This window comes from Mobula birostris, chromosome 15 (genome assembly GCF_030028105.1).
Source record: "Mobula birostris isolate sMobBir1 chromosome 15, sMobBir1.hap1, whole genome shotgun sequence".
Taxonomy (NCBI): domain Eukaryota; kingdom Metazoa; phylum Chordata; class Chondrichthyes; order Myliobatiformes; family Myliobatidae; genus Mobula; species Mobula birostris.
In genome coordinates, this window is record NC_092384.1 from 60753311 (window position 1) to 60863580 (window position 110270).

The 110270-nt window shown below is 39.6% G+C and overlaps 1 protein-coding gene across 2 annotated transcripts; it reads left to right on the forward strand.

Annotated features, from left to right (window-relative positions):
* Positions 1-8356: 8356 nt before the first annotated feature.
* On the forward strand, positions 8357-85630 carry usp10 (ubiquitin specific peptidase 10). Of its 2 annotated transcripts, none has more exons than XM_072279890.1 (14): positions 8357-8448; positions 29566-29634; positions 31515-31560; positions 32496-33593; positions 38582-38673; positions 54258-54367; positions 54506-54561; positions 54692-54795; positions 59026-59125; positions 61371-61548; positions 63804-63969; positions 65241-65385; positions 68815-68880; positions 83744-85630. In XM_072279890.1, the coding sequence occupies exons 1-14, from the start codon at positions 8428-8430 to the stop codon at positions 83929-83931; spliced, it is 2439 nt and encodes an 812-aa protein (XP_072135991.1). In that variant the 5' UTR covers positions 8357-8427; the 3' UTR covers positions 83932-85630. The 2 variants fall into 2 exon arrangements, with proteins under 2 accessions (XP_072135991.1, XP_072135992.1); XM_072279891.1 differs by lacking the exon at positions 8357-8448 and adding an exon at positions 29755-29823 and having other exon boundaries at positions 29571-29634.
* Positions 85631-110270: the final 24640 nt, after the last annotated feature.

Sequence of the window (110270 nt, forward strand, 5' to 3'; positions counted from 1 at the left end):
CTAAAGCGCAAAACCTTGAGCACCATGTCCCGCAAATTGATGGTACAGTTTCTGGCACTGCAATCCAGCATGTCATTCCACTGATCAAACACTGGAGGGCAGCACTGATGGGAGAGGCCAGCCCCCAACTGAGCATGGACTGCCTCCGGCGTCTCCTCTACTGGACTGCAACAGCCAGCAAGCTAGCGACTTGAGGCCTATTCCTCACTACAAATGAGGCTATGCAGCTTCCTCACCGCCTGTCACACCACCAAACAAGAGAAACAGGTCTGCAGTATCTTACATTATCAATGTCCAATAGGGTCTTGTGATCGCAAGAGAAATGTCCAAGACAATCAACCACTGTTACACTGCAGGCTGGCTTCATGCACCAACTTTGATGCCTTTGAGTAGTAGGCAGCTCCTCCAAACCTAATCAGGTTCTTTCGACGCACTGGCTGGCTCCTCTGACATGTCAACTGGCTGCTCCGATCAATGAGCAGCTCACTGATTGGGTAGACCTGCGTTACCCAGAGTTCTTGGAGTCCAGTAATGTCTTGCGATCGTAACATTTAACATATCTAACAAAGAAAAGAACATCATTGGTTGGTTGCTGAGAGGCTGCTGCATCAGAATGTACCGCCATCTTACTGGAAGATCTCAATTCTTTGACAATAGTACTGAAACCCAATAAACTTTGAAATAAAATCAAAAAATGCTCAGCGGGTCAGGATGAATTTGTGGAAAGTGAAACAGAGTTAAAGTTTCAGGTTGAAGACCCTTCATCAGAACTGATAATGAGACAAAATGGGCTTGTTAAAAGGGTGGGAAAGGGATGACCTCTCTGGGGTGTTTGAATCTTATTGTCATCAGTTAGAAGATGAGCTCAACAAAGCAGCCTACAGAGAAGAAGTCATCACCCTGACACAGTGGTCTCAAGAAAAAAAAAATCCTCTCCCCCAATGTCAAAAAAACAAAGGAGCTGGTTGTGGACTAAAGGAGAAATGGAGACAGGCTAACCCCTATTAGCATCAATGGATCTGGGGTTGAGAAGGTGAACAGCTTGAAGTTCCTCGGCATACACATCACCAAGTATCTCACGTGGTCTGTACATATGAGCTGTGTGGTGAAAAAAACACATCAGCACCTCTCTCACCTCAGGTGGTTTAAGAAGTTTGCTGTGGGTCCCCATATCCTAAGGACTTTCTACAGGGGCACAACTGAGAGCATCCTGACTGGCTGCATCACTACCTGGTATGGGAACTGTACTTCCCTCAATTGCAAGACTCTGCAGAGAGTGGTGCAGACAACCCAGTGCATCATAGACGTGAACTTCCCAATATTCAGGACATTTACAAAGACAGGTGTGAAAAAAAGGGCCCGAAGGACCACTTAGGACTCCTGTCACCCCCTCCCCGCCCCCAATCACAAACTGTTCCAGCTGCTGCCATCCGGAGCATAAAAGCCACGACCAACAGGCTCCGGGACAGCTTCTTCCACCAGGCCATCAAACTGATTAATTCATGCCAATACAATTGTATTTCTATGCTATACTGACTGTCCTGTTGTACATACTATTTATTACAAATTACTATAAATTGCACATTGAGACAGAGACATAACATAAAGACTTTTATTCCTCATGTATGTGAAGGATGGAAGTAATAAAGTCAATTCAAATTTTCTACCTCAATACCTATATACCGTCTACAAAGTCAGCAGAGAGGATAATTGATGTCCGGTCTTTGACGTATATTTGGGATTTCAGAAGATTTTGTTAAGATTGCACATAGTAGTTTTCTGAACAGCGATAAAGCACATAGATTTAGTGTAATATAACGGAATGGACTGAGAATCGATTAACGTATAGAAAACAAAGAGTGAGAATAGAGGAGTTCATCTCTGATTGGTTACCTGTGACCAAAAGGGTACCACATGACTTATTTCTGGCTCCTCGACAATTCCACAATCCATATCAGAAATTTGGATTAATTGACTAAATGCCATATTTCAAAGTTTATTAATGACACAAAGTTATATGGCGAGTACTGAAGAGAATGCAAAGAGGCTTGAAAAAAAGATCTTGTGTAAATGGGCAACAGTATGGCAGATTTTGTGAAATACTTGAGATTACCCATAAAGGTATAAAAAAAGAGATTTCTTTTAATCAGTTTAGTGAGTAAAAGACCATGAGACCATGGTTGGCATGAACTTGCTGGGCCGAAGGGCCTGTATCTATACTGTATTGCTCTATGATTACAAGTCAGCATCTTTAAAATTCCTGGGCATTAACATATTGGATGACTTGTTCTGGGCTCAACACATGAGGAATATGTCAAAGACCGGACATCAATTAGAAGGTTAAAGAGGTTTGGCGTGTTAACACCCTAACACACTTCTGCAGGAGATTGCTTAATACAATAAAGATAAGAACAAAATAATACTTATCAACCAATCAATGAACTGATTCATATAATAGAAGAGAGAACCTCGGGTGTCTGGGAGTATTTCTACAGTTGTTTTTTCCTCTCTCCCTCCCCTCCCCCTCTATTTGTGACCAATTTAATATTCTTCCAAAATTTACCAATTTTTTTTTTATCCCAGTACTTTTCCAATCCCTCGTGGTAACAGCCCGTACCAGCTTATCCCTTGTAACCCTTGACCTGGACTCATATCTTGAAAACAGAGACAGCAGATTTACAAAAGACATTCTTCACCAGTATCTAATCTGAAGAAGGTACATCCAAGTAAATTCTTAAGGTATTACCACATTCTTAGCTGACACCATTTTGTCTTACAACTACCATTTTGTATTAAACACATTGTACTTACCAAGGTGCAATGAGAAAAGTTATTTGGTAGCTTTTTCTCCTTCCAAGTGACATGATGATGGGTAATGATGAGTTTGTGTACAGAGAGGAAATTACGAACCTGATGGCATGGTGCAAAGACAATCACCTATCCCTCAACGTCAGCATGACGAAGGAATTGGTTGTTGACTTCAGAAGGAGTAGCGGACCGCACGACCCAATTTACATTGGTGGTGCACAAGTGGAACAGATCAAAAGCTTTAAGTTCCTCGGGGTCAATATCACAAATGACCTGACTTGGTCCAACCAAGCAGATTCCACTGCCAAGAAGGCCCACCAGCACCTTTACTTCCTGAGAAAACTAAAGAAATTTGGCCTGTCCCCTAAAACCCTCACTAGTTTTTATAGGTGCACCATAGAAAGCATTCTTCTAGGGTACATCACAACCTGGTATGGAAGTTGTCCTGTCCAAGACCGGAAGAAGCTGCAGAAGATCGTGAACACGGCGCAGCACATCACACAAACCAATCTTCCGTCCTTGGACTCACTTTACACCGCATGCTGTTGGAACAGTGCTGCCAGGATAATCAAGGACACGACCCACCCAGCCAGCACACTTTTTGTCCCTCTTCCCTCCGGCAGAAGGCTTGGGAGCTTGAAGACTCGTATGGCCAGATTTGGGAACAACTTCTTTCCAACTGTGATAAGACTGCTGAACGGATCCTGACCTGGATCTGGGCCGTACCCTCCAAATATCCGGACCTGCATCTCGGTTTTTTTGCACTACCTTACTTTCCATTTTTATATTTTCTATTTATGATTTATAATTTACATTTTTAATATTTACTATTGATTTGTAATCCAGGGAGCGTGAAGCGCAGAGTCAAATATCGCTATGGTGATTGTACGTTCTAGTATCAATTGCTTGGCGACAATAAAGTATGAAGCATAAAGTATGATACAGCAATTCGAATGTGCAGGAACGCAAGAAGCTGCAGAGAGTGGTGGACTCTGCTCAGCACATCACTGGTGACATCTTCAAGAGGGCAATATCCATCATCAGATATCCCCACCATCCAGGCCATGCTGTCTTTTTTGCAGCTACCATGAGGCAAAAGATACAGAAGCCTTACATACCATACCATTAGGTTCAAGAACATCAATGTCCTTTCAGCTGTTGGTTCTTGAGCAAATGAACAGAACCCTAATCACTACAGTTTAACAACACCATGACCACTTTGCACTAAAATGGACTTTAATTTTCTTTTCTAATTGTGTTCTTCATGTAAAAAATATGTACAACTTACATGTTTTCTTGTAAATTCTGCTTCTATGATGCTCTGTTCTGGTGATGCTGCTGCAAGTAAGTCCTTCATTTCACTCATGCATAACTGTACATATGCAGACTTCCCACCTCTCCTGGAAGTTCCAGGAGTCTCCCGCATATCAATAGCGGTTCCCTGACACCCGGAAATTATATACAATATCTCGGAAATCGATTTTTTTGAGAGCAAGAGCGAGCACCCTGATTGGTGTCCCTTCGTGCTAAGTAGACCTATCAGTTTTCTCTGTGGGCGGGATTTACAGTCGACTTCAAAAATAATGAGTGTTGCTCGCTACACTGTTTGCAACAGAGACTTTTCTATTGTCCATGGTGGGTTAAAATGTAAAAGACATGTTGAGTTGAGTTTAACAGGTGTCATTCGTTCATTAGCATAGCTAACGTTATTCAAAATAGCTGGCTAGCTGCTAAGGAGCTACTCTATTGATGTCCTACATGATGAGGCCAAACTCCCTGTAAACTTACTTAAAGTTGTAATAGAATAAACATGATAATATAAGTACATATTTTAATGTCACATTTTCTGTATATACCCAACTTGGTTTACAGCTTAGACAAAAATCACTAAACAAAGTATTACATACACCCTTGGAGGTCGACCCGGGGGGGGGGGGTTAATATGGGGTTGCGGGGGGCAGGGGTGCTACTTCCCTGAAATGGTGGTGCGACCTCCCTGAAATGAGTTTCTGCAGGGTGGGATGTCTGCATATGACAATAAACTCAACTTTGACTCCAATTAAAGAAATATTGACACGAAAATACATCTGGGTGTCCTTGTAGACCAACCATGAAAATGGTAATTAGGAAAACAAATAGAACATTTGACTTTCCTGCAAGCAGTTTGGACACAAGGATGTCAAACTAAAATTACATGAGGCCTAAGTGAAACCAGATATGACTTATTCTGTGTTTTATCTCTCCTCAACCAGAATAGGATATTCTTCTTACAGAGAAGTACAGCTGCAGTTAATCAGACTTGTTCTTAGGATGGCAGATTTGTCATTGAGTAGATCAGAATCATAATTATCACAAGCATATATAATGAAATCTAGATTACAGTAAATAAATATATAAAATACTTGAATTAAGTAGTGCAAAAACAGAAATATAAAAGTAATGAGGTAGTGTTTATGGGTTCACAGTCCAATCAGAAATCAGTTGGCAGAGGGGAAGAAGTTGTTGCTGAATTATTGAGTGTGTGCCTTCAGGCTTCTGTACCTCCTTCCTGATGGCAGCAATGAGAACAGGGCATGTCTTGGGTGATGGGTGTCCTGAATATTGGACACTGGCTTTTTGAGGTAAACTCTTTGAAGATGTCTTCATTACTGAGGACGTTATTGTTCTTTAGAGCTTAAAGAACAAAATTAATTTCATCTATCATCTTTTATTTGTGCTCCTTCCCCTCCCCCAACTTCTTATTCCGGCTTCTTTCCCCTTCCTTAACAGTCCTGATGAAGGGTCTCAGCCCAAAATATTAATTCTTTACTCATCTCCAGACATGCCGCCTGATCTGCTGAGTTCCTCAAGCATTTTGTGTGTGTGACTAAGGAATGAGAAGTAACAACATTGAAAAACACAATAATTTTTTCTTTGAGTACAAGGAAAGCAAAAAGAAAGTTTAAAAAACAGCAGATGCTGGAAATCTAAAAGTAAAAAGAAACAGAAGATGCCGGAAACACTCAGCAAGCCAGATAGCTTCCAAGTCAAAGCTCCATTATCAGAACCAGGAAAGGGAGGTACACCAAAGCTCTATTAATCCACTGCATTTAGGACATTAGTGGGGCTGAACCAGCAGATTTTCTGCACTATTGTATGTTATTTCCATAAATACTCCAACACACTATCCTCTTTTTTTAAGATGCCACACAGCAGAAGAATATATTTTGCAGTGAAACTGTTAAGTTTAAAGGGTTCATGGGGAAACAAGTCTGTGGTAAGTTTAAAGGGAGTGAAGGGCATAGCGCTAGAGAAATTTCAAGATAGCAGGAAATCTAATTAAACATAAGAAAATCTGTGGATGCTGGACAGAGTCTTGTCATCTTCAGAAGTTTTCGGATGACTCTGCCATAGTTGGATGCATCAGCAAGGGAGATGAGGCTGAGTACAGGGCTACGGTAGGAAACTTTATCACATGGTGTGAGCAGAATTATCTGCAGCTTAATGTGAAAAAGACTAAGGAGCTGGTGGTAGACCTCAGGAGAGCGAAGGTACCGGTGATCCAGAGGGTCAGTGTGGACATGGTGGAGGATTACAAATACCTGGGGATACGAATTGACAATAAACTGGACTGGTCTAAGAACACTGAGACTGTCTACAAGAAAGGTCAGAGCTGTCTCTATTTCCTGAGGAGACTGAGGTCCTTTAACATCTGCCGGATGATGCTGAGGATGTTCTACAAGTCTGTGGTGGCCAGTGCTATCATGTTTGCTGTTGTGTGCTGGAGCAGCAGGCTGAGGGTAGCAGACACCAACAGAATCAACAAACTCATTCGTAAGGCCAGTGATGTCGTGGGGATGGAACTGGACTCTCTCGCGGTGGTGTCTGAAAAGAGGACGCTGTCTAAGTTGCATGCCATCTTGGACAATGTCTCCCATCCACTACATAATGTACTGAGTGGGCACAGGAGTACGTTCAGCAAGAGACTCATTCCACCGAGATGCAGCACAGAGCGTCATTCCTGCCTGTGGCCATCAAACTTTACAACTCCTCCCTTGGAGGGTCAGACACCCTGAGCCTGGTCCTGGACTTATTTCATAATTTACTGGCATAATTTACATATTACTATTTAACTATTTATGGTTCTATTACTATTTATTATTTATGGTGCAACTGTAACGAAAACCAATTTCCCCTGGGATCAATAAAGTATGACTATGACTAAATCCAAAGCAACATACCCAAATCATCAACTGTTTGTTCATTTCCATAGATGCTGCCTAACCTGCTGAGCTCCTGCAGCATTTTGTGTCTGTTGCTCAGCAAATAGAACTAGGTGAGTTCCAAAGGAGCGTGGGAATCCTATACTGGTGAGTTTCAAAGGAGCGCATAATCTGAAATCTTGGTGAATGAGATATCAAGAAGTGGGATGCCCAACCTGTGAAAGGAACTGTGGAAGCAAGGCCCTGGTGTGTGAAAGAGAGCACAGAATCCAGGACCCCGGCATGTAAAAACGTGGGTAGGATCCGGGGTACTAGTGTGTGAAAAAGGATTGTGGGAAATGGGCCCCTAGTCTATGAAAGGTAGAGAAGGACAGGGGCGGTGGTGTGTAACAGTGTGCGAAATATCTTGTGAGCCAGATGCTCAAACATCAGGATTTCAAAATATTCAGATACTAGACTGTGAAGTCAGGTCCAGTTTGTTGTTACATGCACAACTGCACTGAAGTACAAATATAATGAAAAACGTGGGCACGTAGATTAAGACAAGAGAACAGAGTGGTTGCAAGGATATACAGGAGAAAAGGAACATCTGAACAGCACAAGGCCAAGGACTCTAGAAGTACGAGTCACATTCTCAAGTTAAGGGAAAGGCCACTTAGGACTGGGGGAGGAGGGAGAAATCAGAGAAATCATTCAACGGGTGGTGAATCCGCAGAATTGTTATCCCAGAGTCACATGGACTCTCTGCTATTGGTGGCTTCCTATCTGAGATCACAAGTTTTTCTAAAGTTGTGGAGATTAAGGAAAACTGGTGGTGGGGCAGGAAGTCTTAAATAAAAACAGTAACAGATCTGTAAATGCTCAGCAACACAGGTCACGTGTGGGAAGATAAACAGATTTAATGTTTCAGGGCAGGAAAATGGTGCTGAGGTAGAAGATTGCTCTTTTCTGTTGGTGGGACAGTTTCAAAGGGCTGAATAACCTACTCTGGCCGCGATATCCTTTGTCTACAATACATCATTCTTTAGCTCTATGTGTAACCAGAGACATATTTACAAACTGCAGAAAATAAATTGCAATTTAAAGACATGCCGATCACCAACATTGCTGCCTTTGGATCAATGTAAAAGGCGAATACCTGAAATTGACCAATCCTGAAGAAGGCTCTTCGCAGACGCGCGCTAACTGACCAATCCACTGTAGCTCTGTGTTATACCCGTAGGTTACTGGCGGAGCCCGATAATTCGGATATTCACCAATCAGAGAAAAGAATTTTCCAACTATCAACCAATGAACAAGGATCTAGGGGGTGGGGTGCTTCGTTGAGGGTGTAGCGCGCAGGCGCATTGGCTTTCACGTACGAGACAACATGGCAGCAAACGGGGAAGCATGAGTTATCTCATTCAAAGGCAGCAAAATGGCTAGCAACAATATGAAGGTGAGGAAAGTCGGCTGTTGCAGTGTCGTGCTGGAGAAAATATCTATCGCATAGTGCGGGATTGAAAACAACCTGGGTGGGGAAATGGGAAGAGTTTTATCTCCTTTCAGGATGATTGAAAAATTCCATGAGGTCGACGCTTAGGCCCTGGGGTGTTTTCTGGGGCCTGACTCTAAACACGGTACGGTGCATATTGGAAAGAAGGAATCTCCCTTCTTCCAAGCTGTCACTACCACTTAAAACATTCTTCGTCCCCGTCGGCTGGCATCTTGGTTTTGGTTGCGTTCCAAAATGTTCAGCTTATCAAGAAAACATTAGAAGATATAAGGTGTGGGGGAGGGGTTCCTGCCTGCTGGTGATGATTCATTCCAGCATGGACTGTTTTTACTGCAGATTATCCCGCTTCCTAACGTGTTTAACTGGGTAAATTGTGATCGAACGCTAGATCGGAAGAGGGTTAATTTTGTTCAGTAAGATCCATGCGTGTTTCATGGGGATGAATGGTCAAAATGGATTCCGATATACATTTTTCGATGAGAGGCTTTGCGTGCTGTACGATCAAAATATTTTGATTAAGTACTCGAATATATTGGTGGTCGATTCTTTTTTTTGGCCACACTAGCGTTAATTCTGTTTGGCAGTTTCACCCTCAGTTGGTTACTATGTTGGAACATTTAAACAATGGTGTTGATTTCTAATGTATTAAGGTATTTTTCCAAGAGAAAGTAAATCAGTGGAAGTTTATTAGCGACTGCTAATTCAACTCAATAAATGTGAAATATCTTGTAATGAGCATATTCAAAATTTATAACTAAATGCTAGATTAGAAAAGCATAGACGCTGGGGCAAAGTGTTGTCCCTGATAAGTTGTTACTTTTTAAAGGGACTTATATGTTGAAGTACTTTTTTTTCTTGATTCAGCATTTTCATAAAAAAAGATATTCTGAACTTTACCTTTTGGAATGTTGAGTTATGCAGACGTTAGAATCTGTACATATATTAAAAGTCTATTACACAGAAAAGTGCTTCAGTTCTGGAGGTGAAAATCTGATGGAGAGAAAATCAGGTGATCAGTACATTAGTTTAGATTGCAGCACTCCACTGGCTGTAAAATAACATAACTTTGATTCTACAATAAAATTAATATTTTTATCTGCAAAGAAAGATGTTTGAAATCCTTTTGTGCAAGTGGTGATGAATGCAAGGTCATTTTTTAATCTTAAATTTGTAGTCACCAGATATTAAATTTATGATACCAAAGAGCAAAGGTCATAGAATGGAGGGCCATGCTGGAGGCTGTGCTATTATGTGTCCAGTGTAAATCAGTGACCAATGTGTAACATTGCATACAACAGAGGCATTATAGAAATGTATAAGCCTATTTTAAAAAAAAGTGACTAATAATTATAATTCCCAGTATTTATTTGTCAGTTGATTGACATCTAGCTAAGATGTTTTGTGGCCCCATGAAAGAAAGTTGCTAAACCATTTTGCCATTCATTCATAATGATTCAAAATGTTACTGATTTTTCTTCAGCCATAAAAATAATTTTCAAATTGATGTTTTAAGTTTTAAAATAGTTTTATTCCACTTTATTTAGCCCAGTTCTTTTCTACTAGAAACAAAGGGCACCAGCTCCACAGTGGCATTATTTTCAGAAGCAAGAGAGTGTCATGACCAGAAATCCTTGCACTACTGGTGCCAAGAAAAAATGCTATGTTTTCATTTTAACATTGCAAAATATTCCCGCCAAAATGGTTTTGTTTTAAACAATCGGAATATGTAACAGAAAATGAAGATTGGTTTTAAATTTATACAGGTGATTCTCTCCCCCCCCCCAACTGTGATTAATAGACTGATTCTATTGTTTTAGTTTTTCATATGTTAATCAGTGGCAGATAACTATCTTTATCTGGCATTTCCTTTCCACTGCCTATAAATCTATGGACTATTATCTATAGGCTTTGTCCAATGTCTAGGACAATGAATAATAAAACATCATTCAACTAAAGCTTGGGAAGACTGAACAAGATGATTTTGGTTCTTCACTATTTCCTGTCCCCAGTGTCAACTGAACTCCAGTTCCTGATCATTGATCCCATTCCTTTTCCAGCATACTTCAGGACTGAAACTAGTTGTTTTTAACAGACCTGTCCATACAATCACCAAAACTATCTTCTGTAAAGTTGCCTGAGACTTGCTGTTATCCAAGCTGACTTGTTCAGACACTTACTCCTCTCTGCTTGACAACTCCAATGTAGTTCTGTTGTATATCTTGAGGTAATAAAGAGATGAGTGTTAGTGCAGAAAAGTGGTGCATAGCACAGGAGATTGAAGGTCCAAATGTGTTATTTCTACTATTTCTTGTATTTTTGTGTTCATCTAACTTGGATCAAGCCTAGACTGTATGTTCACTTACATCAGTTCTTGGTTTTAAAAAAATCTCCATTTTAATGTGACTCTTCTTGTCCTTCTTTATCCTTCAATCTCCTCCAGTCTCCTATATTTAATGTTTCTCTTTCTGTTCTCTTGGGCATTCTATATTTTATTTGCTTCACAATGACTGATATGGAATTCAAGGCCCTGGAATTCCCTCATTACATTTTCCTCTTTGCCTTTTACTCCTTCGTTTCTTTTTAAATTTTATTTTTGGCCAAACTCTTTATCGTGTGCTTGTTCTTGCAGTCAGATGTTGTGTTGGTCGATAACATTTCTCCTGAGTGTCAATGTTAGGTGTGTCTTATCCTTGTAATGTGTTGTAACCTAGGGCTCATGCACTTTTCAAGCCAATATCATACCATAAGTTAAAGCTATTTTGTGTGCGTGTTGGGGGAGAGAAGGTCAAGAACATTGGTATTTAATGCTGGATGTTCAAAGTGTGAATTTTTGTTTTTAATTTGGGATAGGTGGTGGCAAATGAAGTCAATGAACAGCATGGTTAGGAAAGTGTTCTGCCTCCATTTACAATTTAAAAAGTCACATTTTCAAGTCATTGCATCCATAAAACGTAAGGTTAATATTTAAGAATGTAGGTTCATTATCTGAACAGGACTGGGGTTTGTGTACAGAACTGGTATAGAGCTGATATTTTTCCCGTTACTGGAATAAAATAATTGTTGCAGTCATCATTTAATCTACTTATCTATTTCACCAGTGTTAGATTTTGAATCTTGCTGCTGCTTTGATAACCTAATACAAATGCAATTCATGACAACATGACACTGTAAAAGCTGCTTAAGGATTCTTTGACACTTAAGCTTGTTTTTTTTTTATTCACTGAATATTTTTGTCTTTAACTCTTGGGAAGATTACTCAAATTTATCATGCTTCTGAGTGTGCTTTCTGTCCAAATGTCTAATTACTGTATCCCAGGACTGAAAATAATAGCCTACCATAGTTTTGTTCAAAATTTCACTTCAGGTTTTGCACAAGGTTATTTCTTTTGGCTAAAGTTAAAGTGTATATGTAAATCAGCCTTAATTGACCTTAAAATTAAAAACCAGAAGATGCTGCCAATACTCAGTGAACCAGGCAGCAGTTTTTTTTTGGAAAGAGAAATCGTCAAACCATTCAGCCTGATAACCTGCTCTCAGAACTAGGAACGATTAGAAAATTTGTTTTAAATTGCAGATTAGGAGGAGGAATGGTTGAGGAATAGGGATGTTGGAGATCAAGAGAGATTGGATGATACAAATTGGGGTGGTGTGTGCTGAAAACGTCTGATTTAAGGCTTGTTGAAGTTGATCTGGATGGATGGAGATGAAGAAGGGAGAATGAGAAAGAAAACATCGCTGGAACTGAGGTACAAAACACTGGGTGTCTGCTGCAGTCAAAGATAGAAATACTCGACAGCCCATTCACACTTCTTCCACTTTAATGTACTGCACTTTGGACCTCTTTGCAAAGCACCTCCAGGTGATCTTAACTGTCAGTTCAACTGTGACTGCAGTTTCCTTTCCTACTCCCATTTTGAAAGTTCAATGTAAGAGAAACATCTCATCTCCTAACTAGTCATGTTACAACTCTCAAAAATCAACATTTAATTCAACAATTTGGGTGGCACAGCTTCTAGAGCTGTTTCCTCAGAGTGCCGTAGATCCTGACCTTGGGTATTACTTGTGTGGATTTTGCACATTCTCCTTTTTATTGTGTGAGTTTCTTCTGGTGCTGTGGTTTTGGCTTGAGTCCCAAAGTTCTGCAGGTTGGTAGGTTAAATGGCCACTGTGAATTGCGGGTAGTGGCGAATGTTGGCTGGAATGTTAGAATTGGGAAAGGTTGGGATTATTCCCACTGGTACCTAGGCCAGGTAGCTGACTTCAAAGAAGTTTCAAAAGTGAAAAATAGGGCAGAGGTGTCCAAAACAAGAGCTGTAAGTTTAAGATCAGAAGAAAGAAATTTAAAGGAGATCTAAGGTGGACATCTTTCACACACAGGGTGGTGGTACAGGTAAATGTCATAGCATTCATGGGTCTTGGATAGATTTGTGTCTGTGGGCAGATGGGATCATCTTGGATCAGCATGATGGAGGACAGACGAGTGGAAAAGATCCATTTCTCTGCTGTGCACTGCTTTGATTCCTTATGTGTACGTGAGTGACATAATCTGGGAGATAAGAATGTGGGGGGGAGGGTATAATGGGTTAGGAGTGAATTCATTTAAAGAAAATGGGTACTTGGTGGTCAGCACAAACTTAGCTTTTTCTGACTAATCTCTTCAGGTTTATTTCAAAACGGAACACTTCTGAAGAAAGGTCATAACATCTGTTTATATCCGTTCACGGATGCTGCCTGACTTGATGGGCATCTTTGCACTTATGAATTTTAGCAACTGCAATCGTCTTGTATCTCATCGTCCTATTATTGTTTTTGTTTTATCCTCGTTCATCTCTCTGTTTACAACTCTTACAGATGGATTGGCTGTAATTAACAATTCTGTACTGTCCTCAGCCAAAATCACCATCATTGTTAAGTATCCCAGTTCCAGCTAAGTTCTATGTGGTGCTACAAGAAGCTTTGATTGGCGTTTAAATAATTGGCAAGGATTGGAAATACTTTTAAATAATGGGCTAAGGAAGAAAACTGTTTAAGAGATATAACAATAGCATTTATAACATTGAAAAACTTTGACTTTTAGTTTCAAAATAATAGAGATTAAAAGTGCATGCCAATCACACTTAAGTGAGGTGGAAGGTGCAATTCGGTACTAAAATGGGAACCTAGTTTTATTTGGAAGTATATAAATAGTTGATTGTAAAAGAGAACTCATTTAGTTAAACTAATGCTAATTTTGGACTTTGATATGTTTGGTATCGTAGTTGAAAAGCTGCAGGAATTCTGGATCTATTGAAATCTTATCATTAAGGTGAGGAATTTAAGTAAATAAAATAGAATTTAAAGCAAATTTCAATAATGACCGTGCATTTTTTGGTTTATCAGATAACCTTGTCTAGTTCAAGAGTGCTCTTCAAGAAAGGCAATGTCATTATAGCTTAGGCTGGTCTCCAGAGTCAACAATGCATCACCTTGTCAAGAACAAGTGGGCATCGATGCTAAATACTGACATTGTTTAGAATAGCTACATCCAATAACTAAGTTAAACTCATGAGCAAATACCTTTTTTTTAAGAACTATAAAATGTCCAGATTGAGACAATTTGGCACATTATTGAGAAGAGCTATGAAATACGCTGTCTTGTAATTTCCTCTTGGTGTTTAATTTGCTATTGAAAGGTCCTTTTTGAATCTGTTTCATGGAATCGTTTTGTCATTAATTCTACCTTGAGTTGTTTGTGATTTTAAATACTTCTATTATGAAATCTCCTTTTGGCCTTTCTGTTCCCAGAAGAACAGTCCCAGCTTCTCTTATAACTTGTTTCTAGTACTCTTAGAACATGGGAAAAGTGCAGCACAGAACAGGCTATACAGCCTGTTCGTGTGACTTGTTGAATATACCTGCTTCTACTATTTCCCCTGGCACTGAGTTCTGGAATATAGAACTTTCTACAAAGAAAAAAATTGCCTTATAAATCTTGGTTAGACTTTTTTCCCCTCATTTTAAACCCATGTCCTAGAGAATTTGACATTTTCACCCTGGAGAAAAATATTACCTTGCTTATGCCTTTCATAAATTATATGCTTCCATTAACCTCTGATATGTCAGAGAAAACAATCCAGGTTTATCCAACTCCCTCATAGTTATATTCTCTAATCTAGGCAATGTCCTGGTAAACCTTTATGCATCCTAATGTTATGGTGACCAGAACTTCACACAATACTCCAAATGTGGGCCACCTAAAGTGTACAGCTGCAACAAGACTTGCCAACTTTTTTTTTTAACTTAATGCCCAACTAATTAAGGTAAGCATGTTGTACAATTCTCTATCCAATTGTGTTGCCATTCCATGGTGCCGCCATACATCAATGATCCTAAGTGTTTTACCATTTACTACATACATTACTCTTGCATTTATTTTTTAAAATGCAACATCTCACATATCCAGACTAAACTCCAGTTGCAAATTTTCTCCTGATTTCTAAAGGATCTATATCCAACTGCATCCTTTGACAGCCTTCCTTGCCATCTATATCGAATGCAATCCATGGCGCAATGTTTTTGGATATATGTCAAGACCTCAAAACGTTAGGTATTTAGCAGAACATTGTTGGAAATAATGTCTTCAAGTGTTCAGCATAATTAACTTGCTTTTTGTAAATCAGTTATACAACCTGGGATTTCATGCTGCCTTTTACAGCCATGTTGATGTCTGCTGTATTCAAAAGTTATACCTGATGTTCCTTTCTTCATGGGCCTTTAATTTGTATAATTTAGTTGATCTTATCTCTTAATATATAATTTTTAAAACATCTATTAAATTTAATCTGCTATGCAACTGCAATTTTATGTCCAGCTCCTGAACTCTGAGCTCTTACTGAATGATACTTTTAATAATGCCAATATCTGGGGGGAGGAGGGGTTAGGTACATGGTTATGTGTTCAGCTCCTTTCTTCCCTCAGCCAATTGTGTATTCACTCAGCTCACCAAGGTCATGGATTTCAATTATTCAAACAAGTTAGTGTAATAACTCTCTGGTACAGTACACATTTTCCTTTGGCTACTTTAACTACCAGTTGACGTTATTTTTGGTTGAGCTTAAGTGTCAGTATTTACTGTTGTAAATTGCTGTCAACATTTCTTATTTAGTTTTGCAATGTCAACTGTCACAGTGGTTGTGAGCGAGTTGCTGAAGTCTTTCTACTGTTTTGAAGTTTACACATGAGCCATCTTCTGACAATGTGCTAAGGCCCAGTTAGCTAACAAGAGTAGTAGGGAAGTGGTGTTAGGTAAATTGAAGGGATTAAAGGCAGATAAATCCCCAGGGCCAGATGGTCTGCATCCCAGAGTGCTTAAGGAAGTAGCCCAAGAAATAGTGGATGCATTAGTGATAATTTTTCAAAACTCTTTAGATACTGGACTAGTTCTTGAGGATTGGAGGGTGACTCATGGAACCCCGCTTTTTAAAAAAGGAGGGAGAGAGAAACCGGGGAATTGTAGACCGGTTAGCCTAACATCGGTGGTGGGGAAAATGCTAGAGTCAGTTATCAAAGATGTGATAACAGCACATTTGGAAAGCGGTGAAATCATCGGACAAAGTCAGCATGGATTTGTGAAAGGAAAATCATGCCTGACGAATCTCATAGAATTTTTTGAGGATGTAACTAGTAGAGTGGATAGGGGAGATCCAGTGGATGTGGTATATTTGGATTTTCAAAAGGCTTTTGACAAGGTCCCACACAGGAGATTAGTGTGCAAACTTAAAACACATGGTATTGGGGGTATGGTATTGATGTGGATGGAGAATTGGTTGGCAGACAGGAAGCAAAGAGTGGGAATAAACGGGACCTTTTCAGAATGGCAGGCAGTGACTAGTGGGGTACCACAAGGTTCAGTGCTGGGACCCCAGTTGTTTACAATATATATTAATGACTTAGATGAGGGAATTAAATGCAGCATCTCCAAGTTTGCGGATGACACGAAGCTGGGCGGCAGTGTTAGCTGTGAGGAGGATGCTAAGAGGATGCAGGGTGACTTGGATAGGTTAGGTGAGTGGGCAAATTCATGGCAGATGCAATTTAATGTGGATAAATGTGAGGTTATCCACTTTGGTGGCAAAAACAGGAAGATAGATTATTATCTGAATGGTGGCCGATTAGGAAAAGGGGAGGTGCAACGAGACCTGAGTGTCATTATACACCAGTCATTGAAAGTGGTCATGCAGGTACAGCAGGCAGTGAAAGAGGCGAATGGTATGCTGGCATTCATAGCAAGCGGATTCGAGTGCAGGGAGGTACTACTGCAGTTGTACAAGGCCTTGGTGAGACCACACCTGGAGTATTGTGTGCAGTTTTGGTCCCCTAATCTGAGGAAAGACATTCTTGCCATAGAGGGAGTACAAAGAAAGTTCACCAGATTGATTCCTGGGATGGCAGGACTTTCATATGATGAAAGACTGGATCGACTAGGCTTATACTCGCTGGAATTTAGAAGATTGAGGGGGGATCTGATTGAAACGTATAAAATCCTAAAGGGATTGGACAGGCTAGATGCAGGAAGATTGTTCCCGATGTTGGGGAAGTCCAGAACGAGGGGTCACAGTTTAAGGATAAAGGAGAAGCCTTTTAGGACTGAGATGAGGAAAAACTTCTTCACACAGAGAGTGGTGAGTCTGTGGAATTCTCTGCCACAGGAAACAGTTGAGGCCAGTTCATTGGCTATATTTAAGAGGGAGTTAGATATGGCCCTTGTGGCTAAAGGGATCGGGGGTATGGAGAGAAGGCAGTTACAGGGTTCTGAGTTGGATGATCAGCCATGGTCATACTGAATGGTGGTGCAGGCTCGAAGGGCCGAATGGCCTACTCCTGCACCTATTTTCTATGTTTCTATGTAAGTCAGGTGTATATTTTTATGAAATATTTGCTGTGCTGGCCTGGCTTGGTACTTCATACACATGAGGATAATTTCCCTAGTAAGCAACTTCAAGAAAGTGAAGAATTTCAGGTTCTTGCATTGTTTTGTCCTCAAAGAGCAGGTTTGATACTTTAATAACTTAATGGCAACTGTTGCATATGGAAATAATATGGTTTTGGAGTTATAGGGTATTAATTTTATACCCTCTTTTACTTCCTGTACAATTTATCAATGTGATAAAAGTTGTGGATGGCAGTTTGAATGCAATTTTTGTAGTAATTTGGCAATAATATATTGCTCTTTCTATATTAATATGTCATCTTCTGTGACAAAATGTGATTTGGAGTATGAGAGAGGAACTGTATTCAGGGTTGTAGTGATTCAGTTGCCATTGAAAAATAGAAAATAGTAGTTGTAAAATTTGAACACCTAAGACTGTTCAGATTCAATGAACTGTACAATTTAAATGTTATGTTTACATTTAGTTTCTCCTGTTTGCATCAGGGAGAAGAATTTGGATATTGAGTCATTCTTACCTGTTCTTTACCTAACTCGATCACCAGAAAAATTCCACTTTGCATTGTTAGTTTTGTTATAGTATGTGGAGTTGAAATGAATTAGTATGGGTAATATGTATATAAAAATATGCCATTTTTGAACTAAATATTTTATTGATAGTTAAAATTGTAGACAATTGTACAAGACTGTTAGTAAAGGTCAGGGCTGTTACGGTACTTTTGTGAATGAGGATTAGTGAAGTGCTTTTCTCATGTTTTCTGCTCTTGGCTTAACTTCATTCTAATTATTCAGCATGTTTTTTCCATTTCACACAAAAGATCAATCTCCAAAGAAAGTGCGCAAATGATTTTGCTCTGGTTTGGAGAGTGTGAATAATCACATTAAACATGACTTTTCCTATCCTCTGATTTTATTTTTGGCAAATGAACTTTGGAAAATAGATCACAAAGAAATTTGTATTGCTTTGATTAATTAAATGTATGATGGGTGGAATATTTGCATGTTGCCAAACACAGTTAATTCATGAAATGCAAATGTACTTTTGCACGAAGTAATTCATGAACAAATCATAGAATTTCAAATTAGTTCATTTATATTACTTTTGAATCATAAGATCCCAAATAACTATTGCTCTTCCTATTGGCTGATACCAATAGTGCTTTAGAACAAGTGTATAATTTGAGTTGTATTGAAGCATGGAACTTTTCTAAGGCAATAAATGGATCCACATTAAATGCTTGGATCATTCTCATCTCAAAGAGATACTTTAAAAATAGAAGATAGATTAGCATGCCATCCGCTGAAGGCTAAATATAACAGTTACATCAGAACTTTGTGACCCAGTATACATTTAAATCAATGTGTGGTTAATTTTTTTTATTTGCGTACTTGCATTCAAACTGCTTAAGAGTTCAACATAAATCACAGTATTGGCTATAGCTTGCCTCTAGCATTTTCTGTCAGTTATCTGACTAAACTGTGATCTTACTGCTGAATAATAGTTTGACATTTGGAACTTTTGGGAAGGGGAGTGGAGTTGCATCTTTCTAGGTTGGCCTCAAGCAGATTTGTTCAGAGATTAGAATTTTTTTAAAGTCTTGAAGTATGTGCTCAAAGTTGGATGTAAATAAACAATACTTTAACTTCATGTACAGGAGCTGTAATTTATAATAAACAGACACTGTTTATTTATCTATAGGAAGAGGTACAGTCGACATTTTGGGCTGAGACCCTTCATCAGGACTAACAAAGAAGAGCTAGTGAGAGATTTGAAAGTGGGAGGGGGAGGGGGAGATCCAAAATGATAGGAGAAGACAGGAGGGGAAGGGATGGAGCCAAGAGCTGGACAGTTGATTGGCAAAAGGGATATGAGAGGATCATGGAACGGGAGGCTGAGGAAGATAGAAATGGGGGGAAGCCCAGAGGGTGGGCAATAATGGATGGGGTACGAGGGGGAGGTGGGGTTAGAGAAGTCAATGTTCATGCCATCAGGTTAGAGGATACCCAGATGGAATATAAGGTGTTGTTCCTCCAACCTGAGTGTGGCTTCATCTTTACAGTAGAGGAGGCCGTGGATTTCATCTTTACAGTAGAAGCATACAACACCTTATATTCCGAAATGTCGACTGTACCTCTTCCTAGAGATGCTGCCTGGCCTGCTGCGTTCACCAGCAACTTTTATGTGTTGCTTGAAATTCCAGCAACTGCAGATTTCCTCGTGTTTGCACTGTTAATTCATACACTGTTTTTCAAAAAATTGTGAAGTTGGTATCCTCATTTTGTGTAATTGGAATAGGAGTAGACATTTAGTAAATTGGTAAATTATTGTCACATGTATTGAGTGGAAAAAATTGTTCTGTATGCCTTTCATGCCGGTCATTTCATTATAGCATTGTATTGAGGTAGTATGAGGGAAAACACTAACAATGCAAAATCAAGTGTTAGAGAAAGTACAGTGCAAGCAGATGATGAAGTTCAAGGCCATAATGAGGTAGATTGTGAGGTTGACTCCATCTTGTATTAATATTCTAAAAAGGGGAATAGACACTTTCCTTGAGCCTTGTGTTCTGTGCTTTCAGGCATTGTATATTTGGCGTGGGTGGGGTTTTTTCATTACGTCGGCTGCTTTACCAAGGCAATAAGAAATGTGGACAAGGTCCGTGGAGGGAAGCTGGTTTATGTGATAAGCTGAGCAATGTTCATATCTCTGCAGTAACTTAAGGTCTCGGGGAGGGTAGTTGTACCAAACTTATCTATTCTGATAAGATGCTTTCTAGGGAGAGTGCCAAACGGGAAGAGCCAGTTTTCTTTATCCTCTTGAAGAAGTGGAGGCATTGGTGATCGATGTGATAAGACCAGACAAGCTATTAGTGATGTTCACACCTTATGCAAGAAACACAACATTGTTATAGAAGGTGATTTTTAACTTTCTACATAATGACTTGGACTCCTACTGTAAAAAGACTAGATGAGAGAGAGTTCATCATATGTGTTCAGAAAAGTTTCCTTAATCAGTACATAGTAATCCCAACGAGTGAGAATGCGACTGGATCTTCTTTTAGGGAATGAAACAACAGGTGACTGAAGTTTGCGTAGGGATATACTTTGCATCTTGAGACCATAATGTCATTAGTTTTAAATTAAATATGCAAAAAGATAGGTCTAGTCCACGGGTTGAGATTCTAAATTGGAGTAAGGCCATGAGTTCGATGTCAATTCAGAACTCTGGTGGCAGAGGGAAAGAAGCTGTCCTGAATCATTGTATGTCTGTCTTCTGGCTCCTGGATCTCCTCCCTGAAGGTGGTAATGAGAAGAGGGCATGTCCTGGGTGATGGATGCCGTCTTTTTGAGGCATTGCTAATATACCATAAGTACTTCAATTTTTTTCTAAATTTGCCTTATTAAATTCACTTCAATAAAGATTCTCTTTGAATTAATTTCTCTTCAACCATCATTCAGACTTTTTATGGTGAAGATGTTAACAGGATTTTTAGATCAAAATTGTCATTGTTACTCAGTGAACCATATTAGAATACAATAGATGTAAACAATCAGGGGAAAATTGCAAACCATCTAGTTATTTTGCTAGAGAACAAACAAATGCATTGTGATAGGAAATGCATTTCATTGTGTATTTTTTTGCTTGTATTTAAATTATGTTAAATTGTTTCACGTGCAGTATAAAATCCTTGTAATTCGATAATTTACTGTTTAATGTGTGGTATTGAGGAGATTTAGAAAATCCAAACTTGGCTTTCACTGCTGAACTGATTCATTCTCTTGTGCGTGCTCTTGTTTGTTTTCTCTGCTTCTGAGCCAAGAGAGTAATCTAGGCTGGCATGTAAGTATTGCGGATGCAGGATTTTTTAATGATTCGTTTGGATTGCACTATCACACATACTGATGATAAGGAATACTCAGTCACTTAGCTGGAAATTAAGCCCTCTACAAAAAGTTCTAAAATTTAAAATGTAAGGCTGATGGTGAAGATGGTGCATGATTCCAAAAACCTATCAACCTCCAAGGCTAGATGTCAAGCTACTGTCCCATTCCACTGCTTGCTATTGTTCAATACAAGCGTTCATGGACGATCTTACCCTTTTGGGTCCCAGCACGGAGGCAGTGGAAAATGTACTATCTAGACTCAAGGAGCTAATGGATTGGGGAAGAATGAATTTCAAGACCAAGAAGTCAAGGAGCCTTGTTCTTGGGAGAGGAAAGCTGGCTGACTTTCATTTCACCCTTTGTGGAGAGGAGATTCCATCCATTCAGGACCAACCAGTTAAGAGCCTCGGGCTATGGTACACAGAGGAGCTGAGAGACACCAAGAGGGTTCAGGAGACAGGAGAACAGATCAGCAGAGGTTTGATGTCTGTTGACAAGTGTGGCTTGCCTGGCAAGTTGAAGTTGTGGTGCTTGCAGTACGGACTGATGCCACGGATAATATGGCCGCTAACTGTCCATGGAGTGGCAATGTCCCATGTTGAGGCAATGGAATGGAAGATCAACAGGTATGTGAAGAAGTGGCTTGGAGTACCGAGCAGCCTCACCAATGTTGCAATCCACAGTAGCCAGACAAAGCTTACCATCTCAGTGCAATCTCTTGTTGAGGAGATCAGGGTAGCCAAGGTAAGATCATTCTTGATGCTTCGAGACTCAAAAGAGCCTGTCATCAAGAACACCCAGCCAGATGTGAGATCAGGCAGGAAGTGGTCAGCCCATGTAGCAGTTGATGAGGCGGAGTCTAGATTGAAGCACAAGGAGATGGTTGGGGCTATCCAGCTGGGCCGCCAGGGACTTGGGTGGACAACCGATAAGTGGTGGTCATCTTCTACAGGTAAGGAGCGCCGTGAGCTTGTAACACAAGAAATACGAGAGGGAGAAGAGGTTAACTAAAACAGCTGGCCTGGCCAAACAAGGGGCTTGGACCTGGTGGGAAAGTGTTGAACAACGACATCTATCTTGGAATGTTCTGTGGCAGATGGAACTGCTCCGCATTTCTTTTCTATGCAGAGCAGCGTACAATCTGCTCCCAACACCTGCCAACCTCAGCACCTGATATGAAGATAAGACAGACAGGTGTGCTGTTTGTGGTGAGAAGGGAACACTTCAACATATCTTGAGTGCATACAGAGTCAATCTTTCCAGCGGCATGTACACTTGGAGACATAACAACATTCTCAAAGTTGTAACAGAAGCGGTTGAGCAGAGAGTACTGCAGCACAACTTATCTCATGCCCCATGCTGCACAGAACATCGCATATCATTTGTGAAAGGAGGCTCCAAGTCAAGGGTGTACAGCACAGGCTCACGATCAAGCATACTTTCTTCAGCCAATGATTGATGTGTCAAGGCTGACCTGGACGGGAAAGGCAGTTTCCCGGAGCAAATAGCTTTCACAACATTGCGTCCAGATATAATTGTATGGTCTGACACCAGTAGAGAAGTGGTTATTGGTGAACTCACAGTCCCCTGGGAAGACAACATTGGTGAAGCCCATGAGTGCAAATTAACCAAGTATGCAGAATTAAGATCAGAGTGCAGAGACAGAGGGTGGAAGGTCTCATGCTATCCATTTGGAGTAGGCTGCCATGGGTTTATTGCATTCACTCTCCAGAAGTGGCTGTGTGACCTTGGCTTCACTAGAAGAGAGATCAAGTCAACCAGCAGGGCTGTAGCTGAGGCAGCAGAGAAAGGATCAGCATGGGTGTGGACCAAGTACGTCCAGAGGGGCAGATAGTCAGACAGTGTATACATATCTTGCAAACCCTTCAGTAGTTGCATAGACACTTGAAGAGTAGACTATCTGTTGGATGGAAGTGACCAACAACTCTGATAGAGGCAGATGCCAAGTTTTTAAGCTCACCAGTGGGAGGTGATGTTTAGCACTGCTGGCCCACCACCTCGAGAGAGTCTTGATCGTAAGTGGGCCGAAACTCCTGAAGACAGGTGGCAGATCAACTGATGATCCCACTGGTGATAGCACAGGACAGTTAACATCTTAGTCCACGTGTATTTTGTAACTCAAGAATTTAGTTCAACAGCAGGTACTTTCAGACATTAAAATCATTAATATGTGACCAAACTGACATCATGTTCAAAGCTGAAGTAAATTTATTATTTAAAAACATGTATGTCACCATATTGCACTCAGATCCTTTATCTTGTGGGCACACACAGTGGGTTTCCTCTGGGTGCTCCAGTTTCTTCCCACAATCCAAAGACCTACGGGTTAGTAGATTAATTGGTCATTGTAAATTGTTCATGATTATGCTCTGTTAAACTGAGGGTTTCTGGGCAGCATGGCTGAAAGGATCTGTTTCGCGCTGAATCTCAATAAATAAACAGTAAATCTGAGACTACGTCCACATGACGCCGGTTTCAAGTAAAAACGACAGACGTCCAAACTAAGCGTTTTTCAAAATATCTCCGTCCACATTAGACGGATATTTGGGCGAATCTCCTACTGGGCACGTGCAGGACACACAGAAAACAAGTGAAGAGGAAACGGTATACTTGGTGTGCATTTGTCCAGTTACAGAGTAGAAAAACTTAAAAGGACTTGCTGCTCTTGGCTCTCGCGCAGGAGGACTTAAAACTTTAAAAAAAACAAATACTGGAGCGTATGGAGGCAACCGACAGGGAGTTCACGGACAGTATGACCCAGCTGACGACGAACATTGAAAAACTGACTAACTGTTGCATTAATAAAGCACCTTGTTAAATGTATAAAACGTCTGCATTGGTGTTATCTTGTATTTCCATACAATGTTACATTAGGCTGTTGCTATTGTCAGAGAAATACTTGCATAAGTAGGTGAACCATCTTCATACAAGCAAGGACAGGAAACAGGGCAAGGTGAGTATACTTATTTATTCAGTAAGCTATGGGTCAAAGTATTTGGTGAGTACATTTCTAACCCTTCTGACTTCAGTCTCGTTGCCGTCTGTTCTGAAATTGTTAGGTGGTTGCGTTCAAGAAAACAACGAAATGCCGTGTTGCGGCTATCTGTTCCGGCACGTCATGACAGCGTTTGTAAATAGTCAAAAAAGCTCACTTTACAATTTAACTCTCAGGCCATTCACACCGACTGCCCGTTATAACAGCTTGCGCAGTACCAAGCAGAAACAGAAAAAGCGTTGTGGTGTTGTCATGACAGTGTTTTTAAATCTCTCCGGTTACCCTGACACACTACAATGGATATTAGGCGTTTTCAGATTTATTCACTCTGGAGATCGTTTCTGAAAATCTCCGTTTTCGGGGGATGAAAGTGCCGTTTCAGTGTGGACAGAAGGTCAAAACGAAGAGAAAAAGTTTTGTTTCCAAAATTATCTGGCGTAGTGTGGAAATACCCTAAGGAATACAATAGAATCAATGAGAGACCGCACCCAACAGCACAGACAAACAGCCAATGAAGAAGAGACAAACTGTAAATACAAAAGAGAGAACATAAATAAGCATTAAATACTGAGAACGTAGTCCTTGAATGTGGGTCCATAGGCTGTGGGAACTGTTCAGTGATGGGGTGAATGAAGTTATCCCCATAGGTTCAAGAGCCTATATCTATATGAAATTGTGGGAAACTGGTCTAGAATTTAAGTTCACAAAAGCAGGAAAGTTCCAATCCAGCCAATTATCACCCCATCATTCTACTCTCAATCATCAGCCATCTGAAGAATGCAGGAATCATTCCTCAAAATATAGTCCTGCTGTCCTAGGAATCAGTCAGATGAATCCTTACTGCATCACCCTCGAGCCCAACATTACCTGGAGTGAGTTGGTAGAAGGTTGGTTTCTGTGACAGTGGGGATCTCAACAGGAAGCAGTGATGCATCATCTATTTATTCTGCACTTCTGGCTGAGTTAGCCTCTGAGTGCTTCAGCCTTTTTGGCACTCCTATGTTTGAAATGTAAGGGAGTGTTCTAGGAGCTGCTGCTTCTTATTGGCTGTTTAAATTGTCCATTATTATTCACAAGCAAATGTGATAGGACTACGGAGATTTGATCGGAATCACTGACATGAGACTGCTTGGCTGTTGTATCCCAGTTAGCATGCAGGATTCTTGTGCTGCAGCTTCAAAAAGCAAAAACCTTGACATGTTTAGGTGTTCCTCTGCACTATCAGGAATGATCACTGGCTTGTAAGAATTGTTTGTGGGAAAGAATATGGTACTCTGTGGTCATCAGTGTTTCCGCTAGGAGGAAAGGTTTATTTCTATCTGTGTCAATGTTGTACAACTCAGATCACCTCTTATTCTCTACTAGTGAGAGTGCATATTTCTGCTGCAGCTGATGATCCACGAGGTCTCATGGTTGCCCAGTTTTGAGTAACCAGAGGCTATCCAATTTATCATGCAAGTCATGCTCATTGCACAATTGGAAGTTGTCAGTGTTAAAAATGTGAGTTTATCTCCACGAGGGCAATGCAATGGTCACTTCTAATGCTGTTGTGTACATGTGCATCAGGCACAGGTAAATTGGTGATTACAAGGTCGGGTAGGTTTATTTATCTTGATGCACTTCCTGGTGTGTGTGTGTTCAGAATTTTGTTTGGTTTGTATGATGGTGCTATAAGGGCATACAAGCCTCTTTCTCTAGGTTCTTGTCCTCCTCTACCCCCAGTATAAAATAAAAGTTTTGAATACATATCAGTGTGATCTCATTTTAGATTGGTTAAGCTGGCCGGTGGTGTAGTGGCATCCATACCAGACTTCGAAGTGAGTGGTCCTGGGTTCGAATCCAGCCGGCTCCTTGCACACTTTCTTTCCCTGCTGAGTTGAGCATCAAGCTGGCAATTTGATCTTGTAAAAATAAACAGACAAAAATGATAAAGATATGGCAAAGTTGCCCATCGATGTGCCACAAGGCACAATAAGGAACATTAGATTAGTTGTTCTATAGTAATTATGCAAGTCCCACATGATTTTTGCCAACTGATTATGAGAAAAACACAATTGAAGCTAACTGCTGGACAGGCATATTCATTTATAATTGTCATCACTTGTGAGTTTCAGTTGTGAACTTGGAGAGCTAAGGCTAATTGCAGTGCATCTGACTCCGTCAGCACAGACTGGCTGTTCAATCTGCAGTGCTCCTGATTCATTTTATTTATTTATTGAGTGCAGCACAGAATGGGCCCTTCCAGCCCTTTGAGCCAGGCTATCCAGAAACCCCTGATTTAACTCTAGCCTATTCACAGGACAATTTACAATAACCAATTAACCTACCAACTGGTACATCTTTGGACCACGTGAGGAAACCCATGTGGTCACGGGGAGAACGTACAAACATCTTGCAGACAGCAGTGAGATTTGAACTTGAGTTGTTGTTACTGTAAAGCATTATGGTAACTATTACCATGCTGCCTTATTAGTGGCCAGGTGGAAACATGAATTAGTTAGAGGAAAGAATATTATGAATGAATGGAAATAATTGCGGGGGGGGGGTGTCAGCTTTGGTCAAAATGGTGCGTACAAAGCTGCTTTGGTTGACATCTGCTGGATAGAGCGTGAAACCAATTTTTTTTGTTACTACTTTCATGGCTTTTACATTTGTTTCTCGTCTTGAATATAATTCTGGAACTGTTGGAGCCTGTATTTTGCTGTTTGGAGATCGTTTGGGTGCTTCAATGCTCTGCAGTCTCTGAGAAGATTCTGGAAGGTAGTGTGAATGAACCTCGTGGCGAGAAGGCCACAGGATGGCCTGTGAGTTGATGTTTGACCCCATTTCTCCGATTATAGCTTCTGTTGTTAACTGATTAAAATGATGAGGGCGACATCAAGGTGAGTGCGGAAGTTTGGAGATAGTTTGGGTGTTCCTGTATGAGGATTCCGAGAGGCAGAGGCCGTGTGCACGAACCTTGTAGCAGGCACGCTGCGGGACAGGCGCAGGCCATTTTGCCAATTAAAGCGACAAGGGAGATTGAAGCATCCAAATGAGTGCAACTGCCTGCCTTTTTGATCAGTGGCTCTGTACTGGAGAAGGAGAAGCCAGCTGCACCCAGAGAGTGTGCCCAGTTTTTTTGTGTGATTGGATATGGACTTTGGACGATAGACTCCTAGCTTTTATATCCTGTGTTTTTTCGCCCAATCATGTTTTTTTATGCTGGGAGGGGGATTTTGGCGGTCAGTGTATTTCGTTCGCTTTGGGTTTTTTTGTGCCCGGAGGAGGATTTTGAGTTCAACGTGCCTGGCCCATTTTGTATTTTTGTGTGGGAGGAGGGATTTGGAGGGTTGATGTGCCTGATCTGTTTTGCTCGGTTTTGTGTGGGGGGGGGGTATTCGGGGGTTGATGTGCCTGTTCAGATTTTGTTCGTGTTTTTTTTTGTGTGGAGAGGTGGGATTTGGGGTTTGATGATTGAACTGCCTTTTCTTTCTTGGTTTCATGGCTTCCAAGAGAACTGAAGAATTTCAGAGATGTACACTTCGATAATAGATCAATACTTCCATAAAATAGAAGACATTTTTATAAAGGAATGGTTGTGTGGTGCAATTATTTTGTGTTTTTTTCCTCACCAGTTAACTGAAGCTTGCAAAGTGGAATCTTACATCTCCCAATCAAGAATAACACACAGCTGGATGAACTCAGCTGTTTGACTGTTTATTCCCGTCCATAGATGCTGACTGGCCTGCTGAGTTCCCACAGCTGTATGTTTTGTTGCCCAATTAATTTCTCTTTAATAGGCGAAAGTGGATCTAATCCTCCCTCACAATATAGTCCTGCTATCCTGGGAATCAGGAAGATGAATCCTCATTTGATCACCCTTGAAGCCAATATATTTTTCATTTAGCAAAAAGATCAAAACCGCACACTCTAGGTGTGGTCTCCCCAGTGCCTTGCATATTTGTACCGAGATATCATCCTTTCACTCGTCCTCTAAAATAAAGCCATATGTGCCATTTTCTAACTTAACTACATGCTGTACATACTTATCGGCTGTCAGTATCTGTTACGTTAATGAAGAAAGCATGGCAGCTCCTCTATTTCCTTAGAAGTTTACGAATATTCGGCATGACATCTAAAATTTTGACAAACTTCTATAGGTATGTGGTGGAGAGTATGTTGAGTGGTTGCATCACAGCCTGGTATGGAAGCACAATGCTCTTAAACGGAAAATCCAACCAAAAAAAAAAAGCACCCAGTCCATCACTGGTAAAGCCCTCCCCACTGAGCACATCTACACACAGTGCTGTCGCAGGAAAGCAGTATCCATCAAGGACCCCAGCTGCCCAGGATGTGCTCTCTTCTGGTTGCTGCCACTGGGGAGAAAGAAGATCCCACACCACTAGGTTTAGGAATAATTATTACCCTTCAACCATCAGGCTCTTGAACCAGTAGGGATAACCATTCAACTTCACTCGTCCCACCACTAAACTGTTCCCACAACCTCTGGGTCATGTTCAAGGACTAGTTTGTTGTCTTTTGCACATTGGTTGGTTGTCCATCATATTGGGTGTGGTCTGTCATTGATTCTATTTTGTTTCTTGGATTTGCTGTGTTTACCTCAAGGTTGTATATGGTGACATACATGTACTTTGATAATAAATTTGCTGTGACTCTGTGTTCTTTAGGAAAGTGGATAGCCTGATTATCATTGCCGTGATTCTGCCCCACTTGCTCAATATGTCGCCTTGAAATCTCATTATCCTCCTCACAATTCATGACCCCACCTGTTTGGTCTCATTGGCAAACTTTAAAATATTGCACATTGTACCCTTATCCAAATGATAGATATGTAGGCACCTGGAGCCCAAGCAAATTTACATATTAGGCAAACTTTGCAGCAATCCTGGCTTTCCTGCTCTCATCAACCAAAGTTTTGATCACTAGTCCTAATATTTTGTGGCCGCTTGTCAAATTTTGTAAATTAAATTACTTGCCGGGGATGCTATGTTATGTGTAGTATTATAAATGTAAGTTGTTGGTCTGTGGAAACAAATAAAATGAGACCAATTTTGCTGTGATAATAGTGGCATTTGCTTGGTTTCTGGAATATCCTTCCCTTCCTTTTACAAGGCAGATAATGGCAAATGCATTTTTAGTTTCATTATTCTCTGTCTTAGATTTTCTGAAATCTGAGACTAAATTGTATTTGCAATTGAACTAGATTAAATGTTCATTTTTTTTCTTTCAGTACATCTTTGGGGAGTTTAGCCCTGATGAATTCAATCAATTTTTTGTAACATCGCGCAGCTCTGTTGAAGTAAGTATGCTTTCATCTATGCTCATTGTGAGCGAAATCTAGAAATGTTATTTCTGTTCCTTTATTGTGCAATACATATAAACGTGTAGGATGTTTATGTATTATTTTTTTTAAAACTAGAATGGTCATGGCTGTTAAAAGTTCAGAGTTCAAAACAATATATGTGGATTGGTTGAAGAGCTTCAGATGGTAGGATTTTACTTTTAACTGAACAAAAGCATCTGATACCTGTTTGTGTATCCTGAGTAATCCAAAAATGATGATTGAGCATAAGAAATTGGGTCACTGTAACCGTATAACCCAGCTGTCCTCCTTTCCCATTGAATAAGCGTATGGTAAATCACCTCCAGTTTGCTGTTCTGACCCTGTAATCCTTGATTCTCTTCATGATCAGATGTCGACTGTTGCTGCTCTTGAACATATTGCTTGAGCGTCCATCGATGGAAAATTAAAATGAGCTGAAGTAGCCTTTATAAAGCGATCATATTCTGAAATTTCTAATGTTAATGGATTCAAGGGTTATCATGGACAGAAAAATTGACTTGAAGAATATCAGATCAGACATAATCCTTTAAAAAGTTGAATCGGCTCAAAGGACTTCTGTATCTTCTTGTGGTCTTATTTCCTGTACCATACAAATTTGGACTCCTGCATTGACACTGTAATTTCTACATTGGATGAATCAAATGCAGTGGTTGACTGTCTCACAGCATACCACCTAGTCATTCCATGGGGTTGATCCCAGGCTTTTGGATACCTGTCACTTCAGTTCCCCTTCCCTCTGTTTCTCTGACACCTTTCTCCACTCACTCGGCTCTGACAAGGCCCAACAGAAGTTTGAGGAACATGGTCTTTCTTGACACCACATGAAATTCAATACATTTGGATAACTGGCTTCTTTTCTTAAGCCAGAATAACAGTATTTTGGAAACCTTCACCATCTCAGCTGACTTTTGACTATTACAGAATGCTTCTTTGTCTTTTACCCCTCCTCCAATCCTGCAAATTAAGTTGTTTGAATTTTAACTTGTAGTTGTTGAAGCATCACTAGAGGTCCTTACTGAATGGATGTTTCCCTGACTGAGGGAGTTACTGTCTTATAATAATTATTTGGGACTGATAAGAAAAATTACTTCAGTCAGAGGATGATGAGCCTTTGGAATTCTGTGCTCTGGAATGAGATATGAGTTTAGTCATTCAGATGCATAGATTCCAAAGGTAATGGGGATGGTACATGAAAATGATTATTACGGTTAAAAAGAAGAGTTATTGAATGGTAGAGTAGGCTTGAAGCTAAATGGCATATACTTATTACTTGATGATAAATTCACTGTAGCTCATTTTCTTGTAGATACTTACACAAAAGAACCAGTGTATGTCTAATATCTTACAACAGTGAAGCTGAAGAATTGTAAATTCTAACTGTATTTTACAATTGCATATGCTTGTTGATCTCCAAGTTTGTCCTAGGATCACAAACTTGATCAGCAAGAGTCATAAGTTACCTTGAATTCAATTGGTACCAGAGAACTGGATTATTCACTGCTGAGTATAATAATAAAAAAAAATGGATGTTTCAATGCCAGCTATCTTACAAATGAGACTACTGATATGTATCCTGCTAACATTTGGTTGCTATTGTTGGTCAAGAATTTGTACACTGTCACATGAGTAAAATGATTTTGTCTAGTACTCTTCCTCATTTGGTTTGAATTTACTCACAGATTGATTAAAACCATAAGGTAAATGTGGTTAAGATTTTATCTTTTCTATTTCAGTGATTAAACCATATTTGTTAAAATTGTAGATGGTGGAATATAATTTTAGTGTATATAATGTTTACACTGGAAGCCTAAACTTTAGTTTTTGTTTTGGCACAGCTTCCTCCATACAATGATAAAGTCCTGCATGTCAGTCAATCAGCAGGTAAGTGTTCTCATTCGCTCCTCAAATATTACATTTAGCCTGACAACATATGGAGTCAAATTCTCGACACGGATAATTACAGGAATGCTGTCATGATTTAATAAGTTTATATGTAAAAAATTACAAACAGTACTATTATTTTTGAGCAGCAGTGTTCTTGATTTATGAATGAGCTTATAATGTGCATTAATTCTACTATTAAAGATGGAAGTAATTAGAATGTCCTTTAAAGACCTGGCTTAATTTTTGTTTATAGTTGTTAGGCATGCTGATGCATATACAAGTTTGATTTTTGTGTTGAGATCTCGTACAAATATTTGGAATAATATTAAAAGTGTATTTCTGACACCACTGCCAAGGAGTCAAATGCAATCAAAGTTGGCTTTTGACACTAGTTTATTTACAAAACTTGATTAAACAAAGATATAGCACATAATCGTGAACTGAATTGTTTGTTGGTTACGTATAACCTGAGTTATATGTGTGTTGGTGCGTGGCCAAGTGGTTAAGGCATTCGTCTAGTGATTTGAATGTCACTAGTTCGAGCCTTGGCTGAGGCAGTGAGTGTGTCCTTGAGCAAGGCACTTAACCACACATTGCTCTGTGACAACACCGGTACCAAGCTGTATGGGGTCCTTAATTTCCTTCCCTTGGACAACATCGGTGGCGTGGAGAGGGGAGACTTGCAGTATGAGTAACTGCTGGTCAGGCCTGCTCCCTGGAAACCTTCCAAGGCGCAAATCAATGGTCTCATGAGACTTAACGGATACCTCTAAAAACATGAAGTATTCACTTTCCTGGAAAAATGAAATTTTGCCAGTACACAAGTTATCAGAGCTTCCCCCACTCCCAAGAACAAGATAGAAACTTTAAAATTTAGTGTACATCAGTATTTAGGAAAAAATCACTAATTTTTGTTTTGGTTGTTTAAATAGGAGATGGAAATGATTCTGACATTGAAGAAAATGATTCGGAGCCACCTGGACTGCAGAGCAATGTTTACAAAGTCTCCAGTACATTGAATCCACAGGCACCGGAATTCATATTGGGATATCAACCTGTACAGAAATCATTAGACAGCTTATCAGAAGAAGCTGCCTACAGCTCCATTGACTGTCAGTTTGGAGAAGGTAATATTTCTCTGGACAGTGGTAACTGCCAGGGAAATGATGATCTTGCCTACCGAGAACAAGGGCCAAGGGAAAGGAGAAACAAGAAGAAAAGGCCGCCTGGTTATTATAATTATCAGGAAGGTGTGAGTGATGCAGGGAGTCCTACTGAAGCTTTGGATCTTGTTAATGGGCATGTGTTAAATCCAGGACTGAATGCTAATAGCACAGAAGATGTTGAATTGCTTGCCCAAAAGGAGATTCCTGAATCACATGGACCTATTTCTTCAAAGGCCAATCAGAGGACTTGTGAAAGCCCTGAGAATGATGCGGACTTAATTGGTGGAGCCTTCTGTAATGACTCGGCCCCTAGTGCAATAGATGAGGCCAGGACAGCTGAGCAGCCTGGATTTGATGCTGAGGGTAATACCCAGGCTAATAATGATGAGGCTACTGTTGAGATTAATTCCACTGAACAGCTTGGTCTCTCAGAGACAGAAAGGAATAGTCCAGTAAGGACAGCTATTGCACAGTCATGTGCAAGCGCAGATACTAATCTGGATGCTAAAAGTGAACACACACTGGAACCCTCTGGTGATAGTGTTATAACACTTCCTAGTTCCTCTGGATCAGGATTGGATACTGATAGCACGGAATGTGAGCAGGATAAACCAGAGGATACGTGTTCAGTTGAGCCAGAGCAGACTGCCTTAGCCCCCTCTACAGCTTCAGCTCCTTTGCCTGCCAAATCATGGGCTAGTCTTTTCCACAATTCAAAGCCGTCTTCGACGGGAACTGTGGCCTATGTTGAGGCAAAGTTCACATCAACCAATGCTTCTGCTCAAATTCCTGAAAAGCAATCAGAAATGAGAACCGATTCGCCTGTTCCAGTGTCTGAGGATTCTGTAGCTCAAAAGATGGCAGGTAATTTCTTAAATATATTCTGAAAAAAGCTTTTAAAAAACTATCAGTTCTGGTTTGTACATTTCTAAGTACAACTAATTAACTATTTACTCAGGTGTAAACTGGGTCATTAACAGCGTGACACCTTTAAAACCAGTAATTCAGAAAAAATTGTTTCCAAGTGCTTATTAAGCTGTTCTTGTAGCTATTTTTGTTCTGCAGCCATTGTTAGTTCTGCATAACTGAACTTGAAAGTGCATGTCATTGTATCTGGAGTTAAAAGATGAAATTTCAATAAATTTTGTTCTTATCTGTGCAAGGTATATAAAATTGTTAGCATATTATTCAACAAAAAAAATGAAAAAACCCTGTTGTTAGAACAGGTTTGAGTACCCTTTGAAATACCAATCTCCAAAAATCTGAAATCTGAAAAAAAAAAATTGAGCGCTGACGTGAAATCACAACTGGAAAATTCCATAAGGCACTTGGGAAGTCTCTGTGTACCATAGACAGTTCTGAGAAGTGACCTCACATATGTAATGAACAGTAGTTAATGAAAAATAGAAAAACACTGCATATGGCAAAAAGTGAAGATCTCAATTGTGTATTGAAAGAATGGGTTTGTCAGCTTTGGAGTGAATGTATACTGCTTAACGATATACTGATCATGAAACAAGTAAAGATCTGTCACAACAAATTGAAAATTCAAATTGTGAAGGTTCAGCAGGCTGATTGCAAAAATTTAAGAAAAAGCAAAAGCATGGTCTTAATTTTTTTTAGGATACTTTAAAGCGTCTCCTGATCATGAAGCAGCAGAAAAATTTATTGCTGAGTTTGTAAAGATCATCGTTAATAACAAGAGCAAGTCACCAGAACAATGCTGATTGTTTTTATACCTTACATTAAACTTTAACAAAAGTAAAATACAAATAGTGTACTGTAACCTTTGAATCAAAGCATGACATCATATGTTTTGTTCAGCTGATTCACATATTCTACTGATACTGCTGTGCTGCTTTTGTTACCCTGCACACATTATATTTTCTTTACATTAATGGTATGTTATAAGACAAAGACTCCTTACAGATAGCATGTAAATTCAGAGTTGGGAACGATTACAAAATTTTTTTAAAAATCTGAAAACCAAAATATTTTAAGCATTTCGGATAAGTGGTATTCAAATGTACCTGCAAGCGTATGGTGTGATTGAATTTTAATTTGTAATTTTTAATGAATTTTTATAAATTGTACATCATCGTTCCTCATTTTATTTTGGGTAATGAATTATGCAGTAAGTTCTTATAATGTCCAGTTTGTTTTGGTTATGTTTTGCAATTATGTTAGAAATGTTTATGTTGAGTCATAAATGGTCGCTACTGTCTTGTGTTCACTGTTTTGTGCTGTATGAGTATCATTAAATTGTTGAAACTAGTTACGACTTAGAAGGCATGTGGCTCTGGGTTGTTCCAGATAGCATTGTGAAGTTCTGAACATCAAGAAGGCAGTAGTTGTTAGTGTAATTGAAGAAGATGGATAAAACTGCACTCTGCTGGACATTGTTTACATCAAGAGTTAATGGTTTGGGCATTTGTTCAGTACTGTGCCATTGAAAGTTTCCCTCTGCAACAGTTGTGCCAGAATGAAGCAAGGGGAATGACTCTTTACCCAATTGGCCTATGTTTTTGTTCACACGTTGTAGTTCCCACCTGAGGCAAATATTTGATAGTATTGTTAATAAAGATGAGTGATAGTTTCTCAATTTCCTTGGGAGGAAATGTTTGCATTCAGTTAATAATCCTTGTTTGGATATAGTTATTTTAAGCCACAAGGAACAGGAGAAAGTTGTATTGGAAAAAGATGCTAATAAGTCTCATTCCCTGAAAAAAAGCTACTCCATTGATTGGAGATAATGAAGATCTTGCATATGATTATAACATGCATTTAAAAAAAACATTTAGACAAATAGATGTCACTGAAGAGCAAAAAAAAAACAGAATAAATCAGAAATGTCAGTTGAAATCAAATGTGATGAAACATACACTTGAATTGATAAAAATTCTAGTGTTGATCCTAGGCAGAAGAAAGTGAAGACAATGGAGATGGAAGCCAGCATTCAAAGGCAGCAGCTGCACGGGGAACATCAGTGTTGGTGTTTATTATGTTCCTGACATTACATCGGGAAATATTTTTGGAATATTGACTGTACTGATTGCTGCATGATAAATTGTTATTCTTACCACCAGTATTTTGTATGGAATCATTAAGATTTCCTAAATAAAGTGAAATACTACATTCTATAAAAGCACGACAAGGAGTAGTCAGAAAGGAATTGTATTTTCGATGCTATTTGGGGCATCTTGATTCAAATATTTTCACATTCACTGAAGTTTTGGCAAAAGACAGTGAATACCTTCTGTATTCCATATGTAATAACAGAACTAGAGGGTGGTGATCCAAATTGGCAACTTCTAATTCTATGTGTCCAGCAGAGGGGTTGTTTTTAGTTCTACAGGAAAACATGTATTGTACAGTTATTAATGTTAAGATATTTTCAGAATTTGGTAATTTGTTGTGGTTGTTGACCACTGTTTCTGGTTTATTTAAAATCAAAAAAAAAAATTCTGTTTGAAAATTGGAAATTTAATCTGAATTGCATGGAAGACTTGAGATCTAATTAATTATGGCTTAAGAACAATGGTCCAGGGAGGCTTTTCTATGTTCTCACTCAACTCAAGCATTTATACCAATTGGCCTGATGGTGAGCTCTGTTTCTTCTGTAGCTGGTACATTCCAAACCAATATTTATTCTGAAGAGTTTTTAAAATCTGTACTTGTGTAGTTATGCATAGGTTAGCTGTGATAAGTGAGTATGTATTAAGTTTTTGCAATGTGGAGGGTTTAAGAATAATTGGAACTTTATTAAATTTAGCTATTGAAGATTTGCCTTATTGCCACAAGATGGTGCTGGAAGCCTATGATTCTGACCAATTGTCCTTTTGTTTCCTCACCATCTTACAAATGTTGCTTTCATTCTTCTACTTTTGGTAATCGTTAGTCTTCATTGCTCAGCAAAATTTTTATTTTAGAGCAAGTCAGTTTTGATTCAATTTTTCTCAAAATTTTCAATTTAAAACTAATTCCACATTATTGACATACATTAATCCGTTACTTTTCAGTGCTTGTCTAAATCATTGTCAAACTTTTCGAACTGGGAACGAATGGTTTCTGATCTTGATCTTAGTTTTTACACTGAATGGATTTAGTTACAGTTTATGTTTGGTCATTTTTGTCTTGACTGTAGTATTGTTTCCTACAAAGATCTTGAAAGAGTTTTATATTACTCTTCCCTGGTCTCAAAGTACATTAGTTAACCTGTGCCAGATGTCTTTTAAATGAATTGGGGTGCATTTTGCCTTCCAGTCATCTAATAGTCATTTTAATATTTTGCCTTCCCTGTACTGGATGTTGCTAATTTGCTGAGGCATTTGTCATATTTCCAAGAGGTGCATGAATGAAGAAAAAAGGCAGCGGAATGAGGCATTGATAAATGTTATTCTTCAATAATTTTAGCAGTACATACCCACTTGTATTTTTAGATAAAATGTCCTAAGCGATGTATCTGAAGCAATATTCTTTTTCAGGAATGTCATTATTACTCCAGCTTTACACTACCAGCCAGGCTTTATATGTTGCTGAGACTTTGGGTCATATTTTACAAATATTGCTATGGTACATTCTCAGATTGTTGTATTTATGTTGACATAAAATTAATTTCAGGTCGTTCTGTCACCATTTGAATTTCAAGGCTTCATTGAGAGTAGTTATGTTAATTATAGTACTAACAAATTTGAGATGGAAACTGCTGCATGAAGTTCAGTATATACATCTGTGCTGAAGTGAGACCATAGGAGCAGAATGAGGCCATTCGGAATCTGCTACAGCATTTCATCATGGCTGATCCATTTTTCCTCTCAGCCCCAATCTCCTGCCTTCTCCCCATATCCCTTCATGCCCTGACCAATTAAGAATCTATCAATCTCTGATTTAAATATAGATAAAGACTTGGCCGCCACAGCTGCCTGTGGCAAATAATTCCACAGATCACTACTCTCTGGCGAAAGAAATTTCTCCTCTTCTCCATTCTGAAAGGGCGCCCTTATATTCCTGAGGCCGTGTTCCCGTGCCTTAGACTCTCCCACCATAGAAAGCATCCTCTCCATCAACTCTATATCAAGGCCTTTCACCATTTGATAGGTTTCAGTAAGGTCACCCCTCATTCTTCTGAGTTCTAGTTCATGCAGGCCCAGAGCCATTAAAAACTTTTCATATGACAAGCCATTCAATCCTTGAATTATTTTTGTGAACCTCCTTTGAACTCTCCAGTTTCAGCACATTCTTTCTAAGAGGCCCAAAACTGTACTCAATACTCCAAGTGAGGCCTCGTGCTTTATGAAGTCTCAATATTACACCCTTGCATTTATATTCTAGCCCTCTTGAAATGAACCCTGCACAAGGGATCCCAAGTCCCTTTGTGCCTCAGGTTGTATCTTCTCTCCCATTTAGAAAACAGTTCAAACTTTCAGGGTTTAGCTTCACTAGCCAAATCAGTGTCTTCAATGTGTGTATACTGATGTTTGTGGTTTCCATGCAGAAATAGATATATTGTGATTGTACAGTGAAATACTGTTTAACAATTGTTAATCTCTTTTAGTTTAACAGTTTTTACTTGACTGACAGCATTTTAAAAAAACTTCATTGCTGAACACATTGGGTTGCTGAGATGCTGTGTAGTTTATAATGCTATCAGCATATTTAGCAATGCTAGCAATGGTTAAATGCAGGAAGAACAGTGAAATAGACAATTTTAAATAGAATGACAAATCATAGTTTCCACTAAGCAAAAGGTTTCATAGTGTTGTATTAGATCAGTACATTAATTGTATTGAGGATCTTGTGAGTCAGATTTCAGACCATGATCTTTTAACACTTTCTCTTTCCCATATCTACAGAACTACTGGAAACTGTGAAACTGGTGCACAAACCAGTGTCTTTGCAACCTCGAGGACTGATCAACAAGAGCAACTGGTGTTACATCAATGCTGTATCCTTATAACTTGAATATAACTTACTGTCATCGCACAACCCATTTCACATCTAAAGAAATGGAAATGAAAGGTCTTGTCAAACTAATATAAATTCTACTATATCATATTATTTGGGTACACATTGTAAAAGGATTGCAGGCGTGTCTTCTACTGTTCTGGAAGTGTGTAGCCAGGCAATGAAGTAACTCTGCAGTAAGTAAAGTTCAGTGGGTCCTGCTTAATTGAGACCAATACATTTTGACCCAATTTAGTAGCTGCCCCCTATTAGTCTGTGTTTCATGGAATTAGATTAAAAATATAAAAAAAGGACAAACCACCAATTATCTGAGTAACAAATTATGTACAGGTTTTCCCCCGCTATCTGAAAGTAGGGCATTCCTATGAAACCTTTCGTAAGCCGAAATGGCGTAAAGTGAAGAAGCAATTACCATTAACTTATATGGGAAAATTTTTTTGAGCATTCCCAGACCCAAAAAAATAACCTACCAAATCATACCAGGGGAGAGAATGTCGACTCAGACCATGAGAGGCCTGCATTGGCATTTTCATGCCTTACAAGGTGCAGATTGGAAGTCTGTGGGGTGCCACTCGCACAGACACTAGAGCAATGTGTGGTTAAGTGCCTTGCTCAAGGACACAAACATGCTGCCACAGCTGAGGCTTGAACTAGCGACTTTCAGATCACTAGATAAACGCCTTAACCACTTGGCCACGTGCCCAACACAAATCATACCAAATAACACAAAACCTAAAAAACACTAACATATAGTAAAAGCAGGAATGATATGATAAATTCACAGCCTATATAAAGTAGAAATAATGTATGTACAGTTTAGTTTCACTTAGCAGAATCAGGAAGACAGCGAGTACACTGGAAGTTTCAGAGGTGATGGTGGTGATGATGGTGTGTTAGGCTGAGTTATTGGAGGCTGCAGTGGTGGGAGGTACAGGAGACTGGGGTGTAGGAGAGAGAGGAAGAGGATTATCTATTAACATCTCATCGTCTTGAATCCATCAGGGCAGGCAAGTCACTAACGTCTATACCTTCTATGTCTGCCTGCCTCGACGTCGAAGGTCGAGGTTTGTGGTTTGCTGTGGCTGATGTGGAAGGGTTGAAATACGACAGTATGCTTGACTGCATAAGGCTGATTTATACTTTCTTCCTTTTTTAATCTTTTTATTGATTTTCAGGTTCAAAAACATAGTAACGATAGTAATACAAAGGGATTGGAATTACATATGTAAGTAAAACTATAGATAATGCAACTAGACTAGACCTCCCAAACTCTTGATATAGTTAATCATGATAAAAGGAAAAATAAAGAAAATCACAAGAAAAAGAAAACCCAAAGAAACAAAGAACTAAGAAAAAGAAAATGAACTAAACTAAACCAAAAACTGATCGAAACAAAACAAGGCTGGGCTAATATATTACCATTGAATACAATCATTAATGTCGTCAACTCCGCTCCTCTATCCATATATTCTAGGTTAATAAGAAGGATTCGTAAAAGGTCAAGCTACATCAAGTGAAAGTGTTGAATAAATGGCTTCTAGGTCTCTTCCAAATTTAACCAAAGGATCAAAAATGACACTTCTAATTTTTTCTAAATTTAAACATGATATGGTTTGGGGAAATCATTGAAATATAGTAGGGAGATTGGTCTCTTTCCAGCTCAATAAAATGGATCTTCTAGCCATTAATGTAACAAATGCAATCATCCAACAAGCTGAAGAGAATAAAGAGCTATGTTCCATCATTGGTAAACCGAAAATTGCAGTAATAGGGTGAGCCTGTAAATCAATGTGCAAAACTGTTGAAATAATATTAAAAGTCTTTCCAAACTTTTTCCAAAAAAGGGCAAGACCAGAAGATATGAATCAAAGAAGCTATCTCAGAGTGACATCTGTCACAAACAGGATTTAAATGGGTGTAAAAACAATCTAGTTTATCTTTAGGCATATGAGCCCTATATACCACCTTAAATTGTATCAACGTGTGTTTAGCACATGTAGAGGAAGAGCTAACTAATTGAAAAATTTTCTCCCATTTCTCTATAGGTAAGTGAAGTTGAAGTTCCCTTTCCCATTCATTTTTAATTTTATCAGATATACCTGGCTGTATTTTCATAATTATATCATAAATAGTTATTAAACCCTTCTGATAAGGATTTAAACCTAAAATTTTTTCCATAACAGTTGAGTATGAAGTCGGAAAGGTAGGTGCCATAATATTTTAAAAGTTTCTTATTTGTAAATATCTAAAAGAAAATGGGATCTGGGCAAATTATACTTATTGGACAACTGTTCAAAAGACATGAAACAGTTATCCAAGAGTAAATCAAGAAAGCATATTATACCCTTCATTTTCCATATCAAAAAGGCTTAATCCATAATAGAAGGTTGGGAAAAAAAATTAGATATAATAGGGCTTGATAAAATAAATTTGTTCAAACCAAAAAATTAAGGAAATTGAAGCCCTATTGGTAGTGTATGTTGAACTATTGGATTAACCATTAGTTTATTCAATTTAGAGAGAATAAAGGGAAGCGAAGTTCCTAAAATAGAAACCAATGAAAACCTTTGTACAGAGTAACATTCAAGGTTTACCCATTGTGGACTTGGGATTATATCCCAATCTTGTGTCCAAAGTATTAAATACCGAATATTAATTGCCCAGTAATAAAATCTTAAATTCGACAATACCAAACCACTGTCTTTTTTGGGCTTTTAAGTATTTTTTTTTTTACTTAATCTGGGATTTCTATTCTGCCATATATAAGAGGAAATTTTGAATCAACAGTATCAAATAAGGATTTAGGAATAAAAATTGGTACCGCTGAAATAGATGTAAAAATTTAGGTAGAATAATCATTTTAATAGCATTGATTCGGCAGATCAGTGATAAAGACAATGGGGACTATTTAGTAAACAATTGTTTAACCTGATTAATTAACAGTGAAAAATTGAACTTAAAGAAGTCTTTATGCTTCTTAGTAATTTTAACACCCAGGTAAGTAAAATAGTCAGTAATCAATCTGAATGGTGAACTTCTATAAATGGGAACCTGTATATTTAAAGGGAAAAGTTCACTCTTATTAAGATTCAATTTGTAACCAGAAAAGTTACTAAACTGAGCAAGCAGAGCTAAAACTGCTGGAATGGATTTCTCAGGGTTCGAGATATATAATAAATCATCTGCATATAGTGATAGTTCGTGTATCTCATTCCCGTGGGTAATGCCAAATATATTAGATGAGTCACGAGTAGCAATAACTAAAAGTTCCAGGGCAGTATCGAATAATAATGGACTAAGAGGGCAACCCTGCCTAGTACCACGAAATAACTGAAAAAAAGTAAAAATAAAATCAAATAATAATCAAAGGGAGATCTTTGATTATTGGTAAATACCGAAGCCGAAGGGGTAAGGTATATCAATTTAATCCAAGATATAAATATCAGACTAAAATTGAATTTCTCAAGCCTATTAAACAAATATATCCATTCGACGCTGTCAAAAGCTTTCTCGGTGTCCAATGAAATGATGCATTCTGGAGTTCTAGATGAAGAAGTATAAGCAATATTCATTAATCTAATATTAAAGAAGGAATAACGGTTTTTAATAAATCCAGTCTGGGTCAACAGATAATAATTTGAGGCAATACTTTCTCCAGTCTAGTTGCCAGTAATTTAGAAAAAATCTTGAAATCCACATTTAGCAAGGATATAGGCCTATATGATGCACATTCAGTAGGATCCTTATCTTTTTTAAGAATTAGGGAAATAGAAGCTCGATTAAAAAGATGGTGGTAATTTACCTATAAATACTGCATCCTTAAAGACTCTACATAACCAGGGGGCAAGTATAGTAGAAAAGGATTTTAAAAATTCTACTGTATAGCCATCTGGACCAGGTGCTTTCCCTGAATTCATCAAGGATATAGCATCCTTAATTTCTTCTTCCGTAATAGGTGCATCTAACTTTAACCGTCCATTGGATGATAATTTGGGAATACAGGTGTCCCCCGCTTTTCGAACGTTCACTTTACGAAACCTTGCTGTTACGAAAGACCTACATTAGTTACCTGTTTTCGCTAACAGAAGGTTACGAAAAAAGCGCATGGAAAAAGCAGCGCCTGCCCAGAGCAGCCGCTCCTCCCCTGGGTTCGGAACTGCATTCTAGCGGCATTGCTTAAACACGTGCCTGTGAGTATTCGTTAACAAGATGGTATCGGAAAAGCCTAAAAGAGCTCGTAAGGATGTTACACTTGGCGTAAAACTAGACATAATTAAGCGTTTCGATCGTGCTGAACGAAGTAAGGACAAATTGAGTTTGGCTTGTGGAAGTTGATGAAGATGATGTTGAAGAGGTTTTGGCATCCCATCACCAAGAACTGATAGATGAAGAGCTGATGTAATTAAAAGAGGAAAGGATAACAATCAAAACCGAATGCAGTAGCGAACGGACCGAAAGTGAAGTCGTCCAGGAACTGAACATGAAGCAACTGCGTGAGATTTTCGCTGCAATGATAAAGTACGACTTTAATTTTGAAAGGGTATGTTGGTTTAGGGCATATTTGCAAGATGATTTGAGTAGTTACAAAGAACTGTATGACCTAAAAATGCGCGAGGCTAAGCAGTTAAGCAAGCCTTCCACGTCAGCCACAGCAGACGACAAACCATCGAGGAAGGCAGACATAGGAGAAGATGAGCTGCCTGTGATGACAATGAGATGACACCCCAGTGTCCCACCACCCCAACCCCCGGGCTGCGGACGGATACCGATCCACGAAGAATGCAGCGGTAGCCGGGATGCACCCAGCACATCTTTAAGAAAAAAAAAGCTGAAATAAACAAGCTAATTAATTAGGTGCTGCCTGGCACATAAATGTCGGCCCAGATCAGAGGCGATTGCCAATTAGGGATGTGATGTTGAGGCTCTATAAGGCGCTGGTGAGACCTCACTTGGAGTACTGTGGGCAGTTTTGGTCTCCTTATTTAAGAAAGGATGTGCTGACGTTGGAGAGGGTACAGAGAAGATTCACTAGAATGATTCCGGGAATGAGAGGGTTAACATATGAGGAACGTTTGACCGCTCCTGGACTGTACTCGTTGCAGTTTAGAAGAATGAGGAGGGAACTCGTAGAAACATTTGGAATGTTGAAAGGCATGGACAGAGTGGATGTGGCAAAGTTGTTTCCCATGTTGGAGGAGCCTAGTACGAGAGGGCATGACATAAGGATTGAAGGGTGCCCATTCAGAACAGAAATGCGAAGAAATTTTTTTAGTCAGAGGGTGGTGAATCTATGGAATTTGTTGTTGCCATGGGCGGCAGTGGAGGCTAAGTCATTGGGTGTATTTAAGGCAGAGATTGATAGGTATCTGAGTAGCCAGGGCATCAAAAGTTATGGTGAGAAGGCAGAGGGGTGGGACTAAATGGGAGAATGTATCAGCTCATGATAAAATGGTGGAGCAGACTCGATGGGCCGAATGGCTGACTTCTGCTCCTTTGTCTTATGGTTATTTGGTATGATCTGGCAGCTTCATAGCTTAAAGGTTACTGGAGAGAGTGTTTCTGCCGAGAGTGCTTGCGTGAAATTTTCGCTACAGAGATTAGTGCAGGCAATGATTGTAGAGAAGTATTTCAACTTTATATCGACTGTGTATTTATCATATCATTCCTGCTTTCACTATATGTTATTGTTATTTTAGGTTTAATGTGTTATTTGGCATGATTTGGTAGGTTATTTTTGGGTCTTCAGATGGCAGGGGAAACCTGTATTCAAATTCCTTAAAAATTCATGCATTATAGTGGGGTCATCAGGAAATTCTGATTGATATAAAGAAGTATAAAATTCTTGAAAGGATTTGTTTATCTCATCATGATCAACTGTCAGAGAACCATCTCTTTTACGAATCTTAATGATCTGGTGTTTAACCAAAGCAGTTTACAATTGATTAGTCAGTAATTTCCAGATTTACCACCATGTCAGTCCTGATGAAGGGTCTCGGCCTGAAACGTCGACTGTACCTCTTCCTAGAGATGCTGCCTGGCCTGCTGCGTTCACCAGCAACTTTTATGTGTGTTGCTTGAATTTCCAGCATCTGCAGAATTCCTCGGGTTTGCGTATATAAAACTGACTGCTAGTTTTAATTAATTGATTTTCGATTGAGGATGATAGTAATAGACTATGCTCCATTTGAAGTTTGACACTCTCTTTATAAAGCTCTTTATTTGGAGCAATAGAATATATCCTGTCAATTTTTTAAATCTTGTCAACCAACGTAAGTATTTCATTATTAATTGGCTTTTTCAGTTCCACAGAATATGTAATAATTTGTCCAGGGATATATGCTTTAAAAGTATCCCATATTACCCCACTGGAAATTTCTTCCGTAATATTCGTTGAAAAGAAAGTTAATCTGTTCCTCAATAAAGTTGACAAAGTCCGAGTCCTGAAGCAGAGTGGTATTGAACCGCCATTGTCTAGTACTAGAAGATGTATTGGTTGACTTAATAGATAATCTCAATGGCGCATGATTGGAAATAGCAACGGAATCATAGTTACAGTCAGTCACAAATGGAATTAAATGAGAATCAATAAGGAAATAATGAATTCTAGAATAATGATGATATACATGGGAAAAGAATGAAAACCCTTTATCCTTAGGATGTAAAAATCTCCAAATTTCTGAAACTCCAGAGTTAACCATAAAAGAATTGATAAGAGTAGCCAATTTGTTCGGGAGCACCTGATTAGACATAGACCTATCCATCGAGGGATTTAAACAACAGTTAAAATCTCCACCCATTATCAACATATAATCATTTAAATTAGGAAGGGATGTAAAGAGATGCTTAAAAAAATCAGGATAATCAACATTTGGAGCGTAAACATTGACTATGACAACTAATTTGTTAAAAAGCAAACCAATAATTAACAAAAATCTACCATTCGGATCTGAAATGGTCTCATAATGCACAAATGAAATTGAAGAATCTATAAAAATAGAAACACTTTCCACTTTGGCCTGAGAATTCGATGGTATTGTTGTTCCTTCCAAAATCTAAAAAAAACATTGATTATCCTCTTTCTGCACGAGTTTCTCAAGCAAAGATAGTATGAGCATTCATTCTATGGAATACTTCAAAAAAATATTTCCATTTAATCGGGTAGTTTAAACCATTTATATTCCAAGAAACAAAATGAATAATCTTATCCATAATACTGAAATCGAGCATATGGTGTGTAATGGGTTAACCAGAATACAAACTCATGACCCTGGAATAGGAAAAAAGGTTCAAAGAGGAACTGGAAGTTGCAACATTTCGGACATTTTAGTAGTTTCGAGTCAGTGCATTTGAAAAGAAAATCTAAACTAAAAATAAAAATGAAAATATGAAAATACCTCCTCCCCCCACAAAAACCTGAAAAAAAGGCCAAAAAACGGCCAATACTAAACCTAATGCTAAATCTAACCCCATCTCTCCAGAAAGCAACCCAGAACATGTTTTTCTTTTAAAAGAAACACCCATAGTTTTAAAAAAAAGGAAAAGAGATTACCATAAATGTTTTAAAAAAAGATTACAACACTTGCAAACATAGAGTATCTTCTTACTCAAATTTCAGAAAAAAGGAAACCAAGTGCCAATTCATATTTGTTAATTCTTTTCAGACAAATGATTGAAAATAATGCACCAAAAAAGAAAAAAGTCCAAGGAGGGAAAGAAAGCGAGATGCCATCTTAAGATGTAAAGAAGCCGAATACTTCCCCAATAAGTTTTCAAAGGAAAATCAAACACTGATCTACTACTTAATTACTCTCAAAAGCAGAAAAATTTAAAGTAAAAAAAAACAATCAGTCTTTCCCATTTTTAACTTCTCGTCCTCTGGTCTGCATTTCAAGCGAGTTAAAATCGAAGTTCAAAGATAGACTCAACTTTATTGTCATTGTGCCAAGTACAGATACAAAGTCAATGAAATGCATCTAGCCCCTGACCAGAAATACAAAGAATAGTGTTATTTACAAAATAACTGCAAATAAAAGAAGTGCTACAGCACACAAATATAAAAGTACTGAGACGGTACAATACGGATGCAATACTGCTTAGCGCTGTGATTAGAGGTTCAGCAGTGTCACAGCCTCGGGGAAGCTCTTCCTGTGCCTGCTGGTGCGGGAGCGGAGGCTCCTGTAGTGCCTACCGGATGGGAGGAGAGTCTGAAGATGTATCTGTGGTATAAACTTTTTAGTGTAGTTATAAATGGAGTAAGCAAGGGTGGTTACGGGTAAAAGAAGTAAAGGGAATGGAGCAAAGCCAAAATGTACCTCACAGCATGAGCGCCTCCTGGAGAGTCTCCCAAAGCTGATTTATACTTTTGCATAGCACTACGCTGTAGTGAGCATGCGTAGTTGTGTCTGCGTCGCTCTGCAATTCACTGGCAAAAGGCTAGTTGGCAGTGGGGTTTCTATGCCGCTGGAGTTTCTTTGTGAGAGACGTGGACAACGAAATGTATTTCAATACTTTCAGATGTTGGCAGGTATATTTGGCGATTTGATTCATCGTCTCCAACCGTTTATTTCGCATCAGTGTACAGACATGGCGGAGAAAAGCAACCGGAAATGCGTGGAAGAAATGCGATGCTACCAAACGGACCAATCACAGTTGTTGCGGTCTGCGTCACCTCGATGAGTGAGTTACATTTTCGGGGAGGTGCACATCACCCTGTGGCGTAGGGTACGCGGTACCTATTGCATACATTTGATGCAGAAGTATAAATTGTGCTTTAGCCTTACGCATTTTTCTATCATACAGTTCTTTGTAAGCACTCAAAACATCCTGCAGACCTGCCCAAAACCTAGGTGCCCTTTCAAAATTAAAGTCATACTTTACTGCAATCTCACGCAAGTGCTTCACGTTCAGTTCCTGGACGACTTCACTTTTGGGCTGTTGGCTATTGCGTTTGGTTTCAATTCGTATCCTTTCCTCTTGCAATTGCGTCAGCTGTTCATCTGTCAGTTCTTGGTCGTGGGATGCCAAAACTTCTTCAACGTCATCTTCATCAACTTTTACAAACCCAGCCTCCTTAGCCAAAGTCACTATTGCTGTATTTATTGTTGTTGGCTTGAAGCCTTTAAAGTCATTCACTGCTTCAGGACAGTTTCCTCCAAACGCCTTTTCTCATCGAGGCTGTTAGCCTATCGAAAGCATCTCCAAGGTTGGCGATTACCAATTTATATTGTAGTCCTTCCAGATCTCTGGCAAAGATGCTTCGGAGTTGCCCTCTCTGTCAATGGCACTTACAATAAAATGCATCACATTTTGCTTATAGTAAGTCTTAATTGTGGCTATTAGGCCTTGGTCACATGGTTACAGCAACGATGTCGTATTTGGCGGTAAGAACACAACACGAATATTACCGCCATACTCGGTAATGCCAGGTGGATGAGCAGCACAATTATTTACAATCACAAGACAACTTATTGTCGAGGTTATTTTCTCTACAATATTTTTCAACAAGGACTAACTTATCCACTCGTACTCAGAAAAAAAATCACTTGGTTATCCAACCGCTTGGATGTGAATGAAACACATCAGGAAGTGTATCCTTATCAACGCCTTTAAGTGCCCTCGAATTTTCTGAATGGTACACTAGTAGAGGCCTAAGGACAGCATCACCGGTGGTGTTAATAATAGACATTAGGGTAAACCTGTCCTTCGATGCCTTGTGGCCCTTATCCTGCTAAGGACACATCTTGCTAACAGATGCACAAAATAAACCGAGATAAAGCACGGATGCTCACATACACATTTCAAAGCTGTGGCGGCTTGATGCTGAGTGTAGTTCCCCGGGAAGGAGCTTGGCAGCGTCACCCTCACTGTTCGGGATGTGCACTGCCTCTAGCTGCTCACTGCAAAACAAATGCTGAACGCTATTTTCGCTTTTTGCCTTTTTTCATAAAAGCAAAGTGGTATAAAGCGAACTTTCGAAAAGCGGGGGATACCTGTATTTAGATGAAGTACAGAACAAATTAGAACACTACCAATACTATTATGCCACTATAAAAGTTATTGTCGTAAGAATTCATCTAGTGTATGCTGCCACATTCTCTTGATTGAGTGTAAATGAACAAACTCAATGCAGGCACCTAGTGCAGATAATGGACTGCCTTCTTAGAATGCTTTTGATGATTGCATCCTCCAAGTCTTCATTTTCATTCTAACTTTCAAGTTGATTAGATCCTTGTCCATTTAAGGTGATTATCAATTCCTTCAAATTCTTCATAGTTCCTAACTTGACGTAGGAGTCAAATTGTTTCATTTTCACTCCCAGCCCTTTCTAGCACCGACAAGCCTGAATGCTTGAAACAATGAGAAAAATATTTCTGAATTGTCTTACCACTTATTTTGTCACCAACTGTCGGTGACAGAAATCGTTATTGACATTAACCCACAACTGACACTATTTAAAAACTGTTTGCTTGAAGCGCAATGTGAAACGGACACACAAGTGCCATGTGACTGCTCGTTAGAAAGAGTCTCCTGTCCCAACTAATTGGCATAGTGTCCCAAATGAGCAGCTGCCCAGTTAACCACTGTATTTGTAAGCCAATGTTAAAAAAGTTGGGGCCAATTTTGCTGATATTTGTCTGGAGCTACTGACTGAAACTGCTGGCTTTCAGCCATTGAAACTGAAGTTAATTCTGCGCTTCGTGTATTTGAAATGTGGAAATTTGGGATTTACTGACATATTTGCAGCCTGCAGCTGGATTCACTTTTGAGCCAAGAGATGTCAGTCATCATCTAAGGAATTATCCCTTGTGTTCTTTGCCAGCTCTGATTTTTTGATGTGGACTATAAGGTTTTGAAACTTTTAAATTTTCATTGAACTTAATTATTTTAAATGGTATCAAAGTATTTAATGGATTTTCTGAAAACATGTATTAAACTCTGCGGAGTAATTGGCATGATCAATCAAGTATTACAATATTCTAGTACGGATGCTTATTACATGCAAGAAGGTAAGAATAGCAGAATTAAGCAGATTAATGGCTAAGAAACTGGTGCAGGGGGCAGGGCTTCAAATTCTTGAATCATTGGGGTCGATTTTGGATGTGGTATGACTTATACAAAAATGATGGGTTACACCTGAACTCAAAGGGTACTAATATCCTGGCGGGATTGTTTAATATAGCTGTTAGGGAGGGTTTAAACTAAGTTGGCAGGGGAAAGGAAACCAGGGTGTTAGGGTTGAGGAAGAGGAAAATAGAAGTAAGTCAAAGATACTGTGCAGCAAAGATGGCAAGAAGGACAGGCAGGTGAATAGACAGGATGATTTGCTGTGTGATAGAAATATAGCAAAATCAATAACAGATACTGATCTAAATGTACTGTACTTAAATGCACGCAGCATTGGAGATAAAGTGGATGACCTTGTACAGCTACAGGTTAAAAGAAATGACATTGTGGCCATCACCGAGTCATGGCTAAATGATGGATGTGATTGGGAGCTGAGTGTCCAAGGATACACAGTGTACAGGAAGGATAGGAAGGTAGGTAAAGGTGGTGGCGTGGCCCTGATGGTAAGCAACGATATCAAATCAATAGAAAGAGGGGACGTAGGATCAGAGGAGGTAGATCCTTACGGGTCGAGTTAAGAAATGGCAAGGGTAAAAAGACACTAAAAACAGTTATATACAGGCCTCCAAACAGCAGCTGGGATGTGAACTACAAGTTACAGCTGGAAATAGAAAAAGCGTGTCAGAAGGAAAATGTTAAGGTAATTATAGGGGATTTTAATATGAAAGTGGATTGGGAAAGTCAGGATGGTACTGGATCTCAGGAGAGGGAGTTTGTAGAATGCCTACGGGATGGCTTTTTGGAGCAGCTTGTCCATAAGCCATCAGGGGATCGTCTGTTTTGGATTGGGTGCTGTGTAATGAACCTGAGGCGATTAGGGAGCTGGAGGTAATGGAACCCCTTAGAAGTAGTGATCATAATATGATTGAGTTCAGTTTCAAATTTGAAAAGGAGAAGCCGGTATCAGGTGTATCAGTGGAACAAAGGAAATTACGGTGGTATGAGAGAGGAACTGGCCCAAGTCGATTGGAAAAGTAAGCTAGATGGAGGGATGGTAGAGCAGAATTGGATGAAATTCCTACAAGAAATGAGGAAAGTGCAGGAAAAATATATTCCAAGAAAAAAGAAAATCATAAGTGGAAAAATGGCACAAATGTGGCTAACGAGAGAGGTTAAGGCTAAAATAAAAGCAAAAGAGACAGCGTACAAGGAAGCAAAAGTTAGTGGGAAAACTGAGGACTGGATGACAAGATAGGCCCAAGCCGGCATGGTTTCATGAAGGGAAGATCCTGCTTACCAACCTATTGGAATTTTTTGAGGTAATCTCAAATAAGATTGACAAGGGAGAGGCTGTGGATGTTGTGTATTTGGATTTTCAAAAGGTCTTCGATAAGGTGCTGCACAAGAGGCTGCTTAATAAGATGGGAGCCCATGGAATTACAGGAAAGATATTGGATTGGGTGGCGCATTGGCTGAAAGCAAAAGGTGGGAATAAAGGGATCCTATTCTGGTTGGTTGCCGGTTACTGTTGGTGTTCCGCAGGGGTTGGTGTTGGGGCTGCTTCTTTTTACAATGTACTAGACAACGGGGTGACCTGTTGGGGCACCCTTTGAGAGAAGGGTAGTGCAGTCTGATGTGACCAGAATGAACATTAAATTTTCCTGAATGCTATTGCTATCACTTTGCTTTGGAAACTGAAGTAGAAAACCTCGGTTTATTAAAGAAGAGCGAAGCGTAGCAAAGTAAATATTGCTGCTCCTCCTTTAACGAAGGACACTTTTGATGTCATCATTTCTGGTTTATCTGCCAGCCTTGTGCCTCTTGTTGTCATTCTGGAAATGTGCAGTTCTTTCATCCCCCGTCTCTTCATCTCTTCTGCTGTTTGTTCTTTGTCTCTGATTCTGGAGGCGTGCATGCCTCTCCTCTCTCTTCTGTCATCTTTTTTTGTGCTGACTGTTTGATCCTGGAGTCTTGTAGCCCTGGCCTCATCCAATTCTTGTTCTCTGCCTTTCCTTGCCGCTTCCCGACGAGGTTTGGCGTCATCTCTTGACCATAATGTCCCCCTTCCCTTTCCACGTGGCAGAATTAGGCTGACTTTTTTTTTTACCCTAATGCTGGATAGAAGATACAAAGCAGTAACACCAAAGGTTGTTGATTATTCTTGATGTGGTTGGCGCTCTCCTAAATGGACGTGATATAGTCACCGCTGTCCTTTGACTGCAGCAAAGGGTTTTATGGGTGTCTCGTAGTATGTCATTACAATAAGATTTAATTATCTCTTATTGATGGGTGGCAGTTAGATCTGTCCCAATCCTACATGTGCTGATGGTGATTAGCAGAATGTGACCCCTTGAAATAGAGCTGCCCTTCCCTTTTGCTCCAGTAGGTGTCACTGCTGAGGCTGGCTGTGCGCATGCATCGGGCTGTCGTGTCCTGATTTCCATGATGGCCAATCGGGTCTCAGGTGAAAGCCAGCCTGTTGATTTTGGCAAATGAGCAATTTTATACGAATATATAACCCTGAGCTTTGCCTGCATTTTGTAAGTTAGCGCATTTTAATTCGATTTAGCCAAAAAAAGTGCTGTCGTAATGCACCGTTTGCGCTAATTGGAAGTCACAAACAGACAGACAGAGCATGAGAGTTTTAGTAGTATATAGATAATGATTTAGATTATGGGTTAAATGGTTTTGTGGCTAAGTTTGTGGGTGACACCAAGATAGGTGGAGGAGCAGGAAATGTTGAAGAAATGGAAAGGTTGCAGAGAGACTTGCTCAGTTTAGGAGAGTGGGCAAAGAAATGGCAGATGAGGTACAATGTTGAGAAATGTACGGTTGTACATTTTGGAAGAAGAAATAATCGGGCAGATTATTATTTAGATGGGGAGAAAGTTCAAAAATCGGAAGTGCAAAAGGACTTGGGGGTCCTCGTGCAGAATACCCTAAAGGTTAACCACCAGGTTGGATCGGCAGTAAGGAAAGCGAATGCTATGTTGGCATTCATTTCAAGAGGAATAGTGTATAAGAGTAAGGAGGTGTTGATGAGGCTCTATGGGGCACTGGTGAGACCTCATTTTGAATACTGTGTGCAGTTTTGGGCCCCCTATCTTAGAAGGGATGTACTGATGTTGGAGAGAGTTCAGAGAAGATTTATGAGGATGGTTCCTGTAATGCAGGGGCTAAAATATGAGGAGCATTTGTCGGCTCTTGGACTGTATTCATTAGAGTATAGAAGAATGAGTGGGGATCGCATAGAAAGATTTTGAATATTGAAAGGGTTGGACAGAGTAGATGTGAAAAGGCTGATTCCCTTGGTGGGTGAGTCCAGGATAAGAGGCCACAGTCTTAGAATTAGAGGGTACCCATTTAAAACAGAGATAAGGAGAAATTTTTTTTAGCCAGAGGGTTGTGAATCAATGGAATTGGTTCATTGAGGGTATTTAAGGAAGAGATTGATAGGTATCAAGGGATATGGGGGGAAAGCCGGAAATTGGAACTAAATGGGAGAATAGTATAGTTCATGGTGGAGTGGCGGAGCAGACTCGATGGGCCGAATGGCCTACTTCTGCTCCTTTGTCTTGTGAGCATATAACATTTCTTTAGTTTTAAGTAAGCGCAGAAAATGCTGGAAGTCCTCAATGGATGAAACGTTTATGGATGATGATGCACTCAGGCCTGTGTTGTTTTGTTGTGAGATGGCCAAATTCAAGACTTCGCAAATTTTAAGCCTTTGTGAAAACAACAGTGAAAAGCAAAGAAAAAAAGGTTTAATGAGACAGGTTGTAGTGATCCAAATGATAAAAAGATTTGATGGTGGAAACTGAAAGGAAACAAGAATAAAGCAAAGATGCTCAAGAAGAGATGAAAATAGTCAAGAGAATCATTACCAATGGCTGATGTGTGTATATTTTTTTAAAAAAGTGAGCACTTTGGTGTAAAATTGTTCAGCTCCAGTCCAGAGGGCTGTAAAGTAACTACATGATAATTAAGTGATTAAAATCCTTGAACTTGCTTTGGAAGATAGTAGGCAGACAAAGATTGAGATTTGCATTGAGAGTGGGTATTAAAACAGAAGGTGATCACAAGCTCTAGATCATGATTCTGGATGTGGCAGGGTGATTCACAAAGTTCCAAATAATCTGTTTAATTTCCTGCATTAGGATTGTATCATTAGCATGAAAGAATTCCAAATAATTCTAATTTTTTACCAAGAAGTGCATTACATCACAATGAAAAGGAGAGGGATGTTGGTGATTGAAAAGCAGCCCAGGATGTGGAGGAAGGAAATAACACCTCTGAGTGATGAGAAATCTTCAGCTGAAGTAAAGGGAAGATCAGTTGAAAGATGGTTAGGAAACTGTGTGGTCTAGCAGTGAGGAAAGGAATAGTCAACGGAATCGTATTGCAACAAGCATTTCCATTATATTGTCTTTATTGATGAGTTGCCAATATTTTGCATCATTTCCATTAAGATCAAAATTCCCTTAACAAATGTATCTATAGACTCTGCAAGCTTTGGTTGCATGTCCACCCATGTATCACCTGATGAAGTCAATTCCAATGTTTAGTGAGACACAGCGACCTCGCAGTTCTACACCAATGATTGACAGCTTGTAAGTATTATATGTAATATTGTATGTATTTTTACGTCTGAAATGTTTTGATTTGCACATTAACATAGACATGTCAAGTTGTGTTCTGTTTCTCTTAAACACTTTACTGCAATTTGTTCTCTTTTATCAATTAAATAGTGTTCGACTGATGAATGAGTTCAGTACAATGCCGATACCCTCCAAGACAAAACCAGGTGAGTAATTTGTATCTTTGTGCTCAGAAAATTGACAGTGAACTCCATTTTATAAAGCAGTCGTCTGGTGTATTTCTGGAATGTGCTGTTGTAAAATAATTGATTAATCACAATCTTTCATTATCATAAGGTACTGGTGATAAAAGTGTTAAAGATATTCGCACTGGAGTTCCTTTCGAACCAACCTACATATATAGACTTCTGACAGTTATCAAGTCAAGCTTATCTGAAAAGGTAAATCTAGGATAATGTTGGCACTTAAGCAATTTGTATTTTTTTATTTGTTTCTCCCCCCCCCCAATGGTGTTTTGGAGATTCCATAGTATTGACTGTTACCAAGTCCTTTTTGAACCACCGCTATTATTTTGTCGCAGCATGTATACCCAATGCTGCAATGAAATTCTGTAAACATGTTAATTTGAATGTTTTGAGTCCCTTGTGCTCATTAACAATCCAAATTGGCTTTGACATTTTTTATAATTCATAATAATAAAATCCTTTGTAAAACAGTGTCAAAATGGAATATAAAGTGGAAAAGTTATTGGTGACGCAGTGCATGGTGCCATAAATTGGGATGTGAGTTTATGCCCATGACTTGTCCTCTTCTCTCTCCTCCCCCCACACCTCTGAATTGTTTCGATCTCTCTCGTACCAAAGTGGGAGGTGCTGAAGAGAGGCCGTGCCCTTCCTCACAGAGGAGAGTTGTCACCGAGCCATGCTCTTCCTGTGATGCTGAAAGGTATTTTTTAATAATCATTAGTTGTTTTTGACTGTCTCTGTCTGCAACTGAGTTTTTAAATTTTTTTCCCCACCCCAAGTCTCTAACATAACAATCACTTTTCCTGATTGAGGAGTGCTGGAGACCTGCTCCCAATCAATTCTGCTATTGCTGGTGCATAGTCAGCGTTAGGCGGATGAGAGTGATGGCCTCTAAGCTTCCCACCTTTTCAGAGGAAAGGTATTGTGACCTCTCTCATATTAGAGCTAACATTGGGGATTCCTCCAACTCTCCTCACCGTTCCCCCCCACCTCTCCAAGATCATGGATATCATTTTTCATTTTCACAATGCACTAAATGAAATTCTGAGACTGTGCTGCCATGTGCAAATTATTTTTCTCTGCAAAAGGCAAATGTGATGCTCTCAGTTCATCTACAAACATTTTAATTAAAGTTGTTGATACATTGGTAGTTTTTCAAGATGTTTCTCATAGAGCTGCTTTTGTCGTGAGTAGTTTGCTGTCCATTACTGAACAAATGTGATTGAAGGTACAAACTGAAGTGGTAAGCACCTGGTGTGAGCACAGATTAAATTTGTGATGTACAGCAAACCAATACTGCACATGACTTACAGGGTGTCTTTCTAAAGAGTGAAGGGTTATTTGTATTAAACCGGTATTCCAACTGTAAGTATGGAGATTCTAACATGAGAAGTTTGCAAATAAGACTGGCAAAGCTGAGTTCCTTCAGTATGACTATCTGAGCTTGCGTTTAGTGTTGGCTTTGAAGTTTTTCCTATTTGATGATTTTTAGTTTATTTTTCAAACTCATAGAGTTCAAGGTAAATTTAACAATTGTTTTATATTTTAATCACCTGCCTGGTCATCTGCATGCTGTTGATCAGTCGTGTTTTCAGGACTGTTGGTAAAATTAGTCTTCTGCCCATGAGTTAAGACCATGAAGTTAGTCTCTCCCTAATTAGTACAGGGCTTAATTATGTACGGGGGGGGGGCAGGGAGAGGGGAGGGTTGCTCTGAACTTTGGAGGGGTACGGTGCCTGGAAACACTCCTGATCTCGTAGGGTTCCTGTCAACCCATGGTGTAGCTCCTAAAGTAAAAAGAACAGTAACAGTTTGTCACTACTGAGTTGCATCCTTCGGATTTGAGAAGCCATGAGTTGCGGGGGTTATTAGGGTAAAGGTTGATGTGAATACAAGGAAGAATCTGCAATGCTCCTCCCTTTCACCATCACAGCAATATATTTGATGCTTCCAGAACTGTGAATTTGGAATTGTAAGAGCTATTTGTATAAATATTACTTCAAAGGGGAGGGTCTTAATGGCATCCACTTTTTGTTTGCTATCTGCTGGATGTCAGTAAGCTTATCCTTCGAAGATGATGAGGACTTGAGCTAACTTCCTTTGAATGTAGGGGATGTGAGGTTTTAGGCTTTGGTCGGACCACACAGGATAGGTCTTAAACAGTGAATGGTAGGGTACTGAAGGGTGTGGTCAAACAAAGGGAATGCAGGTCCATAATTTGTTGAAATTGGTGTCACAGGGTCATAAAGAAAACTTTTGGCATATTGGACTTCATAAATCAATGTATTGTACAGGAGATGGGATGTTATGTTGAGGTTGTATGAGACAGTGAAGGCTAATTTTGAGTATTGTGTGCAGTTTTGCTCACCTACCTATAGGAAAGATGTAAACATGGTTGAAAGAGTACAGAGAAAATTCACAAGTATGTTGCTGGGTCTGGAGGACCTGAATTGTGAAGAAAGATTGAAGAAGTAGGACTGCATTTTTTAGAACGTAGAAGATTGAGAGATTTGATAGAGGTGTACAAAATTATAGGGGTAAGTAGGGTAAATGCAAGCAGCCTTTTTCCACTGAGATTAGGTGGGACTACAACTAGAGATTATGGGTTAAGGATGAAAAGTGAGAAGTTTAAGGAGAACATCAGGGGAAATATCTTCACATAGAGGGATGTGGGAGTGTTGAGTGAGCTGCTAGTGCAAGAAGTTTAGGTAGGTGCATGGAGGGGTGTGGAGGAATATGCAGATCAATGAGAGTAAGCAGTTTAAGTAATTTGGCATTGATAGATGGGTCAAAGGGCCTGTTTTTGTGCTGTACTTTTTTATGACCATGACTGTATTGAAGATCTTATAATATTAACCCTATTTGAATTTAAGAGAAAAAAATGCTGTCTTATTTTCATTTTGTGTTTCAATGTAACTTAGTTTTTATATTAGTTAAACTTAGATTTACTATTTCAGTTTGAGTCTTCACAATCAGAGTTTGAAAGTTGCTGGAAATTTTCTGTATTACAACTTTTGTAAAAGTTTACATACAACAAGAAACAGCATTACAGAATGCTTACTACCCATGCTTGAAGTACAGGTATATCTTTCATTTTTCTAAATCTGAAATTTGAAAGACATCATATGTAGTTTGTAGTATATGTGAGTTTGATTCCAATGTTTAAGAGAAGTTTGGATAGGTACATGGATAGTAAGGGATGTTGGGGGGAGCTCTGGTACTGGTGCAGGGTCAGTGGGAGAAGGCAGTTTAAATGGATTTGACATGGACTAGGTGCATCAATGGACCTGTTTCTGTGTTGTATTTCTCTGTGCCTATGTAGAAGTGGCATTTGGATTGATTTGGAATCCTTTGATGTTAGTAACTTTTTGGCGAACATAGCACTTCCAAGTGATTTATCTTGTACACAGATATTTCAGGCTTCAGATTCTTGTGCAGTGCTAGCTATTATTTCAAGAGTTTGCTGCCATGGTATCTACAGACTTAACCATTATAGCCTGCATTTTGAACACAATACATCTGAAAGGATACCTTTCATACTTTCAAGAAATTTCCCTGTCATTTGTTTTCATTAATTTGCAAAATAGATTTGATCTCTACCTGATATTTCAGGTTCTTTATGATGCATGCATTTATATAATGCTTTCCATGTCCTTGAAGATCGCAAAGTACTGCACAGAATGTGAAGTGTTTTTAAATGGCAGCAGCAAATTTCCACAAATTGAGAAACAGTAGTGTAAATGATCTTGTTTTGGCTCTGAGAAATGTTTAACTAAATATTAATGGAGATTGCATACCATTTTGTTGTCTGGTTCTGAAAGATGCAACATCCCCCTTAACCTTACTTTGGAAGTGAACTTGAGCTCATGAGTAGCGTTGTTCTGATCTTAATTTTGGTGCTTTAGCAGACTGACCCTGGGCTGAATGTTTTTAAAATGTTTACAGATTTTTTTTTACCGATATATTTAGAACATCCAATTAATTGGCATCATTATTTTGTTGTTACAGTTAGGCTTAAAAAGCCGAGATATATGTACTCAATAGATAACAGCCTGACTTCTAAATTAAGTCATAAGTCTAAACAATCACTTGAATTTATTTGAGTTACTTCCTTAACTATTAAGAGGTGATGCAAGAAGACCAGGAGATTCTACTGAATCCCTGCCTGTTTCAGTACCATATGTATACAGAAGATGTTCAGACACAATAGGGAATAGAGCTTTCTTAAGCAGCTTTTTGCTGAAAATTGCTCATTTATTTCATCTGTTTTGAGACTTTGCCTGTAAACTGGCTGCTGCATTTATCTATAAGTGGTTACTGCAGATAATGAAATAATTGGATTAAATATTTTTCCTGCTTATGTTTCCTGCTGAAACTTTCATGGTTTTTAAAAATATTTTTGCTTTTGGTTCTTATCTTATTCAGGGCCGACAAGAAGATGCAGAAGAATATTTGGGCTTTATTCTAAATGGTCTTCATGAAGAAATGTTGGCACTGAAGAAATTGATTACTCCACAGAATGAAAGTAAGCAATTCTTGATGTTTTGTCCTATTAACCTCATCCCTGAAGCAGGAACATGTCAATGTAATTATTCCCAATACATGGTTAGTTTGTAACACCATCAGGCAGAAAGCCTTTGGATCCGCACATTCTAATCTGGTGATTGTATTTTAGTTAAATCCATTAATCTAAATTTCAAACTATATTTTGTGCTAGGCTCTTTAAAGTAAGTTGTATAATAAGTTTGGTGACTAATTCATCTGACCCTAGAATAGTATTAAGATCAATCAGAAAATTTAGACATCCTATTAAATGAAAGTATATATTGTACTGTAGCAAAATTAAATGGTATGAAGTACTTGTATCATGCACTATTTGTATGTTTTATATCGTATAATTCAGGCTAATGTTCTGCCTGGATCAAATTTGTCCAGTTAATTTTTAAATGTGTGTTTCCATCAACTCTATATTTTTCTGTGTTCTGGTTTACCAGGCAAAATATAATTTTGCTCTGCATGCCAATTGAAGGTTGAATTCTCATATTTTGTTATCTCATTAGGAGGCAGCCATTCAGACAATCAAGCCTATGCTGTCTCACAGATATCCCTTCCATTCCATCCCCACACTTCCCTATAACCTGTACTTTCACACAAGGCCAGTCATAATCCCCTGATGTTCTTATCTGCTAGCTGCAGTAGAGGCAAATTAGCACACCTCGACCTGACAACCAGCACATCCTTAGGATATGGTTGGAAGCTGCTGCTCCTCAGAAAAACCCACATTTTCATAGGAATAATAGTGCTCTCTCTGCAGTTTGCACAAGAGGTCAGGATCATGCCCAAGTCACTAGAACTGTGAGACAGTTGATTACCCGAAGCACCTCGGTGTTTCTCTTTAGATTATTTTTAAGCCTGTTGGTTTTAATATATATTTGGTTAACTTTATTGTTCGGTTTGCAACTGGAGGATAATTAACATTTATTTTAATCTTTAATTTATTGTCAGTTTCAAAATATTGCTTGAGATTTACTTCATGTAAGATAGAAGATTGAATAAGCTCAACATAACTGGCACCTTAAAGTGATGTTGTCCTCTCAAGCTATTTCACTTATATTATTTACTTTTAAATGCTAGCAATTATCTGTTTAAAAAATCTATCCCTTTTTGACCAAGCCAGGTGCAGTGTTTTTTGGTGATGATGGCTGTTGGTAGAATGGAACTTGTTTTATGCCCATATAATGGGTTAAAACAAAGCAGAAGTACTCTGAAAACATGTGCAAAGGCAAGTTACAAAATAGAACAGCCTTCAGTACCAAAAAGTAACCTCTTAAATGAGAGAAAGCTTGAAGCTTGTAGGTGGTAGCCCAGCTGCTGTTAGGATGAACTGTTCAGTTTGAGGATCAGAAAGTTGAAATTGAATATAAAGTTGTACGATTGTTATGGGTATGGAATAATTTAGAAAGAAAATGCTTGACTGTGGAATAAAAAATTTGAGGTTGAAATACTAAATAGTGTATGTAAGAACATGAGTGATAGATGAGTTGCATTGGACTTAATGGAGTAAGGACAAGGATAGCTAAGTTTATGGACGAATGAATCATAAGCTGACCAGTCAAGTCAGGGTGCGGAGGTGCTGGTGGGGAAGGCATTGATGAGGGAATAGGTTATCCAAGGCAGTGATAGATTGTGCGTGGAACTGTGCCAGTGTTGTAAACATACTTTTGGCCTGTTCATGTATTTTTAAACCTTGATTAATAGGATTGAAACCTTAATGAAATGCTTACATTGCAGCAACAGATTGTACATTTGACTTTTGATTAAACAAGTAGACTGTTCAGTCCTTAACATTTATGAAAATTTCAAGTTAGTTTTTGAAAATTGTGTGGTTATGGCAGGTACAGAAAGGTAGGGTCAGCTATCAGCCATGACCTTATTGAATGTTAATGTAGATGTAGGCTGTGAATGGCCTCAAAACACATATGCATCAAATATGTCGATTTTGGTTGAAGGTTTTTTATGTGGAATCATGATAGAAAAGTGCCACTTTTTCAGATTTCATATCCAGTAACATTTTTATTATGATTAATAGTAATTAAACATCTGACTTGAGTGCAACTAAATAGTATAATGTACAAATGTGTATATAAAAATAATTGTGCATCTGAATGTCTGTGACGAGTGCAACCTTGGACTAGATATTTCCTTAGACTCTGCATAGGTGGAAAAACTGGCAAAGCTTATCTTTAAGTATTTTATTTAAAAATGTATAGAAAATACAGTTTCAAATGGACCTGAATCACAGCAAGGTGCTGAAGAAGATCAGGAGGAGCAAGGTGAAGGTAGTGAAGATGAATGGGAGCAAGTAGGTCCCAGAAATAAAACATCTGTCACACGTCAAGCCGACTTCATTCGGACTCCCATCACTGATGTATTTGGAGGGCACATAAGGTAATTAATTTTCATTGTGTTTTTTTTTATTATTGACAAAACTGTATAATTTTATTGAGCACATATGAAACTTCTGTTTTTCATGCACCCTCGGAGTGCAGACACTTGAATAAGCATTAGTGGATTTTTATGTTGTGACACTTGATTTGCTTTGCTTGGAGAGTTTGTATTTAAAAACATTTATTTTATGGGGCTCACTTACTGCTGCTCTCACCATTTTATATTGCTGAAACTAATCCAGTTTAGTACATCACTGCCAACTATTGAATGAAAAGGCTAGTATGCAAACTTAGGAGTTTATTATTCTTTGACTAAGTGTTTGCCAAAATAAAGAGTGCAGTACACATTGGTCAGCGCTGAGGTTCCAGAAATGGGTTATGAAAAATGCTTCGTGTACTCAATTGCTGTAATAGGTGAAAAGAAAAGCTGACCACATTTGCTTCAGTACAGACCAATTTTTGAGCTATTCACAATGGATATCACCTCATTTGAGAAATGATGAATCATGAATTGAGAAATAGATCAATTTCTATCAATAATTTTAAATCTGCTTCTCTTTTTGTCATTTGAAAATATTTTAAAGGGGGTAATGTGTTGGTAGCAAAAGGAACCTTAGTTCTTCTTTTAAAATTGGATTTGCACATACTGATTCATTTCAGAAAATGGATTTCAAATTTATTGAATTACTATCATATTTCCTGCAGTATGGGTTGGTGAATAAAATTTGATGTTGCTTAATTGTGACTTCCACAAGCTTCTCACAATAAGTTGCTGGAATTTTGTTCCATTCCTCCAGGCAGAACTGGTGTAACTGAGTCAGGTGTGTAGGCCTCCTTGCTCACACATGCTTTTTCAGTGCTACCCAGAACGTTTGACCCAAGTTAAACAACTTAAAGACAATGCTACCAAATACTAACAAAGTGTATGTAAACTTCTGACCCACTGGGAAAGCAATGAAAGAAATAAAAGCTGAAATAAATCATTCTGTCTATTATCCTGACATTTCACAGTCTTAAAATAAAGTAGTGATCCTAACTGACCTAAGACAGGGTATGTTTTCTAGGATTAAATGTCAAGAATTGTGAAAAACTGTGTTTAAATGTATTTGGCTAAGGTGTATGTAAACTTCTGACTTCAACTGTATACAGATATTCAAGTCTTTGAATCTGTCCCTCAGTATCCAGGAATGTAGAATGGGTTATTGGCCGAAGGATGTGATTCTCTGAGCAGAACTTTTGAGCTGTTTCTAAGTTCTCAGAAGTATGAATGTTTTCGTGTTCGTTCAAAGGATATTTGTAGAGGTGACTGAACTGAATTTTAGCCTATCATATCTGAATTCAATCTTGGGTGAATTCATAATGTTTAGTCTGAATTTATTCTTAGTATTGATGTTATGCTTTGATGCAGTAGATTTTGCTAGACTATTTGAATACCTTTCAGAGTTGCCCACTTGTATATGGAACTGGAGTCAAGTATAATTACTGTTTAACAACTAAGAATGGCCACTTTCTTTTCTGAAAAAGTTGGTAGCAGCACAGTACCTTCATCATCAGCATTTCTTTTACTAGACATCTGAGATTTTTTTCTGTCTGTTTGAATAATTTGTTTCAATTCCCTGATTGCTGTGGTGTCGGATTCTTTATACCTCTGAATTATTGTGCTCGGTCTCTATTCCTGTAAATTGACACTGTCACTGTTCCCAACTCCAATGTGGACATGCTGAATGAAGGCACATCCACCACCTTCTGCTTTTATCTATCCATTTCTCACTAGGGTATAGCCAGTAACAGATTCTGTTTTTGCCACTGCATAAATATATAGAAATGTACTAAGGATGCTTCAGAAGAATTAGATATATTTTAGTCAAAATTGGTTAGAAAGAAAGAAATATTGAATTTGCTCTTTGAACCTAATATAGGATTAAAATGTATTCTCAGATGGAGACATCTGCTGATTTGTGAGAAATAGGATTGAACTGGAGCTAATTTGGAAATCTTTCTAAGAACTGGCACTGTTTTTGTATTGCATGATTCTGTGTTAGTCATCCACTTTATCCTTAAAAGTATCTGGTTTGTCAATCAGCAACTGAAAATGAGTGATTGTTATAGGCCATAATTAGCTGGAATGATAAGAATGCAGTTCCACAAATGAGTTATTCACTTTTTCCAATTAAACAAATATTTAGCATTATTCCAAATCTGCTACTAGGTATTTAAGGCATTCAAAAATACCTCTGCTGTTTATATTTTCCTTAGGTCCGTCGTTTACCAGCAAAGCTCCAAGGAATCTGCCACCCTCCAGCTATTCTTCTCACTGCAGCTTGATATACAGTCTGAGAAGATTCGTACAGTTCAGGATGCTCTGGAAAGTTTGGTGGCCAGGGAGTCTGTTCAGGGATACACCACTAAAACCAAGCAAGAAGTATGTGCCAGTAAATAAAATGGATTTCAAATACAATTAGAAATTATTTGTTAATTACATTTTTATTTAAAGTAAGTTTTATTGTGTATGCTAACAGCAGAGCATTAAAACAATGTACTTCTGAATTCCAAGCGTTAAATTTTAAAATATTAGAATTTGTTTTACTTGTATGTGTGCGCAAACATGCGCGCACACACACACTCTTCAATTATGTGTATGTAAGTGCGTTCTTCAGCAGTATACCTGGTTGCAAATTGCCAGCATTTAAAAAAAAATTAACCTACACATTTAGTCACTTTAATATCAAACCATTTAAAACACAATAGGGAACTGCCTGCATATTATTGTGAGCATAGAAACATCAACAGTTTTGTGTAGGCCATTTTGGTTTTTTTAAATTCCTTCTTGTGACATGAAGGTTCAGTGTTGATTGCCAGCAGCGACAAAGGTTTTCTGATAAGTTTTCAAATCAGAAAGGTGTATGACTTTCAGGGAGATCTGCAGATATATAACCATTTGCAATGAATACAGGTATGGACGTGGGAAGATAGAGTACGCAAGTGTAGATAAAAGGTAAAGCTCGTGTAGAATGGAAGTGCATGCAGAATTGAGTATGGATGCTAAGTGAAGCAACTGACTAGGTATTTTTCTTCCATATCCTGGTTTGATAGCCATCTTTTCCCCTATGTCCACTTCCCCTAATTTGTAACACATCTCCCTGTGCTGCATAGAGGAAAAGCAACTTGCTATGCAAGATGCCAATGTGCTGGGTCATCCATCATTTTCGATTTGTACTGAATGCTTTTGGCCTTTTTTGTCAGCAGTGGAGCGTAGAACAACAGGAATATGAGTTCTGGTGTCAGGTTTCTGACTGATTTGATGCTGTTGGGAATTGTGGAAAAAGCAACATTGTTGATTTGTTGTCTTGTTCTTTCCCTTTTATTGAGAGGGTTCATTTCAGTTACGCATACCTTACAGGGAGAGTGAAAGTACCTTTTCAGTTGCAAACATTATCAAGCTGTAGACATGACTTCTATTTGTATGTTCTCTATTTTGCACCAGTTTGGAAAAATGTGTTGGTGGTTTGACGGTGGAGTGGCATCATTTCACAGAATACCATAGTTTAAAGTAGATTTGATAGTAAGGAATGTAAATTGATCCAATTCCCCAATGACTGTACAGTATTGTATTTTGTGAATTTTAATTCAGTCATACTCATTCCTAATTTGCTTATGGAGCTGATGTAATTTGATTTCCATTTGATTTTTCAGGTTGAGATATGTCGTCGTGTTACCTTGGAAGAATTGCCCCCTGTCCTTGTCCTGCATCTGAAGCGCTTCGTTTATGAAAAGACTGGGGGTTGCCAGAAACCGATCAAGAATATTGATTACCCAATTGATCTTGAAATAAGTAAAGGTAACTGTAGTGTTAGCATACAATAAACGTAAAAAGTTGATTCCCTGTTCTGCCTTTGAACACTGAAATTTTAGTATGTGGAGGAAGGTCCCCAAACATTTGCCAGTTTTCTTTTGGGCTTCATCAAAGCAGCAGTTTTGTGCAACAGAGAATCCAATGTTCCCTCTAATTTTTTTTTTACAGCTACATGGACCAACCATTGCTCTGAGCTGAAAATTTTTTCATAGGCTGAAAACTGCGCAGTACCTTAATGAAACATTATAGAAAAGAAAATTCCAACTGTGCGGCAACAAAGGCTATGTATGCAGAAGCATTTTGGTTGCTGTGCGGCTGCACACATGAGCAGCTTGGAGGGAACAGTGGAATACACAGGTTTTAACATTCTGTTAATTTAACACTGAACTAATGCCTCATCATGGTAGCTGGAGGTGACCACTGACTAAACTTTTTATTTCACAAAGTGCTTGATTTCTGTTATGACATTACATTAGATTGCATTGTCAGATTAAACTTGCAGTTATTAAATAAACACGGTTCAATACAGAGCCAGAAAAGAGAATTCAGTCTAGCTTCATCATAAGAGTCAGCTCCTTTCAGTGTCCCAGTCACGTATTACACTCTTGATTCTCACTTGAAAGTTACTGATTTTTCTGAAATGTGAACTCTGATTGCTGCACTTCCTTTGCTGATGCCTGTTTAAATAATGTAGATGGGAGACCCTTGGGAGGTAAGGAAAACAACATAACTACAATGAATATAAGAATTAGACTAAATTGTTTCAATAAAGATGATCTAAATGTCACCTCAAATCACTTAAAATACAGCAAATTTACTGTCTGACAGCCAGTTCAGCACATAAGACAAAACTTTTTGGAGGTGTGTTGGGAGCAGTCAGTGGAGTTTGATTATGTTGTGCAGATGGAAAATCAATGTAACTATATAATGGTAGCCTCTAATGATCGAGAAACACTTAGACCTAGAAACTCTCGCATCTGCATAGTACCTTGGCTTTAGAAAGTATTCTAAAATCAATTTGGACTCTGTAGGCTCTTACAAAAGAGTCATTATCTATTGGTGGAGAGTTAAATTTTGGCTAGGATATGGAGAGACTCCAGCTTGATCAATATTTAAAATATACTTTAATTTAAGCTCTTAATTTTGTAAATTTTGCCCTGGAGCAGTTGCATTTTTGTAAGTCATGGTATTGAGCTACTTAAGTTGGTGCTGCTTTCGGGCAAGTGGAGAGTATACCATTACATTTCTTTAGAATTGGTGGCAAGGGTTTGAGGCAACTGGGGGACAAGTCACTTGATTCAGGGTGCTTGGGTTTAATAAATTTCTTTTCATTAGTGACTACCTTGTGTTGCTGTTGAGTATTTGACTGTAGTAATGCCAACGAATATCAAGAGAAGATGGTTAAACTGTCTTTTTGGAGATGGTCATCGGTCACCACTTTTGTTACTTGCCGCTAATTCAGCTCATGCCTGATAGTTGTCTTGGTCCTGCTGTATGCAGGTATGGAGTGCTTCACTTGTTGAGAAATTGTGAATAGAATTGTGGAGTCATCAATGAACATCCCTCCTCTGACCTTATGATGGAATAAACGTCATTGACGAGAAAGTCAAAAATGGTTAGGCCAAGAGCACTGCACTGCAGTGATGTCATGAGGCTCTCAACAATCTCAATCATCATTTCTGAGGAAGGGTCTCGGCCCGAAACGTCGACTGTACCTCTTCCTATAGATGCTGCCTGGCCTGCTGCGTTCCACCAGCATTTTGTATGTGCATCTTAATTTCTGTCGGAATAACTTAAACCATTGAAGGGTTCCTCTGGACATCTGTTGATTTCAGTTTATACTAAACAGATCGAAGCCCTGCAGCTTTATCGCATTTAGGCATGAATAGTCTTTGGCAGTTAAGCAAATAATGTCCAGAAGCTCTAAGAATATCCCCACAACCCCATCTGTTCAACAACAGGAAGAATATTCTTGGAGGTGTCACCTCCTGTTAGACGTTTAATTTCCCATGCACTTACAACCAGGACTGCAAAGTTTTGATATGATCATTTTGTTGTGAAATCTCTTGGTCTTGCCTACTGCATGTGTTTAGCGTGCATTGCAGCTATGCTAGGCTGATAGCTCATCATTTATAGGTATGCTTGCTATTGCCCCTGGCATGCCCATTTGAACTGCTAGGCCTGTTAATGGTGGTAGAATGAGAGATGGGTCCCAAGATTGCAGATTGTGGTGGTAGTCATTACTGTTCTGCTAATGGGTAATGTGTCATTGATGTCCATTGAACATGGTGGTGACTGTCTGGACTGTGAAGATGAATTATTGTTTCTACAAGGACAGTGCAAAGTCACTTCTAGCGAAGTCTTCATGGGCAGAGACATCTGCCACAGGTGGGTTAATGAGGAGAAATTAAAGTACATTTATTCCTTACATTGGTTTGCTTATTTTTGCCACAGACTCAGTCTGGTAGCTCTGTCCTGCAAGGTTTGGCAGGCTTGACTGTTGATGATGCTACCAACCCACTCTTGGTGAAGTTGAAGTCCCTCAACTGGTGTATATTGCCCTTTTCCTACTTCCGGCATGCTTTCCAGGTGTTTATCCACGAAGGCACTGTTTCGTAACAGGAGGAGGATGGTATATAGATAATCAGGAAGAGATTTCCTCACTTGTATTTGTCCTAAAGCCATGAGACTTTATGACCTCTGTCATCAATGTTGAGGACTCCATGAACTATTCCTTCATGTTTGTATGTTAGGCTTTTTCCCTCTGGTATGTCTGACCAGATGTACTCGGGTGTTGACGGGGAATTCTGCTGAATTGTCTGTGTGACTACATTTGACTTGTCATACTAGCCTTAATAAACCCCAGTCCCCAAACGTCTGTGAGGATGATTTAAGAATCAGCTGTTGGAGTGGTTCTGAAGTCACAAATAGGCCAAAGCATATAACAACATGAATGAATGGAAAGGGTGTTTTTTTACTGGTAATGTGATGATTACAATTGAAGTAAATTTTTTTAAAAATTTATTTTCTTTTGTGCATTGAATAAACTTTTGAGACCTCACCATTACTAAAATATCTGCCATTGCCGTTTTCTAGCTCTATAGTCACCTGTTCTTAAAAGCCCACTGAATTTTTTTTGTTAATTTGTGAAACAAAGAGATTACTCCATTGAGATATAAACCTGCATCTTTCAATGTTTATTTGTATTGGCACTTCATTAAATAAACACTTGAAGATGTGTCCTTAGTGTGATATCTTATCAACTTTCATGAAGTAATGGTCTATATATATTTTGATACCCAGCTGAATTTACCCCATTGCATGACCTTTCCCATATTATTTTTTATATTAAAACTTGGGTTGCTATAAAACTAGTAAGGTATCACTGTACTAAAGCTATTGCTTTCATTGTAGATCTCCTTTCCCCTGGTGTGAAGAGTAAGATTTCCAAAGTCCAAAGAACCTATAGGCTCTTTGCAGGTATGTAATTTATTAAAATTGCCCATTCCTTAGCTTTTGCATTTGTAGTGATCATTATAAAGTATCTTAAAAGAAAACATGAAGCTATAATATTCAATTAGTGCCAAGCTCCTGGTGGTGCTTGTTCACTTTGTGTTAATTGTCTGGTTTAGATTTAAAAACTACTGTTTAGGTAAAATAATGGTTTTAAGTTTTAAAAAGCAAGATTCATCAGATATATTAACTTGCAATTCTGAGTGTTGATGGGAGGGTACAATAAGCTTCAATGATTTCCTCATTACTGAAGTTTTTTTTAAAAAGGGATTGGACTGCTTTAGATGATAAGACCATTCGAAAATACTAATTTGTAACTTTTTTTGTGATAGGAACCTTATTTTTGAAGCCCTGTTGTAAAGACTCCAAGTACATCAGCTGGAGTATAATATCCTGTCAAATTTAAAACAGCAAACCTAGCATTTAAAATAACAGCTGTTAAGTAGTTTGTGTACATTCCAGTAGTAAGGACTTGGTACTCAATGTTAACAACTTATCATGAGCTATCATTTGCACATTTCTGTTTATCTTTTTAGAGGCTGGATGTTGATACTTTGTTCTTCTACTTCAGTCCTGGTGTAGAAACGATTAGCTGAAATGTTCATCATATATCAAATCTATGATGTTTCTTGGTTATGGTTAGATGGCAGATTCCTTACATCATGGCACACATTGTCTTGTTTGTTTCTGTTAAAGTTTAATATAAATCCATCCTTAATTTACCAAGTATGCAAGAGAAGCAGTTTGAAAATTGTATGCTTTTCCAGTTACAGAGCTGATATGTGTTGCTACTTCATTCTATCTAAACTGTTAAATTTGTACTAGATTACAGGCTAACAAAATTTGAGGCATTCTGTAGGCAGCCTGTAAAGTTTGAAATGTCTTGTATGCCTTAACCTGACAAATCTAAATCAGAAAATAGATGGCCTTTTCTGACTCTCTCTCCCCCAACCCCTTTATGAATTAGCATCTCTAAATTCCTTAATCAATTACCTTTTTAGTCTTTCAAGAATATAGGACAGAGCTCTGGGTTTAAGACCACATTTGGAGTTTTTTGTGCCATACTGGTCTTTTTACTTAAGGAAGGGTGAAAATTAAGTATTGTATACAGCAGGGGTCCCCAACCTTTTTTGCACTGCGGACCGGTTTCATGTTGACAATATTCTTGCGGACTGGCCGACCGGGGGGGGGGGGGGATGGTTGCCAACGGACGAGAGTAGCAGTCAAATACATTGTGTTTACCCTGAGAAAGACTACAATGACCATGAAGCCTTGCGCGGGCATCATTGCGCATGCGTGCACGTGCCGTTTTCCTTTCTGCAAATCGTTTTTGGCGATTCTCTTCGGGGGGGGGTGTTAATCACGACCGCAATATAGGTGATAAGTGGCTAATACACTCAATTTAGTTTCTAAAAGAGTTTATCTAACGAATTTAATATTAAACACAGCGCATACTTTCCTCGCATGAATATAGCGATAAGTCAATTATCAGGGGAGGACAGGGGAGCTTGAAGTAAGTGTTGAACGAACTTCCAGTAGAAGTGATAGAGGCAGGTTGGATAAGTTAAACTGGACAGCTATATGGACCGAAAGGGAATGGACGGTTATGGGCTGAGTGCAGGTCGGTGGGACTAGGTGAGAGTAGCGTTCGGCACGGACTAGAAGGGCAGAGATGGCCTCTTTCCGTGCTGTAATTGTTATATGGTTATACAAGTCACTTATAAGTCAATAGCATCATAACATTTTAAGTAACGTTTGGATATTAAACACAGCGCATATTTTCCTCGTATGAACATATAAAATCATTGCAACACACCAATATCGCTGAATCAGTGGGAGCCCTGGGCTGAATACTTGTTTTCCTGCAACAAGGCGGTCCTATCGAGGGGTGTTGGGAGACAACGATACTCAAATGGGTTCCTTATGTCCAGTCTATTCCGCAATTTAGTTTTCGTTGCATTCACTGCAGAGATGTGTTGAAAATGGAAGCAATATTTTCAGTGCTTCCGTGTCTATCTCAGGATATTTAGCCTTGACTTTGATCCAGAATGCCGGCAGAGATGTTGTGTCAAACATACTTTTTAGACTGCCGTCATTTGCAAGCTCGAGGGGTTGATCTCCTTCCCGTGCTGACATGGATGACGCATGCGTAATGAGCTCGCGTGCATTCAAGCTCAACAGTGGGTGTGACAGGGAATGAGGAAAGGTGCAGCTGACTCATATCGCCAAATCATACTGGTCTGCGGCCCGGTGGTTGGGGACCGTTGGTATACAGTGCCTTGTAAAAAACATTCAGCCCCAACCCTTTGTTCACATAAATGTATGTTACAGCCAGGGAATTTGATCAATTTAACTGAGAAGTTTTATTTGTGAATCACATGCTATGGCCCAAAGACAGGAAAAAAAAGTATGAAAATCTAAAAATTTCCAACTGAAATTTCAGCAGTTCAAAAGCATTCATCTCCCTTTGCTAGGTACTCAATGAACCGCCTATCACAGCTATTACAGCCAGTAGTCTTTTTGGATGAACCTGGATGAAACTTGGGTAGCAGCAAATTCAAGAAATGCTGAAGCACTGTTGGAATTCATACAGGGTTCCCCCCACACCCACTTTGGGGGTTGCAGGGTTTGTTGACAAAGCCAGCATTTAAAGCTGATATTAAATTGCTTTTGTCAAGATGGATGTGAATGCTATGTTGTCTTGAGCTGCAGCATTTTATGTGCTACAGCTGCTCCCAAACTACTGTTGATTAGGGAAGTTCTAGGATCTAAAACCAGTGACAATGATGGAATGGTAGTTATAAGTAGGGTGGTGTGTAACTGGAGGGGAATCTACAAGTAGTAGATTTCTTCTGTTCCTGGTAGCCTTGTTTCTTGAAGTTATGAGTTCCAGATGTATTGGGAGTAGCCTTGATGAGCAACTACAGTGCATTCTCTTGATAGGACTGATTATAGGCACTGTGTAACCCAGCGGTCCCCAACCACCGGGCTGCAGAGCATGCACTACCGGGCCGTGAGGAAACTGTATGATTTGGCGTTATGAGTCAGCTGCACCTTTCCTCATTCCCTGTCACACCCACTGTTGAGCTTGAATGCACACATCATCCATGTCAGCGCGGGAAGGAGATCAACTCCTCGAGCTTGCAAATGGCGATGTGCTGAAAAGTATGTTTGACCTGACATCTCTGCCGGCATTCTGGATCAAAGTCAAGGCTGAATATCCTGAGGTAGCCACGAAAGCACTGAAAGCGTGCTTCCATTTCCAACATATCTCTGCAATGAACGCAATGAAAACTAAATTGCGGAATAGACTGGACATAAAGAAGCCCCTTGGAGTATCGCTGTCTCCCATCACCCCTTGATAGGACGGTCTTGTTGTAGGAAAACAAGCCCAGAGCTCCCACTGATTCAGCGATATTGGTGTGTTGCAATGATTTTATATGTTCATACAGGGAAAATATGTGCTGTGTGTTTAATATCCAAACGCTACTTAAAATGTTATGATGCTATTGACATATAACCATATAACAATTACAGCATGGAAACAGACCATCTCTGCCCTTCTAGTCCGTGGCGAACGCTACTCTCACCTAGTCTCACTGACCTGCACTCAGCCCATAACCCTCCATTCCTTTCCTGTCCATATACCTATCCAATTTTTCTTTAAATGATAATATTGAACCTGCCTCTACCACCTCTGCTGGAAGTTCATTCAACATTTACTTCAAGCTCCCCTGTCTTCCCCTGATGATTGACTTATCACTATATTCATGCGAGGAAAATATGTGCTGTGTGTTTAATATTAAATTCGTTAGATAATCCCTTTTAGAAACGAACTTGAGTGTATTAGCCACTTATCACCTATATTCTGGTCGTGATTAACACCCCCCGCCCCCCCCCCACCCAAACAGAATCGCCAAAAAACAATTTGGAGAGAAGAAAATCGGCAGGTACACGCATGCGCAGGTCACGCATGCGCACTGGTGCCCGTGCAAGGCCTCATGGTCATTGTAGTCTTTCTCGGGGTAGAAACAATGTATTTGACTGCTCCTCTTGTCCGTTGGCAATCCTACCTCCCCCCCGGGTCGGCCGGTCCGCGGTGCAAAAAAGGTTGGGGACCCCTGGTGTAACCAACAGGGTGTTAGCATTTTACATGTAGGTGGTGTGCTTCTCGAGAGAGAGAAACAGAAAATGCTGGAATACACAGCAGATCAGGAAACATCTGTGAAGAGAGAAATTGTGTTAACATTTCAGATCAAAGATCCCTTATCAGAATTGGAGTAATGAAGTGGTGTTGGGTGGGAAGGTAAACTACTTTTACAGGAATCCAAGTCTAAAGTGCGTCAAGCTTCTCGTGGTGGCCTGTTGCATTATCAAGCACCAAAGATGCTTTAGGTTCAGGGTCATACTCCTCACAATACTGCTTCACAGCTGGACAAATTGTGAAACAAACCAATTTTCTAAAACATCAATCATCACCCAGGCTTTCTTGTTTGGTTTCCAAATCACTGGTAGATTTAACTTTAGAATGCTTTCATTGCTTGTGGTGTTTCAGAGTGATACACCATCATAAACTTGAACTTGTCACTTTTGGCATTGGCCTCCAGCAAGAGAGTTGACCAGTCCTTTGCAGCCTTGAACCCAGATTCGTGTTTCTCTTAAGAGATGAAAGTACAAAGAGGCATTCTTTTCTAAAACAAGTCTGTTTTGTCCACTTTGAAGATGAGCTTGGGAGGATAATCATCCTTTTATCTTGTATTTATTTTTTATTATGGAATAATCGTGTTGTAACAAATCAGTACTATGCCGGGTAGAGTTATGTGGGGTCTGAGTGTATATAAAAGATGTGAATTTTTTTTTTAAGTGGTCTATCACCTAGATAGTTTCATATAACACCAGCCATGAAGTACTTTTGGGATCTTCACTGATCTTAGTACACTCTTAACTTGTGCACATGGTGGAAAAAAATTGTGGGAAGGAAGGAGATGAACTGGAATGAGGGTTGAAATGATAAAGTATCCATTTTGGAATGAAGAGGACCAAAAAAAATGTTGATTCCTTGCAAACAGTGTTATAATGGGATTTTATGAATATTTTTTAATTCCAGTGACTTAAATTTGTTGAAAAGGCATTAATTTCAAATGTTAATAGGAAAATTGAGATTTTCTTGCTGATCACCACTCCACAGCCTATGGAAATTAAATGTGCTATTATATTGCCAAATATGTTACTATTATTAAATATTAATGTATTCTGGTATTACATGCGACACACACAAAATGCTGGAGGAACACAGCAGACCAGGCAGCATCTATGGAAAAAATAGTTGGTGTTTCGGGCATGTCGACTGTACTTTTTTCCATAGATGGTTATTGGCCTGAGGTGTTCCTCCAGTACTTTGTGTGTGTGTGTGTGTGTGTTGCTTGGACTTCCAGCATCTGCAGATTTTCTGCTGTATTACATGATAGATTTTGACCTATTGCTGAATAATATAAACTTCTGGGGCTTCCAGTGAGTTTATTCATCATATACCCTGGGAAAGTATTAGATCTATGGAGAGAAAGTTCATCGCAATATTCATCGCTTTGAATCATTGTGTAAAGAGAAGGCAAGGCGCTTACTGTTCAAAAATTAGAATTTAATGCAGAAAAGTACAAGGTATTCCACTTTGGTAGGGTCAACCATGGTAGGTCTTACTCAGTGAATGGTTGGGCTCTGAGGTTTCTGGGAATACAACTCCATAATTTGTTGAAAGTGGAGTCATAGATAGGGGTGTAAAGAAAGCTTTTAGTATATTGGCTTTGATCTGGCAAGGTATTGAGTACAAGAGATGGGATGTTATATTGAAGTTGTACAAGATGTTGCTGAACTCTAATTTGGATTCTTGTGTGTACTTTTGGTCACTTAACCCACGGGAAAAATGTTAAGGTTGAAAGAGTACAGGGAAAATTTACAAGGATGTTGCTGGATCTGGGGGACCTGAGTTGTAAGGAATGATTGAATAAGCTAAGACTTTATTCCTTGAAACATAGATTGAAAAGAGATTTGACAGAGGTATACAAAATTATGAGGGGTGCAGACAGGGTAAATGCAAGCAGACTTTTTCCACTGGAGTCCAGAGGGCATGGATTAAGGATAAAAGGTGAAAATTTTAAGGGGAACATGAGGGGAAACTTCTCTCAGAGGGTCATGAGACTGCGGAATAAGCTGTCAGCATGAGAAGCTTGGACTGGTACATGGTAGGGTTATGGAGGAATATGGTCCTGGTGCAGATCAGTGGGAGTAGGCAGTTGAAGTTTGGCATTGACTAGATGGGCTGAAGGGTCTGTTTCTGTGCTTTACTTTTCCATGACTGTGACTCGAAATGAAGATCTTATATTAACTCTATCTGGATTTGAGAAAAATAGAGGCTCTGTCTCATCGTAAACAAGAGAAGATCTGCAGATGCTGGAAATCCAAGCAACGTACACAAAGTGCTGGAGGAACTTGGCAGGTCAGGCAGCACCTATTGAAAAGAATAGTGAAGCTTTGAGCCGAAATCCTTCATTAGGACTTTAGTCTTTTCCATAGATGCTGCCTGGCCTGCTGAGTTCTTCAGCATTTTATGTGTGTTGCTCTGTCTCATCATTTTCATTTTATGATTTAATGTAACTTGACTTTTAAATTAGTTAAACTTATATTTAATATTTTAGATGAGTCTTCACAATCAGTTTGAAAGTTGCTGAAAATTTTCTGTATTGCAACTTCTGTAAAAGTTTCACATGCAGCAGCAAACTGCATTGCAGAATGCTTAATACTCATGCTGAAGTACAGGTATATCTTTTATGTTTTACATCTGAAAGACAGTGGTTGTGCTTCCGGCACAGAGTCCGGCCCTGTGGCTCAAAAGGGCAGGGAAAGGAAGAGGAAGGCAGTGGTGATAGGGGACTCTATAGTTAGGGGGTCAGACAGGTGATTCTGTGGATGCAGGAAAGAAACTCAGATGGTAGTTTGCCTCCCAGGTGCCAGGGTCCGGGATGTTTCAGGTCGCATCCAAGATGTTCTGCAGTGGGAGGGAGAACAGCCAGAGGTTGTGGTACATATTGGTACCAACAACATAGGTAGGAAAAGGGAAGAGGTCCTGAAAAAAGACTACAGGGAGTTAGGAAGGAAGTTGCGAAGCAGGAACGCAACGGTAGTAATCTCAGGGTTACTGCCTGTGCCACGCGACAGTGAAGGAAAGAATAGAATGAGGTGGAGGATAAATACGTGGCTGAGGGATTGGAGCAGGGGGCAGTGATTCAGATTTCTGGATAATTGGGACCTCTTTTGGGGCAGGTGAGACCTGTACAAAAAGGATGGGTTGCACTTGAATCCCAGGGGGACCAATATTCTGGCAGGGAGGTTTGCTAGGGCGACTAGGGAGAGTTAGAACTAGAATTAGGGGGTGAGAACTGAACTGAAGAGACCGGGGAAGAGGTGGTTGGCTCACAAATAGAGAAAGCTTGTAGACAGTGTGAGTGGGAGGATAGGCAGGTGATAGAGGAGGGACGCACTCAGACCAACGATTTGAGATGTGTCTATTTTAACACAAGGAGTATTGTGAGCAAAGCGCATGTGCCTAGAGCGTGGATCAGTACTTGCAGCTATGATGTGGTGGCCATTACAGAGATTTGGATGGATTAGGGACAGGAATTGTTACTTCAAGTGCCGGGATTTAGATGTTTCAGAAAGGACAGGGAGTGAGTCAAAAGAGTTGGGGGGGTGTGGCACTGTTGATCAGAGATAGTGGCATTGCTGCAGAAAAGGGATTGTCTACGGAGTCTCTGTTGGTGGAGGTTAGGAGCAGGAAGGGGTCAATAATTTCACTGGGTGCTTTTTATAGGCCGCCCAGTAGTAACAGGGATATCGAGGAGTAGATAGGGAAACAGATCCTGGAAAGGTGTAATAATAACAGAGTTGTTGTGATGGGAGATTTTAATTCCCAAATATCGATTGGCATCTCCCTAGAACAAGGGGTTCAGATGGGGTGGAGTTTGTTAGGTGTGTTCAGGAAGGTTTCTTGACACAATATGTAGATAAGCCTACAAGAGGAGAGAATGTACTTGATTTGGTATTGGGAAATGAAGCTGGTCAGGTGTCAGATCTCTCAGTGGAAGAGAATTTTGGAGATAGTGATTATAATTCTATCTCCTTTACAATAGCATTGGAGAGACATAGAAACAGACAAGATAGAAAAGTGTTTAATTGGAGTAAGGGGAATTATGAGGCTATCAGGCAGGTAATTGGAAGCTTAAATTGGGAACAGATGTTCTCAGGGAAAAGTATGGAAGAAATGTGGCAAATGTTCAGGGGATATTTCTGTGGAGTCCTGCATTGGTAAGTTCCAATGAGACAGGGAAGTTATGGTAGGGTACAGGAACCGTGGTGTATAAAGGCTGTTGTAAATCTAGTCAAGAAGAAAAGAAAAGCTTACGAAAAGTTCAGAAACGCAAACATGAAGAAATCTGCAGATGCTGGAATTTCAAGCAACACACACAAAATGCTGGTGAACGCAGCAGGCCAGGCAGCATCTATAGGAAGAGGTACAGTTGACGTTTCGGGCCGAGACCCTTCATCAGGACTAACTGAAAGAAGAGCTAGTAAGAGCTTTGAAAGTGGGAGGGGGAAGGGGAGATCCGAAATAATGGGAGAAGACAGGAGGAGGAGGAATGGAGACGAGCTGAACAGTTGATTGGCAAAAGGGATATGAGAGGATCATGGGACAGGAGCCCCAGGGAGAAAGAAAAGGGGGGAGGGGGAAAACGCAGAGGATGGGCAAGGGGTATTTCCGACACCTCCCTCCCCTTTCTAGATCTTTCTGTCTCTATCTCTGGAGACAACTTATCTACTGATATCTACTATAAGCCAACTGACTCTCACAGCTATCTGGACTATTTCTCTTCTCACCCTGTCTCTTGCAAAAATGCCATCCCCTTCTTGCAATTCCTCCGTCTCTGCTGCATCTGCTCTCAGGATGAGGCTTTTCATTCCAGGACAAGGGAGATGTGCTTTTTTAAAGAAAGGGGCTTCCCTGGCTACACTTTAGTTTGGAGGAAGTGTGAGGAGCCAAAGGAGAAATTATTAAGAGTAAGAACTAATTCGGCTAGATGGAGCAGAGTGGTTGTAGAGGGGAACTGGTTAGGTCTGGAATCCAAAAAGAAGCAGAGAGCTTTGAGATCTTCCTGATGGGGGATGGAGGTATATAGGGACTGGACATTCATGGTGAAAATAAAGCGGTGGGGGCCAGGGATGGTTCAGAAAGCTAGGTAATGTTAGAGATCTAGAAGATTATAAGGGTAACAGGAAGGAGCTTAAGAAGGAAATTAAGAGAGTCAGAAGGGGCCACATGAGAAGGCCTTGGCAGGCAGGATTAAGGAAAACCCCAAGGCATTCTGCAAGTATGTGAGGAGCAAGAGGATAAGACGTGAAAGGATAGGACCTATCAAGTGTGACAGTGGGAGAGTGTGTATGGAACCAGAGGAAATAGCAGAGGTACTTAATGAAATCTTCACTTCAGTATTCACTATGGAAGAGGATCTTGGTAATTGTGGTGATGACTTGAAGCAGACTGAAAAGCTTGAGCATGTAGATATTAAGAAAGAGGATGTGCTGGAGCCTTTGGAAAGCATCAAGTTGGATAAGTTGCCAGGACCGGATGAGATGTAACCCAGGCTACTGTGGGAGGCGAGGGAGGAGATAGCTGAGTCTCTGGCGATGATCTTTGCATCATCAATGGGGACGGGAGAGGTTCCAGAGATTGGAGGGTTGCGGATGTTGTTCCTTTATTCAAGAAATGGTGTAGAGATAGCCCAGGAAATTATAGACCAGTGAGCCTTACTTCAGTGGTTGTTAAGTTGATGGAGAAGATCCTGAGAGGCAGGATTTATGAACATTTGGAGAGGTATAATATGATTAGGAATAGGCAGCATGTTTTTGTCAAGGGCAGGTCCTGCCTTACGAGCCTGATTGAATTTTTTGAGGATGTGACTAAACGCATTGATGAAGGAAGAGCAGTAGATGTAGTGTATATGGATTTCAGCAAAGCATTTGATAAGGTACCCCATGCAAAGCTTATTGAGAAAGTAAGGAGGCATGGGATCCAAGGGGATATTGCTTTGTGGATCCAGAACTGGCTTGCCCACAGAAGGCAAAGAGTGGTTGTAGATGGGTCATTTTCTGCATGGAGGTCGGTGACCAGTGATGTACTTCAAGGATCTGTTCTGGGACCCTTACTCTTCGTGATTTTTAGAAATGACCTGGATGAGGAAGTGGAGGGATGGGTTAGTAAGTTTGCTGATGACACAATGGGGGAGGTGTTATGGATAATGTGGAGGCTTGTCAGATGTTACAGCAGGGGATTGATAGGATGCAAAACTGGGCTGAGAAGTGGCAGATTGAGTTCAACCCAGATAAGTGTGAAGTGCTTAATTTTGGTAGGTCAAATACGATGGCAGAATATAGTATTAATGGTAAGACTCTTGGCAGTGTGGAGGATTAGAGGGATCTTGAGGTCCGAGTCTATAGAACTCTCAAAGCAGCTGCGCAGGTTAACTCTGTGGTTAAGAAGGCATACGGTGTATTGGCCTTCATCAATCGTGGAATTGGATTTAGGAGCCGAGAGATAATGTTGCAGCTACCGTATATAGGACCCTGGTCAGACCCCACTTGAAGTACTGTGCTCAGTTCTGGTCGCCTCACTACAGGAAGGATGTAGAAGCCATAGAAAAGGTGCAGAGGAAATTTACAAGGATGTTGCCTGGATTGGGGGGCATGCCTTATAAAAACAGGTTGAGTGAACTCAGCCTTTTCTCCTTGGAGCGACGGAGGATGAGAGGTGACCTGATACAGGTGTATAAGATGATGAGAGGCATTGATCGTGTGGGTAGTAAGAGGCTTTTTCCCAGGGCTGAAATGGTTGCCACAGGTTTAAGGTGCTGGCAAATAGGTACAGAGGAGATGTCAGGGGTAAGTTTTTTACTCAGAGTGGTGAGTGCGTGGAATGGGCTGCCGGCAATGGTGGTGGAGGCAGATACGATAGGGTCTTTTAAGAAACTTTTGGATTGGTACATGGAGCTTAGAAAAATAGAGGGCTATGGGTAAGCCTAGTAATTTCTAAGGTAGGGACATGTTCGGCACAACTTTGTGGGCCGAAGGGTCTGTATTGTGCTGTAGGTTTTCTATGTTTCTATGACATGGTCGTGTAATTTCTCAAAATTGCATTGTCAATTTGTATGAATAATTTATAGAGGTTATAATAAATTAGATAAATTTTATTAACAATATTAGATTCATTCTACAATGAATATGGGAGTTTTCCACTATTCTAAATAAGCAAGTGTGATCCTGGCTCCATTTGTGGCCCAGAATGGGCATGTTTTGTGAAACATGACGATACGCATATGGTATTTACCATTATAGATTGCAAAATGCTGGGAGCTTTGTGTGCTGTGTCATGTTATCTTTATTGGGAAGAGATTGTACTAAAATGGAGAAATGAGTTCAAGAAATTTCTCTTCACCATAAGCATTTGACTTCATATAACAACTCATTATTGCATGAGTTGATCATATGTAAAGATTTTGCTTAGAGTCTTTCAAATATAAGCATCTCTGGTTGTGTCTCCTTTTTGACGACATTGGTAAGGTGAAAACTGCTAACATCCACTTAGAGTATTCTGGAGTTAGGTGAATATAGTAGATATAGTAGAACCAGCCTTCAGTTCTTAATGGAAATTGTAAATTGCAAGCAGTTAATTGAAGTTCAAAACAAACTTTTGCAAATAACCAAAGTTCAAAGTAAATTATTATCAAAGTACAAATATGTCATCATATACAATGCTGTGATTCATTTTCTTGCTGGTATACACAATAAATCCAGTAGCCATAATATAATCAATGAAAGACCACACCAACGGGGCAGACAACCAGGGCAGAAGACAGTAAACTGCAAATACAAAAAGAAAGAACGAATAATAATTAATAAATATCGAGAAAATGAGATGAAGGGCCCTTGAAAGTGAGTCCATAAATTGTGGGAACAGTTCAGTGATGGGACAAGCTGAGTGAAGTTATCCCCTCTAGTTCAAGAGCTTGGAGGTTGAGGGGTAATTACTGTTCCTGGACCTGGTGGTATGAGTCGTGAAGTTCCTTTGTCACCTTTCTGAAGGCAGCAGCGAGAAGAGAACACATCCTGTAGGACACCATCTTAGTGTAGCTGTTAGCAAAACGCTATTAGAGCTTGGGGTATTGGACTTCACAATTCAGTTCCAACATGATCTGTAAGGAGTTTGTACATCCTCCCCATGAATGTGTGGGTTTCCTCCGGGTGCTCCAGTTTCCTACCACGAAGACTTATTAGTTAATTGGACATTTTGAATTGTTCCATGGTTAGGCTAGGGTTAAATCGCGACACAGCTTGCAGAGCCTATTCTATAAAATAAAGCCAATTAAAACTAAATTTTACACTGTAATGTTACATTTTCAACCTGCTTTCTATTAATTAGCTTACTTGCTGCTTTATCTTTTGTCTGGGTGAATTTTGCTGGGATTTGGTTTTCAATAGAGTAGTACCAACTTTTAATTAGCTTATTAGTAGTGTGTGTTCAAAAAATCAATCAAAAATCTGTGTTTAGATGGATTTCTTGCATCTTGAAAACTCCTACAATGATATTAAGAAAAAAATGATTACCCATGGCACCCATTTGTCCTGAGGTAATTATTGGACCCCTTTTTATTCAGCTACTTTGTCATAAGCCCAATGGTAACATCCTTTAATTCTACAAAAATTGGACACTGGTATTTTATTAAAGTACTAGCACTTTATTTGTTCCATGTTGCTACTTAATGAAATGTGGGGGAAGGACGGGAATGGAAAATTATGAAAATATTTAGCAGATTGGGCAGCATCTGTTGATCAAAAAAGCAAATCAGCTTTCAGTTTGATGATCTAAAATTAGGAATATTTAAACAGTGTGCACTTTATAAGTTGTAGTTAAGACTGGATAGTGAGGAGGTCAACCTGTATGGATGACAGGTTAATAAAGACGTTGTTATTTATATGATTGGACTATGTACTGTAGGAGGGACAGAAGGAAAAGGCAATTATACTTAAATTGTGTGAGTTACCCCTTGCAGTGGTAAATGCTTAGAAAATTTGGTGAACAAAGGATGCTTTATCCAGATTATTTAGCTCCATTTTAGTACTTGCATGCAGTGGCTTAGTGGAATTTGTAAATAACTTTTTATTGTTAAATTGTGAATTTGGCTGAATTTATTTGGAAGCAAAAATACTTGAATCAAAATCTGATGAATCACAAAAAGGTGACTTTTACCTTTAAATGTCATTTTTTGGTGTACATGGAATCTTAACTACAATTTTATAATAAGGGATAAGGTGTCCTGTAAACACTCCAAACCGCAGGGAAAGAAACAGTACTGTACTTTAGTACAGAACTTTATCTTGCATGTGCGTCATCGTAGCAGCTGGTTGCTATGGAATTGTCATGAATTTGCAAATCAGTGGCAGCTTCTAGGGTGAGTCAGTGGTCTATTTGGTCTTTGTATTGATTTCAACCACTAGATAACTTCTTAAATCCATATTATTTATGAAAGTAAAAAGTGAAAACTATAATCATGTTACATTTGTCATTGCAATAACTGAACTTTGATTCCTCTTCAAAGTCATTTTATTAAGTTACCATGTTGTGCTGAGTTATTTTGTTTCTTCTATTCCTTTTGAGGTTTGTCTGTGTTTTTTGAAGACTTTTCTGTCTAATAGAATGGTATTAGAAGTGAGGTTGGCTATTTTTGGAGCATTTACAAATTAAATTGAGGTGCCTTCCGTTTTAAGCATAAAGGTCAATCAAACTTTGTGGGAAAGTTAGTACATAATTTTAAAGTGTTTGTATGTCTGTCTTTAAATATGGTGATCCAACTTGCAAACTGTCTGCAAGGTGGTTTTGACATGGGTAGTGCCAGCACACTGGTTGCCATTAAATTCCTTTAGTTGCAGCAGTTTATAAAGTAAATGCACAGACTGTTGATGCTCTCTAGCCAGGGTAAATCTTAACCACCGCAGGTCAAACCTAGCTAAGTGTACAAACATTGAAATAATTTAATTAATTCTTGTTGGGGCACCTAGGATTTTTTGTTATGAAGTAATTGCTTCAAAAATTTAAAAGCACAATATAACTTCATTTTTTGGTTTTTGAATTAGCCATCGCAATTGCAAAAAGTATTTGCAAAAAGTATTGTACATGAAATGCATGGTAAATTGCTGTACAAATGAATCTTTGAGTACAATCAACTATCTGGACCAAAACTAGTATTTAATAAGTGATTGAATAAGATCTTAAGTTTTTCACTTTTATTAACAATAAAAAGAAATGCATCCCATTCTTAGTATAATTTACATTTTTTTTAATTTCACAACTAATTGGCTTGAATTAAAATATCTTGGGCTCAGAGAACTGACAACAAACATATGCTCCAAACCAGTGCATTACATTGAGGGCAGTTTTCAATGGAGCTTCTAAATCATATACTGATGGTAGGAATTTTCTCCCATGTCTTTAAATATAACTACCTGAACATCTGGGATTCTCGTCTATTACTACTAACCTGAGCTATAACTAAAATTAATTGTGCTCATTACGGTGGGTTTTTCTACCATTTACATAAAAGGAAGTCATTTACTATTTGTGAAAGATAGAAATACCAGCAAAAGGATATTTACTGCTGTTGTTTTGTTAAAAGTTACTTAAAAGGTTGTCATATTGGTTTTAGTATCTCAGTTTTTCTTTCTTTTTCAGTTGTCTATCACCATGGAAACAGTGCAACTGGTGGACATTACACTACCGATGTCTTCCACATTGGTCTGAATGGCTGGCTACGCATTGATGACCAGATAGTGAAAGTGATAAATCAGTACCAGGTTGTGAAGCCTTCTCCTGAACGTACAGCCTACCTCCTGTACTACCGCCGCGTTGATCTGCTGTGAACGATCACTGCTGTGTTGCTCCAGCATTTTGCTTCCCAGAGCACCAAGTGTCAGATAAAAACCCTCCCCTCCCTCATTGCAACTTTTCAAATCCACTTCCAGAAATTTCAGATTAAAGCATTTAATTGGGGAAAACTTTTGAGATGTGCACCAGCAGCAAATCTTGTAGATTTATGTCTATACGTGACATCTTTCATAACATTTAACTCCATTCATTTCAATCACGGATGTTTTTTGCTTTTGTTAATAGGTAACACTTCAGCCCATGATTTTGGGGGAGGGACAAAAGTGTTCCATTGTACTGAATGCTTTGGTGTTTTGATGAGAAAAACTTGTGTGTGATTACTGGGTGTTGAGTAGCATTAGTATGCTGACAGTTTAAAGAAAATGCTAATGAAAAAGCTTAAAATTGCATGTTAAAATTACATGCAAATTCACATTTGAGGTTGAAATGTTGAGTCTCTGTAGATGGGTGATCGTAACTTTGCTGCAGTTACAAAGACTTCTGATTGCAATTATGCTTCTGTGTACACAATTGAAACTTGATAAAAAAAAAATGATTGATATAATTCCATTAACAGTTCAGTCTGGCTTTGTTTACTTTCTGTGGTTCTGCTCTTCTCTAATTGTTAAAAATGGAACTGTACACAATTTAGTGATATTTATAGAAAATTTGAGCTTTATTGCCCATTAGTTAATAAATTCATCACAAGCTCTTTACATAACCTTTTGGGACCTGCATTGGGTGCACAGTCACAATGGAACATTGAATTAAGAACTTCTCTTTTTCAACTAATCTGTATTGATGTACAGAAAGTGAACTTCAAGACCTTGAGTTCTAGAATTATATGATAGTTGTTGTTTCAGAAACATCAAATGGGTCAACTTTGGATTTTGATTTGCCACAGAGCTGTAACTAAAGATATTCCTATGAAATGTTCTGGTTCTAAGGAAATAATAGTTTTCTTTTGCTTATAACATTCTTACAAACTTGCAGTTAATTGGTAACTCATTCCACTGTTGATTGCTGCACTACGGCTATATAACTACCGACATGCTCACATGACAGTCAAATAGACTGCTTGTTTGGTTCAGTGAATTGTTACCACCTGTCCAATAAGCTAGTAGTTGTCTTATCCTAAAAGTCCTCATTTTTGCCATACTTTCCATGATTAACAGTTGAAATGTAATTAATTTTTTAATGAACTGGATTCATTTTACTGCCGTAAAAATTAAATTTCTGAGCCATTAGACCATGGCAAGTACTTTGTTATTAGTATTGAGGATACAGGTTTTCTTTTGGTATGGAAGGTGGCTGGTGTTGGGGATTGGTCTGTTTTTAAAACCTTTTTCCATATTTGGTTGTCAGGGATTGATAAAGTATCTGCAATTTTTGCTTAAAGACATGTTTAGTTCCTATATGCAAAGATTTATTTTCCTGACCTTTTTATGTATTCAGTCATTGGAATCTCTAACTTGTGCATTCCCTAATAAAACCTTTCCCCACTACTATGAGATCCATTCTTAGATGACCAAACATGGTTGACATTTTAATGTGAGATATTTTCAGAGCTTTTTAAGAACTATACTTGCGTGGTAACCAAATGATTTGCTTTTAGATTCTGTGAACTTGATCTTACAAGTTAATTTGTTGTCTTGCAGAAGAAACTACCTTGAATAAAAGTCTATTACTATGGAACATTGTAGTGTTTAATCTATTTTACCGAGATCCCTATATTTTATGCTCAAGTCCTCATTTATATAATGTCCTTTATTTATCCAAATACTGGCAAAAAAGTTCCATATTTGCAGTACCTCATGCTTGCTATTTGAACACTTAAATCCTGCAAATGTTACAATAAATTCACTTGCAACTTTTTTTAAAACTGCTTTCCTTGGGTTGAATTGTGTGGTTAATATTAAATCTGAAGACTGACTAAGACAGAAAATGCTGGAAGCAGTCAACAGTTATCTTCAAAGAGTTAACAGATGTTTTCTTTTATCTCTCTTCCTCAGCTTCTCTGTAACTTAAAACTATCTTGTTTTTCCCCCTCTTTTGCAGTTCTGACAAAAGGCCTTCACTGAAGCACAAACTGTTTCTTTTCATAGACACTAACTGATCTGAATGTACCAAACATTTTGTTTTAGTTCAGATTTCCACCATCTGCAGTTATAATTTCCACCAAATAATATTAAAGCCATTCAGATAGCTTTACAATATTGATAGCAATAAATGTATGCCCTCCTTTTTTTTTATTATTAACTTGCTCCTATAAACTACTTATCAAGTGGTATGAATGATCAGATTTCTGAAGTTTTACTAACAATGTGCAATGTTAATCTCACAGTTCAGGGTGGTTCATTATGGTACCAAGTCAGCTTTACCTATTGACACGAATGTGGAGTTTGTGAAACTTTCCCACGTGGGGAAACAGCTGATAAAGCATGAAGTCTTCAATTAGACCCTGTTCTTGTACCACAAAAAACACCTCCACAGCACTGGTTTGCTGTGGTTTGCACCTCCAATGCCACTGGTTTTGGCAGCCCAGTGGCATTGGATAACTTGGGTGTTGGTGGGGGAGAGACATATTTATTTTTATGCTTTGCTTGCTTTATTTTGGTGGATTGAAATGAAGTAAAACACACTGTCTGATAGGCAACTACCAGTCTGCATGGATCATAATTATCTGGTGACAGCACAGAACCTCATTCATAAAATTAACAGTTCTTGGGACAATGTGTGGTTTAGCTCTGTAGTCCAGAAGCCAGTCCTTCGGGAAACAACAAATTGCTTTGAATTAAACTAGTTATAGAAATGTAATTTCCCCCCCCAGAAGCCAAATTTTGTTATTGGGTCTAATTCTTTCATGATTTACACTCTGACTATTAGGGAGGTTCTCATCTTGCCATTTTATAAAGCAATAAATAAAATTTCACTGAGAAGAATGAGCTGAAATACTCATTTCTGCAACTAAATTATTCAGAAATAATTTGAAAAAAGATGATTTAGTGGATTTGTCCACGATCCTTACTGACGTCACTTGCCATTATGAAAGCTTAAATTCGGCTGCGTTGGGATCACACATCACAAATTTGAAATCGGGATGGCGCATTTTGAGTTGCCGTGCTCCATAAGTATGCTATACCTTTATCTTGCTGAGCAATGTAATATTTACTCGTACACAATGTTGTGTTTCATCCGTAGCTATTATATACGATAACTGAACAGTGTTAACTTACACACTTTAAAAAAAAATCCTTCTACAAAGATCCCAAAAGCCATTGAACTGTTTATCTTTTATTGTTGTAATCTGAAGCAGTAAGTACTATAAGAACACAGGAAAATAGGACCAGGCCACCAGACCCCTAGATCAATGTCATCATGGATGATCAATGGGAGCTTTAACTCATAGCGTTGCCCATAACCCTCACGTCCTTAATCTTTCAGCTATTTGTCTTCATTTTAAATATATCCAATGATTTGCTTTCCACCACTCCATAGAGAATTCCAGAGATTCACTACTATTTGAGAAGAAATTGCTATGCACCTCAGTATTAAATAATTAACCCTTTGTAGGTATGGCTCTTTGTCCTTGACTCTCTCACTAGAGAATACACCTCAATATATAGCCTGTCAAACACCTTTAAGATCTTAAATAAGGTCACCTTTTCTAAACTCCCAAAGAATATAGACCCATGTTGTCTAGACTCTTGATAGGTTGCTGGCTTATTCCAGGATATAGCCTGGTGATTCTCCTGCGGACTGCCTCTAAAACAATTGCATCCATTTATGTAAGGGATCACAACTGCACTATGAGTGGAGATGTGAGACTGCAAGTGCAATGCACAAAGGAGCTGGAGGAGCTCAGTGAGTCAGGCAGCACCTATGGAGGGAAATAGCTAGTAAACATGGTGTGACAGCGAATGTGACAAAGGACTGAAAGGTGGAATGTGGAGGGGATTCTGGAATTAAGTGAAGAAAGTGGAAGGGAATTTAAAGAATGTGTGGGTGATTGAGAGAGCAGAGGAGGTGAAGGAAATGGGTGATGGGATCAGTCTGAGGTAGGGTGGGGGGGAGGGACAGCAGTGAGTGGTTAGCTAAAGAGAGGAGTCAATGTTTCTACTGTCAGTTTGGAGGCTACTGAGGCAGAATATGAGGAGCTGTTACTCTAATCTGCAGCAAGCCAGCAAGCTTTGACCCCCTTCATCTTGACCAGATGTAATAGTCGTCACCTAACACTCCACAAGCCTACACATCCAGCGTACCTCTGTAAATTCTGTTGTCTAAAATGATACCCCACCACTCTACCAAGCGTATTTAGCACCCCCACCCACCCACCCACCTTCCAGGCACCTATTCCTGTAACCATGTTAAGTGTTAAACCTTTTCACTGCCAGTTAGGGCCCAAAACTGTCCTTCCAGGCGTAGTATCCTTTGCAAGTGAATCCATCGGTGTCAATTGATGTATCTGGTGCTTCTAGTACAGCCCCCTCTACATTGGTAAGACCCAAAGCAGATTGGGACAATTGCTTTGTGAAGCATCTTCCTTTCATCTGCCACACCAGCTGGGATCTCCCTGTGGTCAGCCATTATAATTCCATTTCACATTAAAGGGTCTGTCCATGTGATGCTCAGCTAAGGCTAGGCACAGATTAGAGGAGCAGCAACACCTCGTTCCACCTCAGCAGTCATGAACCTCGTGGAATGAACATTGATTTTGCTAACCAGTGACCGCTCCCTCTTTTCCACCTTCTCCCCACCTCTCAAATCCCACTGGTCCCCTTCTCTTTCTCCTCCCTCTGCCCATTGCCCTCACATTTCCTACAATACCATAGGTTCTTACATTATGCACCAGCTTCTTATGTGGCATCCTGTCAAAATCCAGATGGAAATCCAACATACAGTCTTTACAGGTTCAGCCTTGTCACATCCTTGAGGAAATTAAGCACATTTTTCATATTATTGACCTTTCATCAAATTATGTTGATGTTCCATTGTATTCTTTCCTAAATGATTGGTTTTTCCTCTTTAAAATATGTAGCAAGTTGGATGATAAAAAAATTTGTTGCTGATAACAACCATCAATAAATATTTTGGTGTTACCTATTCGCGATATGATTTTATAGGGTTAGCAACTTTATAGTTGCTGCTCTGGAAAAAAAAATCCTTCCACAATTCGAACTTTGATGCCTAGGTCTAGAACAGCAGGCACCCCCAGGAAATATCAACAAGTTCCTCTCCACCCTGAATTGGAAGTATATGATCATTACTTCATTGTCAATGGATGCTTACCCTTGAGAAATGGGTCATCAAAAGTAATTGGTTCGAGAAGAGCTCTCAAGGACAATTACAGGCATGCAATAAATTTTGGCCTTGACATTGACATTAATTGTGGAAATTGAATATCCTAGATATTAAGCTTGTTCAAAGATAAGTAAGCAAAACTATTTTGTAATCCTGACTTGCATCCTTTCACCCATTATCTCCATTTGCTATTGAAGTGCACTCCTATAAAATGCAATAAAACTGAGGTTTGCCACAAGAATGTAATATTTCAATGATTACTCACAAAACTGCATCTTGATTTTAAAATTCTCATTCTTGTTTAAAAATCCCTGCATGGTTTTTGATCGTCCTGATTACTTTGACTTGAGGACTGGAAAACTTGGGGCACTTGAAGAGCCCTGAACTTACTTTGTCCACCATTGGTAGCAGTGCCCTCAGCTTCCAAAACTCAGACATTTTCTCTTTCAGCTTTTCTGTTCCACCTCCATTTTCATTTGCTAACCATACAATCCTACTAATGATTGAACTTTTAGTTATTGCTTTAACACCTCCCTGTGTAGCCTGTCTTAAATAAATTCAGATCAGACAGGGGAATTAATATTTCAGACTGATGATGAATGAAAGGTAAACCTGAAGTATTTATTCTACTTCTACTTGGCCTATTGAATGTTTACAGATTTTTCTCATTTCAAATTTCCAGCATCCAGATTGTTGCCTTTCTCGAAGTGGTTATACTGATAAATCACACCTTGAATGCAGCTGCCATTTTAGTTATCAGTCAGTTAAGGATTTCAATTTCTGGGTTGCAATTGGCATCTTGGATGGATTTTTTTATTCGCTCAGTGCTACCAAACAGGGAATGGAATAACTTGCCCAGTTTCTTGTTTTTGTCTTTCACCTTTTGGATGAAAGCCTGGGCCCAACATATCGATGCAGTTGCAAAGAAGACACAACAGCTATCTATATTTCATTAGGAGTTTGAGAAAATTTGGTATGTCTCCAAAAACACTCAAATTTCTGCAGATGTATCGTGGAGAGCATTCTAACTGTCTGTGTCACTGTCTGGTACTGGGAGGGAGTGGAGGAGCTACCGCACAGAATAGAAGTAAGCTGCAGAAAGTTGTAAACTTAGTCAGCTCCTTCATGAACACTAGCCTCTGTAGTATCTAGGACATCTTCAAGAGGTGATGCCTCAAAAAGTGGCGTACATCATTAAGGACCCCTATCACATAGGTCATACCTTGTTCTCATTGCTACCATCAGGAAGGAGGTACAGAAGCCTGAAGGCAAACACTCAACAATTCAGGAACAGCTTCTTCCCCTTTGTCATCTGATTTCTGAATGGACATTGAACCTAAGGACACTATCTATCTAAGTTTCCTTCCCTGGTTCCTAACCCCAAGGGTCTGTAAGTCTCTTAGACCTACAGTATGTCTGTCATTGTTTCATGTCTGTAAGTAAATTCCCTGAGCTCTCTATCCCATGCGCCCCAGGATGTGTCTATGATCTTTCATGAGGCACTTTATCAAATGACTTTTAAATATCTAAATATAGATAAGCTACCCTTTATATGCTCTCATCCTTGAGAAAGCCCAAATCTCTATTTCCTTTTCATTAACTAGTATTGAGTTGCAATCACTTTATGCTTTATTTGTCCTATCATTTCCTTAATAATGGTTTCTAATATTTTCATGACAACCTATATCAACTAAAGTTTTCTCCCATCTTAAACAGGTGTGTTGCTTCTGTTGTTTTCTAATCCAATGGGATGATTTATCAAGCAACAACTGATTATCTATGAACTTTCTCACAGGTTAAGATTCAGTAAAAGGCTTAACGTCTCAACTTGGCACACCTCTACAGGGTAATATTCCAGGCCTCTCGCAACCTCAAGCCTTCATCTGCCAAGCCCTTGCTTCATTGGATAGCCCACAAATTTTTGTACTGGATTCACCCTTGTGAATAAAAGATTGAATTAAGCTTATGCTGGGTCAACTAAATATTTTGCTTACTATGAAACATTAGCCGATGTGCTTAATAAACAGTCTCAGTTTTTGGGCAGATAAATGCTGAATTGTGTATCATTTGGCTTTAACTTGCCTGAGTTATAAGGAGTTGTGTTGTTGATATTTGCATTTTATGCTTTTTTAATGAAACCATAAAGCCCATGGGATTGAGAGGCGGTAGCTGTGTGAGTGAATTTGACTAACAGAACTCAGTGCTGTAAAAAGATATTTTACGGAGAGGAAGGATGTATGTAGCGTTGTACCCCCCCCCCCCGCCCCCAGGTGCAGGCTTTTGGGACAACTACATATATGGATAAACAGGTGTGGGAAGGGGAGATGTGGCTTTGCATTAGAAACCATAGAAAAACTACAGCACAGAAACAGGCCTTTTGGCCCTTCTTAGCTGTGCCAAACAATTTTCTGCCTAGTCCCACTGACCTGCACACGGACCATATCCCTCCATACACCTCCCATCCATGTATCTGTCCAATTTATTCTTAAATGTTAAAAAAGAACCCGCATTTACCACCTCGTCTGGCAGCTCATTCCATACTCCCACCACTCTCTGTGTGAAGAAGCCCCCGCTAATGTTCCCTTTAAACTTCCCCCCCCTCACCCTTAACCCATGTCCTCTGGTTTTTTTCTCCCCTTGCCTCAGTGGAAAAAGCCTGCTTGCATTCATTCTATCTATACCCATCATAATTTTATATACCTCTATCAAATCTCCCCTCATTCTTCTACGCTCCAGGGAATAAAGTCCTAACCTATTCAACTTTTCTCTGTAACTGAGTTTCTCAAGTCCCGGCAATATCCTTATAAACCTTCTCTGCACTCCTTCAACCTTATTAATATCCTTCCTGTAATTTGGTGACCAAAACTGAACACAATACTCCAGACTCAGCCTCACCAATGCCTTATACAACCTCATCATAACATTCCAGCTCTTATACTCAATACTTTTATTAATAAACGCCAATGTACCAAAAGCTCTCTTTACAACCCTATCTACCTGTGACGCCACTTTTAGGGAATTTTGTATCTGTATTCCCAGATCCCTCTGTTCTGCTGCATTCCTCAGTGCCTTACCATTTATCCTGTATGTTCTACCTTGGTTTGTCCTTCCAAAGTGCAATACCTCGCATTTGTCTGTATTAAACTCCATCTACCATTTTTCAGCCCAATTTTCCAGCTGGTCCAAGTCCCTCTGCAGGCTTTGAAAACCTTTCTCACTGTCTACTACACCTCCAATCTTTGTATCATCAGCAAATTTGCTGATCCAATTTACCACATTATCATCCAGATCATTGATATAGATGACAAATAACAAATAACATTGATCCCTATGGCACGCCACTAGTCGCAGGCCTCCACTCTGAGAAGCAATTCTCTACTACCACTCTGTGGCTTCTTCCATTGAGCCAATGTTTAATCCAATTTACCACCGGTCCACGTATACCTAGTGAATGAATTTTCCTAACTAACCTCCCATGCAGGACCTTGTCAAAGACCTTACTGAAGTCCATGTAGACAACATCCACTGCCTTCCCTTCATCCACTTTCCTGGTAACCTCCTCGAAAAACTCCAATAGATTGGTCAAACATGACCTACCACGCACAAAGCCATGTTGACTCTTCCTAATAAGTCCCTGTCTATCCAAATGCTTGTAGATTCTGTCTCTTACTACTCCTTCCAATAATTTACCCACTACTGACGTCAAATTTACCGGCCTATAATTTCCCGGATTACTTTTCGATCCTTTTTTAAACAATGGAACAACATGAGCCACTCTCCAATCCTCTGGCACCTCACCCGTAGACACCGACATTTTAAATATATCTGTCAGGGCCCCTGCAATTTCAACACTAGTCTCCTTCAAGGTCCGAGGGAATACTATGTCAGGTCCTGGGGATTTAATGCCAGTTTCCTTAGTAAATACAGATGCAAAAAAAACTCATTTAAGATCTCCCCCATTTCTTTTGGTTCCGCACATAGCCGACCACTCTGATCTTCAAGAGAACCAATTTTATCCCTTACAATCCTCTTACTCTTAATATACCTGTAAAAGCTCTTTGGATTATCCTTCACTTTGGATTATTCCTCGAAATGGTCCACATCATGATTTTTCATAATGTGAAGAGTTTCATCTGTGCATATATAATGAATGTGGCAGGAAAAAAGAATGTCTTGAGCTATTTACTCTGTTTTCACACAAATTTCATCAGAACAATTTTTATTCTATACCTTGAGTTTGTGGATAATGATCAGTGAATTTCATAAGGGCAAGTTACAGACAGTGGGACTCACCTGTATTTGGAAAGCCTAACTTGTCTGTGAGGTAATAATTTTGACGTATGACAAGGATTGGAAATGTGCTAAGTGCTAAAGCACGCAGACATGGTCAAGAGGTCCAGCTGTTGTTCAGAATAAGCATCAGTATGGGGAAGAAATGACTTTGATTGTTGGTGCTAGACAGGGTGGTTTGAGTCTCTCAGAAACTACTGAGAAATAGTGCGCCAAACAGAAACAAAAAGCATCCGGTGAGCAGTAGTTCTGTGGACGAAAATGCCTTGCTAATGAGAAAGGTCAGAGGAGAATGGCCAGACTGGTTCAAGCTGACAAGAAGGTGACAATAACTCAAATAATGACATGTTGCAACAGTGGAGTGCAGAGGAGCATCTCTGAATGCACAACACATTGAACTTTGAACTTGATGGGTTACCACAGCAGAAGACCATGAACGTGCACTCAATGGCCAGTTCATTAGGTACAGGAAGTAACTAATAAAGTGGCCACTGAGTGCATTGGAGCATATTAGTGGACGGTAAGAAGTTTTAGCAGGCTGGTGAAATGTGATGAGCAGAAATAAGAAGAATGTTAAACTTAATTACTGACAGGAATAGAACATTTTTAAGTTAATTCTAAGAAATGTTTAATATTTCTTCAAGCCTCAATGAATTTGTGGCTGATTTGTAACCTAATTTTATGTGGAGCCTTTGTCCAATTTCCCCTTAACATACTCAAAAGCAAACTACTGCAGATGCTGAAAACGTCAAATAAGAATTCAAAATGGTGGGCAGGTGGCACCTCTTAAGAAAGATATGGGAAATCTTTTGGGTCCTTAACTTTTCATCAGAACTGGGGAAAGTTAGGAATGAAACAAGTTTTAAGCTGTGGAGAAAGGGAGAGCGACAGAGTGAAAAAGCAGTGACTGACTGGTCCAGATGAAGCACCCTGATGTGCAGTGTCAACTGTCCATTTCCCTTTACAAGTGCAGCCTGATTTGTTGAGTACCTCCAGCAGTCTGTGTTGTGTTCCAGATTCCAACATACACATTCTCTTGTGTATCAAGAGAAATAATTGAAACCAGGAGAGATTAAAAGATACAGTGGTGGTGTCGTGAGGGTGGGGGTGATAACTAAAAGGGAGGTGAGTGAAATCTGAAAAACTTGACAAGGAGCAATGAAACCAGATCATGTGGTGCATGTGTGAGATACCAGAATGAAGCGGCTGATTATCTGAAGTCTTTCAATTCAATTCTGAATCCTGAGTATGGAAATGTAACAAGTCAAGGAATGAGGTGCTGTACGTTAAGCTTAAATTGAGCTTTGTTGGCATAGTTTGGGAGGACAAAAACGAGTGTCAGAGTGTGAATGGGATGAAGACCTCAAGTAAAATGTGATTGAAAGCTTCGAGTCACCCTTGCAGATCAAATGGAGGTGTGTTCAATTTAATTTACTTTACATAAAATAATCTGTTTTAAATTAAGCAATAGATCAATCATCAAATGCCTTTTTATAAAAATAGTTGAACTGCTCTCGCTTTATGTAGATAAAACTTTCTTAGTCTCACTGCTGAAAGGCCAGGTTTTGATTTTCACGCTGCTTTGTTAGATTTACATACCCTAACCAGCAGAAATAGTTTGTTCTGATTTATCCTTTCAACTCTTTGTAATATTGGAGTGTATGGGGTGTCAGGGAGGGGTAGCACCTATGGTGGGGTAACATGTCGTGTCCTTTTCAGGGTGGTTAGTCCACCTTTGGTCCCCGCCTGGCACTCAGCTCTCACCTGTGGCTCCCCGTAGCTGTTTGCATGCGACAGCGGCCACACCCTGGGCAACGGCTTCGACAAGCCGGCTAAACCAGGTGAGGGTAGCCGACGGGTCTCAAACCCTCGAAGAGATAGGGAGTTGTCTATCCCAGCATGTGAAGACAGACTCTGGCGGATTGAGCGGACGAGACCAATGGAAGGTCCAACGGTCAAGAAGGCGGTCTCTGCAAGCGTCGTGGAGCGTGTAGAGCAGGACAAGACACAGAAGACGTCCTGGTCATCCACTGCGCCTAGTCCCATTTCCAGCCGTCTCGACTCTGTCTTGCCACTGGATCCAGATGGGAATTGGGAAGAGAGAGTGAGGCTGACGCTGCGCAACTCTCCCTCACTTAAATCCAAATCACGTGCTAGTCTCGACACCATCATAATGGTATCGAGGTCCTCATCGATACCAATGATGGACGAACAACATATTACTATAGAACTATATTGAATCTTAATGTCTTAAAAACAAGTATTAAATTGCCCCCTAATTTTAATTCCATATGATAAATTCCAACTGAATACATGGGGTCCAGGCAAAATGTTGATATATGTCTACTGTACCCTCTTCAGTGTCCTTGGTATGGATATGTGGCTTTAACTGAATTTTGTCAGCTGTTGTCCAACTGAGTTCCTGTGAGTGTTGATCAAATTCTGACACACTGTTGTCCTGATACATGGGTTTACCTTTTAAGAACCTCGTTGTTTGGGTATCTACTAGTGGTGATTTAATCTGTCTATGATTCAATTACAAATGAATAGATAGAATGCAATGGAAAGTTTCAAAGTCTATTTAATAATAGAGAGTAAGTATCCAGTATACAGCCTGAAATTTGTCCTCTTCACAGACATCTATGAAACAAAGAAACCCCATAGAATGATTGAAACATTGAAGCCCTGAATGCTTAGCGATAAGAATAAAATGCTTAAGTAAATGGAGTAGTAATCTAGATTCCTACTTTAATGATTTGGAAACTTGAGTTCCAATTCCACAATGGCAGCTGAGGATTTTAAATATAGTTCATTATATAAATCTGGATTATTTTTTAAAGCTGATATCTATAATGGTGTCTATCATCAGATTCTGACTAAGAAAATTTCCAGTTCTATCCTCAACACAAACAAGAGAAAATCTGCAGATGCTGGAAGTACAAGCAACACCCACAGAATGCTGAAGGAACTCAGCAGGCCAGGCAGCATCTATGGAAAAGAGTACAGTCGACGTTAAGGGCTGAGATCCTTCAGCAGGACCAGAGAAAGGAAGTTGAGGAGGAGGGATAAAAGGTGGGAGGAGAGGAGGGAGAATCACAAGGTGATAGGTGAAACGGGGAGTGGGAGGGGTGAAATAAAGAGCTGGGAAGTTGAAAGCTGATTGGTGAAAGAGATACAGGGTTGGAGAAAAGGGAATCTAATAGGAGAGGACTGTATTCTTTTCCATAGATGGTGCCTTGTCTGCTGAGTTCCTCCTGCATTTTGTGTATGTTGTCCAGTTCCACCCTGATACGTTGATAGCAATAAAGGCTTCAAGGCAGCCATCATCATCCTGGTGCCCAAGAGGTACAAATGACTACCATCCATGGCACTGGCCTCAACAATAATGAAATACTTTGAGTGGCTGGTTATGGATTGCTTCAAATCACATCTTCCTGCAACATTGGACCCTTTCCACTTTGCTTATTACTCAGATTAGTTGCTGATGATGCCATAGCCTTTGCACTCAACTCTATCCTGTCCCACCTGGAAAATAGTGCCTCATAAACCAGGATGCTTTGTCAGCCTCAACTTGGTAATTATTACAATCATTCCTCTGAAACTTGTGGATTAACTATCCTCACTGGGTCTCAACGCCTCTCTTTCTAACTGGATGTCAGACTTCTTGACAGAAAGGCCACAGTCAGTCTGTTGGCAGAATCTTTTCTATCTCCATCATGCTGAGCACCACCAACAATCCCATCCCCAAGGCTGTGTGCATGGCCCACTGCTGTTCATGCTGCTGACACATGTCTGCACTACTAGACCCAGATCAAACCAGTAGCTGGCGTCATCAACAACGATGACAAGATGGCGTACAGAGGAGGAAGAGTGCTGGTAGACTGGTGCGAACACAACACCTTGAGTCTCAACATTGACAAGACCAAAGAGATGTGTGTGGACATTAGGAAGATGCAAGCTGATCACTCCTCAATGCACATAAATGGCTCCTCTGTGGAGACTGTCAGAAGCACCAAGTTTCTGGGAGTGCACGTAACAGACAATCTCACCTGATCCCTGAACACCACCTCTTTGATCAAGAAAACATAGCAGTGTTTTCACTACCTGCGGAGATCAAGGCAAGTGAGGCTTCATCCCTCCTCACTCCCCCAACCCATTCGAATCAATTTTGACAGGAGCACCGTCGAGAGTGTCCTGACCAGCTGCATCACCGTCTGGTATGGGAATTGCAAGGCATCTGACTGTAAAGCCCAAAGGATTGCAAGGACTGCTGAGAGGATCTTCGGGGTCTGTCTTCCACCCATCTGAGGTGCTTATCAGGAGCACTGTGTATGCAGAGCTCTTAGCATCGGCAATGATCCCTGCCATCTGTCCAACAATCTCTTCAGGCAGGAGGTGCCACAGCATTAGGACAAGAATTGTTAGGATGGAGAACAGCTTTCTCCCCCAGGCCGTAAGACGGCTGAACTCCCTGCCACCACCCAGGTCTTAACACGCATGAAGTTCCAGAAGTGTTATACTGTTTACTTTGAGCTTGTGCCAAAAATGTACCTTATTATTTGTTAATTAAGTTGTGGTAATATTACTTCGTGTTGTGTGCATGTGTGTTGAGGATCTTGGTCTGGAGGAACATTGTTTCATTTGGCGGTATACATGTGTAAAGTTGAATGACAATAAACTGAATTTGAACTTGAAGATTCAGCTGGAATGGAATATGAGCATGCTGATCCATGAAGGGGTACTGAATTGTAAACATTTCCTGCTTCATTTGTGTCTCTTAGGGACAAAACTCTGCAGTCATTACTTGGCAAAATAGAAATGGGTGCTCAACCTTCAACTGCTCTCTTTTTGGTGGCCTTGCAAGCCACTCATATGTCAGGATGGGAGTCTGCAAAGGCATTCTAGAGAAAAAGTGGGCAGAATTTATTTACCTTATGAGCACTGTCCACAACTTTCAATTTAAAACTAAAGTGTCCACTATTCTTCTCCAGCCATGATGCCAAAGTTAAATAAACCTGACACTCTGGCTGAGATCAGTTGCTACTTCAACACGTCTTAGGGACATAACATTATTTGAATAGTTACTAATTCAATGGGAAAATCCTTTCAATTTGTAACTGCTAATAATACGACTTATTTTTATTCATCAGCTCTTGAGTAAAATTGCATTATATTGGGATATGTATTTGTTTATGTGTAGTTTTTCATTGATTCCATTTTATTTCTCTGTTCCATTGTGAATGCCTGCAAGAAAATGAATCCCGAAGTACTTTGATAATAAATTTACTTTGCACTTTGGATACTTACAGAACAGTTTGTAGGCCCTCATGATAGATAGCTAATACTTTATCGATTTGTATTACACTCTAATTTTGAACGCTTTTTGAAATTAGTGTTGAATTGAAACCAATGTTTGCTGTTCAGTGAGCTGTTGCGAGGTTATATAGGCGAGAGTGATGTTGATTAGTCTTTTACTAACGTTGTATTAAGCTTAGATTTAAATGATGAATCAAATGCACTTTACATGGTTGAACTCGGTCTGCTGCTGGTTTCTGGTTTTGGCTGAAGGACAGATTAATTCACTTCCAAATGAACACAGGAAACAAACTAAATAACTTCTCAATTGAGGAGAATTTAAATTTCTTGAAAATAACTTTGAGTCTGTGGTGGCCAGTGCTATCATGTTTGCTGTTGTGTGCTGGGGCAGCAGGCTGAGGGTAGCAGACACCAACAGAATCAACAAACTCATTGGTAAGGCCAGTGATGTTGTGGGGATGGAACTGGACTCCACGGTGGTGTCTGAAAAGAGGATGCTGTCTAAGTTGCATGCCATCTTGGTCAATGTCTCCCATCCACTACATAATGTACTGGTTGGGCACAGGAGTACATTCAGCCAGAGACTCATTCCACCGAGATGCAACACAGAGCGTCATAGGAAGTCATTCCTGCCTGTGGCCATCAAACTTTACAACTCCTCCCTTGGAGGGTCAGACACCCTGAGCCAATAGGCTGGTCCTGGATTTATTTCATAATTTACTGGCATAATTTACATACTACTATTTAACTATTTATGGTTCTATTTCTATTTATTATTTATGGTGCAACTGTAACCAAAACCAATTTCCCCCGGGATCAATAATGTATGACTATGACTATGACTATGTTCACTTGTGGATCACATGTGAATTGAGAAGCATTTCTCGTCTTTCAACAAAACTAAAATGTTTTGCTCTCCTTCGATGCTTCCTCACTTGCTGAGTATTTGCAGCATTTTCCATTTTCATTTTGTGTTTTCAGCATACACAGCCTGCAGATTTGTAGAAATTCTAAATGATTATTCTCCACACTTCATGGTAACTGAACTAGCAATCAGTTAACGTACTGGAATCCTAAACACAACATTCTACAATTGCTGGAAATCCAGAGCAACACACACAAAATGCTGGAGGAACTCAGCAGGTCAGGCAGCATCCACAGAAGGGAATAAACAGTCAGGATTTTGGGGCAAGACTCTTCAACAGAACTGAGAAGGAAAGGGATAAGACACCAGAATAAAATGATGGGGCAGGCGGAGCAGGACAAGCTAGAAGGTGATAGGTGATGCCAGGCGGGTGGAAAAGGTAAAGGGCTGGAGAAGAAGGAATTTGATAGGAGAGCAGAGGGGAGCATGGGAGAAAGGGAAGAAGGAGGGGCGCCAGGGGTAGGTGATTCGGCAGGTGAGGAGAAGAGGTAAAATGCTGGAGGGGAAATAGAAGTGTTAAGGTGGAGGGGAAAAGAAAAACAGAGAGAATAAAAGTAAAGAAAACTACTGGAAAGAGGAATTGAATCTTATGTTTGTGCTAAAATTTGCATCTTTTGTAATTAAGAAAGTCTAGAACCAGGTGGAGACAGTTAATATGAACAGGGCATGTTGAATTAACATAAAAACAAGTACTTCTGGAGATAGAAGATAAGAATTTGGTGCGATAAATTCATCTTTCTGATTGATTATTTTTCTTACTTCCCATTTCACACTTCTATTACCAAAAATATTTTGAGTTCCATGCTAAGTCCATTTGTAAATTTGATTTAAAGGCCTCTTAATCAATAAGGTTTGAAACACTCTTGGCAGTGTGGAGGATCAGCAAGATCTTAAGTGTCCATAGGATACTCAAAGATACTTTGCAGGTTAATAGTGTGGTTTAGAAGGTGTGTGGTGTGTTGGCCTTCATCAACCATATGATTGAGTTCAAGAGCTGTGAGGTAATGTTACAGCTATATAAGACCTTAGTTCGACCTCACTTGGAGTACTGTGTTCAGTTCTGGTCACCTCACTACAAGAAGGATGTGGATGCTATAAAGAGAGTGCGGAGGAGATTTACAAAGATGTTGCCTGGATTGGACAGCATGCCTTATGAGCGTAGGTTGATTGAGTGAACTTTGCCTTTTCTTCTTGTAGAGACGGAGGATGTGAGATGACCTGATAGAGGTGTTTAAGATGATGAGAGGCATTGATCATGTGGATAGCCAGAGGCTTTTTCCCAGGGCTGAAATTGCTAACATGAGGGAGCATAGTTTTAAGGTGCTTGGAAGTAGGTACAAAGGGGATGTCAGAGGTAGGCTTTTCACACGGAGAATGGTGGGTGTGGGTGTGTGGAATGTCCTGCCAGTGATGGTGGTAGAGGTGGATGCGATAGGGTCTTTTAAGAGACCCTTAGATAGGTACATGGAGCTCGGGAAAATAGATGGCCATGCAGCAGGGAAATTCTGGGCAGTTTCTAGAGTAGGTTACATGGTCGGCCTGTAATGTGCTGTCGATTTCTATGTTCTATGTTCTACTGTTTCCCTTTTGACTTTTTATTGACATTTAGTTGGAGACAACTGACGTCAATGACCTTCAGAAAGGCTACACAGAAATATGAATCTGTTTCAAGCATAGATAATCAACTTGATAGAAACCACAAGAAATGATCTCAATAAGAGCAGGATAAATCTCCAGAAACTGTGCAGTAAATGGTGGGGGGGAGGGGTAACTATATTCGGATGAAATGCATCAGATCAGTCTCAGCCTTGTACAATCATCAGTCCTACAACTGAGGTGTTCATAGGACTTGGAAAAGGATGGGATGAGGTTTCAAGGACCTTACGTTTATGGAGAATAGAAGAAGACAAAGTGGTCAGGGATGTGTTCTGAATAATCATTCCTGAGGTGGCAAAGGCATGAATCGGAATATGTGGTGAAATGAGTCATGAGTCATGTGATATTACGTGGGTAGAAATAAGCAGTTTTATTGATGAGCTGATACAGTAGATGGCTACCTGCTTATTACCATGGTAAAAATGACATCAGGGTTTCAGAGTCTGGTTCATCCTTGGACACTTGCTAGGATGGAGTTCTGATAAAACAATAGAGATTTAGCTTAAGTCCAAAGGTTGCATACTTGGTTGCCATAATATGTGACTGAAAGATTTTCTGCTCATTCAGGAGACTGTGGGACAATCATTTTGAGAAGTTAGAAGCATTGAACAGTAGACAGTGGTGGTGGTGGTGACACAGAGATGAGTGATCCAGGCATTGTTTAAATTGATGCTCACAGCTGTAAACTTCCAACCAGAGTAGATGTGGTAAAACTGATGAAGAACCTCTCAGAATGCGTGGTATCTACCACTTAATCTTGTTTCATTCTTCTAATCCTTTGCTTTAGCATTCTGGTGACCTACTTTCTTTTGGCCAAGCTGTTCCTATGAAGATGCAATACTTTCATCTACGTAACAATTTGGAAAATTGCCCAGGCATGTCCTGTTGTCAAAAGGCAGGACAAATCCAGTCCAGTTACTCACCACCCACTCGATCTTTTCTCATTAGCAAAGTGATGGATGATATCACCAGCAGTGAAATGGAGAAACACTTACTCACCAAAACCCTGCTATAAGGCACCCCAAGGCAACACATACAAAATGCTGGAGGAATTCAGCAGGCCGGGTAACATCTGTGGAAAAGAGTAAACAGCCGACATTTCTGGCCAAAGCTCTTCATCTCAGTTCAAAACATCGACAGTTTACTCTTTTCCATAGGTGCTACCTGGCCTGCTGACTTCCTCCAGAATTTTGAGTGTGTGCTTTGGACTTCCAGCATCTGCAGACTTTCTCGTGCAGGGCACATCAGCGGGTTTTGCCAGAATCACTCTGCTTCAGAACTCCTCACAACCTTGGTTGAAGTATTGACCAGCTAGCTAAATTCCAGAGGTGGTCATATCACAGCCTGGTATGAAAGCTCCAATGCATAGTATCACAAGAGGCCTGTGGGCTCAACCAGTTGCACCACAGGCACAACCTTCCTCTCCAACGAGGAAAGCTTCGAGGGGAGGCCCCTCAACGAGGCTGCATTCATCGTTAAGGACTCTCACCTTCTAGGACATACCCTCTTCACATTACAACCATCGATGAGCAAGTACAGGAACCTTAAGGCTATAGTCAGTGATTCTGTAATAGCTTCATCCCCTCTGTCATCAGATTTTTGAATAGTCCATGAACCCATGGATACTACCTCATTATTCCTTTTTCTGTACTACTTATTAATTTTGCAATTTATAATAATCTTATGTCTTTACACTGTACTTCCGCTGCATGACAAATTTCATGTCATGTAAGATGTTGATCATAAGACTGATTCTAATTCTAACTCTGAAAGGAGATTGAAAATATGATTGGTAATGGAGATGATGAATGATTTAAAACCGGAATTAGAAAATTCCTCATGAATTTAAATATTTCTGTGAGATCACCTGATTCCTTGAACTGACATTTATTGAGTGTGGTATTGCAGTAATTATGTGTCTGTGTGATCTTTATGCAAAAATTGTACTTTTACAAACACGGTTTGCATGTTGTTTTATTTGATCCCAATAATGTTTGTTAGCTATATTATTAGTTACTCCTCTGGTCTGGTACTGTAATTGATTGATTGATTGATTGATTGATTGATTTATTATTTTCTCTTGTATATTATATATTGTATTGAACTGCTGCTGCTAAGTTAACAAATTTCACGTCACATGCCCGTGATAATAAACCTGATTCTGATTCTGGTCTGATGCTGAAGTTTACCCCTAATAATCTTTAACAAACTTAAGATACTTGACTGTGTGTTGTCTGGTTTGAAGTAAACACCAACTTGATTCTGGTCTCGAGGGGACGTAGATGCTAAGGGAAAATCAATTAAAACATTGAACATTGCAGCACAGTACAGGCCCTTTTGGCCTCAATTGTTGTGCTGACCTTTTAACCAACTTCAAAGTCAATCTAATGCTTCCCTCCCCTATAACCCCTACTTTTCTTTCATCTATGTACCTGTCTAAGGGTCTCTTAGATGTCCCTAACGTATCTCCCTATACCATCACCCTTGGCAACATGTTCCATGCACCCAATATCTGTGCAAAAAAAAACCTCTGACATTCCCCCCCCACCCCATACTTCCCTCCAATTACCTTAAAATTATGCCCTTTCATTTTAGCCATTTTCGCCCTGGGAAAAATCAGCTGACTAGCCACTCTGTCAATTCCTCTTATCATCTTATACACCTCGATCAGAAGATAAAGTTGAGCTGGCTGGGAATTATTTTTTACAACAGCGATGAACTGCTGGAGATATTTATCCCAGAGGGTTCTGGTGGTTCAATCATTGGAATTTGTATTTTGGACAAATCAGGGGATTAAAGTCAAAGAATATTGAATATTCTTAAGGCATAGATAGATGGACACCTGATAAGCTGTTGCATAAAAGGTTACTATGCATAGACAGAAACACAAAGTGAACAAGCAGATCACCCAAACTCGGAATCAGGTTTAATGTCACTGGCATAGGTTTGTGAAATGTCTTGTTTTATTGCAACGGTACATTGCTTACTTTTAGCTCACTGATAGCAGCTCCCCGGAGTTCCCTGTCTTGGGCCAACGGAGCAATACATTAAAAAACTATAAATTACAACTATGTTATTAAATATGGAGAAACGTTAAGGACTCTTGCTCCCAATTTGTATGTTCAATCATCAACATCGCAGAATGCATCAGATGATGGAAAAGGAAATGGGAGATGAGGGTCGATGTGGGGAGGAAGCTGCAGTTCCCGGAGGTGGTGCAAACCACACTTCGACCAGACATCGTACTGTGGTCCACCAAAGACAAGAAAATAATCCTGGTGGAGAAGGCCCTAAAGTACTAGACCTCAGTCCAGGAGTGCAGGGACAAAGGGTGGCAATTCCCCGTGGAGATTGGCTGTAGAGGGTTCCCTGGCAAGGTTAGCATGGAGGTTGCTGTCTGCGCTCTGCCTTAATGAAAAGAGCAAGAAACAAGCAGCTCGCAGGATGGGAGAGGAAGCAGAAAGAGCCTCTTGCTGAATATGGAGCAGGCGAGGGGAGTTGGGCGGGAAGTCAGTAGCAGATGGGCAGTGACTTGGCCACCACTGTTGACCCGCCAACCAGAGAGTGTAGTGGTTAAGAGTTGAAACATTCTATAATGGCTGGGCACCAACTGACAACATCTGCTCCTGGCCAAAGGCTAAGGTTACCTCATCAGGTCACTGAAAAGAGCACCCAGTGTATGATGCAAGAAACATCTGGTTTGCCAGTGTCTTCCAGGAAAGACTGGACGGCAATCAAGGACGATCAGTGACGCTGGAAAGACATATGACCTCCAGGAAAGACTGGCACAGGCACACAAGGCTAGTAATTTTGTGTGCAGCACTTGCAAGGGGGCACCATACAAGCTATGGATGAACTAAATACGCAGTTTCCCCAGAGTCTCCCTGGAGGGTGGAGGATGAGAGACTCAATAGGACAGACATAATGACAATGGCCAGACCTGGAAATATGAAAATAAGAAGGCTCAAGCAAGCAACACTGACCAGGGAGGCATTCATTTCAGAGTGCCATTGCAGCAAAATCTACGAAAACAGCAAAGCCTCAAGATGCACCAAAGCAGGTTCAGCTGTGGAACAAAGGTGACTCAAGAGCAATGCACGGACTCAACATCCGGTGAGACGTTGGGAAACACCCCACAGAGCTGACGATCTCTCCGCACCTGAGACGCCCCAGTGCCAAAGAAGGGACCAAGTGAGTGCCCCCTCGGACACCCTAATCCATTCGTCAAGGAAAGGGAGGATCAGATGGCCTAGGGCATCAGACAATGTATCTTGGAAGCGGTTTGATGACGACCCGCATTGCGTCTTGAAAGCTACACTGGCAGGACATGCCTGCAGGAAAATTGACTCGCTCACAGCCATTATGTTCAACTTTGCTAAAGAGCGATTTGGCCCAATGGATAAGAAAGGGGATCTTAAACCATCATGGCAATCAGACAGGAGGGAAAGGGAGATTTGCCACCTGAGGAATGAGATAAAGACCCTGAACAAGCAGTTCATCTGATGAAAAAGAAGGTGTCAAAGGTCTAACCAGCAAACTGCAGGAACAGCTGCACGAAGTTCAGGAGGTGGGACAGCTGCGAAAGTGAAGAAGGGAGAAAGAGGGAAGGAGAGCACAGTTTGTTAAAAACCATTCAGGTTCACCAGGGCTCTGTTGAGCCAGCAAAGATCTGCCACCCTAACCAACTCAAAGCGGGAGGTGGAAGAATTTCTGTGGGAATCACACAGTGATCCCCGTAGGAATCAAGGAGCAGTATTCAATCCCGAAGTCCCCAACCAAGAATCCCAGCAACTGAGCTGAACGTGGCAGGAGGTCCAGGAAGAAATGTTTCAGAATAATTCTTTGTGCTCTTTCTAATTCTGCAATATTTTTCAATTGAATTGAACTTACGTAATATTTGCACATTTTGTGACCAGTATGTAATATAAGAATGTGTAATATTTTTAGCTAGTACCTCCATGTCCAGCACATAATTCTCCACATTCCACATTCTCTAAAGGGGTCCCACTGCCAAGCACATCTTTCCTTTGCACTCCTCCCCCCCCCCACTCCCCTCCTGTATACCGGTGAGACCCAACGTAGATTGGGAGACCAAGCACCTAAGCTCCATCCACCAGAAAAAGCAGGATCGCCCGGTGGCCACCCATTTCAATTCTACTTCCATTCCCATTCTGACATGTTGTCCATGGCCTCCTTTACTGTTCCAATGAGGTCGAAGGAGCAACACCTTATATTCCATCAGGGTAAACTCCATCCTGATGGCATGAACATTGGTTTCTCAAACTTCTGGTAATTACCCCTGCCCCCACTTCACCATTCCCCCATTCCTGTCTCCCTCTCTCACCTTACCTCCTTACCTGCCCATCAACTCCCTCTGGTGCTCCTCCCCCTTCCCTTTTTTTCCCTAGGTCTTCTACCCTCTCTTATCAAATACCCCCTTCTCCAGCCCGTTATCTCTTTCACCAGTCAACTTCCCAGCTCTTTACTTCACCCTTCTCCCCCTCCTGGATTCACCTGTCACCTTGTACTTTCTCCCTCTCCCCACTTTCTTACTCTGACCTCTCATGTTTTTTTCCAGACATGATGAAGGGTCTCAGCCTGAAATGTCAATTGTTTACTGTTTTCCACAGATCCTGCCTGGCCTGCTGAGTTCCGCCAGCATCTTGTGTGAATTGGTTGTATAATATTCTTAGTGTGTTAAGTGTTTTGAAATGTATAAAATGTGCATTTCAAAGATTAACATATTAAGCCCAACTGTTTAATTAATCAGAAGTTTCTATATTGCTACTACATAAATTCTGCTTTTTCACGCCTTTTCAAATGTCTGATAGATGGCTCCTATTGCTTTCTTAGCTTTAGTTCATAAATTTAGATCAGTCAAGTATATAAAATTGGAAGGGATTAAAAGTGATTTTTAAGCAACCACAGCAGTAGAATGTGGCCTATGTGGAAGGGATTTGGTCCTATTTATTGAGTTATTTTTATGAATGTGATAGCCCCTGATTGTATTATTGCTATTTAATGACAGGTGGAACAAATCTGACCAAAATATTGATCTGCCCACCTGGCCCCAGGATGAATGAAGTGGATACACCTGTACATCATAGACGTGTCAGTCAATCAGTGACAGACGGACAGAGATTCATGATATCAGGTTCGTGGTATTACAACACAACAGGACACACTGCACGTTGTGTTCAGATGAATATTGGCAACAGCTAAACAATTAACAACCCCTTGGACCTCATGTCCTTCCTGCATGTAATAGTTATAATTAAAATAATTTTCTTATTTCATTAAATCCAGCGCAAAGTCAAACCTTGGTTACAAATCAACATTGAATCCAAGTGTAAACGAAGATTTTGGAAAACCAAACTAAAACCAGGAAATGCAGTGAACATTGATCAAGCAGGTCAGGAAGCAAAGGGAGAAACAGTTAACATTTCAGATCCAGATGAAACACCTGCTCATTTTCTCTTTCTACTGATAATTGCACGATCTAACATTTCTATCATTCATTGTTTCATTTATTATTAAATTCATCAATTTCAGACTATCTGCTTTTCCAAGGGTGATTACAGTACTTGGCGGGAATGCACATTACGATCAGATCGGTGGTGATTTGATTGAAAGACGAAGAAAGTTCAAAGGGCCAAATCACCCACTCCAAATCTGAATTTATATGTTTTATCTTATATTTCCATCCTTCAGAATTTTTCTCCTCTTATTCCATAATTTCAGGTTTCCATTTATCCCCTTATTTTATTATTCACAACCACCAGGATCTGTGACATGTAAACACGCCTCATATCCACATTATTGTAGATTTTCCTTTTTGATTTGTATCTCCGAGTTCACACAGTCGTGTTGAAATCTTATTGACCTGAAATATTAACGCTGATTTCTTCAGCAATACTGTCTGGTCTTCTGAGTATTTCCGGCGTTTTCTGTTTTATTTTACATTTCCAGTATCTAGGCTATTTGTTTTTCCATTAAAAAAAATTATGACAGTATCTGTTCCTGCCGCAGGAACAGGAGGTGAAACTCCGACGAATTAACGATCAGGAAAGCTTGAAGTTGAAGTTACCTGTTCAAACAAGTTACAAATAGTGTCTGAGAATTGTATAGCTGAGGCGTCACCGCTAGAGGGCAGCATCATGAGACGCTTTCACTAGAAATTAAACCCACCCAGGCGAAATTAAAACCCCAAAGTTTAACTACCTGCCAATCATACTGCACAAAAGTATTGATCCAAACATATTATTCAATCATAAATGATTCCAGAAATATACGGTGATTAATATTCAAGCGACGTTTTAGCGAGAAAAGGTTAAGGTTTTTCTAAAACCTGTATTAAATATGATTAATATTAATTAATAATATTAATTCTTCGATGATATTGGGATGTACCTGAAATAACTCTGAACTCGTTATTCATTTATGTCAACTAGAAAGTTTGAAAGTATGGGGGAATGGTAATTACACATATAAGACTCAAACTTCCAGCTGGTTATTTTGTTGTTACGAAGTTTAATGATTACGTTCACCAGTCTAGTAAGCAATTCATGGTGGCAAAATTGATTACATTACTTAAATGTGAACATCCTTGGTTGCAAACAATTCAGGGCAGAACACATTATCATTCCCTCGTCCAAAATATAGCGGATGCGCCAGGTCGAAAACGAGCACAAAAAAACAAAATGATGGAGATACTCAGTGGGTCAAGCCCCATCTGCGAAGGAAGGAATCTAAACCCTGTAGGTGAGAGGTATAACAACAGCACTCAGCACTCCCCTATGTCTCTTCATGTAGACGGTTTATTCACTAAGTGAAGGGCTACATTTGGGGAAACGTACAAAAAAAATCCAATTTAAACAGTTACATCGTGTTTGGGCGCAAGAACGAATAAACAGAAACGAGAGAAAACCTGCAGACACTGGAAATCCAAGCAACACACACAAAGTGCTGGAGGAACTCAGCAGGCCCGGCAGCATCCATGGAAAAGAGTACAGTCAGGCCGAGACCCTTCAGCAGGACCCAAAATCAGAATGTTGGTTACAAGGAACACAGTGAAATGCGAATAAATTTACTTCAGTACACCCACTCGTGCGATCAGAATGATTCTAGAATATATTTATTCATTCATCCATGTGAAGATATGGAGAATGTATGAAGATAATCTTTCTATGTGAAGATACCTTTACCTATATTAACTTGCACAAAACATTCCTCACTCAATGCTGGGCCATTGGCGGAAAACATAAAATGGAAATAGACACGAGAGCAACATTTACGAGGATTTTAGACAGACACATAAACTTGTGGGGAATGGAGGGATGCGGATTTTCTACAGGCAGACGGGGTTACTTTAAACTGGTATTGTGGTCTGCGCAACATGGGGGTGAAGGGCTTGTTCCTGCGCTTTATTGTTCCGTGCTCTTCAAGTTATGTTTGTGTAAGAATGGTAATTCTAGTATTTGCAGTCTCTTGTGTGTTCAGGAGGACGGTAAGTATGCTTTCAAGATACGTAGTGAAATCATTCATACTTCGCTGTTCAATAATCGGAGTGACATTAAGTCTGTTAAACGTTACGTTTTCTTGCAGTAATAGTTAGATCGAAAACAGAGTTGTAGGCAACCATCGTTTGTTACATTACAACATTTGCCTGAATAACCATTTCCCTCGAAACCCAGGAGTCAAAAAAATCGATTGGGATGCGAGTTTTTGTCTCGGCACCGAAGTCGACCCGGCGACGGTGGGCTACAGCCGCAGTTTGCTTTCACTGTCCGGCGATGACACGTTTCCAAACAAAATAGCGACTGCGAGGGAAGTTTTACAGGGTCTCGT

Coding starts and splice junctions, on each gene's coding strand:
- usp10 (XM_072279890.1), top strand. CDS start 8,428: ATGGCTAGCAACAATATGAAG. Junction 63,970..65,240: donor CCACTAAAACCAAGCAAGAA/GTATGTGCCAGT, acceptor TTGATTTTTCAG/GTTGAGATATGTCGTCGTGT. Junction 65,386..68,814: donor TGATCTTGAAATAAGTAAAG/GTAACTGTAGTG, acceptor CTTTCATTGTAG/ATCTCCTTTCCCCTGGTGTG.